The following is a 144,179-nucleotide window of genomic DNA, read 5'->3' as shown; positions in this document are numbered from 1 at the left end:
GAAATACAAAAAGGATTAATAATAACAAATGTAATCCAACGGATTGCTATATTAAAATGGAACTAGAAGAACACATAAAAAGAAATAAAGACAACCGTTGGACGAAGCGACTTATTGGAGACCAAGAGCAAACAAGAATAATATAGCTGGTTATGAATGGAAGCCAAAATACAACAAACAGAATGAAAGGATACACCTAAGGTATGCTTTCGTCCGACAATAGATGGACTAGCTGATGTTGATGATGAGATGACTCAAGCAAAAGATTCTATCTCTAAACTTCCTTTACTTTGGTTTATAGAACCTAAATTTTTAAATTTTTAACTTTTAAATGTGCATCTAATTTTATCACGTCGACAGTTTTGTTCTAGTCTATAGTTGTAACCTTTTTTTTACAATTTTTTCTTGCATAATTACCTTTATAATATTATTAAGTTAAAAACCTTTATATACATATGTAAAGAGTAATTAAAATATTGCTTTATTATTCTGACCGTGCTGTTTATTATCATTCGCAATTTTAATTGCTTTAGTATAAATTTAACTGTCGCTTGAACTAATATTTGGATTGTAATCATTAACTAAATTATAATATACTTGATTGATTAATCTGGCAATTGATCATGCCCATATTATCATTTACATACGTCGACGTAATAACAAACAGTGTTGGTATTTCATAGGAAGTTCATCAAAATATGTTAAACATGAACCTTAGTAAGTAAACCAATGTTAGTAAAACAATTCTGATAAATACTATGACAAATTCATCTATTTTGGATGCATTGGACTATGTAAAATATTATATTATATAAATTATTCTATATTTATACCTAAAGAATACCGATTAACTACACAACATACTGGATTTGATGAAACAACGGCGACTAGCAAGAAATGATGAAAGCAATAGCTTTACAAAGCTCTACAATATGGAATACTGTGTAAAATACGAGAGGTAAACAATCAACATCTAGCCAAAAAATTTCACAAAATTGAAAAACTCGAAAATAGGTTTATTTTTTTTTATTAACAAAAATCGCATCAGCCACATTGGTTATTAGCGAAACAATAATGGCGAACAAAAATTTGTATTAGATTTACATGTTCAGATAACATTTAGAATGTTAATTGAAGTTAAGAAACTTTTTAGGTTTGACATCTTGCACTGTAGACCTGTAGACCTAAAATATCACTTAGTTTGTTGGGTATACTGTACAACATGCGCTTTAGCGTTAATGATAGACATTTCTCTAATATATGTTTGATTCGTAACTTTTCTTCATAGTTGTTATATCTTGGTTCTTGTTTGTTGGAAAACACATAGCTATTAGTTAATCGCGTGTGACTTGTTGGTAATGCGGGCCAGAGTTTTATCGATTTTTTACTATCGCGTAGCTTGGCCAATGACACTTTCCACTTTTCTTCCCACATATATCGCACTTTACATTTGACCACCGCTTTCACGTCCGCACTCGTAAATGATTCAATACACTCCGCACTATCACTAGTTGCAGCTTCTTTTGCAGCGTTGTCTGCCTCTTCATTTCCTTGAATTTCAATGTGGACGGTATCCAGGAGAATATAATATTTTTTCCACTTAATTGAAGGGTATCAACTTATTGTTTTACCTTGATGAATAAAGGATTAGTTGTGTAGACATATTGGATTGACGGTACGGAACTGAGAGAGACTGTAAATATATTATAATTGGTAATATTGGATGCGCTGACAGCAAGTGTAGCCTTGTATAGAGCGTATAGCTCAGCAAAGTAAATGGAATTCTTTAAAGGAGGTTTGTATTTATTTGTCGATGTTGGGATTATGACTACAGCATTAGTACTACTACTACTACTACTATTTAATTTAGATGCATCTGTGTCTCTATGTGTATAATCCTTGTAGTTGTGAAGCATATCATTGAAGGCGGATTTGTTTAACTGTGAGTTTGTTAAATGTATGTCGAAAGAAATGAGGCTGGGTAGGCACTTAGCGTTCTTTTTGCCATGGAGGAATTGAGCACGATTGGGAGGAAAAGCATTCTGGAAACGTGTAGTTTAATTGATTTAAGTAGCTACTATTTCTTGCGTAGAAGGTTTTGGCCATTTTTGCCTTATTTACGAACAGATTACAACGAAGAAAATACAACAAACTACAGATTATAATAATAGAAGAGAGACTAGAAAATTTTACAAGCAAGGAAACCAAGCAATGCACCCAAGGATGCATGACAAGATCAACAGTTTGCAAGGACAAAATGGGACAATTATCAGCAAAAAAGAGGAAATAATGATAAGGTGGAATCAATCATCAACCATTTTCAAGAGCTGTTAAACCCAGAAAAAGAACAAATCGAAGGTGAAGAAATAATTCACCACACTGCAAAACAACTAGTTGAGCAACCAACATGGTAAGAAACGATAAACGTCATAAAACATCTAAAAAATAACAAAGCACCTGGCATAGATGAAATAACTCCAGAACTGATAAAGAATGGTGGACATGCGCTATGGAGGCGTATCCATAAACGAATCGACTGCAAAATTGACACTAGAAGTCATCCCAGAAGATTGGAAAGTAGGAATCATACTTCCTATGTACAAAGGGGGAGACAAACGACTTTGCAAAAATTATAGGGGCATAGCAGTTTTAAATGTCGTCTACAAGATATTATCAGGAATTATATACAGCCGCCTGGAATCGTTTTCGGAGGAGATTATTGGTGAATACCAATGTGGCTTCAGACTAAAGAGGTCAACTATGTTAAGTTATACATATGTTAAGAGGTATACATGAAAAATGTGTTGAATATAACATACCTAATTACAACTTGTATATCGATTTTAAACAGGCGTTTGATGGAGTAGATCGACAAAAGATGTTAAAGCAACTATCTATGTGAGGGATAACCAAGAAGTTGGTTAAACTTATACGAATAACTCTGGAGGGTTCCAAAGCTATGGTGAGAATAGATGGAGATATGACGCAGGCCTTTGATATTGAAAATGAAGTTAGACAAGGTGATGCCTTATTAACAACACTTTTTAATTTAACTTTAGAAGGTGTTGTTAGAAAACTTGATACAAACGGCTGTATTAATACAAGATCAATGCAAATATGCGCATATGCGGAAGATGTTGCCAGAATAAGCCGCAAAAAAAGGTCATTAAGCGAAAAAGTTATAGAACTGAAACGAGAAGCTGCTACGTTTGGTCCATATATAAATGAAAGCAAAACAAAATATATGGAGTGCACAAAATCGAATGAACATGAGAATCTGAAGGTAGACAACAATACCTATAAATATACCTCCAACTTTTCCCGACCTAGGCTCAATAATAAATGACAACAACATCAGTCAAGAAATACAAGCACGGATTCTTAGCAGTAATAAATGCTTTTATGCATACAAAGACTTAATGAAAAGTAAGTTACTGAATCGTGAGTCTAAGCTTAGAATCTACAAAACAGTAATTAGACCAGTGGTCACATATGGATGTGAAACGTGGACTCTCTCAACCTCTGATGAAAATCAACTGAGGATATTTGGGCGCTAAATACGAAGGAAGATATTTGGACCAACTCAATGCAGCGATGGTTCGTGGAGAATTAAAATGAACCACGAGCTGGATAAACTAATGCAGAGCGCAGATATTGTCAGATTTGTAAAGTCACAAAGACTAAACTGGCTTGGTCACTTAGAAATAATGCCAGATAATAGAGCTATAAAAGTAGTCCAGAGATGGAAGTCCCAAGGAAACAGAATAAGAGGAAGGCCCCGTAAAAGATGGATAGACGACGTAGAGAGGGATCATAAAACGATGAACATCGTGCAGTGGCGAAGGAAATTATCCGACAGGGCAGAATGGAAGAACATTGTTAAGCAGGCCAAGACTTACAAAGGGTTGTAGCGCCATTAGAATAAGAAGAAGACGAAGAGATTTGGGAACTTTTTTGTAAGAACATTTTTAATAGTAGGGTTTTTTGAGTTAGCTCTGATTTTTGCGGCGTATGCTACACTTAAATAAAGTCTTCTGTCTTCTAGGGACGGTTCACCAACTTTACAATAAATACTTTCGATTGGTGTTGTGAGAAAAGCTCCAGATATTATAAGTCAACAGAGATTGCGAAGACTATTAAGTTCTTTAGCAGTGTCTTAGTGGCTGTAGAATACACAGTAGATCCATAACCTTACTTTGATTTATCCGCTTATGACAAGATAAGATCAAATTTGTTATATGAAGTTTCCAGATTAGAGTTTCTTCAAATGTCATGCCCAAGAACTTTATTGACATTACATGTTTTAGGTTCTTATCACATAGTCTTAGGTTGGGGGTGTTGGTGACATTTTTTTTGAAAACAGGATGAATTATTTTTATTATATTAGAAAACAGATTTTTTCGATTTCCCAATAATTACTAAATATGGAGCTGCATCCTACTTACAGCAAACTGCTCAATTATATCTACCGGTGGAGTTCTCAAAGTATTATAAATGCGCCCACTTGGATCTTCATATTTGGCGACTAATGTATGTACAGTTCGATTTGTTTTGAATTCCTTGTGTGGAAATGACTAGCCATCCAAAAGAAGTAGGGCTTAATTTTAGACCAACACTAATGACATTTTTTTTCAATGGCCTTATATGTAGAATACATTGAATATTTCACAAGACTCATCAATAATCAAATTAACAATATATTACAGTCGGTTCACAATTTGTTGATAGCTCACTACAAGTTTAACTATAATTAGAAAACTGAAATACACAGAGGATAGCTAATACGATATAATAGTAAAAACCAACCTAAAACTGACGGTTTAAGACGTTTTCGACTAACCCACCTTATATCTGAAGGAATACAATACCTTTTAATCCTATTACGGGGTATTTTGAATGGTTAGAGATGAACGACCAGTGTCGTAGAGTATATGATTGAAACATTTATTTCAACTAAATAAATATATTTTTTAAATTGTACATACTTATGTAAATTGTATTTTTTAATAAAACTTATTTATTTTATTCAAAAATAAAAAGTTTCTTGCCATTTGTAAAAGATAGATTTATTTAATTAAGGAAAAAGGCGCCAAATGTCGCCTGGCAAAATTTTCAATGTGTTTTAAATGTATACATTATTTTCGAATCCGGAGAAAACTAATAAATATTTTTGAAAAATTTAAACTGCAGAATGAAAGATTACATTATTACTCAGGGCAGAAAGTCCCTGAAAACTTCTACAATGTTTATTTTAATATGTTATGTAACAGGGGTGAAAATAAAAGAGAAAATATAGTATAATTTTTAATTGAAAATATCGCATGCAAAAGAATCTTTTTATTTATTCTAAAAAATATTTCATTCTGCCTTTAAATTTTTCAAAAATGCTGTTTAGTTTTCTCAGGATTTGAAAAAAAAATGGATACATTTAAAACACATTGAACATTTTGACAGGCGACATTTTGCGCCTTTCTCCTTTAATACCTTACGATTGCAACTATTATTACTTACCTTATATAATTACGATTAGAAAACTATTTAAATTCAAAATAAATAGGATCAACTTCGGAATCCGAGTCATCTTGAGGGTTAATAATTAGCGGTTGTGTCTCTACGGTCGCATCAATTATCTTATCAAGATCCCCCATTTTTTGTTCTTCTTCTATTACATGCCATACTGCATCTTTCCAGTTTTGTTTTGTAATATGTTGTAAAGACTCGTATAACAATTCACGTACAGCTTGTATTTTATATAACGTATTTTTTCTAACCACATAACTTTTCATTTGTGCCCAAATGAGTTCAATTGGATTTATTTCGCAGTGGTAGGGTGGAAGTCTAAGGACTGTAATGTTTCGCCTTTCCGCCATTTTGTCAACTACGTATTCCTTGAACTTAGATTTGTGTTGCCGGGCAATTTTTAGAAGTTCTGCTTTTACCATTCCATCTTCGTAAGGCAGATACTTATTCCGCAGCCAGTCAAGAATATCCTGTTTCTTCCACACAGTCGTTGGAAGTCTTTCTACTAGTCGTGAATGATAAGGTGCATTATCTAATACTATAATTGAATTTGGTAGTATGTGTTCAATCATCTGCTCAAAATACTCTTCGAAAACATCAGCTGTCATCTCCTCGTGATAGTCTTTTGTGCTTTTGGACTGAAATTCCAACAAACCATGCTTAACAAATCCTTTTTCACTGCCAATGTGAGAAATTATTAATCTACTGCCTTTACCAGAAGGTAGGGAGATACCAGTAGACCAACCTTCCATAAAGGCTTGCCTGGAGCTTAATATATTTTTATCTGACCAAATTTTTTTTAGAGTATGACCTGAGTTTACCCACGTTTCATCCTGGTACAAGATGGGCCTTCCTTCAGCCCGGAATTTTCGTATGGATCTTAGATAATTTCTTCTCCAACATATTATCTCCTCCCGGTCAATCAAAAGTGATTTTTGGTCTGATTTCTGCCACCGAAAATTTAATTCTTTTAAAACTTGCCACAATTTAGTTCGTCCGATATTAGGGAAATCCGGGTCGTCTCTAACTTCTTGTAAAATTTTGTTTAGGTTTGGTATTTCTTTTTTGAAAAAAAATCCATGAATTTTCCTTCGAATACCATTTTTGGCAAATTCATCAATTTCAATAGGCTTTTTCCCTCTCTTTAAGTTTTCGTTTGTGTTTGGGTTAGCTATACCGTGTTTTTTTCTTTCTGATAGGAACCTATATAAAGTTGACCCTCCTACGCCAGTCATGTTGGCACAACTTTCGACTATGTTGCGAACAGTGTTTGTGGGATTCTGAGAAATCAGAGCATCGTAAACATTCAGGACAATAGTCTTCTCTCTTGGTGAATAGACAGACTTACTGACTGTACGCAACAGTACCGGTGTAAAACTTGATGATGTTGATGATGAAGCCATCACAAACAATCCAACAAAACGAGCACGAGCGAAAGGTACGTATATGTTCGTAGGTATATGGAATAAAAAATCACTCACGCACTGCATATAATTCGCAAAAGAAATATTCGAGACGCTAATTACTGCCGTAGACGCGGACACACCGACGAACCGTAAATTACATGCGATCAAAAACGTACTAAACAAAAAAATTGTTTTCGTTCGTAATAATTTGACCCTTTTAAGTTAACAAACGAGGCACGTGGCCAAAGCATACCCATTATATTATTAAAAATCTGGGGAATTCCATCCTAATTATCTTGTAACGAATAGCACTTTCGGATATGAATTCCAGGGTTTCTAGTAAAGTGATTAAACGCAAAGATTAGTATTGAAATATCCAAAGAGATAAGGTATTCTTATTTACAAAATTGTTAATGGTTAAATTCTTATTTTTATTAATATAATATAATTACATAACATTAGCCGTGAAAGTTTTAATTGTTATTTTGCTAAATATATTAGTATTAAAATATAATTAATATTATATATATAACAGTATTAAAAAATATTATATTATTATTTAATGAATATACACCTCAGGAACGCCTATGGTTTACGACCGTTTTATGAGTTTAAGGCACATTTCGTGCTCTCAACAATTTATGAACGGAGAATAGTCGATTTTTAATAAATCTATTATAAAATTTAAAAGTAAATAAAAGTCAGCTTAACCGAAAAATAAAACAAAAACAATCTTAACTAACAAAGATCTAATCCATAAAATCTGTACAATACAAAGTAGTTGCTTGCTATAAACTATTTCGGAGACGACCAAAAGACGTTATAAATTAATTAAACCATTAAAAACATAGATCTGCTAAAGAATGAGTTATAAGTAGAATTAACTTTAATGGAAAGTGTAGATAAGACCGTGTAAAAGAGAACAGTTTTCTAATTACTAGAATTGTAGTGCTTTCTTAAGTTTCTTTATTTTCTATTAAGATAGTTATTTTTAATGGTATTGTTTTAGTTTGTTACTTTTATTATTACAGCCAGACCTGTACATACAACTATTGTTTGAATAACCTGCAATTTTAGCGTAACGCATATTACATCGAACATAGGCGATACGTCTATGGAGTTTTCAGTCAATAATACGTGATTACATGTTTGTGCAATAGAAAACCCGAATAACATTGTTATCCCTATGGCTAGTTTAATAATATGTTGGTGCGTTTCGGAGTCCAAAGGTCGACAAATATAATATAGCTTTCAGAATTACATGCTATTGTATTTTCAATTACTCGCTATACCCAAAACATGCTGTTTTGCGCGAACGTCCAATTTTTTTTTGGCCTTAGGTTTAAGACCTATTTAGCCAGACAATTGGTTTAATAAGTGAAAAGAATCTCCTACACTTCCTTTAAATTCATGACAATTTCCTAACCGTTCGTGCATTCACTCGATTTCCTAACCTTCCCATTTAGAACAATATTGGATGACTATACAAAAAGGATTAAACATTAACACACGCTTCACGCTAAGGCGCCCTTCATAGCGACTTTTTTTTTACACAAACAATACAGGCAACGGTTAAAGGTAAATTACATAAAAGGAAAGACAATGGGAAATACAACTAAAGTCCTACCATTTCGGATTCCCACAACACTGAAAACGACAGTTTAAATTTTCCGTTTAGTACGTTTGAAAAATTCCCATAAAATTGATCGAATAGTTGAATTTCGACTACTTAAATAGAGTATAGAAGCAACGTTCTGCGGCAGTATGATTTTTTGGTGGGGGATGTCTTGAAATAAAAATTGAATGGCTTCTTGATTATACCGACATTGAAACATCCAGTGGTTAAGGTCGTCATAATTGCCATTACATTCACATATATCAGTTTCGGAAAGTTTTATTTTATATAGGTAAGCATTTACTGTAGCATGTCCAAAAAGGCATCTAACGTACATAGTATAAATTTTCCGAGAGATGGGGCTTCTGTCATTTGGGGGAGTAGATGAAAAAGTTGGATATATACTGCAATATGTATTTTTGCTACTGTTAGTAAAGGATTGCCACTCAATTTCCCAATTAAGTCTAACATGTTTCTTTCTAGCTGAAACTATATCCCATTTGGGCAACTCGTTGTACTCTATACCCACTTAAGTAGCGTCTTTAGCCAAATGGTCTACTTTTTCATTGTATGGAATAGGGATGGGAAAAATCTACCGGTTTTAACTGAAAACCGATTTTTTTACTTCGCAATAACCGGTTTTATCGGTTGTTTTTTTGTCCCGGTTATAACCGGTTTTTTATTTTTAAAGTAAAAACCGGTTATTAGGTTTTTACGGTGATTAGGATTAGGTTAGGTATTATTTTGGATCCCAATCATAATTATTATTTTCAAGTAATTATTCCAAACAAAACCATAATTCAAATTTTATTTTATTTTATAAATACAGAAAGTGCAAACTCTCATCAGCCAGAAACAATTTTTAAGTTTTAAAAAAACAAAACAAGTTTTATTATAATATTTCGTTGTAAAGGTATTTGTAATCATAATATTTACATAAGAAGTGATCTGGTGCATACATCATCTATTTTTCACACTTGACTCTTGACATTGAAAGTGGGTGAATGGCTGTTTCTGATTACCAAAAATAATGTTCTGACTATAATTATCGAATTACCTATTACGAATACGAATCTCCAAGGATTTCCCCACGTTTTCAAAACAATACACCCATACAGGAAGTATTAAATGAGTTAAAATGTACCTATTATACAAATATACAAACGTGTTAAAAGTAATAAATGATAATTTTTTTTTGATGGTAGTAAAAATAAAAGATTAATTGCATTATTCAATTTATTTTTAAGTAAAATATTTATGTTGATATTATTTTTTTTTAAATCCCATTTGAAAGAATCTGGGAAATTTATAAGTTGAAATGGTTGGGGTGGGGAATTTTTTGGGTTTGGGAGGAGAGGAAAATTGGTGGGTATTTTAGAGGATTATATTTTTAAATGGTAAATTAAATTTGCATCATTAATTGAATACAATAATTGCATATTATATTCTACTCTTATTATATTCATTGACAATAGAACCTGAATTATTTTAGCGCTCTCTGTTGAGCAGTAGTATAATAATTTTGGTTTAGTGCTCTCTGCATCTGACTACAACCAGATTCACACTAATGTCCCCATATATAGCTGCAATATTGGCAGATCCCTCGATTTAAAAAGCACCAAGGATGATTTCTGGTTCAGATATAAAACTAATCACTAAAATTGTAAGCATTTTATCGCCTTTCGATGAGGCCACAAAGGAGATCTCGGGTTCCCAGTACATTACTGCTAGCCTTGTTATCCTCCTTGTGTCTATTATCGAAAGATTTTTAAAAAACCTCAAGCCTCAAAAGTTATGCCAAAAGCTTATAACTAGCCTTGGAGAGAGGGGCACTAAGCTTTTACGAAATCATCTGCTTTGCCATGCAACAATCACGGACCCGAGGTTCAAAAAACTATATCTGAATCCGTATATAGCGGAGACAGTCACATCTAATTTAGGCTCGGAAGTTAGGACGTACCTTACCGAAATTGGAAAACTTTCTCCTTCCTGCTCCTTCGAGAATGAAGAAGCCAAAGTGAGTTTAAAATCAAACCCTCTTTGGTCTTCACACGATCTGGAGTTGGTGAACAGTGGTTTCAGTTCAAGTTCTCAGGACACACAGATTCAAAGTTCTTTTTCATATGAACTGACTCTATATCTGCAGCGGCCTTTGCTGCCAAGTGATCCGTTTTCATTCTGGGATCAGAACAGAACCTGTATGGTAGGCTTGGCTTTTATAGCTAAAAAATACATGTCGTTGGTCGGAAGTTCGGTGGCATCAGAGAGACTGGTGTCATCGTTGAATGATATTGTGTCAGATGAGAGAAGCCGCTTAACCGACCAACATATATATGAACGAGTTTTTCTCAATAGGCTTCATGAAAAATACTGGCCAACATAATGCGAAATCCATTTCATATAATATAACCTATTTGTAATCTTCTAACCTATACTTTTTTACTTAAAATATTATTTCATACTCTTTTATTGTATATTATTGCAATATGTATATAATAATCTTACGCTAGATTATATTTAATAATAATCGCTAAATATATATTAATAATAAAATAATAAATAAATATAATAATTAATAGAATAAAATGGTTTTATTAAAAATTGTGTTTTATTTATATTGATATTGATGTTCTTTCGATAGTACTAATTTTGATAATATTGATATCGAGTCGAATGAAGTATCCCACACTAAAGTGCATTGTAAATGTAACTTTGTAACTATTGGATTAAAAAAACCGAAAACCGGTTTTTGGAAAAACCGGTTTTTTTGGCCGGTTATAACCGCCAGGTTAAACCGTAAGCAAAAAAAAACCGGTATAACCGAAAACCGGTGTTTTGTCAAAAACCGCCATCCCTAGTATGGAATATTAGAGTGACCTTTAATCCACACAAAGTTAACAATTCTTTTTAAAGAATTTAAGATCCTTAGCTTTATAGCTTTTCAAGCGCATCTACAATTAGTCTGTTAGTATATGTGTGTTTGGAGAAGTGTCTTAATGCGCGAAGGACAGACTGTGAGTCAGATAAAATTATATATCGTTCGAAATATAATGTGCTATTAATTATCCAGTCCAACGCCTTGACAATGGCTACCAATTCAGCTGTGAATATTGAGCAATCTGATTTTAATTTGTACTGAAAATAATCTTGAATATTGTCTATGTAAATGTCACAGCCAACACCAGCCGGCGATTTTGAGCCATCGGTATAAATTTTACAATAATGGCTACAGTCTTCCAGCTTGTTCTGTACTACTAAATCTTCGTAAACAATTGAAGTAAATGAAGCAATTACTACAGCAGGTTTATATTCATATAGTATGTCATAATTGGAGCCAAATAATGGAATCACTTCTCCATTGAATGAATATTGTGATAAATTGGGAAAGGCAACAGCTAAAGTTGGAGAGTTTTTATTTGCCCACCATTTTTTTGTTAGTTTTTCAACAAAGAGACAAGATATTTTTTGTAATAAGCTGTTTTGATTATTAAACTGGCATTTAAGAATAAATTTTTCTGCCAAAAATAGACGTCTTAAATGTAAAGGTGGCTCGTTACATTCTGCCAAAAGGGCTGGTGAGGGAGTAGATTTAAAAGCTCCTAGGACTAACCTAAAGGCTTTGTATTGTATTCGATCCAATTTAATCAAACGAGACTTTGTCGCTGATCCATAGAAAAAGCTTTCATAGTCCAAAATTGATCTGGTATATGCTCTGTAAAATAATAAGTTTATTTTCGGGTCTGCTCCCCAATCGTATCGATTAACGGCCTTAAGGATATTAAGGCTTTTTTCACATTTGGTAATGCAATTATTAATATGCTCGTTCCAGGTTAATTTAGAATCTAAGGTAACAACTAGGTATGTAAAACTGTTATATACAGGAATTTCTAGCTGGGAGAATTTTAACGTACTAACTTTTGGTAACCTGTGTCTTGAAAAAAATACTACACCCGACTTCTTAGGTGAGATGTCAAGCCCGTGACTATCAAAATACTTTTTGCAATCAGACATATTTACTTCAAGGGCATTAACACATTGTTGAAAAGTTTTTTTCTCAACATAGAAACAGAAGTCATCAGCATATTGTAAAATATTACACTGCATTCCCATAGTATGTAAGTTTAATGAATACAAGTTAAATAATAAATGACTAAGAACTGAGCCCTGAGGTAACCCTTTGTTAACTATCCTTGGACCAATCAGTGAATTATTTAAACGAATATGGACTTGTCTATTTGTAAATAGATTGACTAGGACATAAGCACATTTACTAGGCACTCCTAATTTAACAAGTTGATCAAGCAGAAGGTCGAGAATAACGTTATCATATGCACCAGAATTGTCCACAAATAAAGCATCTGTGTATTGATTTTTAGAATAAGTTAACTGGATATCGGTTGCTAAGTGTGAAATGCAATCCATAGTTCTTTTCCCTCTACGAAACCCAAGCTTGTAAGTGAAAATGGAAGTAGCGAGAACGAAGTATTAGTAAAACCCAGATAAAAAAAAGTCAAACCGGAAAAATGGAAGAAGAATATTAGCAAACAGAACAGATCGTTATGTATACCCTACATAAGCAAAACTGGTATTAAAAGTCCAAAGAAACTACAAAAAGTCAACTGCCAAAACTGTAAGTTTCAATGTTCAACCAGTTTTTCTGAAGACGAACGTGATAAGTTATGCACAAGTTTCTGGAAGTTGCAGTATCAAAGGCAAAAGGACTTCATTTTATCTTGTGTTTCGTGGACTAAGCCAAAATATCGAAGGGTCCGTACTGAAACAGGCACTAAGAAGAGAACGTCTAGGAAATATCATTTCCAGAAGAATGAAAAAAAAATTCAAGTTTGCAAAGTATTCTTTCTTAAAACTATTAGCATTAACCACTGTCCTGTGGATACAGCTTTGAAGGGAGCAAATGTATATGGATTGTTTGCTGCTTTAGATAGTAGATGTTATCATGTTTCATCAAACAGAACACCTGAAGACATGATTGTAACAGTAAGAGAACATATTGCCAACTTTCCTGCAATGGACTCCCATTATTGCAGGAAATCGTCAAAGCGTCAATATCTAGATCCAAGCTTATCAATTTCCAAGATGTATGAGTTATACGTCAACAAATGCAAAACATAATAGTAAACAATAAGTTTCAGAAATTACTTACCGTCGTATATTTGGAAAAGAATTTAATTTATCTTTCTTTCACTCTAGAAAGGATCTTTGTGAAGTATGCGAGAAACACAAAAAGAAATTAATATCAGATGAAGATCTCTCAGCTCATATTGCGAGACGTGACAAAGCAAATCAACTCAAGTGCAATGACGAGGTTGGAACAAATGCAGATACTAATTTTATAAGTGCAACTTTTGATCTACAAAGCGTTTTAAATATTCCAACGTCGGACGTTTTGCAAATGTATTATACAAGGAAGTTATGTGCCTACAATTTAACTATTTATGAAGCTGCGAAACCCAATAATGCTTATTCCTTTTCTTGGACAGAATTAAATGGTCAAAGGGGAAGTTGTGAAATTAGAACTGCTTTACTCTGCAGGATTAAAAATATTTTAAATACTGTAATGTATTAAAATTAGTGTCTTTTCTGACAGCTGCAGTGGACAGAACCGAAATCAATTTATTTCTTCTTTTTTTTTTATATATTGTACAGCACATGCATTTTGATGTTATCCAACATAACTTTTTGGAGAAAGTGCACATATACATGGAGGTGGACTCAACGCATTCTGTTTACCAAAGTTTACCAAATAAGATTTTCTAATTTCATTGACATAAACGATCTAGCAAGTAACATGATTAAAAATAAAAGCAAAGATGAAAATGGCAACAAGGTTGAATGGTTGAAAATAAAATGCATGAGGTATAAAAAGACCAATCCAGGATGTATTTTATTTAAATACAGATCTTCAGAAACTAAGTTTCAGATTCTTCGAATAGCTGGAAGAGGAAGACCGACAGCAACGGCGATAGATCTACAACCATTATATAAGTCTTTGTTACCAGTAACGGAAAAGAAGAAAAACAGTTTGCTTAAACTCGTATCATAATTCCGCCTAAATATTACGATTGGTATGTCTTTGCTCGTGAATAATAAAGCGCTTGATAGAGTTCCAGAACCAACAATGTCAGAGTCAGATAGAGATATTAATGTTATTTAATTTTATTGTATGTAACTAATAAATCTACACTACAGACATAACATTTTATTGTTATTTTTATCGGTAGTTACGTTCGTTTTGCTAAACTTTGTAATGTCCAAGTCATATTGGTTAATTTTATTTTACATCGGAAGTGACCAAGTCATCTTTATTGCATTCTTGTTAGTATGTCATAAGAGCTATTTTGTTATCAACTGCACTATTTGCTTTTAGATGACAAAGCCCAAAAGCCCAGAAACACAAAACCTTTAAAACTTTGTAGTTATCATGTTCATTTTTATAGTTACTTCTAAACCTTCATTTTCTCGAAACTACCTAAACATGACTTGGTCACTTTTGGCAATATGCCGACGATATATATATATATATATATATATATATATATATATATATATATATATATATATATATATAATGAACAAGGTAAAACGAGAGATGTAAGGAAGTGGTATGGTAATGGTCAAAGCGGAGCTTGGAGTGTGTTCTGCTCCAAAATGGAAATTAATTTAGTTCAGTCCCGATAGGCCATTTAGTTCGCTTAACTGAAAAACACGAACACATAGAGTTATTAATCTGTTACAATATCACATGCACCTGCTGTGATGCTTTCTCCTTGGACAGAAACTTGTATATGCGAAGTATCCCTGCTGTTTGTGTATGTTTTACAGCAGATATTTTGTGAAAAACAGTGAGAAATATTGGATACAGTCGAATTGGCTACCAAGATCTGAAACCTGGTCATTGAAACATTGTACATTAACCACTTGTTAACAAAAAACCACTAAGTTCTCACCTCTAATTGTAAAATTAAGGTTTATGAAAAAATGGGTTGAAACTTTGCCAATTGCAGAAGACTGTTTTAAGTATCTTATTTTGGCATTTGCTAGCCTGTAATTTGCAAAAATAAAGACGGTATTTTTGATAGTTCATAGTTAAGGTAGCTACTTAAAGATAAATTGTTAGGATGAAACAACACATTAAAAACACTGGATGTCAATGTGTAACAATATAACTACCTCCGAAAGTTGGGTGCCAATGTGTAACCTTCTAGGTCTAGGATTTCACAAATTTCAATAAAACTCTCAATTTTCTTTGGGAGCCAATTATTAGGCCTCGTTTATCTCAGTCACTTAAGTGTAAGAACTTCTTATCTTAGAAGTAAATATAAAAAATGAGTTTGGCAAACAAATAAGTTAATGTTGAAGATAAAACAGACCATTTAAGCACCGCAACTAATTAACTACTATAAAAAATCAACCAAAAAAGTCTGGCACAAAGCATGAAATATTTAACATGTATATATTAAATGGTAAGACATTTAACCCAAAAACATTTTTAAATTTAAAAATCAAACTTTAATATATCCAAATTAATTAAAAAGTACTAAAAAGGCAAGTTTTGAAGAAAAATGAATAGTTTTTATTAATATTTGTAAAATATTTGTCACCAACCAAAATTCAAAGAACAAATTTACAATGTTTAACCACTAACGTCTAGGTTTTAGGCGTTGAGCGCCAATGTGTAACCATTAAACGACCCATCCGAAACGGTGGAAGCCAATTAATAACAATATACCTACATAGGGCAGACATTGATTTAAACCATAATCTCACAGTAGTCACGTTAGGAATGAATTTGAAGTTAATAAAAAAACTTACACAAAATCGAATTGAAATTATTAAGAGATTAAGAAACAAACTATGAAAATCTACATAATTTCCAAAAACTCAATAAAAGTAACTGTAACATTGAACAGAAATGGGTAATTAAAAAAAGCAGTAATTAAACCAGGGAGTAAAATTTAAAAAAAAAACATTACATTTGGATCACAGAAGAAATGCTACGTTTAATGAATAAAAGAAATACATTGAAAACAAAAAATCTATATAATTATAAAAAAACATATTGATTACTGAAAAAAAGCTTAAGAGGGATAGTTACGTAAGCTGCGCCAAAAACTGGTAAAATTTGGAAAAAAATATGTCTTTTTTAAAATGCATAAAAGGATTAAGGAAATAATACGAAGGAAAAAAACAGTTTAAACTAGGTAAATAAGAAATAAAAATGGTGCACTTATAACACATTTAAATTAGAAATTGCAGAGATCGACAAAATATATAAAGCACAGCTTTTTGAAGACAAAGAGAAAGAGAAGCACCAAACAAATTTAAGATTGATACTAGCCCTGGCAAGAGAAAGAAATGAGCTATAAGTAGAAAATCTTCAAGGTCTAATTAAATTTAAAACGAATTACTCAAAATTGTGAATATTGATATAGAGAATAATAATACTAATAATAAATAGAAAGAAATGGAATGTACAGAAGCTGAGAGATGCAACTGTTGCAAAACAGTACTGGGAAAATGTTACCAATAGGTTAAGGAATCAAAGTCTAGGCGAAGAAGACCAGAGAGATATAGACTCATTCTGGAACAGGATAAGGGAAGATATTGAGTCAGCAGCACAAGATGAAATAGGAACAGAAACTTGTACCCGATAAAATCACTGGTTTGACGATGAATGCAAAGACGCAACACAGAAAAAAAATGAAGCCTATGCAAAAATGCTTACCCGCCGAACTAGAACAAGTATAGAGAATTATTAGACAAAGAGAAGAGAAGAAAAGAAAATATACAGAATGAAGAAACGAAACCACTTAAAAAAGGAACTTCAATATATAGAAAACCTCAACAGAGAGAAAGAATTCAGAACATTCTATAAGAAAGTTAACCTCAACAGAAAAGAATGTAAGGCAAACACAAATCAATGTAGAAGTTTAAATGGCGATCTCTTAACAACAAGAACAGACATACTAAACCGATGGACGGAATATTTTAACCAGATACTTAATATAGAGGAAGAAGAAAACCCGGAAGACGAAAGCTGCGAGGTAAGCGGAGCAGACGAGAGGGAGGAGGATCCACCAACGATCCTGGAAGTTAAAGACGCTGTAAACAAACTAGCCAGAAACAAATCACCCGGAATAGATAATCTCCCAGCGGAATTATATAAAGAAGGTGGCCACGATATCATAATAACCCTACAGCAGCTTATAAAAAAAATATGGATACAGAAGTCCCTTCCCAATGATTGGAATATTGGAATACTTTGCACCATACACAAAAAGGGTGATATCTTTGAATGCTCTAACTATCGAGGAATTACGCTCCTAAATGCAGCGTATAAAATATTCTCCAATATACTATGCCATCGTATGGCACCATATGCAGAGCGAATAATAGGACAATACCAGGCTGGTTTCAGAGGTGGTAAATCAACAATTCATCAGATTTCAACTCTAAGACAAATTCTAGAGAAAACACTGGAATACGGTGTAGACACGCACCACATATTTATAGACTACAAGGCAGCCTACGACTCTGTAAATAGAAGAGAATTGTTTAGAGCAATGATAGACCTAGGAGTACCAAATCAGTTGGTAAGTTTAACCAAACTAACCCTTGAAAAAGTTGAATGCAAAGTACGAATCCAGGGGGAACTCTCTGAACCTTTTAAAACAAATAACGGGCTACGTCAGGGAGACCCACTCTCCTGTATACTATTCAATCTAGCTCTGGAAAAAGTAATACGTACGTCACAAATCACAACTACCGGTTCAATATATAACAAATCTGTGCAAATCTTGTCGCCAAGGTAACCAATCACGACAAAGATTGTTACTTTGGCCGGCCAATCACAGCGCTCGTTATTAACTTCGCTGTCATTGGCCTCTCGGCGGAAGTGTGCTGAATTTTCTCAAACACGATGTGTATAAAAGAACAGCACATCTTCCGATCGGGATCCAGTCGCACATACACTACTAGCCCCGTTAGACCTTGTTGGTTCGGTGCGCTACCAAGCTACCTTTGAGTTTTATTTATTACCACTATCCTGTTATCGTCGAAGACGTCCTGAACTGAAGAATTACTTAATAATGGTTATTCAATTTAGAAGTTAAATCATCGAGAATACGAGAACCGGCGTGTCGACTGCAAAACGCTTCCTGACAGTAGAACACGACTTACTGAGATAGAAAAGACATTGGTCTTAGAACTACCTCACATCGTGTCGAACTGACCACAGCGTTATTTGGGCCTGTCACGGTAAAGAGCGAATAAAAGCCCCGACGGGGACTTGTAATTGCTTTTCCGATCAGGTTGAGCTGCAATAACGTTTCGTCTCCGAAACCTTACGCAAATAGTAACTATATCAAATACTGTTAGCGAAAAGGTAGCTATACGAAGCGACTGGCAGCAGGAAGGGTCGACACGACCGGCATTCTCATACCTCTCTCGAGGAGAGGGAACACGGCTCCACGACGTGAGAAGGCCGACATCTCTGTGGAATTTGAGGTATACACCACGCATCAGAATTCTAACATATATATAATTCATGTAAGAACATTTTATCTGTAAGAAAGCTCGAACGGTTAGAGAATTCTGATTGCCGGTGTCCCCTCACCTACCACAGAGGTTCGGCGGATCTTCTTGCCCGTAACGGCCGATATCCTAAATAACTCCTTAAATACGAAGATGGACTCTCGAAACTTGAGATCCTCTTCAAGAGCGGCGGTCGTAGATCGTCCAGAAACTCCTGAAAACCAGGAGGACGCTACGGCCGTACGACATGGCGCCCAACACATAGAAGATACCCACACCCCAGACCTGGCTACAGTATTGTCCACGCTGATACAAGCAGTCACAGCTTTAACACTGGTACAACCCAAATCTGAAGCCCAGGAGAAAAAGATCGAGATCCCACAACCAAAATGGACCCCTGCACCACCTCAATATTCCGGCGATGATACCGAAAATCCACAACAATTCGTAGATGACATAATAGACCACATGAGCAATATGAACATCGATACCAAACACTGGATAGCCTACATCCTAGAAAAATCACTAATAGGAGAGGCAGCTCAATGGGCACAGAGCCAATTCACGACTGGTCTAAACTACGAATCATTTTTAAACAGGCTGATCGATCACTTCGACAACACAACGAAGAGATCATCACTAATGTCCAAATTATACGGACATTACCAAAAATATCAGCCAATAGCCGAATTTATTTCAACCAAGATGGCTCTTTTTCGACGATTATTACCACATATCGACGAAGAAGAACGGTGCAGGGCCATTGCCAACCTAATTCGCCCAGAAATCAGAAAAAGTCTTCGCAACAACATGCCGAGAACTGAAGAAGACCTGAGGCGAATCTGCGAAGAATTGGAAGCAGACGAGAACATTTCACGACGTGCAAATCGACAACCCGACCCGCCAAAAGCCGCAAAACAATCAAACCAGAATCAAGCCAGGGGACAATTTTCACAGAGGCAACCGAGAACTTCTGAGACTATAGATGATTGGAGAAATAGAAATCCAACTCAGAAACCAACGCCGAAACCCCGACAACAGCCTAACAACCAGGGAAACGACGAGAGGGGCACCCATTAAGCCTCTCTCCAGATGCGGTGCCCCAACTTAATCCAATCAACGCCATGAAAGTTTCAAATCTGCCACGAATCGATGTGAACATCAATTCAAAGAAAGCCCAGGTCCTCATCGATACCGGTGCATCGATGAATTATATCAATCCTGACTTGGTTCAAGCGGCAGATATTCATAAAAGGCGGAGAATGGTCCAGTTGGCTTGCAAACACACCACTACACATAGTCAGGGTACAGTCGAAGTCACGATCAATTTTGGAAGTTTCCAGTCCACAACGAGATGTGCCATTGTAAAAGATCTGAACCAAGATCTAATTCTGGGTATGCCATGGCTCCAAAAAGAAGAGGTACTAATAGACATTAACCGAAAATGTCTACACGTGGGAAAAGAATCACGAAAAGTCCTCTACTGGAAGTCGCATTCAGCCAAACAATGCAACTCAAAGACTCAACTCCAAGACGACCAAGCTCCACAATTTGCAGTCCCAACCGTAAGGGAACTCCTGCAGGAGTACGAAGACGTCTTCGACGATAAACTTAAACAACCCACTACCCGAGACACGGTGATGGAAATCAAGCTGACAGACACACGGCCGATCAATACGAAGCCATTTAAATGTTCTCCAGCTAAGAAGAAAATAATGTTCGATGAAGTCCAGGAGATGCTTGCAGCAGGTGTCATCCGACCAAGTCGATCACCCTATAACAGCCCAGTGGTGATCGTCAAGAAGAAGGATGGCACGCCTCGATTTTGTGTTGATTATCGTAAAATCAACAAGATAACAATCGACGAGGTCTCCGCCCTACCGCCAATCCACGATGCAATTAAAGAGCTAGGAACGGCGAGAATATTTTCGACATTAGATTTGAAGAGTGGGTTTTGGCAAATACCACTACACAAAGATTCGATTCCGCTGACAGCATTCAGTCTACCCGACGGATCGTCTTATGAGTTCGTAGTTATGCCTTTCGGACTCAAAAATGGACCTGCAGCCTTCCAAAAATTGGTTACATCAGTTTTCGCTGGTTTCATAGACGAATTTGTAAAAGTCTATATGGATGATATAATCATTTATTCCAACTCCTGGGAAGATCATCAGAAGCATCTCCACCTCGTCCTAGAGCGACTCAGAACACATGGACTCTGGGTTTCGTTGAAAAAATGTCGGTTTGCTACCAACACGTTAGAGTACTTGGGCCACAAAGTAACCGACACAGATACTCAACCCTTGGAAAAACATTGTGAGAAAATCCAGGGTTTTCAGCGACCCAAATCTGTCAAACAACTGAGAAGTTTTATTGGGACAGCAAACTGGCTCCGAGATTTTGTTCCAAACTTCGCAGTCATTATCACTCCTTTGACTGACTTAACATCGAAAAAGAAATATTTCAAATGGACGCCAGAAGCCGAGACAGCTTTCAACACATTGAAAACAGCCCTATCTGGAGATCTTCACCTAGAGCGACCTGACATGAACCAGCCATTTAGCCTGCAGACTGATGCCTCCGAATATGGTATGGGGGCTGTCCTATTTCAAGGCTCGACCGAAGAACGGAAGATAATTGCTTACGCTTCCACTAAACTTCGACCAGCCGAAAGAAAATATCATATAAATGAAAAAGAGTGCTTAGCAGTTATATGGGCACTTAAGAAATTTCGTCACTTCCTCCAGGAGAAAAAATTCACTCTTCTCACCGACAGTACAGCGTTGCTATGGTTAGACAAATACCAAGCCGACAAAGCCAAACTGTCAAGATGGTCACTGCTATTACAGGAATTTAATTTCGAGGTGGTTCATATACCAGGGAAAGAAAACCAACTTCCTGATCACCTCTCACGAAATCCAGCAGAAAATGACCAAACCACAGAAGAAGACATAGACAGTCAAATTGACCGAATCTCCTGGCCAATACAGTCTCCGCCTGAAGCCGAACCAGAGGACTTCCCATTACTCTGCCTTTTAGACGACGAAGAAGAAGGGGCAGAACACCCCATCCTCGACGATTTGAGAGAAATGCCTCTGCAAACCAGAATCGCACGAAGTCACCAGGTGCAAACAGGCATGCAGAGGTTCGTTCGAAGATGGCATAAAATCACCGCCAGAGGCCCGAGGAACGAAGTCGAGCAGAGCCTGCTAGAAGAATTTGTAGTAGAAAACAACACAGCCTACTACACAGCCGGCCAAAACCTCAGAAAAATCCTCGTACCCGATGCTTTCAGACCCGAAGTCCTGGAGTTTTATCATGACAGCGAGGAAGCAAATCACCCCGGCCAGGAGGAGACCACAAGGGCCATTAAAGAAGTATATTACTGGCCAACAATCGCAAAAGATGTGACAAAATATGTCAGGTCATGCCTGATATGTGCCACGACGAAGGCCGCAGCCAGACAGCCAAAAGCACCCATTGTTCCTAGAGAGCCTGTAAATCCTTGGGAAAGGATATCTTTCGACATTCTTGGGCCGTATCCAGCCGCAAGAGGCACCAAAAATAGATATGTTCTTCTAGCCACTGACTGCCTCAGTAATTGAATCGAGTACAGATGTTCGACAGCCACAAAAAGCCGGGACATCATCCGTTTCCTACAAGAAGAAATATGTAACAGATGGGGCAGGCCATCCACTATCATTACGGATAATGGTATTCAATTCAGGACAGATGCTTGGGAACGTTTTCTCCGAAAACATAATATCCAAGGCGAACGAAGTCCAATCTACCACCAGCGGGCCAACCCGGTAGAGAGACGAGTCCAGGAATTGAAGAAAGGTCTTCGTGCACGAGTTTCATCCCCTGAGGACCCCAGATGGGAATCCTACCTAGCTGATGTTATTTTCAGCCTTCGTACCCGCCAAAATGAAGCCACAGGCCAGACTCCGGCGGAACTTTTACTGGGCTACAGACCGAGAAGATCTCAGGAAACTGAGCACCAGGTGAGACGAGAAGAGACACGCCAGCAGAGGGTCGAACGAGCCGTTCAACGAGCCACCCTATACGCCAGGAATCTCTTCCCAGAGAACGAGGATGTCCGCCAACCCAGAACCTACTTACAAGGCGAACAAGTCTTGGTAAGGAACCATACCAGAGGGAACTTCGGCCCCACCTGGACGGGCCCCCACACCATCCTCAGAGTGGCAGGAGACCATACGTACGAAGTACGTAGAGATCAAGATGTCGACAGAGTCATCCACGTAGACGACATCAGGCCAGCTCCACCACCACGGGATGCCCCCGTATAAGCCCCACGTAAGTGTTTAAACAGACTAATAATTCTTTTTTTTCCCATATAAAAACATTCTTTTACAAACTTTTCTAAGTGTAAATCTTTAAAACTTTTCGTCATATTTACAAACTTTGCCAAGTGAATTTGATATTTTAACCGCGAAATTTTACAAGTGTTTAAACACCACACATTGACATTTTAGATTTTTCTACATTTTTATACCCTCAAAAGACAATTTAATATTGAAAATTTTCTCTTTTATTTCATACTCTAAGTATTTTTAAATTTTTACAACTATATTGGAAGATTGCAGAAATCAATTTTACCTAATTTTATTTACAAGTAATATATTTTCAGTTCAAAAGTTTTAGTCTGTCTGGCAACTTCCCAATAGAAGTGTAAAAACTTAGAATAATTTCGAAGCTGATTCAGATTTAGCTGAGAATTATTGTACTTTGATGTTTAAATTTTTCTAATAAATTATCTTAAAACATTTTCCTTGCAGGAATATCTCGCATAACATGTATTTTCAAGTGAAATTATATATTTTATATTATCGTTACAGCTCTATAAGTGTCACAATCATTTCAAGTTTTATAAATATTTCATGCCTTAAAATATTGTACAAGGCGCATTTCAACTTGGATAGACACTCTGCGGTAACCAATTAAATATGTTTCACGAATTTATGCACTTGGGAAGATACCGAGTCGATATTCCACTTAACAATTTTCACACTGTGTATTAATTGTAACCTTATCACAATTTCTTTGTTTTATATATACCTTTTTGACTTATAACTTGAACATTTAATGTCTTAATTATGACTATTTTTATTTTTAATAAATGGCCTAGCTATAAGAATTTTCCTTTGCTACAATTATATATTGAAATTATATTGTACCAATGTTTTCGTTTCTTTTACATATGTTTATTAATTGTGAATTTCATATGTTTACTGAAAAATTTTTTGTAAAATTTTCTTAATTTTTTCAATAAAAAAACACCCTACCAACAGGTCTTCGGAGGGGAGGGAGTGTCGCCAAGGTAACCAATCACGACAAAGATTGTTACTTTGGCCGGCCAATCACAGCGCTCGTTATTAACTTCGCTGTCATTGGCCTCTCGGCGGAAGTGTGCTGAATTTTCTCAAACACGATGTGTATAAAAGAACAGCACATCTTCCGATCGGGATCCAGTCGCACATACACTACTAGCCCCGTTAGACCTTGTTGGTTCGGTGCGCTACCAAGCTACCTTTGAGTTTTATTTATTACCACTATCCTGTTATCGTCGAAGACGTCCTGAACTGAAGAATTACTTAATAATGGTTATTCAATTTAGAAGTTAAATCATCGAGAATACGAGAACCGGCGTGTCGACTGCAAAACGCTTCCTGACAGTAGAACACGACTTACTGAGATAGAAAAGACATTGGTCTTAGAACTACCTCACATCGTGTCGAACTGACCACAGCGTTATTTGGGCCTGTCACGGTAAAGAGCGAATAAAAGCCCCGACGGGGACTTGTAATTGCTTTTCCGATCAGGTTGAGCTGCAATAACGTTTCGTCTCCGAAACCTTACGCAAATAGTAACTATATCAAATACTGTTAGCGAAAAGGTAGCTATACGAAGCGACTGGCAGCAGGAAGGGTCGACACGACCGGCATTCTCATACCTCTCTCGAGGAGAGGGAACACGGCTCCACGACGTGAGAAGGCCGACATCTCTGTGGAATTTGAGGTATACACCACGCATCAGAATTCTAACATATATATAATTCATGTAAGAACATTTTATCTGTAAGAAAGCTCGAACGGTTAGAGAATTCTGATTGCCGGTGTCCCCTCACCTACCACAGAGGTTCGGCGGATCTTCTTGCCCGTAACGGCCGATATCCTAAATAACTCCTTAAATACGAAGATGGACTCTCGAAACTTGAGATCCTCTTCAAGAGCGGCGGTCGTTGATCGTCCAGAAACTCCTGAAAACCAGGAGGACGCTACGGCCGTACGACAATCTTAGCATATGCTGATGATATCAATATTGTTGGGAGAACGGAAAACGCAGCAAGAGAGGCGTACGTAGCATTAAAGGAAGCGGCTACAAAAATTGGTTTAATAATAAACACCAACAAAACAAAATACATGAAAATAGGTACGCAACCACAAACACTACGGCCACTTGTTATAGAAAATGACGTCATCGAAGCAGTTAACGAATTTGTATACCTGGGAACGCTCGTCGATTTTGGGCTTAATCTCCTTTTTAAAGAAATCAAGAAATACAAAAGTAAAACTCTACAAAACAATAATACGCCCAGTCCTAACATATGGTTCAGAAACCTGGACTTAAACAAAAAGCAATGAAAACATGTTAGGATGTTTCGAAAGAAAAATACTAAGGAGCATCTATGGAACGGTAAATGAAAATGGTGTCTGGAGAAGACGATACAACTTCGAACTCTATAGGATATACCAGGAACCAGATATCGTAAAACACATAAAGATAGGACGTCTGAGGTGGGTAGGCCATGTAATGCGGGTGGAGCAAACCGACCCAGCTAGAAAAACGCTCCTTGATAGACCGATTGGTCAAAGAAGAAGAGGAAGACCCAGAACAAGATTCCTAGATAACATAGACCAAGATATGAGAAATATGGAAATACGTGCTTGGCGGAGGAAGGCGATGGATAGGGACGACTGGAGAAAAATTCTTGTGGAGGCTAGGACCCACACAGGGTTGTAAAGCCAAAATGATGATGATGATGATGATGATGAATAATAATACTGTAGATAAATAATACCTTTGTATTCTACACAGACAATTGCGTCGGAAAAAACAGAAATCGTTTTGTTTATGCCATGTATGTACCTATATGCTACGGAAAATATTAAGTTTCTATAATCCACCGTTTTTTAGAAAAAGGGCATACCCAAAGTTAGGGAGGCAGTATAAACGCATTAATAGAGCGACAAAAAAGGTAAAGTCGTATATATATATAGTATATAGTCATAGCATCTAGTCGTATATATAGTACATAGTATAGTGGTATAGATACTTCTGGTCAATGGATTATGCTTATTAAGATGGCAAAGGTTACTGGAGAAAACCTTATAACGTAACAGAAGTTAACCAAGATATTGTTTATGATTTGAAACAGTTAGTAGCTAATAATAGAAATTGAAAGACTGATGAAAGCGGAAAGTGCGTTAGATGGAATGATGTAAGGGAAATAGAAATCTCTAGTGAAGAACCGCTAAAAATAAAAATAATATATGTCTTTTTAGTTGAAAATGAAAACTGTATTATAGACTTAAACAAGAGAAGTAATACAAGAAAAAAAAGCTTTTAATGGGTACACCTAAAAATTTAATCAAAGCCTATAAAAACTTAATTCCCGTCTCAAAAAAAGAATATGATCACTTGCAATATTTACGCAAGCAGGAGTTTCTGAAATGTATCACAACTATTATAAAAATCTTCCCTGTTCAGCACTTATGCAAGAAGATGTAGATGACGAACAAAACTGATTACATATATCTTTTCATTTTAATGTACACATTTCTATTCCAGAAATTTTTTTTTGTATTTTTAAACAATATTTTTTCTACCATGAAATCAAAGTAATGAATAGTCATTGTCAAATTTATCTGTCTTCTTTTGTGAATCTTTAGATACGATGTTATTGACTTCAGAAATAGCAGGCAGTTGCATCGTATGTTCACATTCGATATTAAGTAATTTAAAAAAGAGAAACTGCTATATTGTATCTCTTGATAACATATTAGCTATTTCAAAATAAGTAAATACTTACATCGTAGGTTTTTTTAAGTTAAAATTTACAAATAATTAAGTATTTTTTCAATTTCATAATTAATAGACACATAGCGACGAATCTTCTTTTAGCTCTAGCCAAAAATTTACGTTTAAATCAATAAAAACTTATTCTGAAGCTGTTTTTTGTGGCATTTTAAACTAATTAATGTTTAAATGGGAATAAGGTACAATTAAAGGTTAAAGTACGTTTATTTACGTTTCAATTGTCACTTCGGAAATCGTTCTCAAAATACAAACATTAGTAAACTAAACAAATTTTGTTTTTTTGTTTCTTGGTGAAAAATTCTTCTAATAATTTAGTTTTATCTGACTCATTTATATTGACAAATCAGACATACATTACACATTTTAAAGCAGACAACTTTAAAATGATATTGCCAATATTGTTGAGTTGCGCTCCTGGGGCGACTTTATTTATAAGATAGTCAATTCGATTACATGAAATGAACTTTAACTTGAGAATATCCATCAGAAAAAAATCATAGCATGTAATTCGTCTTTAAAAAGACAAACACATGTCATGACGACAGTAAAATTCTCCTGTTAGTGTTCAAATATTGTTTAACAAGTTATCAGAGAAGATTAATTACACCTCATTATAGTGAGACCCCCCATTTTTTCGGAGTACCGAAAGTTCACAAAACGAATATACCACTGAGACCCATTTGTAGTACCATGAGTTCTCCTTGTAGTGAACTATCAAACTTTAAAAAAAAATTCACAAGGAAAATAAATTCCTGCAGCTGTCTGTATACCATGTATCACAAAAGAAGTTTAAATCTTTGTATGTAGATATATTTTTATTAAGTATAATAAAACCATTTGCAAATAAAAATGACATATTTATAAAAAATACACAACATTTTTTAAATTAATAATTAAATATTGAATTTAATTCAAATAATACTTTGGTAAGTTTTGACATAAATAGTTTATTTACGAATGTGCCATTAGATAAGACTCTACATATAGTCAAGACAAAATTAGAGAGTGATGATACGTTGGCAACTAGAACAAAACTAAACATATCAGCTATAATGAACTTAGTAACATTATGTACTGATAATACATATTTTCAACTAAATAATGAATTCTATAAACAAAATTTTGGTCTAGCAATGGGTTCTAGTTTATCTCCATTATTAGCGGATATATTTATGGAAGATTTTGAAACAAATATTATTTCTAAACAAAATTTAAAACCCACAGTATGGTGGAGATGTGTAGATGATGTATTCTCAATATGGCCTCATGGATCAGGGTTATTGGACACATTCCTAAATGATATAAACGATAAAGAAGGGACAATAACATTTACCATGGAAAAGGAATATAATAACACACTACCTTTCCTGGATGTTTTAATCTCTAAGAACGATACTGGATATGAGACTCAGGTGTATAGAAAACCAACACACACCAACAGATATTTAAATTTCAAATCAAATCACAATATTAATATTAAAAAGGGAATCATTAAATCCTTATATGATAGAGCCAAAATTACTTGTTCTAACGAAAATTCGTTCTTGGAGGAAAAACATTTGTTAACATCTGTTTTATTAAAAAATGATTATCCTTTGTCGTTTATAAATAAGGAATTTTCAACAATCGATCGAATAGAGCAGAACAACTTAGAACGAGATCCTACAGCATACATAAGGAATAATACGAGGAAAATAACAATACCATACAAAAAAGGATTATCAGAGAAACTTTAAAGGATAGGAAATAAATTCAACATTTCAACAACATTCAAAACAATAAACATCTATTTTGTCTAAAACCAAACTTAACAATGAACAAGAAAGGACAAAGAACAGCATTTATAAAATACCTTGTGAATGCGATCAGTTTTATTTAGGTGAAACATCAAGGCCATTAAAAATGTTAGAATAAGTGAACATTAATCTAATATTAAAAATAGAGAATTTGATAGATCTCAAATATGTAAACACGTATGGAATATTGAACACATCTAAAAGAAACGGATGATAAAAAGAGAAAAATCAAAGAAGCCGCTCTAATTATGCTAAATGAGACCAATTGTGTCGCAAATTCCTCGGCAGAATGTAGTAGGATCTGGTTACCCATATTGAAAGAGGAAGTTATTAAAAAGGAAAATACCAGTATTAGTAAGTCAGTAACATATAGAGAATACATCATTTATGTTTTTTAAATAACAACATATAAAATCAGAATTTGGTATTTATTGAAGGCAAACTGAATGCACGACCAAATACTTACCATGTCGGGATAGTATTATGAGGTTTTTTCCTGGTTTTCCCTCATAATTTACTATGGAATCACTAACAGGAGAATTTTACTGTCATCATGACATGTGTTTGTCTTTTTAAAGACGAATTACATGCTATGATTTTTTTCTGACGGACATTCTCAAGTTAAAGTTGATTTCATGTAATCGAATGAACTATCTTATAATTAAAGTCATCCCAGGAGCGCAACTCAACAATATTGGTAATATCATTTTAAAGTCGTCTACTTTAAAATGTATAATGTATGATTGAATTGTCAATATAAATGAGTCAGATAAAATTAAATTATTAGAAGAATTTTTCACCAAGTAACGAAAAAACCAAATTTGTTTAATTTACTAATGTTTGTATTTTGAGAACGATTTCCGAAGTGGAAATTGAAACGTCAATAAACGTACTTTTATCTTTAATTGAAGCTTATTCCCATTTAGTTTGTATTAATGAAAAAACTAAACACAGTAAAAACTTAGTTTGTATCAATGAACAAACTAAAAAACTTTGAACTCGTCTCTGAAAAGTTGTGATTATAAAGTTACGATGTTCTTATTTGAGCGTCGATATATTTGAACCATAACTTAATACTTCCTATTATAATATAGATCTAATTAAAATTCTTAAGAATCAATTAATACGTGCTGATTAAAATTTAAACTGGAAGTGCATGTTAATCATTATAAGCCTGCCCCATTGTATTCATTCTTGTTTCTATTAATTAACTATAACCATAGAATAAGTATTTTACTTAGTTGGATTATAGACTTTTAAAATCTATGGATTTACCAAATGTAAGTTTAATTTTAATGCAATAAGTATAGTAGATTACTTTTATATCCTTTTATAGTTTTACATCAAACAACTGAAATCATATAAGTAGGTACTGACATAATACCATTACCTATTTGAAACAAATACTATTAACTGCTAATTTTATGTACAGTGTAAATAATGCTATAGGGATTTATACCTGAAACTGCCTACCACTTTAATTTTATTAGTCCGTGAGGTAATTTTAATAATTTTAATGCAAAAACCATATAAAAAGATCAGAAATCCAATTCGCCCAATAATTAAAATTGCAGAATTTATAAAAAAAGTTCTAACAAACATTAAACTGAAGTTAAGATAAAAATTGTTGTTGTACCATCTGTGCACAGTAATTAAAGTATCAGTTTTATTCAAAGATGTACCATCATTCACTAAAATTTAAATTTTTATAAAATTACGTGAGATAATTTTATTACATTTTGTTTTTCAACACTTTTATTACACACGGTAAACAAGTGCACAACTACTAATATTATCCTAAGCACAATACACGTTACCTAACCGCTTGATCCCAACTTTGTTCCACTTACCTTGAAATGCCTCCAGACTCCCACAAACTCCTAGGACAACGCAAACTCTAATAACCCCCCAAGGGGCGCTCCACATACGGCCAACCATCACTCTACTTTAGAAACACACAACATATCAAAAGAGTCATTTGTCATAACGCATCCTCTGGGATCCAATTCTGCTTCCCGAAAAAATTCCAGTCGCGTAGGATCCGCTAGAAAACGAGAAAAATCCAGTTAGTACCTTAACCACGTAACTGAGATAAATCAACGGGTTAACAAGTGGTTTGGTATAGTTTTAAAGTCGAAGTAGTTTCCCGGTGTTAGTTTAGAGAACGTAGAAACTTACTTACACTGCAAGCACTGATTTCCGACAAAAAAAAAACCAAATTTTTCATAAAAATCTCTAGCGAGACACTTCTTTGTGGTCTGTATACCCGATATACTACGCGAACGATCTACTGGAGATCCGCGACGTATATGCTTGGGGTAGAACGGCCCGGAATGAACTGAAAACCGGAGTCCTGAAATGCTACAGCTCTTATTACAGTTTTCAGGAGGTGTAAGGATCAGTCATGCGCAATTTTGAAGTTCTTTCCTTTATTTGTTTATGTCATTTCGGTGTGTTTATGGTAATTTTTATTTGACGGTGTTACTTTCGTTTGATTCGGACAGGAAGTTAACGTAATGATTTTTTTGAGTAAATACAATTTTGTGTACAGATGGAAGAAAAATTGTTTGCTTTTTGTAGCTGGACGTTTGACGTAAAACCAACGGAAAAGCAATATTCGACACAATCAATTTGGAGCCATTTTTGTATTTGGAATTATGAATTAGCTATTTTTCATGAGAAATTTCTTTTACACATACAATTTGTATTTCAGAGTTTAATTATAAATTAGTAAAAAGCTATAGATGAAATAAATGATTTCAAAGAAGAACAAACACATAGCATGTAACACAATTATTTAGATCATTATATCAAATTTTGTTGATTGAGTGGTTACGAAAGAAAAATACGTGAAATGATTGTATTCGATCGTACAAGGTTATAGTTCGTATATTATCTAGGAATATAATTAGTTCGTATAAAATTAGTTCAAAGGAATAAAAATCATTGTCCTTAATTGATGATCAATAACAAACAGTTTCAGGCCGTTTATTAAATCGTCTTCTTTGTGTGTAGACATGAGTGTCTGTTTTTTACTTACCTCCAGTAAGTTGTCGTTCCATGGTTTTCGTGGTCTTCTCACTTATCGCCTTCCTATTTGGGAAACGTCTCTTGCCATCATTAACTGGTACATATTCTCTTCATCTTTCATCTCTATTCCAAGTTTTATGTAGCTAGATATTGTGATGCCTAGATATTTAAACTCCATCACTTGTTCTGTTATCTGACCCTCCAGCCCCAATTTACATCGTAGTAGATTTGTTGTTAAAAACATGCATTTTGTCTTTTTTCTGGGGAAATTAACATGTTCAATTTTCTGGCGGTCATTATTAAATTGGTGCAGCATACGTTGTAAAAGACTGTGGCAACTGTGGAAGTATGTGTGGTTGCCGAAAACTAGGCCTGAATGCTCTGTAGTGTGTCTCAATTGTTCTGGGGAAACCTACAGTAGCATTATGGAAATATTAAAATTAATCGAAACATTCGAACAATTCGAAGATGAATTACCCGCAGTGACGATACCGCTAACCCCAGTTTCTCAGCAAACATTCACCTTCGATACTGAATTAGATCCTGAACCGCAGTCTGGACCATCAAAAAAAAAAAATAAAAAACAATGGTATCTGAAAAACAACTTTTAAATATATAATTATGCTCAATATTATCTTTATCTCATATGTTGGGAAAAAGGTCGATAATAAAATAATAACAGGAATGTTAAAAAAATAATAAAATACATGAATAAAAAAATATAGAATATAAAAAATATATACCAAGCTTAATGATTCGTTTTTATCGTATTCTTACGAGTATTCAAGAACCAGGTCAACTTCGGAGGGCTGTACAACCCAGAGTAATTAATGAAATTAAAAAAATTTGTAGTAAAGATTATTCGTTGAAAATCCCCTATATTGCTTTATTGTCCTTTTATTGTAAAATGACCAGCAAAAAAGTTATAAGTCATAAAATAGAAAATTTGTTCAAAAATTTTTTGTCTGGCACCCATCTTATTTGTTTAAAATAAACATTTTTAAATATAAATCCATAAAGAAACCAAACCAGAAACACTTTTCCTATAGGAAGGGCCTCATAACCTTAACTCTGGACTTTAAAGCTACTTAGAAATTTTTTTTTGTACGGCAATTTGTTTCTGTTGATAATTGACATCAATATTAACAAAATAAATATATCAATGCCATACAGGAATGTTTCATCGTAATATCCCACTTATTAGAAGGAAATTAATTTGCCTCTCATAAGCACATGCACGGTGAAACACGTACTTCTTCTTCTTTAGGTGCCGTGCATTTCTGCGTAGGCGTCCACCGTACATCGTCTTGTCAGGTGAGATGTTAAATAGTCAGGATTAAATAATTCTGTTTTTAGCAGCATTGCGAAGCATTTCATAGCTGTGGATTCCTGTCCATTGTCGAATATTGCGCAGCCATGACATTTTTTTACGTCCCAGACCTCTCCTACCCTCTATCTTCCCTTCTAGTATCAGTTGCTGAAAAGTATATCTTTCTCCTCGTAATATGTGTCCGAAGTATGCAGTCTTTTTACTTTTTACATAACTAAAAAGTACTCTATCCTGTAAGCCCGCTCTTTTGAGTACTTCCTCATTTCTGACCCTGTCCGTCCATGATATTCTAAACATTCGACACAGGCACCACATTTCAAACACTTCAAGTTTGTTAATGGAACTGGCCTTTAACGTCCATGCTTCCATTCCGTACAAGAGAACAGGCCACACGTAAGACTTAAGCATCTTGTATCGGAGGTTGAAGTCCAATTTGCGATCGGTCATAAACTTACGAAGCCTCCAAAAAGCATTTCTGGCTTGTTCAACTCTCAAGTATTTAAATTGCCTGACCTGTTCGATTTCTTCTCCTGAGACATATATCTTTGCGTTGGGGTAATTATTTCTACTTATAATCATTGTTTTTGTCTTCTTGATATTTATTTTCAATCCCCGAGCTTCACTTGCAAGAGTTAGATCATTTAAAAGGCATTAAAGATCTTCGATGTTATCTGCCACTATGGCTGTATCATCGGCATACCTGATGTTATTAAGAAATATGCCGTTAACTTTAATACCCTTATTAGAGTCTACCACTGCTTCTGCGAAGGTTTTTTCTACGTATAAATTGAACAGGATTGGAGACAGTATAAAACCTTGCCTTACTCCTTTTTTAATGTAGAAATCTTCTGTTTCGTTGAAATTTTGAAGACGTACTGTTGCTGTCTGGTTCCAATACAGATTGACGATAATTTATCGTCATTTCGTATCATCGTATTTTATCATCAATTCGTATTTTGCATTATCGAATGCTTTTTCATAATCGATGAAACAGATAAAAACATCCTTTCTTTGATCTAAACAATTCTGTATTAATGTTTGCATACTAAAGATCGCTTCTCTCGTGCCAAGTCCATTTTTGAAACCAAACTGACTCCATCCACTGACCTCTTCACATTTCTTAAACAATCTAGTGTGCATTATTCTTAGAAAAAGTTTTAATAAGTGACTCATTAGGCTTACTAGTCGGTGGTCCTTGCAAAAGTTCGCACGTGGTGTTTTTGATAGGGCGATAAATGTAGAGCAAAGCCAATCTTTTGAAATCTGGCCCGTATCGTAAATGTCGTTAAAGAGCTTGACAATAATGTCTAGGTTTTCTTCATTAAGTAACTAGATTGTTTCTGCGTACATATTATTATCATCTGGTCCTGGGGTTTTTTTAATAGTTTGATAGCGTGTACAATTTTAGCTTTCAAAATACTTAGATACAAATACATACAAATGGTCTCCCAGTTGTGGTGGTTATTGTGTTCTGTCATCATTGAACAAATTGGCTGTGTACAATTTCCAAGTATTAAGTATATCGCTAGGGTCCGTTATTAGTTCATTTTGGTCATTATGTATACCAGTGACTTGTTTTTTCTTGAAGACACCAGTAGTTTCCTTAATTTTCTTGTGAAGATTAAAGCTGTCGCCGAGTTTATATAGGTTTTTAGCCTCGGTGCAAAGTGTAATCATCCAGATCTCCTTCGCCGCTATAATTTCTTTACGAATTTGACTGTGTATATTTTGGCACCCTACTTGGTCCTGCCTAATCTTACACTGTCTGCGTTGTTCCATCATCTTTAATATTTCTTCTGTCATCCACTCATTCTTGGTAGAATTGTTTTACTCTCGAGTAGAAAAGTGTTGTTCACCTCATCAAATGATTCTTTTATGGTGGTCCATGACTTTTCAACATCATCTTCAGTTGCCATATTAGAAAACCTATTGTTTATTTCCTCTGTGTACGCTTCACTTGTTTCATTGTTTTTGAGTTTTCTAATGTTTACTGATGCCTTCTGCTGTTTTCTTTTAGCTGTAGCGAGCCTCAGTTTAATATTTGCTACTAAGGGATTGTGGTCGGATCCTATGTCTGCTTCAGATAATGCAGATATCTTAGTAATAGCATTCCTGTACCTTCTATTTATTGTCACATAATCTATTTGGTTCCTTATAATGCCCTGATGTCCGTCTAAAGGCGACTTCCATGTGTAAAGCCTCCTGGGTGGTAACTTATACCAAGTATTCGTTATGACTAGATCTTTGTCTTGGCAGTACTGTATCAATCTGTCCAATCTGTCGTTTTTCTGACCAAGACCATATTTTCCAACTACGTGATCTACGGCTCCTTCCCCAATTTTTGGGAAAAATGTACGTCCAAAAATATTATTATATTATGCAACTAAATTGAAATTAGTGATTACAAATTTAATGGTAATAAGATACAATTGAATTTAAGAATAAGTTTATTGGGAGTTTATTTGGAATAAGTTTATTTTTCACTTCAGAAATCGTTCATAAAATAGCAATTAGTAGTAATAGTATTTACTTTAAGATGCCACAAGAAAATAGCTTCAGAACAATATTATAAAATTAGTGAGTTTCATTGGCTGAAAGAAAGATTGCCCACACCTTTACCAGCCGATATGTATGGCATTGCAAAAAAAATAATCTTAATAACGATCCGTAACTATGTACTGTATCAAATCGCCAAAAATGGGGTCAAAATTTTCCGAAAATAAAAGATTTTCCCTGCTCCTGGTACCAATAGGTCTCATGTCATTATTTTGCTATTACCTACCTAAGTTTATAAATGCCGTACAAAAATGTTTGAACAGAATATTGCCCCCCCCCCCCTTGAGTGGTAAGTTTACCTTACCTGAGTACTCAGGCAAAGTTGTTATTATATACTAGTGTTTTGTCCGTCACCATGCGACGGGGATCCAATCAATTTCATCTACAATCACTCCACTTAATTTTTTCTACTACTACTTGTCGGTTTATAACATTCTCCGCCGTTTTCCGACTTCCAATCGCCACTTAGTCCGGTTGTTCCATATGGCCCTCTCTCTCAGTTCTTTATTTATTCCTTCGCTCCAACTTTTTCTCGGTCTACCTCGTTTTCTCTTTCCTTCTGGTTACCATTTTAATATTTCTTTTCGTATTCCTTGTTTATTCATTCTTTGTATGTGTCCGAACCAGATAAGTTGTTTTGTTGTTAGGTCATCTGTGATTGTTCGTTTGATTCCCATTATTTCTCTAATGCGTTCGTTGGTAATCCTTTCTCTTCTAGATCTTCCTGCGGCTCTTTTCCAAAAATCCATTTCCATCGCTTTCAGCGTTCCCAGTGTTCTTTCTTTCAGTGGCCATACCTCACAGCTGTATAAAGTGATACTTTTTACTATAGTCTCATATATTCTCTTTTTATTTTCTTTGCTGATGGATTGGTCCCATAAAATGCTGTTTAACATTGTGATGGCTTTTCTCCCTGACGTATTTCTCTGTCTTATGGCTTTGTCTAATGTTCCATCTTGTGAAATAGTGATATCTAGATATTTGTCCATTAGCCTTTAGCCTCTTAGCCTTAGAGGCTAATGGAAACGAAACAAATGATTATCAGCAAGGAGAATATAAATGGGGCTCATCTATACATTAATGGGATGCAGATAGAGCGAGTAAAACAGTATTGCTACCTGGGAACTATTATAAACGAACAGTGGAGCAATGTACAGAAAATAAAGTGCCGCATAGGAAAGGCAAGAACGGTCTTTAACAAAATGAGCGCCATCTTCAAAAGTCACAACATATCCCTAGATACAAAAATGAGACATTTGAGATGCTATGTTTGATCTGTGTTGTTGTACGGGGCGGAGGCATGGACGCTTACAGACACCACTATTAAAAAACTTTAAGCATTTGAGATGTGGCTTTATAGAAGAATGCTGAGAATATCATGGACAGCAAGGATCACGAACAAGGAAGTTCTAGAAAAAATGAAGAAGGAACCAGAGATTGTGTTTACGATCAAACGCATAAAATTGCAATATCTCGGACACGTTATGAGAAATCAGCACCGTTACTCCCTGCTGCAGTCTATATTGCAAGGTAAAGTCAAAGGTAAGCTAGGACCCGGTAGAAGGAGAATATCATGGCTGCGGAATTTAAGAACATGATTTAAGAAAACCTCAACGGAGCTGTTTCGAGCCGCAGCGAGCAAGGTCATGATTGCCAATATGATTTCCAACATCCGAAAGGGATAGGAACCAGAAGAAGAAGAAGAAGATATTTGTAGTCACAGCAGTGCTTTATCGTGGTGTTATCGCCTAATATGAGATCTTTTTGTTCTACTCCAATGTACAGGTATTCGGTTTTCTTTTTATTTACTTCTAGACCCCATATATCATACTCTTTAATTAATTTTCGTGCCATATAGTTTAAATCGTCATAATCCTGAGCCATTATTACTTGATCGTCTACAAAGTTGAGCGTATAAACCATAGCGTTGGTGAGCGGTATCCCCATTTTCCTGCATTTTTGTTTCCATCGTTTTAAAGCACTTTCGAGGTATATTTTAAATAAAGTGGGAGACAGACAACATCCTAACTTTAATCCTTCTGATGTTATAAATCCATTCTGTTGTTATTTGTGTCCCTGCTTTTATTTTTGTTATTAGTTGGTTGTATAGCACTTTGACGGCTTTTATTAATTCTATATTAATATTCGTGCTTTCCATTGATTGCCACAATTTCTTCAGTAGAACGCTGTCGTAAGCTTTCCGTAAGTCGACCAACAACATATGAATCTCTTGATTCCGTGCCATCTTTTTTTCTATTATCTGGGTCGACCCGTACGAAATCCTTCTTGTTCTTCTGCTTCATAATCTAAGTATTCTCTATCGATTCGATTCTTTAAATCCTTTCCATATATTCGACTCATAGATTCGGTTACAGCTATTCCTCGGTAATTTTCAAAATAATTTTTATCACCCTTTTTATGTATAGTACTGAGGTACGATATCTTCCATTCGGTAGGGATTTCGCTTGTGTTTATGCATTCCTGTAACAGTTGTCGAAGACACTCGTACAATTTGTTCGTTCGGTACTTAAACAATTCTCTGGGTATACCCGCGGATTAATTTTTTCTATCTAACTCCTATTTAAGGCTAGGGCGACAACAGAATAATATTTTAATCTCTTGTACAACTTTTAATCTCAGAACAAATAAGTCACTTTTAGAGAGTCGTTGAACTTTTTGCGTAAAGTCGTCTTATGAACTCGACCTACAAATAAAACCATCGTAATTCTAGTTATTGGCAATTTATTGGTTGGGAAAGCTTTAGTTTTGTAGTATACCTATTTAAATACATTTTTTTAATAAGCTTGCAATGACTCGATATACAGATTTAGTTATCCAGGTAATATATTTTCTACCATCGAATTTTTGTATAAATTCAAAATCTACTTTTTGTAAAACTCTAATTTCTCCTGAAAAGGTGTATAAAATGTTGTTGCCTTTTTACTTTTATAAATAAAAATCTCCTGAATATCCCATAACTCAATTACTAATTCGGAATTTTATGACTGGCCATTAAAAATTAGGTCAATACTCATAAAAATTATCTTGCTTTCTGACTGAAACTTTCGGGTTAGGTACTTGAGACTCCTGAAAAGCCAAAATGGCGCGCAATGTACCTACAGGGTTTTATTAACCAGAACGACGAGAAGTAGGAAAGTCTAATTTATGTGGTTTTCTGAATGTAGTGCTGTCAGTGTTTTCCTTGCAAGGCAGAGGAGACACTGTTTGTACACTTAAACGGGGCACCTGAAATTTATGGCTCTTAGGAAGACATTCTCGGGGATGATTTTTCCGGAAGTGTGGCGCGTGGATGAAATTTCTGATTGAACAGCTGCAATTTGGATAAAAGCTATATCTGAGAAAATTCTCTAGTAGACTCTATAAATAATGTATTTTATTTTAATCATTTGAACGAGAAACAATAAAGAAAGAAAAACTAGTTATAGATGCATTAAAATAAATTGCATTCATTTTTTCTAGAGCCTTATTTTTATAAGTAAAAACAAAGATAATACACATCAGAAAAAATATCTTTACAAGTGAAATAGATAATGTTGACTTAAATATTTATTCCTATATTTTGTACAAAATAATTAACCTGTTCTAGGCCAGCGTCCTATTTATAGATCAATTATTTTTTTTTAACTTAAAATTTGTTTACAGTTAAAGAAAACATGTTCTGTAGATATTTTAGGCTGTAGTAAACTGAATTATTCGTTTTATCTATAATATAAAAATGAATCGCAAAATGTGTTGGTAAACGCATAACTCAACAACGCATGGACCAATCTTAACAATTCTTTTTTTAAAATGTTGTTTTAAATTCGAATAATTTCCGGGAAACCCCTAAAACAGCCCTTTTCTTTTTCCCATACAAATATTTTCTAACTAAATGTAGAGTCAATTTGAACTTTATGTTTATATTAAATTACAAGCACTCGCTGTGGTCTAAACAATGTAGGTGTGTTCCTACCGTTGAAGAGTCAATTTTTGCTTTATTGTCGCTGCACAAAGTTCAAATTCAGTCAAATGTATGTGTGTGCGCGTTCGTGTGTGTGCGCGTTCGCGTTGGAGGATCTAATGCGTTTACACAAAAGTGGTAATATCGTGAACCCGACCAAATTGAATATTTAAAAAATGTAAGAGCTATAGATTTGATTGGCCTCGCAATATTCTTTCTTTTGTTTTAGTTTCGGAACGCGAGATAAATTGCATCAGTTTTCACGTCGTTGCATCTGTCAAACAAACCGTATTAAAAAGCGTTTATTATCTTTAATAATTATTTTATTATTAATTTTATATACTCTATACACATACAAAATTGTTTTGGCTTAAAGGACTTGACTCCAAGTCATATTAAATTAAAAAAAAGTTAAAAAAAACTAAAACGTAGTGTTATATCCTCTTTGATTATATTCTCTTTCACAGACAAAGTAGAGATTTCACAGACAACAACTACCTATCAATTTGTCGGTGTACATTTCACACACGTGTTGTTTTTATTGGATTTTCTGTTACTTTATCTACTCAGTTTTCTTTTGTCAACTTGATAAACGAAACAAATTCTCCAGTTTTCTTCGATTTATTTTTGATTGATTGTTTTATATCGTGGTTTGTGCAAAGTGTTGTAATACCTGTGATTAATAATTATTAAGTATATTCGATATGCCTCCTATAAGACAAAGTAATTTAGGTATAAGAACCCGAAATGCTATAAACCAAACTAATTAACGATCTAATTATACTGCACAAGAACGTGATGACCGAAATGAACGTAAAAGAATTCATATATCACTAACGCGGAAAGCGAGAGATTCATCTAATAATCGCGCTGATTTCAATTACGATTTGTCAATTGATTACAGTAACTACAGTAAGGCATTGAAATACAAAAATTAAGCCAATGGATGATTGTGTTGTGCAAATGGGAAAGTGAAATTGATACCATTGGATCCACCACCAGAGCCATTATACTCATTGGTTTCAGGAATAGGACCAGATTAGATACACTTTTTCTCAAATATCCAACAATATAACAATTGCTTTCAAATGACTTCATTTGGAGCAATAAACGTAGTTTAAGAAAATTTCATGCCAACTTTTAGGGTACGTATTATAAAAGTTAATCATTCAAAAGGTATTTCCAGATGTTGCTCAAAATTACAGAAACCATGATTGGTTTAGCGAACGGGCTATATTGGATGCCAAAAACATAGATATAAATGAATTAAGTTTCAAAATTCAATAACAAATTACAGGCGAATTGAGGATATATAAATCAGTTGATTCGGCTACTAACCAAGATGATGTCGTCAACTATCCGTCTGAATTTTTAAACTCGCTTGATTTACCAGGATTGTCACCTCACCATCTTCAATTAAAGGTTGAATCGGTAGTTATACAACGGCACACGGTTAGCGATAAAAAAATTATTGAAGCAACTATACTGAAAGGAAAGTATAAAAGAGAAGACGTTTTTATACCACGCATACCAATAATTCCGACTGATGTACCATTTAAATTTAAACGACTGCAGTTTCCAATGCGGCTTGCTTTTGCTATGACCATAAATAAGTCCCAGGGGCAATCATTAGGTGTTTGTGATATTAATCTAGAAAACCCATGTTTCTCATATGGTCAATTGTATGTTGCCTGTTCCCGTGTTGGAAAACCATGAGATTTGTTTGTATATTTACTAGGTAATCAAAAAAAAACATTGTATATCATAAGGCACTACAATAAAAATAAAACAGATTTTTGTTAATAATTATGATTCACTTTATTTACATTACAATTAAAGCGATTACTGAAAATACTTATTATCTTTATTACATCGGTTATTAACCCTATGTTAATAATAATAATAATAATAAATAATTAGTTATCTCTGTTTTGTCATTGAAGCACCCACTTTATAAATATTTGTCAACTTTAGGTTCCCACTATCCCTTTAGATTATTTTTTAATCAGGTTTGAACCTTAAGTTCTCCTCTTATCCCAGTCGGGGTTTTTAGTGGGTAAAAAAGGGCCAAATTTCGTAGAAGCGAAGATACTTAGGTCACTTGAGCTGACCATCAAACACCGCCTTATCATCAGGTGATGGTTCTGTTCAGGAGAATTAAAGAAATAAACTGCCACATTTCAAATCTATTTGACAGAACGAAGTCTATCGGGTCCGCTAGTTGTACATATATCCAACATCCTTTAATTAAAAAAATTATAACATCGGATAAATTTGGAATTAAAAATCGGATTTCATGTAGATTTATATATGTATTAACAAAAGTTTATATAGGTCCATTTTTATCGTTTATTGGATTATTCTTGTTGATTAATGTTTATTATAAACTGTATTCATAAATAAACCTCAGTAATATAAAATTGTTGAATCGTCATTATAAGTTTTATTTTACTTATCTATAAATATGACATACAATACTATATAGCGAAAAAAGTAGCGGAAAAAAAGAGTTTGGAGTAGCCTTTATAGTTGACAATAAGATGAAACATGCCATATAAGATTTTAAAGCAGTGAATGAGAGAATATGTAAACTAAGAATAAAAAAAAATTCTTTAACCTCTCAATAATTATTAACATACATTGCCCAACAGAAGAACATTGCATGGAAATAAAAAAAAGATTTTTACGAATAGCTAGAAGAAATATACGACAGCTCACAGAAAATGATATTAGGCAAAGAAGAACTTTTGTTAGGAACCATTGGTAAACATTCTCTCCGTTAAAATATCAATGAAAATGGAGAACTACTTTGCCAGTAGAAAAAACATGATCATCAGCTCGACTTTTTTCCCACAGCACGACATGGATTATACTTGATGGAATAAGCGCCAACCAAATTGATCATATCTTTATACACAAAAGGGCCACAACAAGCATACAAGATGTAAAGAGCCGAAGAGGAGCATGCTCTCCTAGTACAGATGAAATACAGATGCCGAATTACACTGGAACAACACTGGAAAAAATTGAAACAAAAGTAATTAACGCAGCAAGAAAGATTATAGGCAAAAAAAAAGACACAATATACAATCATAATCATAGTACATATAGAAAATAAAAACGGTAATATCGGCAAATTACACAGGATAGGCACTGCCCGATTAATTTTATGTTCAGTACCTAAAATTGGAAATAATATCACACAAATTACGGTAGTTGGTAGGAATAAAAACTCAATAATGTTGCTAGTGCTAATAAATTAATTGAATCTGAAAATTTAAAACGCAAACAGTACGAGACATATATTCCAACGTTTTTTACTCAAAGGAAAGGAACTATAAAATCTGTAGATAAAGAGATAGAAGAGGATGATTTGTTGTCATTAATTCAACCTAGGTTTGGAATGAGGTTTGAAGTCTTACATGTAAAAAGAATAACGTGGAAAGTGGTACAAGAAAATGGATCTACTATATACGTAAAACCTGGAACTGTAATAGTAACTTTTAAAGGTGAGTTTATACCTACAAACGTAGTAATAGATAAATAATATACGAGGTTAAAAATTACACATCCAGAAGGTTACAATGTTTAAAGTGCTTGTGATTTGGGCATATATATTAATAGTAGGGGAAAAGATAGGTGGGAAAGATGCGGTGAAGAACATAATAAATAAAAATTTTCCAATCCGAACAATTTATTTTGTGTGCAAAGAAAAACATAGCCCTACTAACAAGGGAGCAAATTGTACGGAAAGAGAAAAACAGGAGTATATTAAAAAGATTATGGATACTGAAAATATAACATATTACGAAGGTAATAATAAATATAGAAAATGTTATCCAACAGTAAGTAAAGAACAAGAAAGTACTTAAAATAAATATACAATCTATAAACGAAAACGATCAAGTAGTATTGATTCTAGTAACGTAGACAGAGAAATAATGAAAGCGCACAGAAAAATCTTGCAAACACCAAAATTACAAAGTCAGCCTTGTTATAATTTAACAACCCTATTTATCATAATAAAACACAGACACAAAACGATAATCAAAGTAATATAGGAGAAATTATAGTAAACTTTATTTCAACAACTTTTAATCAGATTAATCACAATTTAGATGAAAAAACGTTGAAATTATTAAAAAACAATATTTCACAATTATTAATAAATTGTGGTGGCTAACATATCATTTCTTCAATGGAATGCGCGGTCAATTAAAACAAATAAGGGTTATTTAGAAAAAATTTTGTATGACAATAAAATAGATGTAGGACTAATATCAGAAACATGGTTAAAGAAAAGTAACTTTAATAACTTTACGGGTTATAATATCTTTAGGAATGATAAGGATGATGGATATGGTGGTGTGACCATACTATTGAAAAAAAAAATATTTTTATAATAGTCCTACTTTTCATATAATCAATGACGTAATGTGTAATAGCATATAAATTCAAATTACAATCGGTAAAAAGATTAACATTTATTCTATTTATGTAAAACAAAATCTCAAAATTACGGTAAATGAATGGAAAAAGTTTTTTAATAGTATGGAGAAGCCTTTTATAATTGGAGGTGATTTTAATAGCCACAATTATGTTTGGGGTTGCAGTACTGTAGGCACTATAGGAAAAAGTCTGTTATAAGTTATTGAGGACTGTAATCTCGTACTTTTAAATAACGGCAAAGAAACTTAGTTGCTTAGACCTAGTAGTATTAATAAATTTCCAATAGACCTTACAATATGCTCAGCAAATATTAATCATTTTTTAGATTGGGATGTTGTGAACCACACTTTACGATCGAATCATATTGCTACTGTTATAAAGTCAAATATTAATGTTAATAAAGCTGAATATGTAAATACAAAATTATAATGGAATATCAATAAAGCGGACTGGTCTCTTTTCTCTTCTATCACTGATAATTTCCTGGAACTCGATAATAATTTAAGTTACCAACAATTTGTAAATAAATTAAACGAATATTGTAAAATATATATACCGGAGAAAAGAACAGGGACTAGTCTACAATTTAGGAAAACTTGGTGGAATGACAATTGTAAAAAGGTTATTCAAGAACAACAACTTGCTTTACGCAAGTTTAAGTTACAGTCCAATATACAAAATTATATAAATTATCATAAATGTCTAGCAGAAACCAAAAAAGTTATATTAAAGAGTAAGCGTAATGCATGGAGAAATTTTTGTGACACTAAACAAAAATGCACCAATAAAAAATATGTGGAATCAAGTCAAACGTTTACAAAACATCTTTAAACCACAAATAAATCCAGTGACCGAAGGAGAATGGATTGAGGAGTTTTTGAGAAAATTATGTCCAGATAATGTATTTTCAAAAATTAATGTAATGAAAAGAAAAAACTCTAATCATCCACTTCCAGTGCCATTTAGTTTTTACGAATTAGAAATAAGTCTTAAGAACAAGAAAAACACTTCTCCGGGAATAGATAATATACATTATTATGTTGGCAAATTTACATTAAAAGGGAAAAGAAACACTATTAAAAATTTTTAATCAAATATGGCAATCAGAAGATATTCCAGATAGTTGGAGAGAGTACCGGGTGATTCCCATACTCAAAGCAAATCGAAATTCTGATTCGGCAGAATCTTATAGAGGTATTTCATTAAGCTTTTGCATAACAAAAATACTGGAAAGAATTATAGAACTAAAATAAAAAAATATCACAAACACAATTTGGATTTCGAAAAAATCATTCTACTGTGGAAGCAGTGAGCCACTTGGTAACAGATATAAATTTATCGTTTACGTCAAATTCTTCAGTAACAGCTCTTTTATTAGATATTGAATCAGCATACGACAACTTTAATTAAAGTATACTATATAACAAAATGACACAAATAGGTCTTTCCGAATGATTCTGTCAACAAATAATAAAACTATATGACTTTAGAAAAATTTATATATAGGTAAATGGTTACACAATTGGTCCAAGGCTAGTAACGGATGGTTTACCTAAAAGAGGAATATTAAGCCCGTTGTTATATTTAACTTATACTATTGATCTATTAAAAATTTAAACGCCAGAAGAATTTTACAATTTGCAGATGATATAGTCATTTATTAAGAACACATTAAAATAGAAAATGCAGTCAAATCCATTGAAGAAGGAGCCAAACATTATAAAACATGGAGTGAATTACATGGACTAAATATCTCTAATTCCAAAACCAAATTATGTATTTTACAAGAAAACGGAAAAAAGAATAAATACCCAACTTTATCTTAATAAACAATGTCTCCGATTCCAGTGGAAAGTTATGTTAAATATTTGGGCACTACTCTTGATAGACAGCTTCTCTGGAGAGAACACATAGACAATATAGTAAAAAATATATACAGTGATGCATCACAGAGTCATTTAAACAAAATAGACAAAATCGTTAATAAATGCTTTAGATTGTCTATAGGAGCCCTAAGAATTACACCCATTAGTAACCTAAAAGTCAAATGCTGTGAAATGCCAATGGATATAAGACGAAAAGAAGTTGGCATTAGACTTTTAGTTAGATTGTATGAGAAAAAGTCAAGTTTAATATCCAAAATACACTAGCTGCTCTTAGCAGACTTAACAGAAAAATATTGGATAAAAAAGAAAACTCTAAATATAGTAAATTTCTATTAAAAAATGACAATATATGATAACAACTATATAAATATGACATAAACTCAAATTAAAATATTGACTTTAATACTCTGGAACAAGTTCAGGTATACTTCTTAAGGGTCTACAACAATTTGCCTTTATCTTTAAGAAAATTAATGTTAATTAACAGATGCATCCAAAAGTATCGAAGGTGTGGGATGTGCATACTGAGATAACAATAATAAAAACAATAAAATGTTTTAAACTCAATTATATCATGAGTATATATATACATCGGTTTAGAACGTCTTTCGACGTTGTCCGATAAATAAACACCATCTCTTCCTATCTTCGCAGTCGTTTGTTGTTAAATTTCTTTCGCTCATGGACTTGTTTACGCCGTGTTGCCATTCTAATCTGGGTCTTCCTCTTTTCCGTCTACCTATCGGTTGCCATTCTATTACTTTTTTGGGGAGTCTTGATGCTGGCATCCGTTGAACATGCCCATACCACACCATATCATGAGTATATACACAGCTGAATTAATAGGTATAGTGGAAGCACTAAAATATTTATCTAATATATTTCACTCAAAGTTTATAATTTATAGTGACAGCAAAAGTTCTTTAAGTAAAATTATTGCCATAAATCCTAAATCAAAAGTAAATTACATTGAATTATATATAATAAATACATATAAAGAATTTCAGCAACAAGGCAAAAATGTTAAGTTGGCATGGATTAAAAGCCACTGTGGAATAACTGGAAATGAAATAGTAGATGAATTGGCAAAAAACGCTTTGACACAAGGAGTATTAACTCATTATCTTTGTACGTCTAGAGATATAGAATCAGACATAGTCAAAGAGCTTAAGAAATAATGGAAAGAAGGGTATATTAATGAGAATAAAAATACAGGAAACCATTACAGAGCAATCCGAAACCATATTACGGATAAATCTTGATTTTCTAAAAGGGAGTCGACAAAGGATATGACAGAACTATATGCAGAATGAGATTTAACCACTATCTAACACCATCATATATGTTTAAAATGAATCTAGCTGATAGTCCACAATGTACTTAATAAACATGTTTTAACATTAAACTCAAATTGTAATTGTAAATATAGAGTAAGTATTTCTTTGTAATTTGTTAAAATATAAAAAAAAATTAAAAAATAATAATTTAAAAAGTAAATTAAAAAAAAACTAAATTAAAATAAAAAAAAAAGAGAAAAATGAGGAACTTCGATAGTCCATAGTAAAGTAGCTATTGAATTAAGTTGATAGCTGTAGAAGAGTTTGTTGTGGAACTCTGAGGACCTCATCACCTATTTAAAAAATAGACTGTATATTAGAGATCAATACTAGTAATAGATTTAGGATAAGATTGTATACGAAACAAAAGACTAATGAAACAATGTCCGCAGACATATAAACACAAACAAAGATCAACAACAATAAGTGCAGTTACACCTGTTTCTCCCTCCTACTAGTAATTTGACAGGTTACGTCGAAATAAGGGATCTTTAAATAAAAGTTCTCTGGCCTGTATTTAACTTAACTAAGGCGTCCTGTATTTTACTAATGGACAAAGGTAAAGAACGCGTGCGTATTTACGCACGCGTTTTGAAGTATACGCGGGCATGCGTATACTTCAAAATAAAGATGCTTTTATTACAGGACGACATAAAACACCTTTTCAATAACTCTCTAGTAACACCTAAAGTCATTTCTTGTATTCACTTACTAATACGTTTAATCCCTAGAGAAATGTTGACATCAGCATTTGTGTATTTGCCAAAGAAAGTGAATGCCAAAGAGTGCAGTGACTATCGAACCATAAGCTTAATGTCACATACCTTGAAAATTCTGTTGAAAATTATCCACGCCAGAATTCACACTAAACTGGAGCTGGATATTAGTGACACACAATATGGGTTCCGCAATGGTATGGGTACCAGAAAGGCACTATTCTCCTTCAACGTGCTGACGCAGAGATGTTTGGATGTTAGCCGTCCTCTTTACGTCTGTTTTCTAGACTACAATAAAGCGTTTGATAAAGTAAAACATAACCAACTCATGAAAATTCTAAAAAATAAAAACCTAGATGAAAGAGATTTAAGGCTAATAACAAACCTTTATTATAATCAGCGAGCAATAGTACGAATTGAAAAAGAGACATCTGAAGAAATGGAAATAAAGAGAGGAGTCAGCCAAGGCTGCATACTATCACCTCTATTATTTAACGCTTATTCTGCACGCCAGAATTCACACTAAACTGGAGCTGCATATTAGTGACACACAATATGGGTTTCGCGATGGTATGGGTACCAGAGAGGCACTATTCTCCTTCAACGTGCTAACGCAGAGATGTTTAAATGTTAACCGCCCTCTTTACGTCTGTTTTATAGACTACAATAAAGCGTTTGATAAAGTAAAACATGACCGACTCATGGAAATTCTAAAAAATAAAAACCTAGATAAAAGAGATTTAAGGCTAATATCAAACCTTTATTACAATCAGCTAGCAATAGTACGAATTGAAAAAGAGACATCTGAAGAAATGGAAATAAAGAGAGGAGTCAGGCAAGGCTGCATACTATCACCTCTATTATTTAACGCTTATTCTGAAGAGGTAATTCGAGAAACTCTGGAAGATAAACAGTCGGCATAAGAGTAAATGGAGTCTTAGTTAACAACATCAGATATGCAGATGATACAGTAATAATAGCCGATAGTTTACAAGACCTGGAAAGACACATAAGTAAAATAGTAATGTGTAGTAGGGAGTACGGACTCTCGCTCAATATCAAAAAGACGAAGTTTATGAAAATTTGTAAAAACAACCATAATACTAACGAAATCTTGACAGTAGAAGGCCAGCAGATCGAAAGAGTAAAAAATTACACTTACCTAGGAACACTTATAACAGAAAATGATGACTACACTGCAGAAATCAAAGTCAGAATCGAAAAAGCACGTTTTAATTTTATGAAAATGAAAAAGGTAATATGTGGCAAAGATTTAAAATTTTTTAAATAAGTCGTCTCATTGTGTCTAAATCTAGACACAATGAGACGACTTAACGCCTTTGAAATGTGGACCTATAGAAGAATTATGAGGGTTTTCTGGGTAGATAGAGTTACGAACAATGAAGTACTGAGAAGAATAGGTAAAGAGAAAGAAGTTGAACTAACAATTAAAGAAAGAAAGCTACAGTATCTCGGACATGTGATGCGGGGCGAGAGTTATGGCATCCTGCGACTCATAAGGCAAGGAAAAATAGATGGCAGAAGAAGCATCGGAAGAAGACAAATTTCATGGCTCAAGAATTTGAGAGAATGCTTTGGATGCAGCTCAAAACAACTTTTTAGAGCTACTGCCTCAAAAATTACAATAGCTATGATGATTGCCAACATCCGTAGCGGAGATGGTACCTGAAGAAGAAGAAGAATACGTTTAGCTTTTAAAACAGAATTTTAAAATATCGTTAGGACATAGAGTAGTAAACTTCCAAAATTTTAAGACCCTATCCTGATTTTTTTAATCTGGAATAGTGTTCCCACTGAAATAGTGCTCACCCGGAAATTTGAACGGAGGCTCATTTTGTTTTGGCAACATATTACATCAAGGGATGCTGTCATTTCGGTATAATTTTTATGATATCAAAAAACCCTTTTTAAGTTCGTTATTATCCGAAATTTTATGAATATAAAACACAACCGATAATTTGAAAGTGTTCTCATTGGGTAAACACCATTAACGTGTTACATTAAACAGCAAACACAGAAAAATAAACAGCGTAAATTAAAACCAGTGTATATTTTGTGTTTATATACAGTAAAACTTCTTAATAGCGGTGAATAAAAACGGCATAAAATTTTAACTGTGATGGGTGACCGATTTAATGGAATACAAACTAGGAAAAAATTACTCTTAAGGTTACTCATATTTTTTGCACAGACGGACACAAAATTTCTTTTCCTTGATTACCTACTTAAAATTTTTAAGTGCAGTATAATTTTGTTTTTTTTTTGGGAATGAAGTCCTGAAGTATTTCCTACTAATTTAGTTCTTTTAAAAATTATGTTGAGACAATTTTAAACACGTAGACTGCAAATAATTTTTAAGAGGAAGTTTAATAATATACAAAATTTTTGTCATAATCTTTTTATTAGATATACTTCTTACAAACGATTTATATACATATGCTAATTTGGAATATTGCATATTTCCATTTTCTTCTACACTAATAGTTTTTCCTTTTCACCAATTGTGTTAAAGCAAAAAATAAATGTTACCAGAAGTTTAGTTTTTTTCTAAGCATATTTTTCTCTTCTGAAGGAAAAAGTTTGATATGAAAATATAAAATAGGAAAGACTGGTTTCGTCAATATTAAAAATAATTTCGCGTGAGCTGGCTTCTTTGTTTCCTCATGGTCAAGCCGGCTCTGGAGAAGAGTCCTTCTGCTGAGACGCACGTAGCTTGAATGGATAATATATTCCTGGCCAAACTAGTTTTTCCTAGTTGTCTTTCCACCAAGATAATATGTTCACGTTTCGGTAATCTTATTTTTCTGCTCGATATCGATCTAGCTCGTCATCAAGGCGCACCCTTTTGTTTTACAGTGATAAAATTTTGAGATCATCCTTGCCACTAGAAGACGCGGAAGAAGATCCAACTGTTTTTTTCATATTTTTTAATTAGTTATCTGAGTTTTGTCTCTGTTTCTTATTTCAAGAAACAGCCCCATTCCGATAAATGGAAAGCTTCCAATTTATGGAGAAGATCAATAACTATTAATAATTATGTTTCAATAATATGAATTATTAAAACAGAAAACCTTTTAATTTCTGTAACCTTTTAATTTCTGTAACCCTTTGTGCATACTCCCAGGGAGCTATCGCCCTTAGTTCATTGTCCATCTTGCCATTTCTGGGAAGGTAGACAAGTCACCAGGAGACATCTCCCTTATGTAGGTAGGTGTGAGCCAGGACTCGCCGAACGCGTACTCTCGAATTAACGATAACTCCGGGCATTCACATAAGACATGGCTCTACAGTTTCGTTTTCTCGTTCACACTTCCTACATAGAGGTGTGTCTACTAGCCCCAGTGTATGAAGGTATTTGCTTAGTTGACAATGACCAGTTAAAAAGCCAACTATCAAGCGTAAGTTTTTCCTGATCATTTCCAAGTACTTCTTTGATGCTGAGTTTTCAAGGTTACTTAGTATTGCCCTGGCAAGTCTCCATCCTTGCCCTTTTTCCCATCTTTTTACGGTTTGCATATGAGAGTGACATTTGACAATTTCCGGGACTGTTGTAGTTGACCAACCAAAAAGATCCCCAGGTCCTAAGAGGTCTTCCTAGCCAACTGGTCAGCAATGCGTTTGCCTTTATTCCTATTATGTCCTTTAACCCACCTCAGGATGATGGTATTACCATCCGTAGCTTGAGTTAGTGACTCGTAACACTCCATTACTAACCCTGATGTGACACGTGGTCTATTCAAGGTTAGTAGCGCTTGTCTGCTATCTGTGCAGATTATTGTAGTTTTCCCTGTATACCTTTTCGGGTTATCTTTTTTGCGGCTATGAAGATACCAGCCAGTTCTGTCTGAACTACGCTGGTATTTTTGCCCATACCTCATTTTATTCTTAAATTCAGTGATCGGAGACATCGGTGTATATGCAATAGGCATTTGCCTCGTTTGTCTCCCTATACTGTCTTGATTAGATTTTGTAGTGTTTGTCAAAGAAAACCTTTGGTTCAATTGCGTCGCAGCCTGCCTATAGCAGGCGTAGTGCATCCAGCTCTCCCCGTTAGAAACGAGTTCTCAATTGTCCCATTCCTACATCATGGTTTACACCAGCTTAGCGCAGTCGCATCATTGTTACGAGCGCCACTTCTTTGACATAATTGTCTATAGGCGTGATGCCAATGACAAGCGAGACAAAGAGCCACTTTCGTTCCGAGTCACCGCAGAAAAATCGCTGTCTTGTCCTGTTCCGCGGGACAAAGTACGGCGGTGGACGTCCCGCGTGCATATCTAATAAGTTAGGGAAAGTTTGGGTGTGGACCAATTAATGCCAGAATGAGGAAGCATAGATTAGAATGGTCCGGGCATATTTAACGTAGGGACGTTAATCACATAAAAGAAAGAATTGCTAATTAGCGCCTTCCTGAAAAGAGTAGGAGAAGAAGGTGAAAGAAGACCTGGCTAAAGTCGTTTAGGCAGAAAATATGGGTAAAGCTAATTCATAGAGAAATATAATTAGTGTAGCCGACCATGCATACTTATAAAGGCAAAAAGAATGATGACGATAAAATCTAAACAATCTTTAGATGGTTACAGTCAAAAAAATGCTATTTTTGCTCACTTCCCTGGACTGTAAATGTTGACTATCTTTAAAAGGAGGCCTAAATAAGGATTCATACTTTACTTTATATTTTGGAATCTTCTTTTTCTCCTCGAATTTCTTAATCCTTATAAAAACGTCGGAGCATTTAATTTTTAAAGAAGTGATTTTTTTACATCTTATTAACTATACAATAGTTCTGACGAGTGACCTAGCCAGGTGGGTGTCCAGAGAGTGGTCCGGAGAGGATGATTTTAGAATTCAATTAATACGTAAAAAATACTAAATTTGACAATTTTATTTGAAATTTAACATATATTTTGATTTTTATTCACTTTTTAATCATTATTTAATCACTTGAAAAGTAAATAATTTAATTTTATATATTTTAATTAATTTTTTTTTATTGGGAATAACCCGCATCAACCATAGAAGGTTATTAGCGGTGGTACAATATAATGATTAATATAAAATATAAACTATAAAGTTTTTACAAAGTTGATTATAATTTAGAATTTTTCTTGAAGTATCACTTATATTTGATTATACAATTAAGTTTTCTTTAAAAACCTAATGTTTTGTCACAATCCGCACTGTCTAAAGCGCCCTTTACATCACTTGGTAGTCCAGTAGCTTGTCTTTCCATTTGATATAATGGACAGTCTATAACAATGTGGCCTACAGTTATATTGGTGTCACAGGCGTAGCATATTCTAGGAGGTTCCTTCCTTAGTAGGTGTTCATGCGTCAGTCTAGTATGTCCTATTCGGATACGATGTAGTACAACCTGGTCCCTTCGCTTTACTAAAATTGGTATTTTCGCTGATAGATCTGGGTTTGCTTGCCGCAATTTATTATTTGGTAAGACTTGCCATCTTCGTAAACATAAGTTTTTTGTGTACCCATTGATGTATTTTTTCATATCTGAGTAAGGAAATTGGTTAGTTCTATCATCGGATCTCCCCATTTTACAAGCTTCTTTGACCATTTAATCAGCTATCTCATTTGCTGGTATCCCCACATGAGATGGTATCCACACAATATGTAGTTGTTTCTGATTATTTTGTAGTCACAAGGTCTTTTTTAATCTGTTCTAAAATCGGATGATTCGAATATATTTTCTGAATTCCCTGGATTGCACTTAAGGAATCTGTGAATATTACTGTCATGTCTTCAGGTCGATTAAGAGTTTGTTGTACTGCCTTAGATATCGCAAAAAGTTTAGCAGAATATATTGAGTAGTCCTTAGATAGTGGAAACTTGAGCACAGAATTCTCTGTGACAATAGCGGATCCTACTGTTTCTAATTCGAGTGTTTTTGATACATCGGCATAAACTAGTTAAAAGGATGAATATTTATTTTTAATATTGTAGAAGTATTGGAGTAAAAGAGATGAAGGGATATTGTCCTTAGTATAAATTGACAGATCTGTGTTACAATATAGAATTTGTATAATCAATGGGGGAGCATAATCAATATTGGTATGGATAATACCCGGAAATGTGAAGTTGCTATTTTTTTGCTAAATGACGGTCGAAGATTAGGATTTTGATTATAATTAGAATGGTAATGTGTGAAGAATGCATAGGGGAGGCCGTGTTGATTGGATTAGTTTATAGCTTGCTTGCGTATTGTAAACTGAGACGTAATCTTCTAATAGAAAGTGGAGATTCATTTGCTTTGACATAAAGACTTTCAACTGGACTGGTTCTGTAGGCTCCTAGAGCTAGTCTTAGTGCGGTATTTTGTACAATATATAATTTTTTTTATTGTTGAGTCCTTAGCTGAATTATATACAATTGATCCATAATCTAATTTACTGCGAATTAAGGTCTATATTTTATGTTCAGCAAGAATGTTGGATTCTGTTCTATTAAAGGCAAATTTTTTGATTATAATAAAATTTAAATATAATAATAGTACTGTACTATTCTATACTAAGCTACTAGTTCGTTGAAAAGTTACATTTTTAAGAGGTGTCAATTTTATTTTTTGATGGTGATTGTGTGGGGGGTAATTCGTATAATTCCCTCTTCCGCCATCTTGGAAAAAGGGGGACAAAGAGTTTTCGCGCTGTATTTCGTAAATTACAACCCTCTACATAAATTTTTTTAAAACATAATTTGTAGGAAATCTATTACTGTTTCTATTATTTTATTTGTAAAATTGAAAATATTATAAACACAAATAACTAAAATTTTTTGAACAATTTTTTTTCTGGTCATTTTTCAATAAAATGTCGTCAGACCCATATTATAGAGGGCATTTTATAAAGTAATTTTCACTTTGTTGAATATTATGAATTTATCTAGATTTTACAGAGCTCCAAAGTAGGCCGGGTTCCTGAATACACGCCATCTTGGAATAAGGGATTCAAAAGGTTTTGGCGCTGTAACTCGTGAACTAGCAACCGTATAGAAAATTATTTTTTGTCGTAAAATGAAAAATAAAAAAGTTAAATAACTAAAAAATAACTAAAAAATTTTGAACAAATTTTCTTTTGGACTTTTATAAAGTACATATTTGGACAATATAGAGACATCAGAGCAATATTATTAAAGGTTTTCAACAAATAATTTCCACTACATACTTGTTCAATTTCATTAATTTCTGTGGGTTTTACAACACTCCCGAACTTGACCGGGTTCTTGAGTACTCATATGAATAGGATAAATACGAACCATTGGACTTAGTATTTTATTACCTATGTTTTTATTCATATAATTTATTATTTTGTTAACATTCCTATGTTATTAATTGTTTATTATCGACCTTTTTTCCGACCACCTATGGGGTAGAGTCTGGAGGCGCCTTTTTAAAGTTGAATCCCCATTAGGCATCATTCACTGACAATTTCCAGGCAAGATAATATTGAGCATAGTTGTATATTTCGAAAGTTTTCCAGCTATTTTTTTTTTTTTTTTTTTTCATTTTCTTTGATGATCTGGGCTTCGGTTTAGGATCTAATTCAATATAGAACGTGAATATTTGCGAAAGAATGGAATTTCTAATTGGCGTCATTGTGGGTAACATTTCGAATTTTTTGATTAATTTTAATATTTCAATAATGTCACTGCGGGTTTCACCAGAACAATTGAGGCACACTGCAGAGCATTTGAGGCCTACTTTGTCGGCAACCATACATACTTTAACAGTTTCACTTGCATCTCAGAAAATTAATTTCAGAAGTTGAGCAAATGCCGTGAGTAAGACAAGAATGTCAATGCCCTCTGCTACGACAGTCACAGAATCATAGGCTTGGAATGCAGCGAGAGCAGAACGGATGATAACTATATCTCTATCAGATTCAGCCTGGTCGACACTAAAACTCACCTCTAATGAAGCAGGTCTATTCTGAGTCTGTTTTCTACTTTTCATTATCAAGGAATTTATCTTGGAATAATATCGGTACGGTGCTCTTAAACATTATATCTGTTCATTGGTGCTTTTTCGTGCGACGCATGCGTACGAGGTGAGGGAAGTTTTATGGTCGCGGAATTTGTCGATCAAAAATTAATAATAAAATAGGAAGATTGCACTCATTATTCCAAGATGGCGAGTATTTAAAAATCCGGCCAAGTTCGGAGCGCTGTAAAAACAAAGATGAAAATGAACTTAAACATATTTGTAGTCAAAATTGTTCTCTGAAATAGTCTCTATGAGATATCTTTGATGTCATTTTATTGTAAAATTACAAGAAAAAAGTTATAAGACCCAAAAGAAAATTTGTTCCAAAAATGTTTAGTTATTTTTGTTTATAACTTTTTTATTTTGTATTTTACGGATAAAAGTAATAAAACTAAAGTTGTACACAATTTAATTTGCTGCAAATAATGTTTATTAAATTTGTTTGTAGGGTTTTTAGTTAACGAGATACAGCGCGAAAACCCTTTGCCCTTATTTTTCCAAGATTTAGGCTGGGTGACCATTGAAATGTAACATTTCAATGAACTGTAAATACTAATTACTAATTAAAATGATCCAATCAACTAAAAAATAAATACTATATAAACTTAAACATGATTTAATCAGTTTTATTTATTAATATTTCAGGTGATGTTTGCGTTTAAATAACATTTTACATAAGATGCCGATTGACCGTTTACCTACTTTGTAATTTCCACCAATATATTACATAATACCAGATCATTTAGGTAATTTTTAACCATAAACAAAAATGCAATATATGATGACAAGTATGAATTTGATATATGGCCGACGCCGTACATATTTCTTTGTAGATAACAGTTTTAACATAACATAGACCATTATTCAATATTTATGTGGATTAAAACATTATTTTTTTAATAATAATATGTTCTTGTAATGCCATAATTTTGATTATTTGGTAAACCTACATTACACATCACAAGAAATTAAATAAAAATCATTAAAACGTGTTTATGGATAGATTTACTGTATAAGTACGATAAAATTATATTCCGTACCATTTTGAAAACTTGTTAAGCAGCGCTGATTGACACAATAGAGGAGTAAAATGTTATACATAAAGATGTTGTAATAGATATCTTCGCTTCCTTGGTCCACTAGTAATAAAGTTATCAGAATTAAATGGGAAACCGGTCTTCATACATGGTCTTTACTTTACACTATACACGTTAAAGTTAAGTTAAAGTTTACAGTTTGAAAAATACATACTGAAAAATATGCTTCCTATTTCATATATATAAAAGTGTAGGTTTTTTTGTTATAAAAAAGTATTATAAAAATAATTAAAAAAAATAAATAATTCATTGGTGTATTGAATTTCTAAACATTTTGTATAAAACGGGCGAAGTTAAACGAGTGGACAACCCCGAAATAAAATTCTGGCTACGTCACTGGTTCCGACGCAGATCACAACAGATTATAACAAAAAATAAGTGCTATATTCTAAAACGATTTTAAGTCCTAACCGTCTTACATAATTTAGCAAAATAACGTTGTAAATTTTGTGGTGGGCCGTTTTCAGAAACGAAGTGCACAATTTATATTTTAAATAACTACATCCTTCATCTTATTAAATCTTACTATCAAAAATATTCGATTGCTTCTTAACAACATTAAGTGCATAACGCAGAATGAGATGGATAATTTTATTCGAGCTAAGTGCATCATCAGGTTTCGCGGGGAGTTAAGACGTAACCCAATTTATGACAGGCATTGAGGCAGTGACGTGCCGATAGGAAGACGGATGCTCAATTATTACGAAACTGTGTAATTTGACGTTTGAATGATGATTTTATGCTTTCAGAAGCCCTACTTTACTGGTGTCGTTCCATTAATTTAGAGAGAATGGCATAGTTTATGATCTGAATTTGTATAAAAGGATTCAATGTACATATGATATATTCCAAAATAACCAAAAAAATTATTCGGATAATAAGTAATAACAAACCTACGTAGATTTTAGAGATTTCCACAGAAAAAAAACCTGGTTTAAAAAAAGGAAAAACATACATTTATTCGTTCCATTCAATGCCCTAACCAACTTAAGTGAATATTTAAAATCAACAAGGGATTACATAATATAGGAATACTTTTCACCTAAGGTGCCTTTCATAGCGACTTTATTACAATACAAGACAGGCAACGGCAATGATTGATATCGTCAATGTTACCATTACAATCACAAAGTTCGGTTTCACTTAAATTATATCTATGAAGATAGGCTTTCACAGTAGCATGATTAACAAGGCATCTAACAAACATTGAATATACTCTTCTATTGGGATAAACTTAAATTGTAACCAAAGAAATCGGTAACATGTGATAAAATTAAATACATGTAAATAAATATAAACACACAAATGTTCGGGTAAAAATATTACAGCTGGATTTGTACCAGGTAAAATAAAAAAAAAATGATATTTTAAGTCTTTCTATCTATGGAAATCGGACTTTGTACGAAAAATCAACTAGATAACAAAAATACTAGCAGGACAGAATAGAAAAGTCAAAGTTTTTATATAAATCTGATTAAAAAGGAAGGTTGGAAATATAAGGTACCGATGACCATTGACCACGAGATTGTGTTGAGGAACCTAGAATTAGTGAATGTTAATGAAATGAATTGTGATATGAATTTATTTAACTCACCATGAGGTTCCTTTTGGAAAAGATTATAGGAATTGAGTTTAGAAGTATCAAAGTAGAACTGATGGTAGCTACTTTTTACATAGAGGACAAAAACCGAAAATTTAGGCCATGTCTTGATCGGTTTTGGGTGTGCATAAGTTAAGTTTATGAAATTAACATTTAATTAGAAGGATTTTAATAATTATTCAACAGCAAGGAGTGATAAATGATGCTGAGATTATCGATATCAGTACATCTGTTCATGGAGTTTTTTGCCCTTATGTGACACATTTCTTGGAAGGATCTCTTATAGAAATTATTCTCAGTTCCTAGAGATTTAATATTCTCAAAGTCGATTTGGTGTTTAAGAGAGATAGAGTGGGTACTGAGAGCACAAGAGTTCTTGTTGCATCTGATATCACTTTTATGAGATATAACCCGCCCTTTGAGGGTTCTCTTTGTTTGGCCAATGTACTTCAAATGACAGTCTTTGCATAGAATGTTATATACTACATTTAATTCTACCAAATATCTAAAGGTGTTTTGATACGTGAAAAGAGATTTCCAACTGTTTTACAATTTTTTATGCCTATTTTAGTAGATAGGGGTTTAAATAATTTAGTAAGTTTCTCTGTAACCTGTGGAAAATAGGGTAATGAGCAATATCTAGGAGAAGACTCAGATGTGGATTCCTCATCAAGGTGAAGTTCATTGTTGTCAAGTATGTTATTATGAAAATCTCTCACATTGGTATAAGTCTGGTCAAGTAAGGACCTTGCAGTAGAAAAAAGATATCTATTAATAAGAACAGTTGGATAAAAATTCTCAACTAATATAGTTTTGATTAACTGAGTGGATTCCCTTCTGTATAAAGGATGTGAAAACTTGTGAGTCCTTAAGGCTAATCCCTGTACGAGGTTGTGTTTAAATCTTTTAGGATGAAAGGAATATTAATTAAGGAAGCGATTGCTAGAAACGCTCTTTCTAAACCATTTGGTTCTTAGGATATTGTCAACACCTTGTACAATTAACATGTCGAGGAACGGAATGATGGAATGACGGAATTATTTACCTCCATCTCGCATGTGAACTGCAAGTGGGGATTGTACTCATTAAAGACAAAAAGGGTGTGAGTAATTTGATCAGTGGATACGGCCAGGATTAAGTCGTCAACATACCTCGAAACCAACCAAAAGGGGAGAAATAGAAGATCCCATAGGGGTACCAAAAATCTGTAGGTAAAATCTATCATTGAACACCAGATAGTTGGTGTCAAACACCAACTGGACGAGTTCCACCAAAGTTTCACATTCAAAGGGACAGTGGGGTTTGATTTGATTCCAGTGATTATGTAAAGAGGTAAGCACAATAGGCAAAGGTAAGTTAGTAAAGAGAGACACTACGTCAAAACTTACTACTTGTAACCCTAAAGGTAGTTGGAAGTTGTTGATAAAATCACTAAACTTGAAGGAATCTGAGATATTGATCTCGTTATCATAATTATATGCTGTTGGTATTCATTTTTTTCTTCTCCTTGACCGATATCCGCATTAAGCAGTTAAAGCACACTGCGATTTGAAATGGGCGTATCACTTACTTTTCTACACTGCTTACGTCAGATAGCTTGTATCGATCTTTACTCAGTGGCGCCGGTGGACGGGTAGTTTAATGACAACAAATGCATTATTCTTCATTCAAATTAGTTTTGTTGGGAATACCGTTTTACATTAATTATCGTAGATAATCTTTTAAAAAGAATTATCACATTTTTAATTTATATGTCTTCGCTAAATATAGTATTGAATAAAAATTTGTGAAACGTGACTGCAAAAAACATCATGGTGTTTATTTATAATAAATTTAAAATAATATAAAAATATTATTATCAAAAAAATTACAATTTGTTGTCACAAACAAATAAACAATTTCGCAGTTATAGCTTGAAAATGATTTTAAGAAGTTATTTATTTCTTAGAGAAATATTAGCCTAGTAAAAATTAAACAAAAAATATTAATATTTATCTGTAAAAAATTGGTACCTGCCAAACCATCATAATATAAAAGTAAATGTATTTAGGTATCTGGCAAGTATTTCGAGGCGACGCACTGTGAGAAAAAGTTCTCTGAATGGAATATACATTATTTTAATATATTTATAGGTTCCAGTTACATAAGAAAAGTATCCAATTGATGAATAAAACAAAAATCGTGGATAGTAGTATAATTTTCTGTGTTATTTTAAAACACCATGTTTTGTATTTTATTCTGAAGAAGAAAATAATCTGAAAATACTTTTGTTATTTATCTACTTAAAATATGTGGCAACATATTTTCAATATAACATTTTTTCAATTTTGGCAATATTTTCTACCAAAATTCCGGCTCGGCATCTATCTGTAATTAGAAAATATTTAAATTAGTTTATGTAGTTTAGTATGTAAATACGTTATTATACGATATGTTATAAATATGTTATTAAACGATAAATAATGATACATAAATAATAATAGTAATCACAAAAATATTGTTTGAATATTCTAAAAATTCTGACATGAATAAAAAAGTTTCTAATACTAATATATATATATATATATATATATATATATATATATATATATATATATATATATATATATATATATAAACTAATATAAATACGTACCTTATCAACAATGAAACCCATAGGTGTCCAAACAATAAAGTAGCAATATTTTTTCTGAGCTATTGCTAGATGTCCTTATTGTAGTACAATTCCTCTCCTTTTCCTTGGCCTAGGACGTTTACTGGGACTCATTTCTTATCTTGTCACTTAAAACTTATATCACTAAACTAATGTAATACTTAAACATACTAGTAAACTAAAGAATTTCAATGTTTTCAAAATAACTAAGAATACTGTAAACTGTAAACAGTAAGCAAGTTGATGAAGAAAATACAAGAATGAATAACTTGAAATGGATTCTGATTTAAGCGAACTAACTGACCGTACGTTCATGAGATTTGACGTCACGAAGGCGATAACGACGAAACTAAGCGCCAATGATGAGTAACAAGTTTCACTATTAGATTTCAGTATTTTTTAGCAATTTTCTTTAAAGTTGGAACACGCTTTTCTCGATTATTACTGGACACAGAAATGTGAAAAAAAAATCAACGATTACAGAAAAACAAACTGCTTCAAGTGATGGGCGTAAAAAGTTTGGTTATAATAGATCGTTAAACAGTATAATCCAATTTTTCAACAGAATCTTAAAAAAAATAAAAAAAGTAAAACCATCAGTTTAAAGGCAACATAATTTCCAATAACGTGTCCAAATTTCGAGACATTTTGTCGGTAAATAACAGAGAAAACACTGTCCCTAGGTTTTGGTGCACCGATAAAACAGCCTTAGCAGTGAGATTTTAATCTCACTCACATTGTGTATTTATATATATATATATATATATATATATATATATATATATATATATATATATATATATATATAATATGGTTCTTGCACAGTTCAATTACAACATTACTTCATTACAACAATTACTCGCTTGAGTACACCGATAACGGCATTTCCGTAGTCGTTTCTGGAACCAAATATAATATCATTACGACAATGGCCCCAAGGTGGATGTAGTTCTAGTTAAAGCCAAGTAACTAAGTAAATTAATTATATTCAATGAGAGTTTATTAGCTTTCTTGTAATATATTCTATCTACTTGTAGCTAAAATCAATTTTAATTAAATATATATATATATATATATATATATATATATATATATATATATATATATATATATATATATAAATAAATATATTCTTATCGGAGCAGAGTCGGACAAGATCTGTATCAAGAATCTGGATTACTTAAAGAGTCGGGTCATTAATGGAATTATTTGTATCTTTACTGATGAAAATCCTTCATCTTTAAAATATTTAAAAAATCAATATTTAAATGTATACTTTATTGACAACAGATAAATAGAAACCGGGAGGTTCCACCACGTGTTTATATCCCTTAATAGTACTCTAAAACATTATTATTTAGCTAAAAAAGGTATTAAACCGTAATAAAATAATAAATGGGCAATTTTAGATATATATTAGATATTTAGGTTTAGACAAAAAAATATATTTTATCTAGAAGATAGATATTTTGTCTAGAAGATATGTAAATACAGTCTACGGCCAGGTATTTCTTTCGAGAGTCGGGTCTTTTGGTTAAATTTAAAGACCCGGGTATTAGATTCAGATTTAATGATGACTCATGGCTATTCCTTTTAGCGCCGACCTACCTGTTTCAAATCGTCGACATCTTTCAGAGGTTCAGTGTATTCTCATTTTCCAGCCTTTTTATTATAACATAGTATATAAGGCTTTTAGTTTTTTGTATCAACGGGACGTCTAACTTTTTCATATCAACAATAAGTTTGGTAGTTAGTTGTGATACGAGTCACAAGCTTATCCGTAAGGCCATGATTGGGGACAACTACTTAGAGTAGTTGCAGAATCTGTGCTCATTCCTATTATATATTTTGTGTACTCCGAAGCAAGCAAGCAAGCAGTTTAATTAAACCCAGCCTGTAAGACATGTTCACCCCTAAGAATTACGTTTGGGTGTAACAATTCATTGGAGCGAGGTATATTAACTCGAGTAAAAACAGGAGTCACTCCATCGGGCTCCAATGCTCCAGACGATCCTATTCCCCCTATAGCACTCTGATCCGCTATAAGGGCACAACTATCAGCCAAATGCTCTTCATGTGGGAGTCCTGGGTAATAGAACTCCAACATGGTTTTCTAACCGAAATCAAACTCAGGACAGCGCATTGCCGTTATGATCCTGTTGTCTTAATGTGGCTTATCCGCGAACTAAAAATTGCTTACTTGGGACTCAAGTCTCCGCTCTGAGCTAGTTTCAGTTGAGAGACTTGGTGCTCAAGGGGTTGGGCCCTACGTGCCCGAGTTTTGGGGTTTTTGATAATTTTTTTGGTGGCCGAGGCCGTTTTTTGTGTTTTTTTGATTTTTTTTTCTGTAGGTTGCCTGAAACATAAAAATCTTAATTAGTACAATGTCTATACTATAATATTGGAAAATATATGCAAATATATGACAATATGAAAATATAGAGTTTGTCCACTTGAGGCAACTGGGCCACGCTGTACGTTGCGATTGTCCACGAGTTTTTTGAGCTACGAACTATCTTCTCTGTGCGTTAAAATTGTTGTTTTTTGTAGTGTTTTCTCTCTGGTGTTTTGTTTTCACTCTGGTGTGGTGGACTCCGAAAAATATTTTAATTTTATACTCCCTCAAAATATACCGCCACTCTAAGTTCAGCAGGACAAACCAGATTAATCTAGAATCTTCACTCAACTCAGAGCAGTGAGTAGTAAACAGTTTAGTAAAAAGATCTGAGGGTTCAGGAGACTGAGACTCAGAAAGCCCTTAAGAAGACATCAGAGAGGATGTGAATGCTCGGTGTAATGAAAATCGATGATATTGTAATAAAATTAATCTTGTAATTCTTGTTAAAATTCAGCTTATTCCTATGATTTTTAGGGCTCAAATCTCTGACGACTGGATTATATTAACCCTGAAGTCACAGATTTTCTAAAATATTTCGAATAAAAAATTTGTGTGGTTCTCCTGAACCAATTTAAGACAACAAAAAGAAATTCTAAACCTTTTTTGTTGTGGCATCTTAATACTCATCATTGGCGCTTAGTTTCATCGTTATCGCCTTCGTGACGTCAAATCTCATGAACGTACGTTCAGTTAGTTCGCTTGAATTAGAATCCATTTCCAGTTATTCATTCTTGTATTTTCTTCATCAACTTGCTTACTGTTTACAGTTTACAGTATTCTTAGTTATTTTGAAAACATTGAAATTTTTTAGTTTACGGGTATGTTTAAGTATTACATTAGTTTAGTGATATAAGTTTTAAGTAACAAGATAAGAAATGAGTCCCAGTAAACGTCCAAGGCCAAGGAAAAGGAGAGGAATTGCACTACAGTAAGGACAGCTAGCAATAGCTCAGAAAAAATATTGCTACTTTATTGTTTGGACATCTATGGGTTTCATTGTTGATAAGGTACGTATTTATATTAGTTTATAAACGTATTAGAAACTTTTTTATTTATGTCAGAATTTTTAGAATATTCAAACAATATTTTTGTGATTACTATTATTATTTATGTATCATTATTTATCGTATACTTAATACTGATACCTACACATACTAAACTACATAAACTAATTTAAATATTTTCTAATTACAGATTTTTAAAATTAATAATTAATAATTAATTTCGTAATAAAAATTTTTATATTGAAAATATGTTGCCACATATTTTAAGTAGATAAATAACAAAAGTATTTTCAGATTACTTTCTTCTTCAGAATAAAATACAAAACAGGGTGTTTTAAAATAACACAGAAAATTATACTACTATCCACGATTTGTGTTTTATTCATCAATTGAATACTTTTCTTATGTAACTGCAACCTATAAATATATTAAAATAATGTATATTCCATTCAGAGAACTTTTTCCTCACAGTGCGTAGCCTCGAAATACTTGCCAGATACCTAAATACATTTACTATTATGATGGTTTGGCAGGTACCAATTTTTTATAGATTGTTAACATCAAAATATAAAATTGATATTCGTCGAGTGTTTGGTTTTGTAAAAAATAAATCTCAATGTGTTTGTTGTTTTGAATGTTGTTGAATTGTTGAATTTATTTTCTATCCCTATAAGTTTTTCGGATAATTTAAGAACGATTTCTGAAGTGAAAATTGAAACGACAATAAACTTACTTTATCCTTCAATTGTGGCTTATTCCCATTTAAATAGTAATTACTTTAAAATGCCACAAGAAAATAGCTTCAGAACAATATATTTTGTATTGTTTTGTATTTTGAGCACGATTACCGGAATGGAAATCGAAACGTTAAAAAATAAACTTATTTTAAATTTAGGTAAATGATGGCTTATTATACCTAGACGTATACATATATATATATATATATATATATATATATATATATATATATATATATATATATATATATATATATATATATATATATATATATATATATATATATATATATATATATATATATATATATATATATATATATATGTATATTGTTCTTTATTTCTTTATTTCATTGTTTCCATCTGGCTAATGATAAGAAGTACTTGTAATTTTCCAAGAAGAGCACAATAATTACTCCGTTTTACAACCCCTCTAATAGGGAGACTGTTTGAAGTATTCCAGGTGCAGTCTGAAAGGCTCTTCGTAAATAAACGCACTTTCCATTCGTTAATCGTCCACATTTTATTCCTTTATTCCTTTTTTTCAGGAGCGGATTTACAATTGGACGCCCTCATGCATTTTAAGTGCTTTTTTCTGGCAACTTTTTAATTGAAAACTAAACTTTTCGGTTTTTCACTCCCTTACTCACTTTATGATAAGGACCATGAATAATAGATATGAGTCGGACTCCAACATTCGGAGAATAAGTGGGGAAAATTAAAAAAGTTGGCGACTTTGCATCTCACAACCAATTAAGAAAGGTTTTTAGATGTCTTTTAAAATATATCACCTTAAGTAATTTTTTATCGTTTTCTATATAATCGATATATTTTTTTATTTTATTCTTTTAATTGTAAATTTTAAACGTTAGAATAAAGTTATGGGATAATTGGTATTTGAATGACAAAGAAACTGCCTGCTTTTTGCAATAAGGCCAGACCTTAATACTTAATAAAATAACTTACCAAAATCAATTCCTAATTAAATTTAACCTTTAAATACCGACGTTAGTTTAAAAATGATTTTAGAAACAGCAGAGTTGAAAACACTTAGAAAAATTGACGGTAAGACACTATGGGACAGAGCTAGAAGCACAGATATACGACGTAGATGTACGGTGGAGAACATCGAGAACTTGGTAAGAGAAGAATTGAATGGAACGATCATCATAAAACTATGAAACTACAACTTATTGGAGGCACATTAAAACACAGAAAGAGTCATGTCTACATAAAAAGAAGAAGAAAAAGAAGAACTACTGACGTGGATATTTCAGAACGTAGAGTCTGTCAAGTGATATATCATACCGTTGCCTATTCTCCTTTGTTATCAATACGAATTTGTCTATATCACTGTATAATAAACATTTGTATAATATTAAAAAAAATGGTGGACGTTATTACAAAATCCTTTATAAACGGAATTACAAAAAAACTAGAGTATTCGTAACTAAAAAATGGTGAAATAATGTTGAGTAGAACAGACTAATAATATGAATTTAACAAAGAATGAAATACAAACTAGTGACAATAATTAAAGTTACAATAAAATAACTGGTCATTGTGCGCGCAAATTCGGCAAATTTTCTTAGTCTGGGAAACCAAAGAAACCAAAGCCTGGGAAACCCCCCAATGAGGTGACATCATATAGACCAATATCACTCCTACCTGTGATGTCCAAGGTGTTTGAAAAACTCCTCCTGCGAAGAATCCTACCAATAATTAAAGAAAAGAAAATAATTCCAGATCATCAATTTGGATTTAGAAATAAGCATTCGACAATTGACCAGGTGCAAGAATAACTGCTATAATTGAAAGATCATTAGAGAAAAGAAAAGTCTGTTCTGCAACCTTCCTAGATGTGGCACAGGCGTTTGATAAAGTCTGGCATAAGGGTTTGATACATACACTTAAATCATTCATGCCTAAACAATATTCAAATATATTACAATCATATCTAGCGAACAGACATTTTAGAGTTAAACAAGAAGATACATACACTGATCTCAAGGATATTGAAGCAGGTGTTCCACAAGAGAGTGTATTGGGTCCAGTCCTATATCTAATATACACGTGTGATATACCTGAACTAGAAGACGACACCATAGCTACCTTCGCAGATGACACTGCTGTCTTAGCGGTAAGTGACACCGTCGAAGAAGCTACAGAAAAACTACAAAATTCAATAAATAAAATCCATGAATGGACCAAAAAATGGAAAATTAAACTGAATGAGAATAAATCAGTCAATATAAATTTTACCAATAAGAGAATTAATAATATTCCTATTAGAATAAATGATGTCCAAGTGCCTATTGCAACATCAGCAAAGTACTTGGGGATCACTCTTGATGCGAAACTTCGCTGGAAAGCTCACGTGAAGAAGAAAAGAGAAGAACTAGCCATCCGCTACAAGAAAATGTATTGGTTAATGGGAAGACATTCCTCTCTATCCATAAATAATAAACTCCTAATCTATAAACAAATACTGAGACCAGTATGGACCTATGGCTGCCAACTCTGGGGCTGTGCCAAGCCTAGTAACATCAAAATAATCCAGATATTCCAGAATAAAGTACTGAGGAACATCGTAGATGCGCCTTGGTACGTTAGAAACAAAGACCTTCACCGGGACCTAAAGATGGAAGACATTTGCAGGGAACCATGAACAACGACTCCATCATCATGTAAACGTCGAGGCTATCCAGCTCCTCGACAATACGAACCTAGAAAGAAGGCTCAAAAGAACAAAGCCTTTTGAACTGGTATAATGAGTGAGTGAAAAGCAGAGTACAGTGTTGTGCGAGTATGCATGCTAAATTTAATGCTAGTTATTAGAAATAATAGGAAAGATACTAGTGAGTAGACACCTAATTTTAAGATTTCATTAGTAATTTAAGTTAGAAACAAATTGATAATTGGTCTTACTGACCAGATTTTAATGTAAGTACACTTCTATGTCTTTAGTAAAAAAAAAAAAAAATTTCTTAGTACACACTAAAAAGTTTTTTGCTTTATTACACTTGGGCCTAAGTAACACGTTTTTTTTTCTCAAGCCTCTTTTCAAAATCAGTTTCTTTTTGGGGTTGTTTTCGTATTATTCGTCCAATAAAACATATTAGTTCTTTCGGTATTGTTATTTTTGAAGATGTGGTAAAAATATTAACTTTGCCAACTCCTTTATGTAGTTTAGTGTTTCCCTATTTTCTTCTTGTAGTGACTGGTACATAATGTGCGAATTAACAGCAGCTACATACATGATACGGTAAAAAATAGTAAGTGAACATCATTGAGAACAACGTTCAACAGAATATTTGGCACACTTGGCATTTAACGTATCGACACCTCCTTTCTTAAGAATATAATGAGCTATAATCTCTAGTTTTTCAGTAATTTGATCCGTGTTTATTAAATGGTGCACCGAAGAAATAAGTAACACAGCCTTCGATTTTTTAGACATATCTGAAATTAGGGTTAAACTTTTCGTAAATCTGTCGTAAAGAAGTCGAATTTACTTCTTTGCATCGGTGTGGCAAGAATTTCGGAGGGATTTCCCGTTTATTTTCCTTAAGGGTTCCCGCATACGTTAACTTCTTTACTTTTAACTGCTTTGCTAATTCTATTGAAGTAAACCAATTATCGGCTGTGATATCATGGTTGGTTACATAAATAGATTTAGCAATCCGAGGAACATATTGTGTTGGTTTACTCATATTCTTTTTTTCCTCAGATAACCCTCTTCCGTTAGTGTCCTTGCCTCTGTATATATAGGCATTTTATAAGTAACTTGTTCATGCATCAGTCATGCACATTATTTTTATGCCATATTTCACAGGCTACGTAATGTGATATACGGTTGAGTACTAGAATAAATGAACTTTAATCAAATAAAAGGCAGATATCGGCTACAGTTTTTATTAAATCTTTGCACAAGTACTTTCGCTCCTAGAGCATCTTCAGGGGCATCTGAAATAAGCAAAGAAACGTTGTTTGAACTGAACAAAAATTAGTTAACCAAGAGTAACAAGTTAAACAAGAGTTTTTCAGCCGTCTCAAGTTTATTCTGCATAGACTTATCTATATAACCTTCTGCTACAGCAGTCGATTTCCAGCCACCTAGCCTTTAAATAGCTGAAAAGTCTGCACCACTGTCACACAGTATTGAGGCAGAGGAAAGTCTAAAACAATGTCCAGTGAAGAGATGCAGGTGCTCTTATTTTAAGAAGTTACAATAATGCAATAAATTCAGCGTATGTTTTTTCGTACAACACTCTGCTTTTTTCAGGCAGTAAACTTAAAGGTATTTGATTTGCAGTTTCTGCCACTTGATTTAAATGGATATATTGCTAAAAAAAGAACGGGAGTAGAAAAAGTTTATAAAGTTTTGGGGATAGGGATAGGAAATAATGAAGGAAATAATGTTATTGACTTTGAAGTGGCATGGGATTTAGCTGCCATTAATAGTTTCTTTATGAAGACTAAAGACCAGTGTGTTACTTATAGTAACAGGAGAAGGTAAAATTAAATAGAATTTGTCTTGTGTAGAAAAAGTTAGCTAAAATAGTTTACCAACTGTAAAGTGATAAAGGATAAGTATGTAGCTAGTCCGCGGTGATAGTAAAAATGGAGATAAAAGTGAGGTGAACAGGAAAGCAAGTAAGACACCAGAAGGTGAGGCGTTGTAAGTTATAGAATAAAGTTTTGCAAAAATCTTTAGAGTGCTAAAAGAGCTTGAGGAAAAAGATACGGTAAATGACTGATAGCAAACCAACAGTAAAAGTGTGGTGCTAGTGGGTAAAGAAGTGCTAGCAAAAATATCTGGTCAAGGGCCTCCTAGAGACAAAAAACTTGCTAATGGAACGATGAAGTGCTAGAGAAGGTAAGAAAGAAGATAGAGGCTAGAAAGACGTATGGCAGGTCTAAAAGAGAGCAAGATAAGGATATATACAAGGTAGCAAAGAGGGAAGCAAAACGCGCTGTAGTTACTGCTAAGGAAACATCTGCACAGCTATATGAAGAGTTGTAAACACTCGGCGAAATAAAAAGAGTATACAGCTTTGCTAAAACAAGAGACAAATCATCAAAGAACTTGACTCACGAGCAAAGTAAGAGTGCGGATAACAGAGTAGTAAGAATTGATGTTAAAATACAGGAAAGATGGTATTAGTACTTTAAAAATTTGCTAGATGAAGAACACCAGAGGAGAAACAGAAGATACGGGATCTCAAATGAGAATATCATTTAAGCAAAAGATAAAGTTGTCGAGTCGTTATATAGGATGAAAAATTGTAAAGCAGTAGGACCTGACGAAATACCTGTAGAGGTTTGGAAGCCTCTATAAGAGGAAGGGATTGATACACCTTGTGGCAAATGATGAGTAGGATATTATGCAGAAAAACGTACACCCAATACATAGAGAGAGTGTGATGGTATCATTATATAACGATGAAAGGGACATCCAGAACTGTAAGAACTGTAGAGAATAAAGTTAATGTCGCACACAAAGAAAATTTGGTCGCACACATCGATAGCAAAATATCAGTTTGGGTTTATGCCAGGAAGAAGGATAACGGATACCGCTTTGAGACAGTTGGTAGAGAAATATGGTAAAAAGAAAATAGAGCTGCATTTGGTATTTAAAAATCTTCAGAAGGCGTATGACACAGTCTCTACACGAGAGCTATGGGCATGTATGAGAGAGAAATGGGATCCTGAGAAGTACGTAAGACTCGTGAAGGATATCCATTATAGAGCATACACCAAAGCGCACTGATTATGTCACTGAAAGTTTTCCAGTGACAAATGGTTTACATCAGGCCTCTTCACTGAGTCCCTATATGTTTATTCTTGTTATGGATGTACTCATAGAGAAAGTAAGGGAGGGGGCTCCTTGGTCAATCCTCTTTTCTGATGATATCGTATTAGTAAAAAGAAAGCACATGTTGGAGGATATGTTGAAGGGTTGTGGTTAGGAGGTAGAGGAAGAGTTGGGAACATAGAATTGCTTGGAGAACAATTAGCAAAGGTAGGAGCATTTAAATACCTTGGCTCCTACGTGGTTGGGAAGAGCAGTAATGGGTAGGAACATCGAATTGCTTGGAAAAAACTAGGACAAGTTAAAAAATATTTACGTAACGGAAAATGGGACACTAGATCGAGAAATTTCCCACAGGATACAGGATACTGGATGGTTAAACTAAAAGCGAATAATCGGGATACTGTGATGAAATTGACTTGAATGATTGAAAAAACAAAGACTGCAATAGTTTGGTCGTGTCAAACGTACAAATAAAAACTATGGAAGACGAAGGATAAAGCTCTTTGTAGATGATGGAAGGAGAGATAGAGGAAACCCGAGGAGAAGATGAAAGGACTGTGTAGCAAAAGACTTGAGAGAAAAAGGTTAAGAAAGTATTTTAAAGCGGAGTGAAACATGCATACTGAATTCATGTGTTTTCTGAGAAATTACTCTATGTTATTCTTGAAACCTAATATAATAAATATTTTGATGAATATATTATATATAAATATATATATATATATATATATATATATATATATATATATATATATATATATATATATATATATATATATATATATATATATATATATATATATATATATATATATATATATATATATATATATATATACTGATTTCGAGCCTTTCAGTGTATGTCCCTAATTTTCACTACAAAAACGTGCAATTTTCTAAGTAATGTAAGCCATAAGCTTCTTATAAGTATCAACTTTAAATACAATAAGGAGGAAAAAGGTATAAAAATTATTCGTTATTAAAAAGTGATAAAATTCCTATATTCTGCACCAGAAACTGTAAGCTACGGAACAAGGAACAAGCAACCGGAAAAAGTCATTTCTTAAATGATTATTATGCAAATAAGCTTAGTGCGGCAATATTAGGCGAAGGAAAAAAGAGATGTCCTCTCTTTATAACTTAATCTATTACAACAAAAGACTTCGGAGATAAATGGCATAGATCGTCGACAAGAATACACAATGATCATTGTAAAATCAAATTAAATGAAGGTAATGAATATTTTCTATATTAGCCGTCGCGCACGTTTTTCATCTGTTTTACACCCTTTAATAGTTTAGGGAATGAACAAAAGTTACCTACCAAAAGAAAATATATTTTTAGAATATACAAATGTAAAGGACTATGTGCACAATAAATATTTATTAATATTCATCATCAGAATGTTTATTTAATTCTATATTTTTTAAACAATGAATTGTTTGCAAATGTTATTTTTATTTATATGACCTTAATGTATGCACTTGGTTTTATTTTTTTTTCTTTTACAGGAAAAGAATATCAGAGAAAATCGCTGGGAATAAAATATTAGAAAACGATAACATCGAGGAAAGCTGGGAAAACTCAAAAATAACATAATTAATGCAGCAACAGAATCACTTGGAGAGAGGAAAGTAACGAACACTAACATATCAAATAAGAAAACACCATGGTTTAGAGAGGAATTGAAGACAAAATGTAAAGAAAAGAAGAAAGCCTTTTTACAATACAAAATACAACAAACACAACAGGCATACAAACACTATAAACGAATGAGAAATGAAACGAATACTTTAGTTAGACAAATAAAAAAGGAACACTGGCAGAGCTTCTCAAAATATGTAGATGGAACACGACTTCTACGGAACACAAAAAGAAATATGGAGAATGGTCAAACGACAAAATAAAGAGATGAACGAACTAATAAAAACGAAACACTTTCAGAAGGAAACATGGGTAGACCACTTTCGATGCCTATGTGCTAAAGGTGACGATAATGAACCACCAACACCAGGGATGACGACAAACGAAGAAATAACTATTGAGGAGGAAGAGGTAAAGAAAGCATTAAGGAAATTAAAAAATAGGAAATCACCAGGAGAGGACAGAATACCGAATGAAATCCTAAAGTACAGAGGACCAGATCTGACCAAACAACTATTGAGACTAATCCAAAAAAAATTAGAACAAAACAGAATTCCTCAAGAATGGAGATCAAGCATCCTAATAGCTCTCTTTAAAAAGGGAGACAAATCGGACCCGGAAAATTGCAGAGGAATTAACTTATTAAATTCAACACTAAAATTAACAACCAAAGTGATAACAAATAAAATGAATGAAATTATAACACTAGCAGAAGAATAACAAGGTTTTAGATTGGGAAGATCATGCACCGACGCTATATTTATAATGAAGCAAGTGCAAGAGAAATCATTAGAATACAACAAAACTGGCATATCTATGTTTCGTGTACCGTAAGAAGGCATTTGACCGGGTCAAATTAAAAGACGTTATCCACTTATTGTACGCAAGAGAGATACCTCTAGGAATAATCAAAACGATCAAAAATACATACTAAAACACAATAAAAGTAAAAGTAGAAGAAACACTCACCGACCCTATTGAAGCTGGCAATGTGATACGACAGAAAGATTCCCTGAGTCCTCTATTGTTCAATCTGATTATGGATGAAATAATAAAAAAATAAGAACAAAAAAAGGATACCAAATGGGAGAAAAACAACTTAAAATAATCTGCTATGCAGACGACGCAAGACTACTCTCTCAAAGTGAAGATGATTTACAACGTATGCTGCACCAATTTAATATAACCGCCAAAAAATTAAACATGTTAATTTCCGCAAAAAAGACAAAATGCATGGTTACAACAGCAAATTTACTATAATGTAAATTGGAGCTGGAAGGTCGGATAGTAGAACAAAAGTGATGGAGTTTAAATATCTAGGCATCACATTATCTACCTACGGAAAGCTCGAAACTGAAGTAGAAGATCAAGTAAATAGAGCAAACAGAGCCGCAGGCTGCCTAAATAAAACAATATAGAGAAATAAAAATATCGGTAAAGAAACAAAAGGCAGAATTTACAAAACAGTTTATCATTCAATCTTCGCTTATCCACTGCTGGACATAGATCTCCCTCATAATTTTCCATCTATTTCGATATTGTGCCTCTTGCATCCAATTCCCATGACAACGTTTTAGATCGTCAGTCCAACGTGTTGGTGGACGACCTCTGCTTCGGTAGGCATCATCTCTTGGTCTCCATTCCAGTATCCGCTTTGTCCATCTATTATCTGTAATTCGAGCCACGTGACCTGCCCAGTTCCATTTCAGCGTTGCTACTCTCTCTACTGCATCAGCCACTCCTGTTCTTTGTCGTAGCTGGCGATTTGGGATCTTGTCTCGTAGTGAAACGCCCAACATCGCCCTTTGACACACACGGATCTTTTGAACTGTTCTTCTTGTCATAGTCAACGTTTCCGCACCGTTAGTTAACACTGACAAAACACACTGATTAAACGTTTTTCTTTTAAGGCATATTGGTATATCAGACGATTTGAAAATATGGTTCAGCTTGCCGAAGGCTGCCCAAGTCAGTCTTATACGACGGAGAAGCTCAACGGTTTGGTTATCTTTTCCTATGCGAATCTCATGACCTAGGTATTTATAGGCCATTACCTGGTCTATGGATCTTGTTCCTACGCATATATCTTCGCTGACTACAAGGTTTGTCATCATCTGGGTTTTAGATATATTTATTTTCAATCCCCCTTCTAGCGAGGAAAGATAGTGCTGATATAAAAGTTCTTTGGCCTCATCTATCCTATCAGCTATTAGTACAATATCATCTGCAAACCTTAAATGGCTAAGCTTTTCTCCGTTTATGTTTATGCCCTTGTCGGTCAGTTTTGCCCTTTTACATATATATTCCAAAAGCGTAGTGAATAGTTTCGGCGATATCGTGTCCCCCTGGCGTACTCCACGTTGTATCGGGAATTTCTGGGTTTGACGATCACCCACTCTAACACTGGCTGTTGCGTTTTGGTATATGTGTTTAATTATATTTATATACCGATAGTCAATTCGGCATTTTGTCAAAGCTTTCAACATTTTTTGTTGATTTACGGTGTCGAATGCCTTTTCATAGTCGACAAATATTAAAGCTAGTGGTTTATTATATTCAGTGCATTTTTTTATAAGATTTTTTATTACCAGTAGGTGATCGTTTGTTCCATAGCCTTTTCTAAAACCCTATGGGCTGATAAAATTCCAATTTATTTTCTAGTCGTTTCGTAATTATTTTTGTAAATAGTATAAATATGTGAGAGTAGACTTATGGGCCTGTAATTTCTGAGGTTGGTAGTATCCCCTTTTTTATAAAGTATGATAATTTCTGCGTTATACCACTGGTTGGTGTTATTGCTTCCTGCAAACATCTAGTGAATAGTTTGGCAAGGACCTGCCATAATCTTTTTCCAGCCACTTTCAAGGCACCTGCCACTATTTCATCGCCTCCGGGGACTTATTGTTTTTCATTTCTTGCACTGACCTTCGAACTTCATTGGGTGTTACGTCCGGTAAAATTTCAGATCCCTGATTGATTATCTTTGGTAATGATACACTCCGGTTACATTGCTGTTCTTTGTATAGTTGTCTATAAAAACTCTCTATCGTGTTCATAATTTGAACTCTATCCTCGATGATTTGCCCCTGTTAATTTCTTAATTTGTGGACGTTTTTTCTTCCAATGGACATGCTCTGTCTGAGTACTTTCAAGCTTTTGTTTTCTTCTATTACTCTAGTTATTTCCATCGTATTGTACAAAACAGTTATCAGACCAATAATTACATAATAATAGTCTCCCGTTTTATACCGCTGTCGCGGCTTTGGGAGTATAGCAGGGTAGTCTGCTATATCTAGGGCCTACGGTATACAAGGAAGGTAACATGGCCAGTACTACGCTTCAACCGTCTATTATTACCCCTGGTTTTACCCAAGGTACTCATTTTTATTCAGGCTGAGTCGACCTGGGGCCTATAGACATTTTTAAAATGTCTAGATGTTCTTGCCGGCGGTAGGATTCGAACTCCGGACCACCAGCTTGCGAGGCGAGCATCCTACCGCTTGCGCTACGCAGGCGCATACAAGGCAATAGGTTAAGGTAAGCGCTCTATTTACTTGATGTTACCAGGACAGTGACGTTGAAGTACAGTCTCGTAATAAAATATATAGAGAGTAGTATATTATTGTCATATCAGGTCAGGTAGTTTAGAACTAGTTATTAACATTTTATTTGGAGCTTATATTTATCTAGTCTGGTACTGGTAATACTATCTCTACTACTATCTGGTACTACTATCTCTTCGGTCTAAAGGTATTCTCTCAATAAATTTTCAGACTTTTCATTCAATCTGCTTCAGCTGTTGTTTTGTAACAATTTTCCAGCATTGTAATAATTTTTACTTAGGTTACCCCCTTTTATGTAAAAATCATATTTTTTCTTTTGTCCAGTGCGACATGTGTTTGTTTTTCAGTGTTTGTACTTTTTCTGGCTTAATTCACATAATATTTTTAACATTTCAAGAAGTATTTTTTCTCTTTCCTCGAATTCTGTTTCCGGTAGCAAAAACTTTTTTCAATGTCGGCTGTAAATTTTTAAAGAAAAAACGATGCATGATGGCACTTAGCCGCGTATGAACTACTGCATCGTAAGTGAACTTTCACTATAATTTTGGTACGTTTTATTGTTTTTTTTATGTGCCTTAGTTCTCCTTCCGCAGCTTCTTTGCGAATTTTAAAAATAGTACTAAAACTTACTCCCATCATAGCACTTACTATATCGCTTAAACTTCTAACAATTTCACCCCTTCTTAAATTTAGATGATATTGTAATTAAATACATTTAAAAATATTTGTTTTACACAGGTGTCCAAGATATTCCCTTGGTGTAATTTTTGAGCAATTAGTAATTAGATATATGGATTCCAACGGATAGCTGGACAAGCGAGCTACACAACGCGGTCCGTTTTAATTCTTATCTTTAATAGCCGGCAAAATTCATGATTTAGCTAAGCAATATTTTCTACTGATTTCCATGATTCATGGCATATGGTATTTTCGCCGAAAAACAAATAAACTGTTGTTACTATAATTAAAATAATATAAAATAAAATTATCTTTTGTAAATACTATTTATTTAATTAAAATCATTTTTCCTACTTTTTATCTCTTGTTTCGAATGGGCACTTTTGGTCAATTACGTTAAAAAACATTAATTTTAATTCATGTCTATGTAAACTAAAAAATACAAATAATTCAACCTTGAATCGTGTTTGTGTTCGTCGTGGCATCGCCACGCTTCTATTGTCCATAAGAAATATATGGCCCTATCTCCGCAATGTTATTTTCTTAACGTGGAATGCTCGATTGTAGCCTAATTTGGGCTGCACGTGAGAATTTTGTAGGTGTCTACAAACGTTACATATCTGTAACGCCAGGTCATAATCGGCTAAACCAAAAAATCTTAAATTTGACCATTTGTTTAAACAAAATAGTTTAAACAATTTTTGTACATTACTTTCTTATAAAAACATGCACCTTTGTTATCAAGGGAGTGGTTCAAGTTCCTAGCCAGTGCTCTCACACTAACCGGACTATAAATTGTACCTTATTGATTAAATTACAAAAACGGTTGTTAAATTACAAAAACGGGTTAATCGCGTTATTGTAATCAAAACTAATACGATATGTTTACTTACCGTAATGTTTCATATAATTGTCGCTTATCTATTTATAATTAAATTGTTAATAATTACTGTACAAAATTTGAAAATTTGCGGAGAAATTTAACCCGGTATCTGGCAACACCAAAAATAGATGACGTAAAATTATTTGATTGGGTACATAATCTTATATAAGACTATAAGACTCAATAATACCCTGTGGTACAAAAAAATTCGAAGGAGCAAGGGAAAGCGGTTTTTGATTTCGGTGCCTAAAAGCAACATTGGCAGTCAGGAAACACTATTTGGTACTAACTTCACTAATGAAGATCTTAAAATTTATTTAATATATATATATATATATATATATATATATATATATATATATATATATATATATATATATATATATATATATATATATATTGTGACAATTAGGGTTTATAGAAAATAATTTATAAGTTATATACTACATAATATTAGATATTTGGTTGTTTTAAATAAGTTATATACTAGAGAATTTTATAAAAATTATTTATGTGAGGGCATTTTAAGAAATTAGCATATAATAATTGTAAAAAGTTGTATTTTAGTAGTTATGATTTTGTAGATATTTTTAAGTGAGCCATGTGACTAGGCAACACACTATACCCTCCATTCCTAAGTGTCATTTTAAGAATTTTACGAATATAAGTGGGGTTATATTGTTTGAAATGTGTATTTTATTAAATTAGAGTGTTAGTTACTAATTTGAATGTTTATTCTGATCTGAAAAGCCTAAATGTAAACAAAATTATTAATAGAAAAGAATGGAATTCTCTGGATCAGCGGAGATGACCATTGTTTACAGTCGAACATTCTCGATATAATGATTATGGCGGTGGATCGAACAGATATTTTTTTCGAGAACATCTATATGAAAGTAATGGAACAAATTGGAACATGATATCTTACGAGATGGTTCTAGAATATCCAAAAGATATAAATACCCGTGATTTGGATTCAAGATAGCAGTTTTTAGAAGTTTTTAGTCAGAAGTCAGGCCAGTTTATTATCAAAGTTAGTACCTAGACACATTTAGTTAGTGAATAGTGAAGTAAATTGTTCAGAATTTTCAAGAAGTCAGTCAGAAAAGTTTAGTAAGAAATATAAAGTTAGTTGGAGTCAGTGAATCAGATTAAAAAAAAATATATTGGAAGAAATTAAATTATATTATGGTTGGAGATTAGTATAAATCAACTTATAATAATTGGATATTGGTATATTGAAAAGAATAAATATAAATGCTGTTTGCTGGTGGTGTATAAATGCTGGTGAAGAAAACTATATTTTAAATTGGTAGAAGCTGATAATTGGAAAAAGTAATTTCACAAAAACAAGGATAACTGAAGTACGAAGACATTCAGTGGTGATTAGAATCTATATAGTGGAAAACAGTTCATTTAGGCATTCAGTGAAAGAAAGGTACAAAATTTTGTTAATATAATTTAGTTCGTGTCATAACAATTTCAATTTTGAAGATAGTTTTGTTTAAATTTTAGATTGTCTATAGAATTTAATTAGTTTTATAAGAATATCAATTTAAAGATAGTTTATTTTAAATTTACATTGGCTAAGTTAGATATATATGTGTGTTTCATAATAGTTATAATAAAGATAATTTAAAAAAGTACTTACAAGCTAATTCTTTGGGAACCGCGATAAAAACCCTATATATTATATTATTAAAAATACTCATTGCTCATCATTCAAACAAAAAAACACATCATAACAATATATATATATATATATATATATATATATATATATATATATATATATATATATATATATATATATATATATATATATTGTTATGATATGTAAAATCAAGAAAATATTGGTTTGTTTAAAAATATTTCAAAGTTCAAAAACATTAAAATAATTCAGATAAGTAGGATAATATCCAACAAACATTTCGGAGAAGGAAAGTTATTAAATCTTTGAATTACCTGTACCAAACAAAATGTAAGCTTTACATCAATCATTTCTTTGTTATACTTCAGTTGACCCGCATAAGTTTAAGTGAAACAAAAGACAAATTGAAACGGGTTTTTACAAATACATTAGTGCAGTGATTAAAGACAATAGAGGATTATAGAAAGAGGTTTTTGTTAGTTTTTAAGATTTATAGAAAAATATTATTTGTAAATAAGTTTTAGGAAATTTATAATTATAGGTAAAAATTTGTTTGTTATCGAAATGAAGAAATGGGGGAATTGTGACGAGTTGTGATTGGCGGAGATTGAAAAAGGTGGGATAAGTGTGTGGGAGAAAGTTTAGCGAGATTGAGGAGAGAAAAAAGATATAGTTAGTTGGTTTTCCAAATCTGTAAGAGGAACAAGGATTGTTCTCTGGCGGTTCCTGAGAAGTATCAAGCAGTAGTGTTGAATGTTAGTGAGTTTTTGTGGAGTTAGTGTATCTGACAGAAGCTGGAGCAGCAAAATATTGTAAGTCATATTTTCCTACTTATATTCCAAGAGTCACTGTTCAGGCCAACGAGAGATTCAGTTTATCGTAAAGAGAAGATATTCCAAGAGTCATTTTTCATTCAGGCCAACGAGAGATTCAGTTTATCGAGAGGAGAAAGGCTATCATAATTTGAATGATTTGTGCTTTTAAAGGAGATCATTAAGGACGATATACTTGCAACAATCTGTTGTACGATTGCTGATTACATAGGGAGCGGTTGAGAGGAGATAATACAGTCAACAAGGAACAAGGATTTGGACCACTCATCATCAGAGAGAGATATTTTTGTTTTCTGCAGTTTTTTCTTTTATTGATAACACAATTTTTACACGTAATTTAGAAAGGATATAAATATTTGGATTAGGAGAGTTAGAATAGTTTGGGATTTTGAGATTTCAATTAATATTGTTTGTACCATTAATTTTTGATTGTTCACGTACGGAGAACAAAATTTTGAGAATCCTTATATGAGATTTGTTTATTGAAAACTTTTGAGTGTAAATTATTTCATTATTTTTATTTCAATATATAGTGTTAGATCATATGTGTTTTTTATTATTCCGGTATTCTCTGGACCTTACCTTTCACATGTAATAGCATAGATATTGAAGCACGAATTTAACCCTGAGATACAAGAAGTAAAAATTGTGATAGAGTCAGAATCATATCATTTAAATAATTTTAATTAATCAAAAAAATTAATTAGCTAATTATTGCTTGGCGCGCCAAGACTCTAAATATCACAATAACTGGCTTCCAAAACGTGGGGCTTGAAAATATCGCAGCTTTACATTTGAAGGAAGGGAAAGAGATCTGGAATAAGTACAGGTGATCCAGAGATAAAAACATATAACATTGAGGGAATTTGAATTTGAAAGTATTTTGACAATTTTTCCAGGGAATATAAATTTGATTTATTGATTGATCGTAGTTAGTGGATATTTACTGCTATTGAATTATTTGATTTTATTTTCTTTACCAATCGTACATTTGATATTTATTTTGAATTATTTGAATTTTACTGATTGCATATTTGATATTTGTCGTGAAAATTTAATACATTTGGGGAGAAATACTGTCGTGTTCTGAAACATATAGAGTGTTGTAAAATTTCACATTTGGCGGGGACAAAAACAATAACAAAAAGTAACAACATGTCTGTCACAAGGAGACAAAGTAAAATGCAGGAAAGGAAGGAGGATAACAGAGAAGATGAAACAATTTTGGAAGAAGTATCGGATAATGAAGGAAATGTGACAATAGTTGAGGAGAGAAAAGAACTATCAGGAATAGATAAAATATTACAACTAATGCAACTCCAGTCACAAACAATGGCAGAAACAAAACAAACAATGGAAAAAAACCAAATTGAAACGAAACAAACAATGGAAGAAAACCAACGGGAAACAAGGCAAGCAATAGAACTAAATAACAGGAATATAGAGAAGCGTTTGGAAAACTATGAACAAGAAATTAAAGGATGTGTTGAGGGGATAAAGAAAGAACTGATACAACAGATAGAAGAAATAACCATAAAGAATGCAAAACAAGAGACAGAGATTAAAGATATCCAAAATACAATGAAGGAGATACAAAATTGCCAGAGAAAGGAACTAGAGATGCAGAGAGAAGAAATAGAAACTAAAATGAAAGATAGTAAGACTGTCCAGAAAAAGGAATTAGAACAGTTAGAAGAAAAATTTGAAATGGCGCTACAAGAAGACAGAAAGGAAATAGAAAGAAGATTAAAGCAAAATGAAAAACAAATGGCAGAAATTGAACTAAGAGGGGTAGAGAGAAAAGAAGTTATCATCCATGGAACAAGCGAGGCGAAAATACAATTTGGCGGGGATATTCGGAAAACACACCCAGTACCGTTTGTTAAAAATTTGAAAACCAAATTACAACATATTAGATATTTTGACGATTGCAAAGAAACAATTAGAAACCATTTGAAAGAAGGAGCAGCGTTATGGTATGAAAGCAAGGAAGATGAGTTTGAAAATTGGACAGATTTTGAAAATAAATTTCTCAACTATTTCTGGGGGAAAAATAAACAGAGAGAAATCAACCAAGAGCTACAGAATGGAAAATATCACGAAAAAATGGGAATATCTGAAGAAAGATATGCTTTGCAGATATATAACAATTCTAAATATCTAGAATACAAATATTCTACCGAACAGCTGGTAGAAATGATCAGCAGACATTTTGAGGAAACGTTGGAAGACCACGTGATTTTGAGAAATTATCAAGATATTGATAGTTTGTGCCAATTCCTTCAATTAAAAGAAGCAAAAAGAAAAGAAATGAGAAATAGAAGACAACATGACCAATATAATGGACCGGAAAGAAGGTATTCATCAAATTATGACCAGAGAAACCGACATCCCAGATCAACAAACGAATATAGGCCGAGAAATTACAATAATTACAATAGACAACAAAATTACGATAACCGGAATGATACACAAAATAGAACAAATGAAAATCACAACAGGAATAGAGATGCACAAAATCCTCCGAATAGGAATACGAACGAACAAAGGGACGATAGAAATAATCAGAGATTCCAACGACAAAACAGAAGAGAGATGAATCATGTGGCAATAGAAAAGGAGGAAGAAGAAGTATTCAATGAATCCAGACAGGATTTTCAATAAGGCATCCACTAAACAAAAGTAAAAAACTCTCCGGTATATTTTGTCACCCGAGAGAGTTTATACAGTTGGCGGGAAACGAAAAACAAAATTCTAATTCCAGTCTAATTTTTTTAGATGCATTTATAAAACATAAAGCGATTAAAATTCTGATTGATTCTGGATCGGAAATTTCGTTAATCAATAAAAAACTAGTAAAAGAATTAAATATGGACAGATTTGTGTATAAGATTCCGAGGGTTGCTTTAGTGGGTGCAAATAATAAAAAATTGACGACAGTAAACGAAGGTTTAGGAGTACGGATCAGAGTGGGAGACAAATTCTATATTATGCAATGTGTGGTAATCGAAGATCTAAATCATGATATGATAGCGGGAATTGATGAATTGAGTGAAAAACATATCACCATCAATTTTTCGGAAAATCAACTGGAAATCAGAGCAGAACCAGACAACATAGAAGAAGAAAAGGAAACAGATAGGAGAAAATTTTCTGAAAGGATAAATGGACAAGAAAAACATAAAGAAATCAATATGACGGTGGAGGATAAATCGAAAGCTCAAGAAAAAAATCAATCCGAAGAGGAAAAGAGAATAAAAAAAAAGAAGAAGAGTTCGAAAAGAAAGCAGGAAAAGAAGGAAGTTATAAGCAGAAAAATGGAAGAAGCCGAAACATGGTGCTCGGAATACCAGATAGAAAGTAAAGATAAAGAAAAAATAGAAGAAGAAATAACGGAAGAGGACAGAGAAGAAATGGCAATTATGGACGAGAATCCAGAATTTTGTGAAGAAGTAATACGGACAGTGAACACATGTGAACAAACTGAGGATGAAAGAAAAATAATATGTGGAGAAAACATGGAGAAGGAAATAGAGAAGATTTTAGAAAATTATGGAGATCTTATTAATGAAGAAAGCCGAGTGGCTAAAAATTATGAACATTCTTTTAAAGTTAAAAACTTAGAAAATTTTAAATCGAAAACATATCCAATCCCGTATAAATACACTCAAAGCGTCGGACAGGAAATTGAAAATATGATCAAAGACAAGGTGATCGAAAGATGTGACTCTCCATATATCAACCCGATAGTATGCGTAAAAAAATCAAATGGTGATTTGCGATTATGTTTAGATGCAAGAAACATTAATTCGCACACAATCGCGCAATACGAAGCGCCTTTGAACATAGAAGCTATTTTTTGGACGAATCACAGGATCACACATTTTCTCCAAAATCGATTTGAAATACAGTTTTTGGTTAATACCTTTGGCAGAAAAGTGTCGAAATTATACCGCTTTTTCTATCGACGGAGTGGTGTACCGATTTAGGGTAGTACCATTTGGACTACAAAGTGCATGCGCTGCTTTGGTTCGCGCATTACACACAATTTTAAATAGGCATGGAGAATTTGTTGTACATTACATAGATGATTTATTAATTTTCTCACCGAATATAACAAGCCATCTACGACATATTCATACTGTTCTCGAAGAACTTGATCAAGCCGGATTAAAATTAAATATTCAAAAGTGTCAGTTTTTCCAAAAAGAGGTATTGTATTTAGGATTCAAATTAGACACAAAAGGGATTAGTCTTGCAGAAGATAGAGTCGAAGTCATAAACAACTACCCTAGGCCAACCAATTTAAAAACTTTACGGGGATTTTTAGGAATGGTAAACTATTTCAAAAAGCTGATACCAGACCTCAGTACAAAAGAAATACCGCTAATAGCATTACTTAAGAAAAATGTCAGTTGGAAATGGGGAACGGAACAAGAAATCGCTTTCAAAAATTTAAAAGGAGCTTTTTCCACAGCTGTAAGAGTGCACCACCCAAGATATGAGCAACCTTTCATTCTCAGGACCGATGCTTCCATAAAAAAACTTGCAGGGGTGTTATCACAGATACAAGACGATATAGAGGTGCCAATATGTTTTGTTTCCCGTGTAACCAAAACGTATGAGAGAAAATACAGCGTTACTGAATTAGAGTTTGCCAGTGTGTTATTTTGTGTAAACAAATTACGTTTTTACCTACTTGGGGCAAGATTCACCATTGAAACGGACCATGCAGCGTTGGTACACATAATGAAAAATAGGTTGGTAAATAATAGAATTCATAGGGGCATTCTTTTACTCCAAGAATATGATTTTGAATTTAAATATATCAAAGGAACGGACAATATTTTGGCTGATGCATTGACGAGAGATGAACAATTCCGCAAAGAGGATCACAAAACTCTCCACGTAGGCATGAACATAATGAGAGAAGAAGCAGGCTTATTTTCTTTGGCCAAAATGGGGGAAAATCAGGAAGAATTGAATGAAAGAGAAAAGCAAAGGGCTGAACAAGAAAATAACCTATATTTTAAGAGGGTCGATGGTAAAGAACTCTATGTAATCACGGAGCAAATGGCAAAAGAAGTTTTTTTAAAGTTACACTGTGACAACGGACATATTGGAAGTAGAAAGGTGTGGCTTATGTTCAGGGAGAACTACATTTGTCGACAGGACTATACAATAGCCAAAGAGGTGACTCGAAATTGTGTGACATGCCAAAAGTGTAAAAGTAGGAACTTTAAAAATGAAAACGTCACAAAAAACGTCGTAGCTCGGAGGAAACTGGATATTGTTGCTATTGATATGTTGAGCGATTTGATACCAACAACTCAACGGAATAAACACATATTAGTTATGGTGGATCTTTTCTCAAAATATGTTAAATTGTACGCATGCAGAACCACAAAAGGAATTGAAATACTTAGGAAAATAGACAATTTTGTAGAAACGGTGGGAAGACCAGACAATATTTTATTGGACAATGCGACATATTTTAGGAACGAACGTTTTAAAAGGGAATTAAGAGAGAGGGGCATCGATACAAAATTTATAAGCATCCGTCATCCACAGAGCAACCCATCGGAGCGTTTTATACAAGAAGTCACAAAATTTCTACGAATTGCCGCGGAAGAACATCATCGACATTGGGACAGAAAAGTGTTTGAGATCGAGACCTATTTGAATTGTGCTCCAAATACGGTTACCAAAGAGACGCCTTTATATATAATGAAAGGAACAATGCCTACAAGACCGTGGGAAGACACCGCCCCCAGACAATACGAAGAAGTGATCGAGTTGGTTCAAAGAAGATTGAGACGAAGTGGAGAGAAATATCTCCAAAGACAAGAGAGAACCCGAAGAAGAAGGCCGATCAAATTCCAGAAAGGAGATAAAGTTTTAGTGAAGGCACTGAGGGTGTCGAATTTACAAAATGGTGTTTGTGCTAAATTGATGCCGATATTTGAAGGTCCATATAGGGTCAATACGGAAAATGGGGTGAATAGTTATGAATTAGCGCACATAGAGACCGGAAATATACGGGGTATTTTTAACATTCACGACATCTATCAATATCATGAATAGATTTTAATAACATAGTGAAATGATTTGATCCTGGAAAACTTTTGTCATTTTAAAATTTAACAAAGAGTTTTCGGCAGATCAAATGGCGGGGATTTGTTATGATATGTAAAATCAAGAAAATATTGGTTTGTTTAAAAATATTTCAAAGTTCAAAAACATTAAAATAATTCAGATAAGTAGGATAATATCCAACAAACATTTCGGAGAAGGAATGTTATTAAATCTTTGAATTACCTGTACCAAACAAAATGTAAGCTTTACATCAATCATTTCTTTGTTATACTTCAGTTGACCCGCATAAGTTTAAGTGAAACAAAAGACAAATTGAAACGGGTTTTTACAAATACATTAGTGCAGTGATTAAAGACAATAGAGGATTATAGAAAGAGGTTTTTGTTAGTTTTTAAGATTTATAGAAAAATATTATTTGTAAATAAGTTTTAGGAAATTTATAATTATAGGTAAAAATTTGTTTGTTATCGAAATGAAGAAATGGGGGAATTGTGACGAGTTGTGATTGGCGGAGATTGAAAAAGGTGGGATAAGTGTGTGGGAGAAAGTTTAGCGAGATTGAGGAGAGAAAAAAGATATAGTTAGTTGGTTTTCCAAATCTGTAAGAGGAACAAGGATTGTTCTCTGGCGGTTCCTGAGAAGTATCAAGCAGTAGTGTTGAATGTTAGTGAGTTTTTGTGGAGTTAGTGTATCTGACAGAAGCTGGAGCAGCAAAATATTGTAAGTCATATTTTCCTACTTATATTCTAAGAGTCACTGTTCAGGCCAACGAGAGATTCAGTTTATCGTAAAGAGAAGATATTCCAAGAGTCATTTTTCATTCAGGCCAACGAGAGATTCAGTTTATCGAGAGGAGAAAGGCTATCATAATTTGAATGATTTGTGCTTTTGAAGGAGATCATTAAGGACGATATACTTGCAACAATCTGTTGTACGATTGCTGATTACATAGGGAGCGGTTGAGAGGAGATAATACAGTCAACAAGGAACAAGGATTTGGACCACTCATCATCAGAGAGAGATATTTTTGTTTTCTGCAGTTTTTTCTTTTATTGATAACACAATTTTTACACGTAATTTAGAAAGGATATAAATATTTGGATTAGGAGAGTTAGAATAGTTTGGGATTTTGAGATTTCAATTAATATTGTTTGTACCATTAATTTTTGATTGTTCACGTACGGAGAACAAAATTTTGAGAATCCTTATATGAGATTTGTTTATTGAAAACTTTTGAGTGTAAATTATTTCATTATTTTTATTTCAATATATAGTGTTAGATCATATGTGTTTTTTATTATTCCGGTATTCTCTGGACCTTACCTTTCACATGTAATAGCATAGATATTGAAGCACGAATTTAACCCTGAGATACAAGAATTAAAAATTGTGATAGAGTCAGAATCATATCATTTAAATAATTTTAATTAATCAAAAAAATTAATTAGCTAATTATTGCTTGGCGCACCAAGACTCTAAATATCACAATAATATATATATATATATATATATATATATATATATATATATATATATATATATATATATATATATATATATATATATATATATATATATATATATATATATATATATATATATATATATAATGTCGGTTTACAACGTCCTTCGACGTGTTCCGATTTCCAATCTCCATCTCATTCTATCGTTCCATAGATCGTCCTCCAGTTCTCCTTCCCTGATTTCTTTATCAACTCCTTCTCTCCAACTTCTTCTAGGCCTTCCTGGTCTCCGCCTACCTCTTGGTTGACATTCAAGAATTTGTCTTGGTATTCTATTCTCCGGCGTTCTCCTTACGTGTCAGTACTATCTGAGTTGTGGCGTTTTGATGTCATCAGCAATATCATGTGTAACCCCCATGATTTCTCGGACTCTCTCGTTTGTTATTCTGTCGCGTCTGGAGATTCCCGCCGAGCGGCGATAAAATAGATATATATATATATATATATTTCAAATTATTTTTCGACCGTACTGTTTTAAATATTGATTTATAGTATCAGCAATCGGTCAGGAAATAAAACTCTATTTGTTCAGTCTCAATATTTCGTCACGATTTTGTGACTTCTTCAGGAACTGGAAAACTGTAAATTAATTAGAATCATTAATTATTATATGTAAACAAAGTGAATATTTTAATACTTACAACTATAAGAATAAAAATTTAAATTTTTTTAGCATATCTAAATAAATGACATATTTGTTTGATTTTATTTAGGAGTTATGGTAACCGCAATATTTTATAGAGTGAATTCTCATTGTACAATTTTTAGTGAGTCGGTTAAAGTAAATAAAATAAAATAAAATAATAGTGTCATAGTAATTGTTTACTTTAACCGACTCACCAAAAATTGTACAATGGGAACTCACTCTACAAAATATTGCGGTTACCACAACTCCCAAACAAAATCAAACAAATATGTCATTTACTTAGATATGCTAAAAAAATTAAAATTTTTATTTTTATAGTTGCAAGTATTAAAACATTCACCTTGCTCACACATAACAATCAATGATTCTAATAAATTTACAGCTTTCTTCTGAAGAAGTCACAAAATCGCGACGAAACATTGAGATGAACAAATAGAGCTCTATTTCCTGACCGATTCCTGATACTACAAATCAATATACATACACACACACACACATATATATATATATATATATATATATATATATACATATATATATATATATATACATATATATATATATATGTGTATATATATGTATATATATAGAGCTCTATTTCCTGACCGATTGCTGATACTACAAATCAATATACATACACACACACACACATATATATATATATATATATATATATATATATATATATATATATATATATATATATATATATATATTGATTTATAGTATCAGCAATCGGTCAGGAAATAAAACTCTATTTGTTCAGTCTCAATATTTCGTCACGATTTTTTGTGACCTCTTCAGGAGAAAACTGCAAATTCATTAGAATCAATAATTATTATGTGCAAACAAAGTGAACATTTTAATACTCACAACTATAAGAACAAAAATTTTAAATTTTTCTTGCACATCTAAATAAATGACATATTTGCTTGATCCTATCTAGGAGTTATGGTAACCGCAACATTTTATAGAGTGAATTCCCACTGTAAATTTTTAAATTTTTATTCTTATAGTTGTAAGTATTAAAATATTCACTTTGTTTACATATAATAATTAATGATTCTAATAAATTTACAGTTTTCCAGTTCCTGAAGAAGTCACAAAATCGTGACGAAATATTGAGACTGAACAAATAGAGTTTTATTTCCTGACCGATTGCTGATACTATAAATCAATATATATATATATATATATATATATATATATATATATATATATATATATATATATACATATATATATATATATATATATATATATATATATATATATATATATATATATATATATATATGTATTGATATGATTTCAATATGTTAAAAAGGATACAACTTAAATGGATTTTTATATGACTTTGGTGATGAATGATGAATTTCATGAAGCCATCACAATGTGGGTTCGACTCTGAAATAAAAGAGAGAAAAAGATTAGTAAATTGTTAAATAAATTAATTTTGACTTACCTGGTATAGTGTTAATAATTTCTGAATAGTATAGTTGCCTAGTGTATAGGTGAATCGTCTAAACCTTAAAAAGAACAAAAAAAGAAGAATTCTTAAAAAATATTTAAACAGAAATTTAAAAAAAAACGTCAGAAAATAAACTGTCAAGCAAGTCTGTGGGAGCTAAATTAATAGGGGTTTTGTTAAATAAGAAATTACAATGATGTGTAGATGAAAAGAATAAATTGTATTAGCATTGTAATAGAATAAGTTTTATATCTGAACTTTTTTTTTATAAATTCCCAAATTAGATGTGATTAAAGTGATTATGAGAAATTAATGTGGATTGACAAATGTGTCAGAACAGGACAGTTTTATGGTTTAAAAAAAATAGAGGACGAAAAGAAAAAGAACGTTGGTTGCTGTTGGCAACGGAGAATAGGTTTTTTTGGGGAGGCCGACGTGGATTTTTCGACGAAGAGGAGCTCTGAAACTGTGGAATAGGTCGGGAGTGTTTTTTAACTCGTCTAATTAGAATTTTAGTTTTTCCACAGTTTCCACAGCAGAGATATCCAGAATTTGTTCCAGAGAGTAAGAGAAACAATTTGACTTATAAATTATTATTGGAGTACAGAAATGTCATATAAATTGAGAAAATTAAAATTCATGAATTAACATAATTGCGATAGGCCTTAAAAAATTGAAAATATTAATGATCATTAAATTAAAAATAGAATAGTACGTACCTTAACTTCCGAAGAGAGGATTGATATTCCAGTTCACCGATTATTTTGCGAGTAGTTAGTTTTCTTTAAATAAATCAGAACTGTTTTAAAGTGAGGTTGGATAATAATTTTGGGGATCATTTGAAATTTTGATTATATTTGAATGCAAGTTAAAAGTCAGCGGAATAAAGTGTTCATTTTCTTTTTCTTTATAGTTCATTTAAACACTTTATAAAGTTGCAATATTTATTTAGTTTTTAGGTACTTGTAGAGAGTCTCCACATTTTGTAATAAATTTTTATTGTCACGACACTAAACCACATTAAGATTTATACGATTCCTATTTTTGTAAATTTTTAAAGGCAAACCAAGTTGCAGACGAATTTTATTGTTTATATTAAATTTGTTCAATATTAATAAATAACGTGCTTCATTTGGGTTAATTTATCAAAAGTCTAAAGTAAATTTTGGTTTAATTTCTTTTTGAACTCTACCAGGAGACTACAGAGTCGACATCACACAGTGACAGATTGCTTAGAACACATAATTGAGCTAGCTGAGGTATATATTAAATTAAACAACGAACCACATATTTTAAAAATTACAACATTTATTATAAATAAAAATAAAATTATTAAAATACAACTTTTTCAATTGACGCTAACAACGTGGGGGCTCTTGGAAAACAGAAATAAGGGTTTTTTTAAGCAGATTTATTAATATTACACAGATTAGAGTAAAAATAAATTGGTGTGATTAGTGTTGCAGAGATTCTGGGGCAGTTAAAGTTAAATTTGAGAATAAATAGATATTAGGATAAAATGGCAGACCGAATGACTTTAAGAAATGGAAAAGAAGTCGTACCGAAAGAGAGTAAAGGAGAACAGGTGTTAGAACAGGAACAGGATATACAGGTAGATGAAGAAAGCAGAGGAGGATCAGGAAAAGTTGTAGTATATTTAGAGCAAGGCATACAAGAAGCAGGACAAGGTGATAGAGAGGGAAGTCTAACAGATAGTTTGAGAGAGGAGTTAGATGAGACAGTGAGAGATAGACGTGATGAAAGTGAGGATGAAAGTAGAGTGCAGGAGGAGAGACGCAGGGAAGGAGATGTTGGAGAGTCAGGGATGACACAGATGGATATGAAGCAAATAATGCGGATGCTACAACAGATGGATCATAATATTAGGGGGGATATGCACAAAATGGATAGTAATATTAACAATATTAGGGGGGATATGAACAAAATGGAAAATAATATTAAAGGAGAACTTAGGGAAGAGTTAATTAAAATGAGGGAAGAAATCAAAGAAAAAGTGAAGATAGTCAGGGAAGAGATGCTACACATTACCCAAGTTTTAGAAGAGAAAGTAGAACAGGTCAGAGGAGAAAGTGAGAATTTTAAGAGGAATGTACAGGAGGAGATATCCAGAGAAAAGGCCATAATTAGAGCGAAAATAGGATAGGAAATTGGGAGCAGATTTGTAGAGTTGGGAACATCCATTCAAGAGAATTTACCAAGGGAAATAAACAAAGAAGTTAATAAGCAGAATAAAGAGATTGTTAGGGAGGTAGAAGTGTTAAAAGGCAAACTCAGGATCATGAGGAAATACTTACCATTATCAAAAACAATATAAAGATGGGATTGCAGAATTTGGAACTGGAAATGGGTAGGCATGCAAATCAGGCGGAAAAGGAAGATAGAGTATTACAGGGACAAGTTGAGGAATTGAGAGAGAAATTTAAAAATGCAAGTGAGGAGATTCAGCGTTTGGAATCAAATCTAGGACAAACAAGGGGAGTGAGTACTGTGATGCCGAGTTATAATGATGGGGGAATTAAGTTTGACGGAAACCTGAATCACTTACATCCTAGAATATTTGTAGATATCATCAAAAATAAGGAAATTGAATATTCGAAGCATGTTAGTGGGCATGCCATTATTATGGTTTTGCAATAATGAAAATTCCATAAATAATGTGCAGGAATTTGAGGCCAAGTTTATTAACTATTTTTGGGGAGAAAACCAACAGGCTAGTTTCAGGGAGCGGTTGTATTTTGGGAAATTTAATTATGAAAAAAGTACCAACTACAATCTGTACGCAATGCAGTTATTCCAGACAGCACAATACTTAGAACCGGCTATGCGAGAAGAGGAGATTGTCCTATACATCGTCAGGCAATATAACCATAACATGGCGGAAACAATAGCTCTCCACAATATAAAGACGATGGAAAGTCTGACAGGATATCTTCAGAGGATTGAGAGGAGTGTAGGGACGCAGAATCGAAATGGACAAGAGCAAGGGACATATAGGAATAACACAGCAAATAGACAGGGATATGTGAATCGAGGGAATAATTATAGGGAAAGAGAATTTGAGAGACAAAATAGAAGCAGGGATTTTACAAATAGGGGAGAGAAAATGAACAATGTCAGGAGAGATATCGGAATATATAACTGGGAACGTAGACAAGGGAATCCAAACAATGATAGAGGGAATAACTGGAGACAAGGAAATGACAGAGGCAATAATTGGAGACAGAACCAGGGAAATTATCCACAGGAGACGAGAAATAGGGAAGTTTACGGAGAAGGGAATCCAAGATATAATAGGGGGGAAAATGAGGAGAGAAGACAGGTGAATGTAGTTAGAACAGAGGAGAATAGGGGGGAAGCAAGTGTTGATGCAGAAGGGAGAAATTTTGTTTAGACCGCTCCTATGTGCATAATATTGTCTACTTATCAAAGTATGAACATCCAAGGGAGTTTATTAGAGATACTGGGGAATTAAATAAAAATAATAACACTAATACTTTAAAGTTTATTGAAGGGTACATACAAGATTCAGTATACAAGTTATTATTAGATACAGGTTCAGAAGTAACTCTAATCAACAAAAACATTGTAAATAATTTAAATAAGGACAATATTATGGTGACAAAAACAAATAAATTATCATTAATAGGGGCGAATAATAAAAAATTATATGATACTAATAGTTCTATAATCTGTAATGTAAAATTGGGAAATAAAATGTATGAAATACAAATGTTCAGGAAATGTAGTGGTAGATCACTTAAATTTTGAGATAGTATTGGGAAATGATGAAATGGAAAAACATAAAATGATTATTAACTATGTCAATCAAACTTTACAAATTGATCAAGAATCTATTAAATTTTGTAAATTAAATAAAGAAGATATTTTGAATAAAGAAGAATTTCAGATTTGTCAAGTAAACAGTTCAGAAGAAATTATTTTAGTGCCAAAGGAACATGAAATGGAGGTAAGAAGTTTGTTAAAGGAACATCAGAGGTTATTCAATCAAGAGGTGTGTGTGGCAAAACAATATGTACATAAATTGGAAATGAACAAAGAAATCAAGAATTATAAAATGAAGACATATCATATTCCGTACAAATTAAAGAATGAGGTGTACCAAGAGCTGGATAAAATGCTGAGGGATGGAATAATAGAAAGAAGTAATTCTCCTTATATTAGTGCCATCACATGTGTAAGAAAAAAATCAGGAGAAATCAGGATATGCCTGGATGCTCGTAATATCAACAGCTATACGAGAAAACAATATGAGAGTCCAATGAATGTTGAGGGTATTTTTGGAAGAATCACTAAAGCTAAAGTCTTTTCAAAGTTGGACCTTCGGCATAGCTTTTGGCTTATTCCATTAGCCAAAGAAAACAGATGTTATACAGCATTCATGGTGGATGGTATTGTATACCAATTCTGTGTGGTACCATTTGGACTCCAGAGTTCATGTGCAGCACTGGTCAGAACTTTGCATTCCATTCTGAACAAATATGAAAGGTTCATTCTCCACTACATAGACAATATCTTGGTATTTTCTGAAGATGAGTTGTCACATCAGGATCACCTAAAAACATTAATGGAGGAGTTAGAAACAGCAGGTTTAAAATTAAATTTGGAAAAATGCTCTTTTTACCAAAAAGAAGTCAAATATCTAGGATATGTGCTCAATACACAAGGAGTCAGTATGGATCCAGAAAGGATACAAACGATTCAAGAATTTGCCACACCACATAATCTCAAAACACTCAGAGGTTTCTTAGGAATATTGAATTATTTTAAACGATTAATTCCAGACCTAAGTCGGATGGAAGTGCCACTAATAGAACTGTTAAAGAAGAACCAGAAATGGGAATGGACTCCAGAAAGAAATACAGCTTTTTACAATTAAAACAAATTTTTACAACTAATTTGCAAGTGTATCATCCGCAGTATGATAAGGAGTTTATACTAAGAACGGATGCATCATGTGAGAGATTAGCTGGAGTGTTGCTACAACAACAAGAAGAAAAGGAAGTTCCTATAAGTTTCGTATCTAGGGTAACCAAAGATTTTGAAAAAAGATATTCAGCAACGGAACTAGAAATGGCAAGTGTGATCTACTGTGTTACCAAATTAAGATTTTTTTTGTTAGGAGCACATTTTGTATTGGAAACGGATCATTCTGCTCTGACAACTTTGTTTAAAAACAGGTTTGCCAACAACAGAATTCATAGATGGAGCCTTTTGTTACAAGAATATGACTTCGAAATTAGACATATTCCAGGCAAGTCAAACATTGTAGCAGATGTACTAAGCAGAGAAGCACAACAAAGAAGTGAAGGAAGAAAATATCAAATTGGAATCAACAGAATGAAGAATGAAGAAGGGCTGTATTCGTTAGAAAGAATCTTGGAAGATCAGAGAAGATTGGAAGAAGCAGAAAAGAAGAGAGCAATCAACATCAATGGAGTATGGTGTAAGAAGTTGGAAACCATAGAAGTTTATGTCGTAACCAAAGAATTAGCAGAAGAAATCATGAGAGATCTACATGCTGAATATGGTCATATAGGGAGCAGAAAATTATGGATGTTGTTTAGGAAAAATTATTTTACAAGAAAAGATATATCCATGGCGAAAAACATCACTAAAAGCTGTACCATTTGCCAGTTAGCAAAGGAGAAGAATTTCCACAATGTTAATGTAGCAAAATCCATAGTTGCAGAGAGACCTTTAAAATTAGTTGCTATCGATTTTGTCAGTAATTTAGCCATAAGTGAACAGGGTTGCAAAAATATTTTTATAATGATTGACATACATACAAAATTTGTAAAGTTTCCATACATACAAAATTTGTAAAATATCCCAGCGAAAGGACAAATGTAAAAACCCTAAAATACTATCTAGAAAAATACATAGAGGAAGTAGGTACTCCAGAAACAATTATCTTAGATCATGCCACATATTTTGAAAGTCCAAGATTAAAAAGAGTTTGTGAAGAAAAGAAAATCCAATTAAATTTCATTAGTATCAGAAGACCCGCATCTAATCCTGCAGAAAGATACGTCAAAGAGGTGGTAAAATTCTTAAGAATTTTGTGTGCTAGACAACATTATTTATGGCAGGAAAATCTGCCACAAGTTGAAAGATTTTTAAATGAGACACCACATGGAATCACCAAACAATGCCCATATTTCCTAATGTCTGGAAAGTATCCAGAAAGACCCTGGGAAATGAGTAATACAGGGGACATTCAAGAAGTAATGAAGAAGGTGAACCAAAATTTAATAAGAAATGCTAATCGTTATGTAAATAGAATCAATAAGAAGAGAAAGAAAAGAGTTACTTTTGAAAAAGGGGAGAAGGTACTTATCATGTTACTACAGGTGCCTAAAAGGGATGAAAATCTGTGTGGAAAATTACTTATGCCATTTGAAGGACCTTATGTCATTAGTACTGAACATGGGGTAAACAGTTATGAACTAAGACATCCAGAAACTAATAAAATTAAAGGGATATTTAATATAGAGAGAATTTATAAGTATTATGAATAAACATACAAGGGTAGGCAATATTATGACACGAATTTGGTATTATAAGATATAAGTTTTGTAAATAGAAGGATAATTAATAAATAAGCATATCTTGAGATAAATTTGATAATTAAATAATTTATTAGGAACAGATGTACAGAATAATGATGAATTTATATAAACAAAAAAGGTTGATTTATTTTCAAGTAGATTTATAGGAGTTACAAGTATAAATAAATGAGCAAAGTACTATGGACAAATCGATATTTTGTAGAAATTGGGAAATAGGGAATATTATAATGATAAATAGTATATGCGGAAATAAGATGAAAAATAGAATTATATGAAATATTGAAATATGAAATATAGAGAGTTATATGTAGAGATGATGAAATGAATATTATATGCGGATATAAAAAGAATAAATAATAATGCGGCAATGAATAAAGATACTGAAATAGTATATGAAATAGTATATAGGGGAACAATTATAAGAATTTCTACGAAAATAGTACAAGAAATAAATAGTACAGGAAAAGAAGTAAAGAAATTGGGAAAGTACTTGGAAATTTGATTCTGAAGTTGATATAAGTAGTGAAAGATTTGTAGATTTTGTTTGGAGAATTCTGTATTTGTCATAGAGTAAATTATAAAAAAAAATATTCAAGAGATATGCTTATTAATAAAAGTCAGTTTATTGTTATGTTAATATTAATAAAATATTTAAGTTTACCGGTAAGAATTTAGATTTAGTAAGTGCTGATAGTTAGCACTGAACAAAATCCAAATTGGGGGGAAGTTGAAATGATTTCAATATGTTAAAAAGGATACAACTTAAATGGATTTTTATATGACTTTGGTGATGAATGATGAATTTCATGAAGCCATCACAATGTGGGTTCGACTCTGAAATAAAAGAGAGAAAAAGATTAGTAAATTGTTAAATAAATTAATTTTGACTTACCTGGTATAGTGTTAATAATTTCTGAATAGTATAGTTGCCTAGTGTATAGGTGAATCGTCTACACCTTAAAAAGAACAAAAAAAAGAAGAATTCTTAAAAAATATTTAAACATAGAAATTTAAAAAAAAACTTCAGAAAATAAACTGTCAAGCAAGTCTGTGGGAGCTAAATTAATAGGGGTTATGTTAAATAAGAAATTACAATGATGTGGAGATGAAAAGAATAAATTGTATTAGCATTGTAATAGAATAAGTTTTATATCTGAACATTTTTTTTTATAAATTCCCAAATTAGATGTGATTAAAGTGATTATGAGAAATTAATGTGGATTGACAAATGTGTCAGAACAGGACAGTTTTATGTTTTAAAAAAAATAGAAGACGAAAAGAAAAAGAACGTTGGTTGCTGTTAGCAACGGAGAATAGGTTTTTTTGGGAAGGCCGACGTTGATTTTTCGACGAAGAGGAGCCCTGAAACTATGGAATAGGTCGGGAGTGTTTTTTAACTCGTCTAATTAGAAATTTAGTTTTTCCACAGTTTCCACAGCAGAGATATCCAGAATTTGTTCCAGAGAGTAAGAGAAACAATTTGACTTATAAATTATTATTGAAGTACAGAAATGTCATATAAATTGAGAAAATTAAAATTCATGAATTAACATAATTGCGATAGGCCTTAAAAAATTGAAAATATTAATGATCATTAAATTAAAAATAGAATAGTACGTACCTTAACTTCCGAAGAGAGGATTGATATTCCAGTTTCACCGATTATTTTGCGAGTAGTTAGTTTTCTTTAAATCAATCAGAACTGTTTTAAAGTGAGGTTGGATAATAATTTTGGGGATCATTTGAAATTTTGATTATATTTGAATGCAAGTTAAAAGTCAGCGGAATAAAGTGTTCATTTTCTTTTTCTTTATAGTTCATTTAAACACTTTATAAAGTTGCAATATTTATTTAGTTTTTAGGTACTTGTAGAGAGTCTCCACATTTTGTAATAAATTTTTATTGTCACGACACTAAACCACATTAAGATTTATACGATTCTTATTTTTGTAAATTTTTAAAGGCAACCCAAGTTGCAGACGAATTTTATTGTTTATATTAAATTTGTTTAATATTAATAAATAACGTGCTTCATTTGGGTTAATTTATCAAAAGTCTAAAGTAAATTTTGGTTTAATTTCTTTTTGAACTCTACCAGGAGACTACAGAGTCGACATCACACAGTGACAGATTGCTTAGAACACATAATTAAGCTAGCTGAGGTATATATTAAATTAAACAACGAACCACATATTTTAAAAATTACAACATTTATTATAAATAAAAATAAAATTAATAAAATACAACTTTTTCAATATATATATATATATATATATATATATATATATATATATATATATATATATATATATATATATATATATATATATATGTATGTATATTATATATATATATATATATATATATATATATATATATATATATATATATATATATATATAATTAAAAATCCATTGATACAATGGATCCAATGATAAAAAACAATCTTTGGTCGGTGTTAAATAAAGCCGCATGTTACATTTTTCAAACAGCACCGTTTTATAGCCAGTTTTAAAAAATCTACATCTGTCTTTAGCGGTATAAAGTGGAAAGTGGGATATAAGGGATTGTGATGCGCAATTTATAGTCTCTCCTATCAAAATGTCAAACTCACCTGCCCGTGTGATGATCTTGATTCTGATCAACTCTTTTGTCCTGGAATTGAGAAATTGATTCCGAAGGCGGAAGAACTATAAAACTATAAATTAGTCAACGGCATAAGGATGCAGAAAGCAAAGGAGGACTACTGCATTAAAGTCCTCTTGGCATTCCTAGTTTTAACTATCAAGGCTGTAAATAATTTAAGTCAAAACATTAATGATCATGGATGTCGGAACCCAAGATTCGGCAAGAGAGGACAATCTCAAGACTGCAGGGCCTCTCAGGTCGTTAATATGCGAAATTCTTGCAAAATAGCCACATGGAACGTCAGAAGCATGTTTTAGTCAGGTAAAATATATAACTCCATAAAAGAAATGACAATAATGCAAATCAGCATCCTCGGAATAAGTGAAATGCGGTGGCCGGGATCAGGAGTGTGTGACGTAGATGGATATCAAGTGTACCATGCCGGAAATACCGATGCCAATCACTATAATGGATTTGCAATCGTTGTAGCAAAACATTTAGCTCAATCAGTATTAACTTATATTCCCATATCTGACAGAGTAATGCTAGTGAAATTTAGTTAACAGCCGTTCATTACCAATATAATTCAGTTATATGCCCCAACATCATCCAGTAATGAAGATAAATTAGAAGTATTTTACAAATATCTTACTGATGCTCTAGATCTTGTCAAAGAAGCAGAAAATACCATAGTCCTCGGAGATTTTAACGCTAAAGTCGGCAAAGGACGCTGTTTGAACATTGTGGGGGATTATGGCTTGGGAAACAGAAACGAACGTGGAGATCGACTTGTCCAGTTCTGTCAATAACATGATTTCATTATATCGAATACTCACCTTAAACTACCACCGAGAAGACTCTGGAAATCAAATGCAGAATCAGAGGACAAAATTATTAGGAACCAAATCGACTTCATTCTAATAAAAAATCGATTTAAAAACTGCATCAAATCAGTTATAACTTATCCAGGTGCTGACATTGGGTCTGATCACAATTCCATAGCAGCTTTAACCAAATTAAAATTAAAAAAGGTGATTAAAAGAAGTCTCGCAAAAATATTGATACAGCCCAATTATAAGACGAGAAAGTTAAGGAATCAGTTCAAAGACAACTGAACGAAAATTTAATTTGGGAAAATATTGGTAAACACACACACATACACACGCGAGGCGTTCAACCCCACCCCTAGTGACATGTGTATACCACTGCTAGTCAGTGGGATCCACATGTCCGAAGATCAAACCGGTCTCGCTCCAGAAGAGCTAATCATTCTGGATCGGTACCTATCTGACCCCCAGGTTTTTCCACCACCCCTTTGCTACGTGTGACATACGCTGCAAAGGCTTATGAACTTTACGTCGGGCTATTTGGGTAATGAATAAAACCCTTCGTATCGATATGGTTGTGGTTAGGCCACCTGAAATTAAGGGGTAGCTATAAGCTTTTCTCCCTATTGACTTTACTGAATTTAATTTGGCATGAGCATTACTTTGGACCTGATGTCCCTAAAAAGTGTGTGCCCCTGCACGGAGAGGCACCAACCTTAGTTGGTGCCCCTCCGTACAGGGAAATGTGTGTGTTCGGACACTCAGCCGCCGATTTGGCAAAAGTTAATTTGTTCTCCTCGCCGGCTGAGTACCCGACCGGTCTGGCCACCGAGCCCATGCTTGTCGCACATGGCCTCGATGCTCAGAGGTCGCGCGCTGGTCTCTCAAATTGGACCTGCCATAAGGGCCTAAGCCAACAAGTTGGCTGTACAAAGAGGGCAGATGGCTCTCTTTATACCATTCATTCGCGTGTATATCTGTATGCTGTGATAGGGATCAGTATTACTTAATATATCGCGCCCGGGTTATGAATATGTAATTCATTGACACTATAATTCATTCGCGGAAATTAGAGGGTCTTTTATCGGGTTTTAATAAACTAAAACTAGAGGTAATTCCTGGTGTTTGGAACTCTAAAATGCCAGACCCCAGTTGTTACCTTTTTTTTTTCTACCTCTAACCCGCGTTGCCTTAGACTAGTCTGTGCCTATCTTTATCTTTACTGTGTTTATGCTACTGGGACATATCCTGCTATCTGTTGTTTAGGCCGCCTATGTGTCGTCCTAACGTTTTCATCATAATCTGTTAGCTCACGCAGCTTTCTGTTGGGGTGGTTTCTTATCTCATGGAAGATGTCATGTGCTCTTTCGTTCATGGTGTGAAGAATTCTTTTTCTGTTTTGTATCTCTGTATAGGTACCGTAGAGGTACATATTTAGGTACATTTAGTGCATCTCTGATTAGCTGATTTTGTGCTACTTGCAGTTTCTTTCTGTTTGTTTTACATGTGTGTCCCCATGCTGCTGATGCGTAAGTTAGCGTTGGAAGTATTATACTATTTGCTACCCTTATCTTTGTCCAGAAGTTTAGTTTGCTTTTCTTACCTATTAGTGAGGCAAGTTGTATCTTTGTTAATTTAGCTTTATGTACTGCTTGATTTACATGTTCCGTGAATGTTAGCTTGTGATCAAGGGTCACTCCTAGGTATTTAGCTTGATTGCTCCATTCTATGTCTTCATTTGCTAAATTTAGTTGCAAGTTGGGTATTTGTCTACGTTTTCTGAACATGACGGCCTGTGTTTTATCCGGGTTAAGTGCGATTTTCCACTTTATGCACCATGCATATAGCCGATTTAGGGATCGTTGTAGGTTTCTTGTTGCAAAGGTTATGCTCCTGTTGCTGGTTGCTATCGCTGTGTCGTCCGCATACAAGCTGAGCATTGTTTTGTAATCGCTGGGTGTATCTGCTGTATATATGGTATACAGGTAAGGTGACAGCACAGCCCCCTGAGGCACACCAGCCTCCAGAGTTCCGACCTCGGATAGGGTAGACCCTATACGAACTCGGAATCTCCGGTTTGCTAGGTATGACGCAAGAAGACATGTCATCGCCTCACTGTACCCGCTGTGATTCATTTTGTATAGTAGGCCTTCGTGCCATACTCTATCAAAAGCTTTACTAACATCTAGGAAAGCTGCAGCTGTGTACATTTTTTCGTTGTACCCTTTGGTGATGAATTCCGTTAATCTGAGCACTTGTAGTTCACAAGAGTGTCTGGATCTAAAGCCGAACTGTGCTTCTGGAATCATACCGATTGCTTCAGACTCTGTTTGAAGTCTTTTTAAAATTATTCTTTCGGCTATTTTGCTTAAACATGATAGTAAGCTCATAGGTCGGTAATTTTGTGGAAAACTCCCGTCTTTTCCCGGTTTTCCAATCATTATTACTTCCGCCTCTTTCCATCTGTCTGGAAAGTATCTTAGTCGCAATATTCCGTTAATTATGTTAGCAATGTACACTATGATCTTGTTTGGTACATTTTTTATAGCCCTGTTTGTGATTTTATCAGGACCTGCTGCTTTTTTGGGATTTAATATTTTGATTAGATCTTTGATCTCTTCCAGACTTGTATGCTCTAGGCCTATTATGCCTTTTCTTCTTCTTAAGCGTCTAGCGCTTCTTTCTACTTCCTCCGTAAAGTCTAGGTCTTCTGCCGGGTGAAAGTTTTGCGTATTATTGGTTTCGAGTGTTTCTCTCATTACTTCTGATTTTTCCTGATCAGTAAATACTCTGCCATTTGTTCCGTGTAATGGTGGTATGGGTTTTTTGTCCTTTCTTAGTATTTTTGATACTTTTCAGAATGCGGATTGGTTTGGATTTAATTCTTGGATATATTTGTCCCATTGTTCGCTTCTGTGCTCGTTTAGCCTTCTTTTGACTTCCCTGTCTAATTCCATAGCAATTCTTTTATCTTCTTGATTTCTAGTTCTTTGTGCTCTTCTTCTTTTCCTGTTCTTTTCTTTAATGAGATCTTTTAGCTCATTTGAAATTTCATCGAATCTGCCTTTTGGTGTTGTTTTGTTTTCTGTTTTTGTACTGGCCTCAATGGCATTTAACATTGTTTGCTCTAGTTTTATGATGCTTCCTTCGAGTTCTTCTATGTTATTAATAGTCGGAATTGCTCCGATATTTTCACTTATTACTCTTCTAAAATTTGGCCAGTTTGTCTTTTTTGTTTGGTGGGGCTGCAGTGGGTTTAGTTCCACTGCGCCTAGGGTCATGACGATTACATTGTGTGTAGAGTCGCCTTCATTTACCGTTTGTATTTCATATTGTTGCCCTATGTTGTGCAGAATTGCTATGTCGATGTGTGAGGGAAGTTCTCCGTGAAAACATGTTGGGTCTGTAGGACCCGCTACTACGGTGTTATTTTTGTTTTCTAGATAGGCACAGAGTCGTCTACCGTTCGCGTTTGTTCCACGGTCGTACCAGTTGGGCGATCTAGCGTTCAGATCGCCGATAATTACAGTCGGTTCGTCGGAATCTAGTATTAGATCGAGGTCTTCTCTTAATATCGGCTCATTAGGCCTAACATACGCTGAAACGATGTTCAGCGTCTCGTTAGGCATAATGATTCGTACTATCGTAGCTTCCATTGTGGCCAGGCCAAGTGGTGTGGGCACTAGATGGTGGTCTATTTGCCCTCTTACCATAATGGCCGTGCCACCTGAGCGCGCTCTGTGATCGTCTCTATAGATGACATAGCCCGGAATTTTAGTTTTAATTCTTTCGACTAATTTAGTCTCTTGAAGAGCCATGACATCTATAGCGAGTCTGTTGGTAAACTCGTCAAGGATGTTAAGTTTCGAACGAATCCCGCCCGAATTCCACGATCCGATCTTTAGCTCGTCCAACTGTACTGGCATTATTTCGGTCCGCACTTACTCATCGCCTCGAAAGCCTTGGTGAAATTTTTAAACATGCCGGAGAAGTGATCCGATATTTGTTTGAATTTGTTGTTCATTATTTCTAATATATCGTCGTTTGTTATTGTTTTTGCTACAGGGGCAGCTGTTGATGGTGTTGCTGCCTTTGTCGCCGCGGCATAACTTGTAATATTGGTAAAAATGTCGATGAGGGCTTAAATAAAATCGTAACAACAGTAAAAGAAATATGTGTGAGAAATTTACAAGGCAGGTCAAAGCTAAAAAGCAGGCTTGGATGACAGATGACATATTGGATTTAATGGAACAACAGCGACTAGCGAAAAACAACGAAACACTTTATAACAGCATACAAAAAGAAATACGAGATAAGACGGGAGACTATTATATACAAAAAGAAATTCGACGTAAAATACGAGAAGCAAAGAGTCAACATCTAGCCAAACAGTGTTATGACATTGAAGAACTTAAAAACAGATACGACACGTTTAACATGTATTAAAAAGTGAAAAAAGCGGCTGGTATCTTCAATAAATAACAAACTACATTGCTACAGGATGAACATGGTAGAGTCATATTTGCAGTAGAGGACAAACTTAAAAAAATGTGACACGAACCTATTCAAAGACGATAGGAGTAGTTCACCTCCCGATATTACTAACTGCGACGGACCCCTAATAACACGCTCTGAGGTTATAAAAGCCATACAATCATCAAAAGATGGCAGGGCGACTGGTCCTGATGAAATTTCAACTAAAATATACAACCTTATAAATAATAACAATGTTTTAGAGGCTATAACTTCGCTTTTCAATACCATTTATACCAGCGGACAACTACCTAATGGTTGGTCTAATTCACTGTTTATAGCTCTACCTAAAAAGACAACAGCAAAAACCTGTGCTGATTATACAACCATCAGTTTGTTAAAACTAGAAAGTCGGGCTTAGCATACCTACCTAAAGTTATTTACCCATCCAAGGTGGTACTCTTGGATTTTTTTCAAAATTCAATAATCGGGCATATTGGCGTCAATTTCGGTCCTAGAGTCAAACCGGTGCGCTTTTCATACATAAAATTTGCTACTTGTTCTTCTCAAGTGCTCAGATTTTTTCTACGTCTTACGGTTCGTGAGAAAAAATTCCAATTGGAGGTCTACATGTCTTGCAAATTTCGTGAAAATTAAAACTTTGTATTTCGTTCCAAATTTAATTTATTTCGATTAAACCTGACGTACTAATTCAAAAAAGATATACATACCCCTATGAGAAAATGCACTGTTTGGCCGGAAAATGGAAAAAACTATAACTTTTTGTATTATTTGTTCATCATTTAAACATCCTTTAATCGGATATATTGGCGACAATTTCGGTCCTAGAGTCAAACCGGTGCACTTTTCTTACATAAAATTTGCTACTTGTTCTTCTCCAGTTCTCAGATTTTTTATACGTCTTACGGTTCGTGAGAAAAAATTCCAGTTGCGGATCTACGTCTTGCAAATTTCGTGAAAAAAAAAACTTCGTATTTCGTTCCAGATTTAATTTATTGCGATTAAGCCTGACGTACTAATTCAAAAAAGATACACATACCCTTATGAGAAAATGCACCGTTTGGCCGGAAAATAAAAAAAAACTGAAAATTTTTAATTCGATTTTTCCATTTTTTTGCCAAACTGTGGGTAGGGGATAGAAAAAAAACACATATTTGGAATAAGTTAGGCCTAGTGTATATATTAACATTAAAAGAAACAATTTCCTAAAATTGGAATTTGCCCAAAAATGTTTAAAGGCGGTACCCTTGGATTATTTTCAAAATTCAATAATCGGGCATATTGGCGGCAATTTTTAATTCGATTTTTCCATTATTTTTGCCAAACTGTGGGTAGGGGATAGAAAAAAAAAATACATATTTGGAATAAGTTAGACCTAGTGTATATATTAACATTAAAAGAAACAATTTCCTAAAATTGGAATTTGCCCAAAAATGTTAAAAGGGGGTACCCTTGGATTTTTTTCAAAATTTAATAATCGGGCATATTGGCGTCAATTTCGGTCCTAGAGTCAAACCGGTGCACTTTTCCTACATAAAATTTGCTACTTGTTCTTCTCAAGTGCTTAGATTTTTTCTACTTCTTACGGTTCGTGAGAAAAAATTCCAGTTGGAGGTCTACATGTCTTGCAAATTTCGTGAAAATAAAAACTTCGTATTTCGTTCCAAATTTAATTTATTTCGATTAAGCCTGACGTACTGATTCAAAAAGTATATAGATACTCTTATGAGAAAATGCACCGTTTGGCCGGAAAATGGAAAAAACTATAATTTTTTGTATTATTTGTTCATCATTTAAACATCTTTAATCGGATATATTGGTCCTAGGTATTGGTATACAATTTCGGTCCTAGAGTCAAACCGGTGCACTTTTCCTACATAAAATTTGCTACTTGTTCTTCTCAAGTGCTCAGATTTTTTCTACGTCTTACGGTTCGTGAGAAAAAATTCCAATTGGAGGTCTACATGTCTTGCAAATTTCGTGAAAATAAAAACTTTGTATTTCGTTCCAAATTTAATTTATTTCTATTAAGCCTGACGAACTGATTCAAAAAAGATATACATACCCTTATGAGAAAATGCACCGTTTGGCCGGAAAATGGAAAAAACTGAAAATTTTTAATTCGATTTTTCCATTATTTTTGCCAAACTGTGGGTAGGGGATAGAAAAAAAAACACGTATTTGGAATAAGTTAGACCTAGTGTATATATTAAGATTAAAAAAACAATTTCCTAAAATTGGAATTTGCCCAAAAATGTTTAAAGGGGGTACCCTTGGATTTTTTTCAAAATTCAATAATCGGGCATATTGGTGTCAATTTCGGTCCTAGAGTCAAACCGGTGCACTTTTCCTACATAAAATTTGCTACTCGTTCTTTTCAAGTTCTCAGATTTTTTCTACGTCTTACGGTTCGTGAGAAAAAATTCCAATTGGAGGTCTACATGTCTTGCAAATTTCGTGAAAATAAAAACTTTGTATTTCGTTCCAAATTTAACTTATTTCGATTAAGCCTGACGTACTGATTCAAAAAAGATATACATACCCCTATGAGAAAATGCACCGTTTGGCCGGAAAATGGAAAAAACTATAATTTTTTGTAATATTTGTTCATCATTTAAACATCCTTTAATCGGATATATTGGCGTCAATTCCGGTCCTAGAGTCAAACCGGTGCACATTTCTTACATAAAATTTGCTACTTGTTCTTCTCAAGTTCTCAGATTTTTTCTACGTCTTACGGTTCGTGAGAAAAAATTCCAATTGGAGGTCTACATGTCTTGCAAATTTCGTAAAAATAAAAACTTTGTATTTCGTTCCAAATTTAATTTATTTCCATTAAGCCTGACGTACTGATTCAAAAAAGATATACATACCCTTATGAGAAAATGCACCGTTTGGCCGGAAAATGGAAAAAACTGAAAATTTTTAATTCGATTTTTCCATTATTTTTGCCAAACTGTGGGTAGGGGATAGAAAAAAAAACACGTATTTGGAATAAGTTAGACCTAGTGTATATATTAACATTAAAAAAACAATTTCCTAAAATTGGAATTTGCCCAAAAATGTTTAAAGGGGATACCCTTGGATTTTTTTCAAAATTCAATAATCGGGCATATTGGTGTCAATTTCGGTCCTAGAGTCAAACCGGTGCACTTTTCCTACATAAAATTTGTTACTTGTTCTTCTCAAGTACTCAGATTTTTTCTACGTCTTACGGTTCGTGAGAAAAAATTCCAATTGGAGGTCTACATGTCTTGCAAATTTCGTGAAAATAAAAACTTTGTATTTCGTTCCAAATTTAATTTATTTCTATTAAGCCTGACGTACTGATTCAAAAAAGATATACATATCCTTATGAGAAAATGCACCGTTTGGCCGGAAAATGGAAAAAACTGAAAAATTTTAATTCGATTTTTCCATTATTTTTGCCAAACTGTGCGTAGGGGATAGAGAAAAAACACATATTTGGAATAAGTTAGACCTAGTGTATATATTAACATTAAAAAAACAATTTCCTAAAATTGGAGTTTGGCCGGAAAATGGAAAAAACTATAATTTTTTGTAATATTTGTCATTCATTTATCATTTAAACATCCTTTAATCGGATATATTGGCGTCAATTCCGGTCCTAGAGTCAAACCGGTGCACATTTCTTACATAAAATTTGCTACGTGTTCTTCTCAAGTTCTCAGATTTTTTCTACGTCTTACGGTTCGTGAGAAAAAATTCCAATTGGAGGTCTACATGTCTTGCAAATTTCATGAAAATAAATACTTTGTATTTCGTTCCAAATTTAATTTATTTCGATTAAGCCTGAAGTACTGATTCAAAAAAGATATACATACCCCTATGCGAAAATGCATTGTTTGGCCGGAAAATGAAAAAAACTATAATTTTTTGTAATATTTGTTCATCATTTAAACATCCTTTAATCGGATATATTGGCGTCAATTCCGGTCCTAGAGTCAAACCGGTGCACATTTCTTACATAAAATTTGCTACTTGTTCTTCACAAGTTCTCAGATTTTTTCTACGTCTTACGGTTCGTGAGAAAAAATTCCAATTGGAGGTCTACATGTCTTGCAAATTTCGTGAAAATTAAAACTTTGTATTTCGTTCCAAATTTAATTTATTTCTATTAAGCCTGACGTACTGATTCAAAAAAGATATATATACCCTTATGAGAAAATGCACCGTTTGGCCGGAAAATGGAAAAAACTATAATTTTTTGTAATATTTGTTCATCATTTAAACATTCTTTAATCGGATATATTGGCGTCAATTCCGGTCCTAGAGTCAAACCGGTGCACATTTCTTACATAAAATTTGCTACTTGTTCTTTTCAAGTTCTCAGATTTTTTCTACGTCTTACGGTTCGTGAGAAAAAATTCCAATTGGAGGTCTACATGTCTTGCAAATTTCGTGAAAATAAAAACTTTGTATTTCGTTCCAAATTTAATTTATTTCTATTAAGCCTGACGTATTGATTTAAAAAAGATATACATTCTCTTATGAGAAAATGCACCGTTTGGCCGGAAAATGGAAAAAACTGAAAATTTTTAATTCGATTTTTCCATTATTTTTGCCAAACTGTGCGTAGGGGATAGAAAAAAAAACAAATATTTGGAATAAGTTAGACCTAGTGTATATATTAACATTAAAAAAACAATTTCCTAAAATTGGAATTTGCCCAAAAATGTTCAAAGGGGATACCCTTGGATTTTTTTCAAAATTCAATAATCGGGCATATTGGCGTCAATTTCGGTCCTAGAGTCAAACCGGTGCACTTTTTCTACACAAAATTTGCTACTTGTTTTTCTCAAGTGCTCAGATTTTTTCTACGTCTTACGGTTCGTTAGGAAAAATTCCAATTGGAGGTCTACATGTCTTGCAAATTTCGTGAAAATTAAAACTTTGTATTTTGTTCCAAATTTAATTTATTTCTATTAAGCCTGACGTACTGATTCAAAAAAGATATACATACCCTTATGAGAAAATGCACCGTTTGGCCGGAAAATGGAAAAAACTGAAAAATTTTAATTCGATTTTTCCATTATTTTTGCCAAACTGTGCGTAGGGGATAGAGAAAAAACACATATTTTCAATAAGTTAGACCTAGTGTATATATTAACATTAAAAAAACAATTTCCTAAAATTGGAGTTTGGCCGGAAAATGGAAAAAACTATAATTTTTTGTAATATTTGTTCATCATTTAAACATCCTTTAATCGGATATATTGGCGTCAATTCCGGTCCTAGAGTCAAACCGGTGCACATTTCTTACATAAAATTTGCTACTTGTTCTTTTCAAGTTCTCAGACTTTTTCTACGTCTTACGGTTCGTGAGAAAAAATTCCAATTATACATTTCCTTATGAGAAAATGCACCGTTTGGCCGGAAAATGGAAAAAACTGAAAATTTTACTTTCGATTTTTCCATTATTTTTGCCAAACTGTGGGTAGGGGATAGAAAAAAAAACACATATTTGGGATAAGTTAGACCTAGTGTATATATTAACATTAAAAAAACAATTTCCTAAAATTGGAATTTGCCCAAAAATGTTTAAAGGGGGTACCCTTGGATTTTTTTCAAAATTCAATAATCGGGCATATTGGCGTCAATTTCGGTCCTAGAGTCAAATTGGTGCACTTTTGCTACATAAAATTTCCTACTTGTTCTTCTCAAGTACTCAGATTTTTTCTACGTCTTAGGGTTCGTGAGAAAAAATTCCAATTGGAGGTCTACATGTCTTGCAAATTTCGTAAAAATAAAAACTTTGTATTTCGTTCCAAATTTAATTTATTTCTATTAAGCCTGACGTACTGATTCAAAAAAGATATACATTCCCTTATGAGAAAATGCACCGTTTGGCCGGAAAATGGAAAAAACTGAAAATTTTTAATTCGATTTTTCCATTATTTTTGCCAAACTGTGCGTAGGGGATAGAAAAAAAAACAAATATTTGGAATAAGTTAGACCTAGTGTATATATTAACATTAAAAAAACAATTTCCTAAAATTGGAATTTGCCCAAAAATGTTCAAAGGGGATACCCTTGGATTTTTTTCAAAATTCAATAATCGGGCATATTGGCGTCAATTTCGGTCCTAGAGTCAAATTGGTGCACTTTTTCTACATAAAATTTGCTACTTGTTCTTCTCAAGTACTCGGATTTTTTCTACGTCTTACGGTTCGTGAGAAAAAATTTAAATTGGAGGTCTACATGTCTTGCAAATTTCGTGAAAATAAAAACTTTGTATTTCGTTCCAAATTTAATTTATTTCGATTAAGCCTGACGTACTGATTCAAAAAAGATATACATACTCCTATGAGAAAATGCACCGTTTGGCCGGAAAATGGAAAAAACTATAATTTTTTGTAATATTTGTTCATCATTTAAACATTTTTTAATCGGATATATTGGCGTCAATTCCGGTCCTAGAGTCAAACCGGTGCACATTTCTTACATAAAATTTGCTACTTGTTCTTTTCAAGTTCTCAGATTGTTTCTACGTCTTACGGTTCGTGAGAAAAAATTCCAATTGGAGGTCTACATGTCTTGCAAATTTCGTGAAAATAAAAACTTTGTATTTCGTTTCAAATTTAATTTATTTCTATTAAGCCTGACGTACTGATTCAAAAAAGATATACATTTCCTTATGAGAAAATGCACCGTTTGGCCGGAAAATGGAAAAAACTGAAAATTTTACTTTCGATTTTTCCATTATTTTTGCCAAACTGTGGGTAGGGGATAGAAAAAAAACACATATTTGGAATAAGTTAGACCTAGTGTATATATTAACATTAAAAAAACAATTTCCTAAAATTGGAATTTGCCCAAAAATGTTTAAAGGGGGTACCCTTGGATTTTTTTCAAAATTCAATAATCGGGCATATTGGCGTCAATTTCGGTCCTAGAGTCAAACCGGTGCACTTTTTCTACACAAAATTTGCTACTTGTTTTTCTCAAGTGCTCAGATTTTTTCTACGTCTTACGGTTCGTTAGGAAAAATTCCAATTGGAGGTCTACATGTCTTGCAAATTTCGTGAAAATTAAAACTTTGTATTTTGTTCCAAATTTAATTTATTTCTATTAAGCCTGACGTACTGATTCAAAAAAGATATACATACCCTTATGAGAAAATGCACCGTTTGGCCGGAAAATGAAAAAAACTGAAAAATTTTAATTCGATTTTTCCATTATTTTTGCCAAACTGTGCGTAGGGGATAGAGAAAAAACACATATTTTCAATAAGTTAGACCTAGTGTATATATTAACATTAAAAAAACAATTTCCTAAAATTGGAGTTTGGCCGGAAAATGGAAAAAACTATAATTTTTTGTAATATTTGTTCATCATTTAAACATCTTTTAATCGGATATATTGGCGTCAATTCCGGTCCTAGAGTCAAACCGGTGCACATTTCTTACATAAAATTTGCTACTTGTTCTTTTCAAGTTCTCAGATTTTTTCTACGTCTTACGGTTCGTGAGAAAAAATTCCAATTATACATTTCCTTATGAGAAAATGCACCGTTTGGCCGGAAAATGGAAAAAACTGAAAATTTTACTTTCGATTTTTCCATTATTTTTGCCAAACTGTGGGTAGGGGATAGAAAAAAAACACATATTTGGAATAAGTTAGACCTAGTGTATATATTAACATTAAAAAAACAATTTCCTAAAATTGGAATTTGCCCAAAAATGTTTAAAGGGGGTACCCTTGGATTTTTTTCAAAATTTAATAATCGGGCATATTGGCGTCAATTTCGGTCCTAGAGTCAAACCGGTGCACTTTTTCTACACAAAATTTGCTACTTGTTTTTCTCAAGTGCTCAGATTTTTTCTTCGTCTTACGGTTCGTTAGGAAAAATTCCAATTGGAGGTCTACATGTCTTGCAAATTTCGTGAAAATTAAAACTTTGTATTTTGTTCCAAATTTAATTTATTTCTATTAAGCCTGACGTACTGATTCAAAAAAGATATACATACCCTTATGAGAAAATGCACCGTTTGGCCGGAAAATGGAAAAAACTGAAAAATTTTAATTCGATTTTTCCATTATTTTTGCCAAACTGTGCGTAGGGGATAGAGAAAAAACACATATTTTCAATAAGTTAGACCTAGTGTATATATTAACATTAAAAAAACAATTTCCTAAAATTGGAGTTTGGCCGGAAAATGGAAAAAACTATAATTTTTTGTAATATTTGTTCATCATTTAAACATCTTTTAATCGGATATATTGGCGTCAATTCCGGTCCTAGAGTCAAACCGGTGCACATTTCTTACATAAAATTTGCTACTTGTTCTTTTCAAGTTCTCAGATTTTTTCTACGTCTTACGGTTCGTGAGAAAAAATTCCAATTGGAGGTCTACATGTCTTGCAAATTTCGTGAAAATAAAAACTTTGTATTTCGTTTCAAATTTAATTTATTTCTATTAAGCCTGACGTACTGATTCAAAAAAGATATACATTTCCTTATGAGAAAATGCACCGTTTGGCCGGAAAATGGAAAAAACTGAAAATTTTACTTTCGATTTTTCCATTATTTTTGCCAAACTGTGGGTAGGGGATAGAAAAAAAACACATATTTGGAATAAGTTAGACCTAGTGTATATATTAACATTAAAAAAACAATTTCCTAAAATTGGAATTTGCCCAAAAATGTTTAAAGGGGGTACCCTTGGATTTTTTTCAAAATTCAATAATCGGGCATATTGGCGTCAATTTCGGTCCTAGAGTCAAACCGGTGCACTTTTTCTACACAAAATTTGCTACTTGTTTTTCTCAAGTGCTCAGATTTTTTCTACGTCTTACGGTTCGTTAGGAAAAATTCCAATTGGAGGTCTACATGTCTTGCAAATTTCGTGAAAATTAAAACTTTGTATTTTGTTCCAAATTTAATTTATTTCTATTAAGCCTGACGTACTGATTCAAAAAAGATATACATACCCTTATGAGAAAATGCACCGTTTGGCCGGAAAATGAAAAAAACTGAAAAATTTTAATTCGATTTTTCCATTATTTTTGCCAAACTGTGCGTAGGGGATAGAGAAAAAACACATATTTTCAATAAGTTAGACCTAGTGTATATATTAACATTAAAAAAACAATTTCCTAAAATTGGAGTTTGGCCGGAAAATGGAAAAAACTATAATTTTTTGTAATATTTGTTCATCATTTAAACATCTTTTAATCGGATATATTGGCGTCAATTCCGGTCCTAGAGTCAAACCGGTGCACATTTCTTACATAAAATTTGCTACTTGTTCTTTTCAAGTTCTCAGATTTTTTCTACGTCTTACGGTTCGTGAGAAAAAATTCCAATTATACATTTCCTTATGAGAAAATGCACCGTTTGGCCGGAAAATGGAAAAAACTGAAAATTTTACTTTCGATTTTTCCATTATTTTTGCCAAACTGTGGGTAGGGGATAGAAAAAAAACACATATTTGGAATAAGTTAGACCTAGTGTATATATTAACATTAAAAAAACAATTTCCTAAAATTGGAATTTGCCCAAAAATGTTTAAAGGGGGTACCCTTGGATTTTTTTCAAAATTTAATAATCGGGCATATTGGCGTCAATTTCGGTCCTAGAGTCAAACCGGTGCACTTTTTCTACACAAAATTTGCTACTTGTTTTTCTCAAGTGCTCAGATTTTTTCTTCGTCTTACGGTTCGTTAGGAAAAATTCCAATTGGAGGTCTACATGTCTTGCAAATTTCGTGAAAATTAAAACTTTGTATTTTGTTCCAAATTTAATTTATTTCTATTAAGCCTGACGTACTGATTCAAAAAAGATATACATACCCTTATGAGAAAATGCACCGTTTGGCCGGAAAATGGAAAAAACTGAAAAATTTTAATTCGATTTTTCCATTATTTTTGCCAAACTGTGCGTAGGGGATAGAGAAAAAACACATATTTTCAATAAGTTAGACCTAGTGTATATATTAACATTAAAAAAACAATTTCCTAAAATTGGAGTTTGGCCGGAAAATGGAAAAAACTATAATTTTTTGTAATATTTGTTCATCATTTAAACATCTTTTAATCGGATATATTGGCGTCAATTCCGGTCCTAGAGTCAAACCGGTGCACATTTCTTACATAAAATTTGCTACTTGTTCTTTTCAAGTTCTCAGATTTTTTCTACGTCTTACGGTTCGTGAGAAAAAATTCCAATTGGAGGTCTACATGTCTTGCAAATTTCGTGAAAATAAAAACTTTGTATTCCGTTCCAAATTTAATTCATTTCGATTAAGGCTGACGTACTGATTCAAAAAAGATATACATACCCCTATGAGAAAATGCACCGTTTGGCCGGAAAATGGAAAAAACTATAATTTTTTGTAATATTTGTTCATCATTTAAACATTCTTTAATCGGATATATTGGCGTCAATTCCGGTCCTAGAGTCAAACCGGTGCACATTTCTCACATAAAATTTGCTACTTGTCCTTTTCAAGTTCTCAGATTTTTTCTACGTCTTACGGTTCGTGAGAAAAAATTCCAATTGGAGGTCTACATGTCTTGCAAATTTCGTGAAAATAAAAACTTTGTATTTCGTTCCAAATTTAATTTATTTCTATTAAGCCTGACGTACTGATTCAAAAAAGATATACATTCCCTTATGAGAAAATGCACCGTTTGGCCGTAAAATGGAAAAAACTGAAAATTTTTAATTCGATTTTTCCATTATTTTTGCCAAACTGTGCGTAGGGGATAGAAAAAAAAACAAATATTTGGAATAAGTTAGACCTAGTGTATATATTAACATTAAAAAAACAATTTCCTAAAATTGGAATTTGCCCAAAAATGTTTAAAGGGGATACCCTTGGATTTTTTTCAAAATTCAATAATCGGGCATATTGGCGTCAATTTCGGTCCTAGAGTCAAATTGGTGCACTTTTGCTACATCAAATTTCCTACTTGTTCTTCTCAAGTACTCAGATTTTTTCTACGTCTTAGGGTTCGTGAGAAAAAATTCCAATTGGAGGTCTACATGTCTTGCAAATTTCGTGAAAATAAAAACTTTGTATTTCGTTCCAAATTTAATTTATTTCGATTAAGCCTGACGTACTGATTCAAAAAAAATATACATACCCCTATGAGAAAATACACCGTTTGGCCGGAAAATGGAAAAAACTATAATTTTTTGTAATATTTGTTCATCATTTAAACATTCTTTAATCGGATATATTGGCGTCAATTCCTGTCCTAGAGTGAAACCGGTGCACATTTCTTACATACAATTTGCTACTTGTCCTTCTCAAGTTCTCAGATTTTTTCTACGTCTTACGGTTCGTGAGAAAAAATTCCAATTGGAGGTCTACATGTCTTGCAAATTTCGTGAAAATAAAAACTTTGTATTCCGTTCCAAATTTAATTCATTTCGATTAAGGCTGACGTACTGATTCAAAAAAGATATACATACCCCTATGAGAAAATGCACCGTTTGGCCGGAAAATGGAAAAAACTATAATTTTTTGTAATATTTGTTCATCATTTAAACATTCTTTAATCGGATATATTGGCGTCAATTCCGGTCCTAGAGTCAAACCGGTGCACATTTCTTACATAAAATTTGCTACTTGTTCTTTTCAAGTTCTCAGATTTTTTCTACGTCTTACGGTTCGTGAGAAAAAATTCCAATTGGAGGTCTACATGTCTTGCAAATTTCGTGAAAATAAAAACTTTGTATTTCGTTCCAAATTTAATTTATTTCTATTAAGCCTGACGTACTGATTCAAAAAAGATATACATTTCCTTATGAGAAAATGCACCGTTTGGCCGGAAAATGGAAAAAACTGAAAATTTTACTTTCGATTTTTCCATTATTTTTGCCAAACTGTGGGTAGGGGATAGAAAAAAAACACATATTTGGAATAAGTTAGACCTAGTGTATATATTAACATTAAAAAAACAATTTCCTAAAATTGGAATTTGCCCAAAAATGTTTAAAGGGGGTACCCTTGGATTTTTTTCAAAATTCAATAATCGGGCATATTGGCGTCAATTTCGGTCCTAGAGTCAAACCGGTGCACTTTTTCTACACAAAATTTGCTACTTGTTTTTCTCAAGTGCTCAGATTTTTTCTACGTCTTACGGTTCGTTAGGAAAAATTCCAATTGGAGGTCTACATGTCTTGCAAATTTCGTGAAAATTAAAACTTTGTATTTTGTTCCAAATTTAATTTATTTCTATTAAGCCTGACGTACTGATTCAAAAAAGATATACATACCCTTATGAGAAAATGCACCGTTTGGCCGGAAAATGGAAAAAACTGAAAAATTTTAATTCGATTTTTCCATTATTTTTGCCAAACTGTGCGTAGGGGATAGAGAAAAAACACATATTTTCAATAAGTTAGACCTAGTGTATATATTAACATTAAAAAAACAATTTCCTAAAATTGGAGTTTGGCCGGAAAATGGAAAAAACTATAATTTTTTGTAATATTTGTTCATCATTTAAACATCTTTTAATCGGATATATTGGCGTCAATTCCGGTCCTAGAGTCAAACCGGTGCACATTTCTTACATAAAATTTGCTACTTGTTCTTTTCAAGTTCTCAGATTTTTTCTACGTCTTACGGTTCGTGAGAAAAAATTCCAATTGGAGGTCTACATGTCTTGCAAATTTCGTGAAAATAAAAACTTTGTATTTCGTTCCAAATTTAATTTATTTCGATTAAGCCTGACGTACTGATTCAAAAAAGATATACATACTCCTATGAGAAAATGCACCGTTTGGCCGGAAAATGGAAAAAACTATAATTTTTTGTAATATTTGTTCATCATTTAAACATTCTTTAATCGGATATATTGGCGTCAATTCCGGTCCTAGAGTCAAACCGGTGCACATTTCTCACATAAAATTTGCTACTTGTCCTTTTCAAGTTCTCAGATTTTTTCTACGTCTTACGGTTCGTGAGAAAAAATTCCAATTGGAGGTCTACATGTCTTGCAAATTTCGTGAAAATAAAAACTTTGTATTTCGTTCCAAATTTAATTTATTTCTATTAAGCCTGACGTACTGATTCAAAAAAGATATACATTCCCTTATGAGAAAATGCACCGTTTGGCCGTAAAATGGAAAAAACTGAAAATTTTTAATTCGATTTTTCCATTATTTTTGCCAAACTGTGCGTATGGGATAGAAAAAAAAACAAATAATTGGAATAAGTTAGACCTAGTGTATATATTAACATTAAAAAAACAATTTCCTAAAATTGGAATTTGCCCAAAAATGTTTAAAGGGGATACCCTTGGATTTTTTTCAAAATTCAATAATCGGGCATATTGGCGTCAATTTCGGTCCTAGAGTCAAATTGGTGCACTTTTGCTACATAAAATTTCCTACTTGTTCTTCTCAAGTACTCAGATTTTTTCTACGTCTTAGGGTTCGTGAGAAAAAATTCCAATTGGAGGTCTACATGTCTTGCAAATTTCGTGAAAATAAAAACTTTGTATTTCGTTCCAAATTTAATTTATTTCGATTAAGCCTGACGTACTGATTCAAAAAAAATATACATACCCCTATGAGAAAATGCACCGTTTGGCCGGAAAATGGAAAAAACTATAATTTTTTGTAATATTTGTTCATCATTTAAACATTCTTTAATCGGATATATTGGCGTCAATTCCGGTCCTAGAGTCAAACCGGTGCACATTTCTTACATACAATTTGCTACTTGTTCTTCTCAAGTTCTCAGATTTTTTCTACGTCTTACGGTTCGTGAGAAAAAATTCCAATTGGAGGTCTACATGTCTTGCAAATTTCGTGAAAATAAAAACTTTGTATTCCGTTCCAAATTTAATTTATTTCGATTAAGGCTGACGTACTGATTCAAAAAAGATATACATACCCCTATGAGAAAATGCACCGTTTGGCCGGAAAATGGAAAAAACTATAATTTTTTGTAATATTTGTTCATCATTTAAACATTCTTTAATCGGATATATTGGCGTCAATTCCGGTCCTAGAGTCAAACCGGTGCACATTTCTTACATAAAATTTGCTACTTGTTCTTTTCAAGTTCTCAGATTTTTTCTACGTCTTACGGTTCGTGAGAAAAAATTCCAATTGGAGGTCAACATGTCTTGCAAATTTCGTGAAAATAAAAACTTTGTATTTCGTTCCAAATTTAATTTATTTCTATTAAGCCTGACGTACTGATTCAAAAAAGATATACATTTCCTTATGAGAAAATGCACCGTTTGGCCGGAAAATGGAAAAAACTGAAAATTTTACTTTCGATTTTTCCATTATTTTTGCCAAACTGTGGGTAGGGGATAGAAAAAAAACACATATTTGGAATAAGTTAGACCTAGTGTATATATTAACATTAAAAAAACAATTTCCTAAAATTGGAATTTGCCCAAAAATGTTTAAAGGGGGTACCCTTGGATTTTTTTCAAAATTCAATAATCGGGCATATTGGCGTCAATTTCGGTCCTAGAGTCAAACCGGTGCACTTTTTCTACACAAAATTTGCTACTTGTTTTTCTCAAGTGCTCAGATTTTTTCTACGTCTTACGGTTCGTTAGGAAAAATTCCAATTGGAGGTCTACATGTCTTGCAAATTTCGTGAAAATTAAAACTTTGTATTTTGTTCCAAATTTAATTTATTTCTATTAAGCCTGACGTACTGATTCAAAAAAGATATACATACCCTTATGAGAAAATGCACCGTTTGGCCGGAAAATGGAAAAAACTGAAAAATTTTAATTCGATTTTTCCATTATTTTTGCCAAACTGTGCGTAGGGGATAGAGAAAAAACACATATTTTCAATAAGTTAGACCTAGTGTATATATTAACATTAAAAAAACAATTTCCTAAAATTGGAGTTTGGCCGGAAAATGGAAAAAACTATAATTTTTTGTAATATTTGTTCATCATTTAAACATCCTTTAATCGGATATATTGGCGTCAATTCCGGTCCTAGAGTCAAACCGGTGCACATTTCTTACATAAAATTTGCTGCGTGTTCTTCTCAAGTTCTTAGATTTTTTCTACGTCTTACGGTTCGTGAGAAAAAATTCCAATTGGAGGTTTACATGTCTTGCAAATTTCATGAAAATAAATACTTTGTATTTCGTTCCAAATTTAATTTATTTCGATTAAGCCTGAAGTACTGATTCAAAAAAGATATACATACCCCTATGAGAAAATGCACCGTTTGGCCGGAAAATGGAAAAAACTATAATTTTTTGTAATATTTGTTCATCATTTAAACATCCTTTAATCGGATATATTGGCGTCAATTCCGGTCCTAGAGTCAAACCGGTGCACATTTCTTACATAAAATTTGCTACTTGTTCTTTTCAAGTTCTCAGATTTTTTCTACGTCTTACGGTTCGTGAGAAAAAATTCCAATTGGAGGTCTACATGTCTTGCAAATTTCGTGAAAATAAAAACTTTGTATTTCGTTCCAAATTTAATTTATTTCGATTAAGCCTGACGTACTGATTCAAAAAAGATAGACATACCCCTATGAGAAAATGCACCGTTTGGCCGGAAAATGGAAAAAACTATAATTTTTTGTAATATTTGTTCATCATTTAAACATTCTTTAATCGGATATATTGGCGTCAATTCCGGTCCTAGAGTCAAACCGGTGCACATTTCTTACATAAAATTTGCTACTTGTTGTTTTCAAGTTCTCAGATTTTTTCTACGTCTTACGGTTCGTGAGAAAAAATTCCAATTGGAGGTCTACATGTCTTGCAAATTTCGTGAAAATAAAAACTTTGTATTTCGTTCCAAATTTAATTTATTTCTATTAAGCCTGACGTACTGATTCAAAAAAGATATACATTTCCTTATGAGAAAATGCACCGTTTGGCCGGAAAATGGAAAAAACTGAAAATTTTACTTTCGATTTTTCCATTATTTTTGCCAAACTGTGGGTAGGGGATAGAAAAAAAACACATATTTGGAATAAGTTAGACCTAGTGTATATATTAATATTAAAAAAACAATTTCCTAAAATTGGAATTTGCCCAAAAATGTTTAAAGGGGGTACCCTTGGATTTTTTTCAAAATTCAATAATCGGGCATATTGGCGTCAATTTCGGTCCTAGAGTCAAACCGGTGCACTTTTTCTACACAAAATTTGCTACTTGTTTTTCTCAAGTGCTCAGATTTTTTCTACGTCTTACGGTTCGTTAGGAAAAATTCCAATTGGAGGTCTACATGTCTTGCAAATTTCGTGAAAATAAAAACTTTGTATTTCGTTCCAAATTTAATTTATTTCGATTAAGCCTGACGTACTGATTCAAAAAAGATATACATACCCTTATGAGAAAATGCACCGTTTGGCCGGAAAATGGAAAAAACTGAAAAATTTTAATTCGATTTTTCCATTATTTTTGCCAAACTGTGCGTAGGGGATAGAGAAAAAACACATATTTTCAATAAGTTAGACCTAGTGTATATATTAACATTAAAAAAACAATTTCCTAAAATTGGAGTTTGGCCGGAAAATGGAAAAAACTATAATTTTTTGTAATATTTGTTCATCATTTAAACATCCTTTAATCGGATATATTGGCGTCAATTCCGGTCCTAGAGTCAAACCGGTGCACATTTCTTACATAAAATTTGCTGCGTGTTCTTCTCAAGTTCTCAGATTTTTTCTACGTCTTACGGTTCGTGAGAAAAAATTCCAATTGGAGGTCTACATGTCTTGCAAATTTCGTGAAAATAAAAACTTTGTATTTCGTTCCAAATTTAATTTATTTCGATTAAGCCTGACGTACTGATTCAAAAAAGATATACATACCCCTATGAGAAAATGCACCGTTTGGCCGGAAAATGGAAAAAACTATAATTTTTTGTAATATTTGTTCATCATTTAAACATTCTTTAATCGGATATATTGGCGTCAATTCCGGTCCTAGAGTCAAACCGGTGCACATTTCTCACATAAAATTTGCTACTTGTTCTTTTCAAGTTCTCAGATTTTTTCTACGTCTTACGGTTCGTGAGAAAAAATTCCAATTGGAGGTCTACATGTCTTGCAAATTTCGTGAAAATAAAAACTTTGTATTTCGTTCCAAATTTAATTTATTTCTATTAAGCCTGACGTACTGATTCAAAAAAGATATACATTCCCTTATGAGAAAATGCACCGTTTGGCCGTAAAATGGAAAAAACTGAAAATTTTTATTCGATTTTTCCATTATTTTTGCCAAACTGTGCGTAGGGGATAGAAAAAAAAAACAAATATTTGGAATAAGTTAGACCTAGTGTATATATTAACATTAAAAAAACAATTTCCTAAAATTGGAATTTGCCCAAAAATGTTTAAAGGGGATACCCTTGGATTTTTTTCAAAATTCAATAATCGGGCATATTGCCGTCAATTTCGGTCCTAGAGTCAAATTGGTGCACTTTTGCTACATAAAATTTCCTACTTGTTCTTCTCAAGTACTCAGATTTTTTCTACGTCTTAGGGTTCGTGAGAAAAAATTCCAATTGGAGGTCTACATGTCTTGCAAATTTCGTGAAAATAAAAACTTTGTATTCCGTTCCAAATTTAATTTATTTCGATTAAGGCTGACGTACTGATTCAAAAAATATATACATACCCCAATGAGAAAATGCACCGTTTGGCCGGAAAATGGAAAAAACTATAATTTTTTGTAATATTTGTTCATCATTTAAACATTCTTTAATCGGATATATTGGCGTCAATTCCGGTCCTAGAGTCAAACCGGTGCACATTTCTTACAAAAAATTTGCTACTTGTTCTTTTCAAGTTCTCAGATTTTTTCTACGTTTTACGGTTCGTGAGAAAAAATTCCAATTGGAGGTCTACATGTCTTGCAAATTTCGTGAAAATAAAAACTTTGTATTTCGTTCCAAATTTAATTTATTTCTATTAAGCCTGACGTACTGATTCAAAAAAGATATACATACCCTTATGAGAAAATGCACCGTTTGGCCGGAAAATGGAAAAAACTGAAAAATTTTAATTCGATTTTTCCATTATTTTTGCCAAACTGTGCGTAGGGGATAGAGAAAAAACACATATTTTCAATAAGTTAGACCTAGTGTATATATTAACATTAAAAAAACAATTTCCTAAAATTGGAGTTTGGCCGGAAAATGGAAAAAACTATAATTTTTTGTAATATTTGTTCATCATTTAAACATCCTTTAATCGGATATATTGGCGTCAATTCCGGTCCTAGAGTCAAACCGGTGCACATTTCTTACATAAAATTTGCTACTTGTTCTTTTCAAGTTCTCAGATTTTTTCTACGTCTTACGGTTCGTGAGAAAAAATTCCAATTGGAGGTCTACATGTCTTGCAAATTTCGTGAAAATAAAAACTTTGTATTTCGTTCCATATTTAATTTATTTCGATTAAGCCTGACGTACTGATTCAAAAAAAGATATACATACCCCTATGAGAAAATGCACCGTTTGGCCGGAAAATGGAAAAAACTATAATTTTTTGTAATATTTGTTCATCATTTAAACATTCTTTAATCGGATATATTGGCGTCAATTCCGGTCCTAGAGTCAAACCGGTGCATATTTCTCACATAAAATTTGCTACTTGTTCTTTTCAAGTTCTCAGATTTTTTCTACGTCTTACGGTTCGTGAGAAAAAATTCCAATTGGAGGTCTACATGTCTTGCAAATTTCGTGAAAATAAAAACTTTGTATTTCGTTCCAAATTTAATTTATTTCTATTAAGCCTGACGTACTGATTCAAAAAAGATATACATTCCCTTATGAGAAAATGCACCGTTTGGCCGAAAAATGTAAAAAACTGAAAATTTTTAATTCGATTTTTTCATTATTTTTGCCAAACTGTGCGTAGGGGATAGAAAAAAAAAACAAATATTTGGAATAAGTTAGACCTAGTGTATATATTAACATTAAAAAAACAATTTCCTAAAATTGGAATTTGCCCAAAAATGTTTAAAGGGGATACCCTTGGATTTTTTTCAAAATTCAATAATCGGGCATATTGGCGTCAATTTCGGTCCTAGAGTCAAATTGGTGCACTTTTCCTACATAAAATTTGCTACTTGTACTTCTCAAGTACTCAGATTTTTTCTACGTCTTACGGTTCGTGAGAAAAAATTCCAATTGGAGGTCTACATGTCTTGCAAATTTCGTGAAAATAAAAACTTTGTATTTCGTTCCAAATTTAATTTATTTCTATTAAGCCTGACGTACTGATTCAAAAAAGATATACATTCCCTTATGAGAAAATGCACCGTTTGGCCGGAAAATGGAAAAAACTGAAAATTTTTAATTCGATTTTTCCATTATTTTTGCCAAACTGTGCGTAGGGGATAGAAAAAAAAACAAATATTTGGAATAAGTTAGACCTAGTGTATATATTAACATTAAAAAAACAATTTCCTAAAATTGGAATTTGCCCAAAAATGTTTAAAGGGGATACCCTTGGATTTTTTTCAAAATTCAATAATTGGGCATATTGGCGTCAATTTCGGTCCTAGAGTCAAATTGGTGCACTTTTCCTACATAAAATTTGCTACTTGTTCTTCTCAAGTACTCAGATTTTTTCTACGTCTTAGGGTTCGTGAGAAAAAATTCCAATTGGAGGTCTACATGTCTTGCAAATTTCGTGAAAATAAAAACTTTGTATTTCGTTCCAAATTAATTTATTTCGATTAAGCCTGACGTACTGATTCAAAAAAGATATACATACCCCGATGAGAAAATGCACCGTTTGGCCGGAAAATGGAAAAAACTATAATTTTTTGTAATATTTGTTCATCATTTAAACATTCTTTAATCGGATATATTGGCGTCAATTCCGGTCCTAGAGTCAAACCGGTGCACATTTCTTACATAAAATTTGCTACTTGTTCTTCTCAAGTTCTCAGATTTTTTCTACGTCTTACGGTTCGAGAGAAAAAATTCCAATTGGAGGTCTACATGTCTTGCAAATTTCGTGAAAATAAAAACTTTGTATTTCGTTCCAAATTTAATTTATTTCGATTAAGCCTGACGTACTGATTCAAAAAAGATATACATACCCCTATGAGAAAATGCACCGTTTGGCCGGAAAATGGAAAAAACTATAATTTTTTGTAATATTTGTTCATCATTTAAACATTCTTTAATCGGATATATTGGCGTCAATTCCGGTCCTAGAGTCAAACCGGTGCACATTTCTTACATAAAATTTGCTACGTGTTCTTCTCAAGTTCTCAGATTTTTTCTACGTCTCACGGTTCGTGAGAAAAAATTCCAATTGGAGGTCTACATGTCTTGCAAATTTCATGAAAATAAATACTTTGTATTTCGTTTCAAATTTAATTTATTTCGATTAAGCCTGAAGTACTGATTCAAAAAAGATATACATACCTCTATGAGAAAATGCACCGTTTGGCCGGAAAATGGAAAAAACTATAATTTTTTGTAATATTTGTTCATCATTTAAACATCCTTTAATCGGATATATTGGCGTCAATTCCGGTCCTAGAGTCAAACCGGTGCACATTTCTTACATAAAATTTGCTACTTGTTCTTCTCAAGTTCTCAGATTTTTTCTACGTCTTACGGTTCGTGAGAAAAAATTCCAATTGGAGGTCTACATGTCTTGCAAATTTCGTGAAAATAAAAATTTTGTATTTCGTTCCAAATTTAATTTATTTCTTTTAAGCCTGAAGTACTGATTCAAAAAAGATATACATACCCCTATGAGAAAATGCACCGTTTGGCCGGAAAATGGAAAAAACTGAAAATTTTTAATTCGATTTTTCCATTATTTTTGCCAAACTGTGCGTAGGGGATAGAAAAAAAAACACATATTTGGAATAAGTTAGACCTAGTGTATATATTAACATTAAAAAAACAATTTCCTAAAATTGGAATTTGCCCAAAAATGTTTAAAGGGGATACCCTTGGATTTTTTTCAAAATTCAATAATCGGGCATATTGGCGTCAATTTCGGTCCTAGAGTCAAACCGGTGCACTTTTCCTACATAAAATTTGCTACTTGTTCTTCTCAAGTACTCAGATTTTTTCTACGTCTTACGGTTCGTGAGAAAAAATTCCAATTGGAGGTCTACATGTCTTGCAAATTTCGTGAAAATAAAAATTTTGTATTTCGTTCCAAATTTAATTTATTTCGATTAAGCCTGACGTACTTATTCAAAAAAGATATACATTTCCTTATGAGAAAATGCACCGTTTGGCCGGAAAATGGAAAAAACTGAAAATTTTACTTTCGATTTTTCCATTATTTTTGCCAAACTGTGGGTAGGGGATAGAAAAAAAACACATATTTGAAATAAGTTAGACCTAGTGTATATTCTAACATTAAAAAAACAATTTCCTAAAATTGGAATTTGCCCAAAAATGTTTAAAGGGGGTACCCTTGGATTTTTTTCAAAATTTAATAATCGGGCATATTGGCGTCAATTTCGGTCCTAGAGTCACCCCGGTGCACTTTTCTTACATAAAATTTGCTACTTGTTCTTCTCAAGTACTCAGATTTTTTCTACGTCTTACGGTTTGTGAGAAAAAATTCCAATTGGAGGTCTACATGTCTTGCAAATTTCGTGAAACTAAAAACTTTGTATTTCGTTCCAAATTTAATTTATTTCTATTAAACTTGACGTACTGATTCAAAAAAGATATACATACCCCTATGAGAAAATGCACCGTTTGGCCGGAACATGGAAAAAACTGAAAATTTTTAATTCGATTTTTCCATTATTTTTGCCAAACTGTGGGTAGGGGATAGAAAAAAAAACACATATTTGGAATAAGTTAGACCTAGTGTATAAATTAACATTAAAAAAACAATTTCCTAAAATTGGAATTTGCCCAAAAATGTTTAAAGGGGGTACCCTTGGATTTTTTTCAAAATTCAATAATCGGGCATATTGGCGTCAATTTCGGTCCTAGAGTCAAACCGGTGCACTTCTCCTACATAAAATTTGCTACTTGTTCTTTTCAAGTGCTCAGATTTTTTCTACGTCTTACGGTTCGTGAGAGAAAATTCCAATTGGAGTTCTACATGTCTTGCAAATTTTGTGAAAATAAAAACTTTGTATTTCGTTCCAAATTTAATTTATTTCTATTAAAACTGACGTACTGATTCAAAAAGATATACATACCCTTATGAGAAAATGCACCGTTTGGCCGGAAAATGGAAAAAACTGAAAATTTTTAATTCGATTTTTCCATTTTTTTTGCCAAACTGTGGGTAGGGGATAGAAAAAAAACACATATTTGAAATAAGTTAGACCTAGTGTATATTCTAACATTAAAAAAACAATTTCCTAAAATTGGAATTTGCCCAAAAATGTTTAAAGGGGGTACCCTTGGATTTTTTTCAAAATTTAATAATCGGGCATATTGGCGTCAATTTCGGTCCTAGAGTCACCCCGGTGCACTTTTCTTACATAAAATTTGCTACTTGTTCTTCTCTAGTACTCAGATTTTTTCTACGTCTTACGGTTTGTGAGAAAAAATTCCAATTGGAGGTCTACATGTCTTGCAAATTTCGTGAAAATAAAAACTTTGTATTTCGTTCCAAATTTAAATTATTTCTATTAAACTTGACGTACTGATTCAAAAAAGATATACATACCCTTATGAGAAAATGCACCGTTTGGCCGAAAAATGGAAAAAACTGAAAATTTTTAATTCGATTTTTCCATTATTTTTGCCAAACTGTGGGTAGGGGATAGAAAAAAAAACACATATTTGGAATAAGTTAGACCTAGTGGATAAATTAACATTAAAAAAACAATTTCCTAAAATTGGAATATGCCCAAAAATGTTTAAAGGGGGTACCCTTGGATTTTTTTCAAAATTCAATAATCGGGCATATTGGCGTCAATTTCGGTCCTAAAGTCAAACCGGTGCACTTCTACTACATAAAATTTGCTACTTGTTCTTTTCAAGTGCTCAGATTTTTTCTACGTCTTACGGTTCGTGAGAGAAAATTCCAATTGGAGGTCTACATGTCTTGCAAATTTTGTGAAAATAAAAACTTTGTATTTCGTTCCAAATTTAATTTATTTCTATTAAAACTGACGTACTGATTCAAAAAAGATATACATACCCTTATGAGAAAATGCACCGTTTGGCCGGAAAATGGAAAAAACTGAAAATTTTTAATTCGATTTTTCCATTTTTTTTGCCAAACTGTGGGTAGGGGATAGATAAAAAACACTTATTTGGAATAAGTTAGACCTAGTGTATAAATTAACATTAAAAAAACAATTTCCTAAAATTGGAATTTGCCCAAAAATATTTAAAGGGGGTACCCTTGGATTTTTTTCAAAATTCAATAATCGGGCATATTGGCGTCAATTTCGGTCCTAGAGTCAAACCGGTGCACTTTTCCTACATAAAATTTGCTACTTGTTCTTTTCAAGTTCTCAGATTTTTTCTACGTCTTACGGTTCGTGAGAAAAAATTCCAATTGAAGGTCTACATGTGCTTGGCCGGAAAATGGAAAAAACTGAAAATTTTTAATTCGATTTTTCCATTATTTTTGCCAAACTGTGGGTAGGGGATAGAAAAAAAAACACGTATTTGGAATAAGTTAGACCTAGTGTATATATTAACATTAAAAAAACAATTTCCTAAAATTGGAATTTGCCCAAAAATATTTAAAGGGGGTACCCTTGGATTTTTTTCAAAATTCAATAATCGGGCATATTGGTGTCAATTTCGGTCCTAGAGTCAAACCGGTGCACTTTTCCTACATAAAATTTGCTACTTGTTCTTCTCAAGTACTCAGATTTTTTCTACGTCTTACGGTTCGTGAGAAAATATTCCAATTGGAGGTCTACATGTCTTGCAAATTTCGTGAAAATAAAAACTTTGTATTTCGTTACAAATTTAATTTATTTCGATTAAGCCTGACGTACTGATTCAAAAAAGATATACATTTCCTTATGAGAAAATGCACCGTTTGGCCGGAAAATGGAAAAAACTTAAAATTTTACTTTCGATTTTTCCATTATTTTTGCCAAACTGTGGGTAGGGGATAGAAAAAAAACACATATTTGGAATAAGTTAGACCTAGTGTATAAATTAACATTAAAAAAACAATTTCCTAAAATTGGAATTTGCCCAAAAATGTTTAAAGGGGGTACCCTTGGATTTTTTTCAAAATTCAATAATCGGGCATATTGGCGTCAATTTCGGTCCTAGAGTCAAACCGGTGCACTTTTCCTACATAAAATTTGCTACTTGTTCTTTTCAAGTTCTCAGATTTTTTCTACGTCTTACGGTTCGTGAGAAAAAATTCCAATTGAAGGTCTACATGTGCTTGGCCGGAAAATGGAAAAAACTGAAAATTTTTAATTCGATTTTTCCATTATTTTTGCCAAACTGTGGGTAGGGGATAGAAAAAAAAAACACGTATTTGGAATAAGTTAGACCTAGTGTATATATTAACATTAAAAAAACAATTTCCTAAAATTGGAATTTGCCCAAAAATGTTTAAAGGGGGTACCCTTGGATTTTTTTCAAAATTCAATAATCGGGCATATTGGCGTCAATTTCGGTCCTAGAGTCAAACCGGTGCACTTTTCCTACATAAAATTTGCTACTTGTTCTTTTCAAGTTCTCAGATTTTTTCTACGTCTTACGGTTCGTGAGGAAAAAATTCCAATTGGAGGTCTACATGTCTTGCAAATTTCATGAAAATAAATACTTTGTATTTCGTTCCAAATTTAATTTATTTCGATTAAGCCTGAAGTACTGATTCAAAAAAGATATACATACCCCTATGAGAAAATGCACCGTTTGGCCGGAAAATGGAAAAAACTATAATTTTTTGTAATATTTGTTCATCATTTAAACATCCTTTAATCTGATATATTGGCGTCAATTCCGGTCCTAGAGTCAAACCGGTGCACATTTCTTACATAAAATTTGCTACTTGTTCTTCTTAAGTTCTCAGATTTTTTCTACGTCTTACGGTTCGTGAGAAAAAATTCCAATTGGAGGTCTACATGTCTTGCAAATTTCGTGAAAATTAAAACTTTGTATTTCGTTCCAAATTTAATTTAATTCTATTAAGCCTGACGTACTGATTCAAAAAAGATATACATACCCCTATGAGAAAATGCACCGTTTGGCCGGAAAATGGAAAAAACTATAATTTTTTGTAATATTTGTTCATCATTTAAACATTCTTTAATCGGATATATTGGCGTCAATTCCGGTCCTAGAGTCAAACCGGTGCACATTTCTTACATAAAATTTGCTACTTGTTCTTCTCAAGTTCTAAGATTTTTTCTACGTCTTACGGTTCGTGAGAAAAAATTCCAATTGGAGGTCTACATGTCTTGCAAATTTCGTGAAAATAAAAACTTTGTATTTCGTTCCAAATTTAATTTATTTCTATTAAACTTGACGTACTGATTTTAAAAAGATATACGTACCCTTATGAGAAAATGCACCGTTTGGCCGGAAAATGGAAAAAACTGAAAATTTTTAATTCGATTTTTCCATTATTTTTGCCAAACTGTGGGTAGGGGATAGAAAAAAAAACACATATTTGGAATAAGTTAGACCTAGTGTATAAATTAACATTAAAAAAACAATTTCCTAAAATTGGAATTTGCCCAAAAATGTTTAAAGGGGGTACCCTTGGATTTTTTTCAAAACTCAATAATCGGGCATCTTGGCGTCAATTTCGGTCCTAGAGTCAAACCGGTGCACTTCTCCTACATAAAGTTTGCTACTTGTTCTTTTCAAGTGCTCAGATTTTTTCTACGTCTTACGGTTCGTGAGAGAAAATTCCAATTGAAGGTCTACATGTCTTGCAAATTTTGTGAAAATAAAAACTTTGTATTTCGTTCCAAATTTAATTTATTTCTATTAAACCTGACGTACTGATTCAAAAAAGATATACATACCCTTATGAGAAAATGCACCGTTTGGCCGGAAAATGGAAAAAACTGAAAATTTTTAATTCGATTTTTCCATTTTTTTTGCCAAACTGTGGGTAGGGGATAGAACAAAAACACATATTTGGAATAAGTTAGACCTAGTGTATATATTAACATTAAAAGAAACAATTTCCTAAAATTGGAATTTGCCCAAAAATGTTTAAAGGGGGTACCCTTGGATTTTTTTCAAAATTCAATAATCGGGCATATTGGCGTCAATTTCGGGCCTAGAGTCAAACCGGTGCACTTTTCCTACATAAAATTTGCTGCTTGTTCTTTTCAAGTTCTTAGATTTTTTCTACGTCTTACGGTTCGTGAGAAAAAATTCCAATTGGAGGTCTACATGTGCTTGGCCGGAAAATGGAAAAAACTGAAAATTTTTAATTCGATTTTTCCAATATTTTTGCCAAACTGTGGGTAGGGGATAGAAAAAAAAACACGTATTTGGAATAAGTTAGACCTAGTGTATATATTAACATTAAAAAAACAATTTCCTAAAATTGGAATTTGCCCAAAAATGTTTAAAGGGGGTACCCTTGGATTTTTTTCAAAATTCAGTTATCGGGCATATTGGTGTCAATTTCGGTCCTAGAGTCAAACCGGTGCACTTTTCCTACATAAAATTTGCTACTTGTTCTTCTCAAGTACTCAGATTTTTTCTACGTCTTACGGTTTGTGAGAAAAAATTCCAATTGTAGGTCTACATGTCTTGCAAATTTCGTGAAAATAAAAACTTTGTATTTCGTTCCAAATTTAATTTATTTCGATTAAGCCTGACGTACTGATTCAAAAAAGATATACATTTCCTTATGCGAAAATGCACCGTTTGGCCGGAAAATGGAAAAAACTGAAAATTTTACTTTCGATTTTTCCATTATTTTTGCCAAACTGTGGGTAGGGGATAGAAAAAAAACACATATTTGGAATAAGTAAGACCTAGTGTATATATTAACATTAAAAGAAACAATTTCCTAAAATTGGAATTTGCCCAAAAATGTTTAAAGTGGGTACCCTTGGATTTTTTTCAAAATTCAGTTATCGGGCATATTGGTGTCAATTTCGGTCCTAGAGTCAAACCGGTGCACTTTTCCTACATAAAATTTGCTACTTGTTCTTCTCAAGTACTCAGATTTTTTCTACGTCTTACGGTTTGTGAGAAAAAATTCCAATTGGAGGTCTACATGTCTTGCAAATTTCGTGAAAATAAAAACTTTGTATTTCGTTCCAAATTTAATTTATTTTGATTAAGCCTGACGTACTGATTCAAAAAAGATATACATTTTCTTATGAGAAAATGCACTGTTTGGCCGGAAAATGGAAAAAACTATAATTTTTTGTAATATTTGTTCATCATTTAAACATCCTTTAATCGGATATATTGGCGTCAATTCCGGTCCTAGAGTCAAACCGGTGCACATTTCTTACATAAAATTTGCTACTTGTTCTTCTCAAGTTCTCAGATTTTTTCTACGTCTTACGGTTCGTGAGAAAAAATTCCAATTGGAGGTCTACATATCTTGCAAATTTCGTGAAAATAAAAACTTTGTATTTCGTTCCAAATTTAATTTATTTCTATTAAACCTGACGTACTGATTCAAAAAAGATATACATACCCTTATGAGAAAATGCACCGTTTGGCCGGAAAATGGAAAAAACTGAAAATTTTTAATTCGATTTTTCCATTTTTTTTGCCAAACTGTGGGTAGGGGATAGAACAAAAACACATATTTGGAATAAGTTAGACCTAGTGTATATATTAACATTAAAAGAAACAATTTCCTAAAATTGGAATTTGCCCAAAAATGTTTAAAGGGGGTACCCTTGGATTTTTTTCAAAATTCAATAATCGGGCATATTGGCGTCAATTTCGGGCCTAGAGTCAAACCGGTGCACTTTTCCTACATAAAATTTGCTGCTTGTTCTTTTCAAGTTCTCAGATTTTTTCTACGTCTTACGGTTCGTGAGAAAAAATTCCAATTGGAGGTCTACATGTGCTTGGCCGGAAAATGGAAAAAACTGAAAATTTTTAATTCGATTTTTCCAATATTTTTGCCAAACTGTGGGTAGGGGATAGAAAAAAAAACACGTATTTGGAATAAGTTAGACCTAGTGTATATATTAACATTAAAAAAACAATTTCCTAAAATTGGAATTTGCCCAAAAATGTTTAAAGGGGGTACCCTTGGATTTTTTTCAAAATTCAGTTATCGGGCATATTGGTGTCAATTTCGGTCCTAGAGTCAAACCGGTGCACTTTTCCTACATAAAATTTGCTACTTGTTCTTCTCAAGTACTCAGATTTTTTCTACGTCTTACGGTTTGTGAGAAAAAATTCCAATTGTAGGTCTACATGTCTTGCAAATTTCGTGAAAATAAAAACTTTGTATTTCGTTCCAAATTTAATTTATTTCGATTAAGCCTGACGTACTGATTCAAAAAAGATATACATTTCCTTATGCGAAAATGCACCGTTTGGCCGGAAAATGGAAAAAACTGAAAATTTTACTTTCGATTTTTCCATTATTTTTGCCAAACTGTGGGTAGGGGATAGAAAAAAAACACATATTTGGAATAAGTAAGACCTAGTGTATATATTAACATTAAAAGAAACAATTTCCTAAAATTGGAATTTGCCCAAAAATGTTTAAAGGGGGTACCCTTGGATTTTTTTCAAAATTCAGTTATCGGGCATATTGGTGTCAATTTCGGTCCTAGAGTCAAACCGGTGCACTTTTCCTACATAAAATTTGCTACTTGTTCTTCTTAAGTTCTCAGATTTTTTCTACGTCTTACGGTTCGTGAGAAAAAATTCCAATTGGAGGTCTACATGTCTTGCAAATTTCGTGAAAATTAAAACTTTGTATTTCGTTCCAAATTTAATTTAATTCTATTAAGCCTGACGTACTGATTCAAAAAAGATATACATACCTCTATGAGAAAATGCACCGTTTGGCCGGAAAATGGAAAAAACTATAATTTTTTGTAATATTTGTTCATCATTTAAACATCCTTTAATCGGATATATTGGCGTCAATTCCGGTCCTAGAGTCAAACCGGTGCACATTTCTTACATAAAATTTGCTACTTGTTCTTCTCAAGTTCTCAGATTTTTTCTACGTCTTACGGTTCGTGAGAAAAAATTCCAATTGGAGGTCTACATGTCTTGCAAATTTCGTGAAAATAAAAATTTTGTATTTCGTTCCAAATTTAATTTATTTCTTTTAAGCCTGAAGTACTGATTCAAAAAAGATATACATACCCCTATGAGAAAATGCACCGTTTGGCCGGAAAATGGAAAAAACTGAAAATTTTTAATTCGATTTTTCCATTATTTTTGCCAAACTGTGCGTAGGGGATAGAAAAAAAAACACATATTTGGAATAAGTTAGACCTAGTGTATATATTAACATTAAAAAAACAATTTCCTAAAATTGGAATTTGCCCAAAAATGTTTAAAGGGGATACCCTTGGATTTTTTTCAAAATTCAATAATCGGGCATATTGGCGTCAATTTCGGTCCTAGAGTCAAACCGGTGCACTTTTCCTACATAAAATTTGCTACTTGTTCTTCTCAAGTACTCAGATTTTTTCTACGTCTTACGGTTCGTGAGAAAAAATTCCAATTGGAGGTCTACATGTCTTGCAAATTTCGTGAAAATAAAAATTTTGTATTTCGTTCCAAATTTAATTTATTTCGATTAAGCCTGACGTACTTATTCAAAAAAGATATACATTTCCTTATGAGAAAATGCACCGTTTGGCCGGAAAATGGAAAAAACTGAAAATTTTACTTTCGATTTTTCCATTATTTTTGCCAAACTGTGGGTAGGGGATAGAAAAAAAACACATATTTGAAATAAGTTAGACCTAGTGTATATTCTAACATTAAAAAAACAATTTCCTAAAATTGGAATTTGCCCAAAAATGTTTAAAGGGGGTACCCTTGGATTTTTTTCAAAATTTAATAATCGGGCATATTGGCGTCAATTTCGGTCCTAGAGTCACCCCGGTGCACTTTTCTTACATAAAATTTGCTACTTGTTCTTCTCAAGTACTCAGATTTTTTCTACGTCTTACGGTTTGTGAGAAAAAATTCCAATTGGAGGTCTACATGTCTTGCAAATTTCGTGAAACTAAAAACTTTGTATTTCGTTCCAAATTTAATTTATTTCTATTAAACTTGACGTACTGATTCAAAAAAGATATACATACCCCTATGAGAAAATGCACCGTTTGGCCGGAACATGGAAAAAACTGAAAATTTTTAATTCGATTTTTCCATTATTTTTGCCAAACTGTGGGTAGGGGATAGAAAAAAAAACACATATTTGGAATAAGTTAGACCTAGTGTATAAATTAACATTAAAAAAACAATTTCCTAAAATTGGAATTTGCCCAAAAATGTTTAAAGGGGGTACCCTTGGATTTTTTTCAAAATTCAATAATCGGGCATATTGGCGTCAATTTCGGTCCTAGAGTCAAACCGGTGCACTTCTCCTACATAAAATTTGCTACTTGTTCTTTTCAAGTGCTCAGATTTTTTCTACGTCTTACGGTTCGTGAGAGAAAATTCCAATTGGAGTTCTACATGTCTTGCAAATTTTGTGAAAATAAAAACTTTGTATTTCGTTCCAAATTTAATTTATTTCTATTAAAACTGACGTACTGATTCAAAAAGATATACATACCCTTATGAGAAAATGCACCGTTTGGCCGGAAAATGGAAAAAACTGAAAATTTTTAATTCGATTTTTCCATTTTTTTTGCCAAACTGTGGGTAGGGGATAGATAAAAAACACTTATTTGGAATAAGTTAGACCTAGTGTATATTCTAACATTAAAAAAACAATTTCCTAAAATTGGAATTTGCCCAAAAATGTTTAAAGGGGGTACCCTTGGATTTTTTTCAAAATTTAATAATCGGGCATATTGGCGTCAATTTCGGTCCTAGAGTCACCCCGGTGCACTTTTCTTACATAAAATTTGCTACTTGTTCTTCTCTAGTACTCAGATTTTTTCTACGTCTTACGGTTTGTGAGAAAAAATTCCAATTGGAGGTCTACATGTCTTGCAAATTTCGTGAAAATAAAAACTTTGTATTTCGTTCCAAATTTAAATTATTTCTATTAAACTTGACGTACTGATTCAAAAAAGATATACATACCCTTATGAGAAAATGCACCGTTTGGCCGAAAAATGGAAAAAACTGAAAATTTTTAATTCGATTTTTCCATTATTTTTGCCAAACTGTGGGTAGGGGATAGAAAAAAAAACACATATTTGGAATAAGTTAGACCTAGTGGATAAATTAACATTAAAAAAACAATTTCCTAAAATTGGAATATGCCCAAAAATGTTTAAAGGGGGTACCCTTGGATTTTTTTCAAAATTCAATAATCGGGCATATTGGCGTCAATTTCGGTCCTAAAGTCAAACCGGTGCACTTCTACTACATAAAATTTGCTACTTGTTCTTTTCAAGTGCTCAGATTTTTTCTACGTCTTACGGTTCGTGAGAGAAAATTCCAATTGGAGGTCTACATGTCTTGCAAATTTTGTGAAAATAAAAACTTTGTATTTCGTTCCAAATTTAACTTATTTCTATTAAAACTGACGTACTGATTCAAAAAAGATATACATACCCTTATGAGAAAATGCACCGTTTGGCCGGAAAATGGAAAAAACTGAAAATTTTTAATTCGATTTTTCCATTTTTTTTGCCAAACTGTGGGTAGGGGATAGATAAAAAACACTTATTTGGAATAAGTTAGACCTAGTGTATAAATTAACATTAAAAAAACAATTTCCTAAAATTGGAATTTGCCCAAAAATATTTAAAGGGGGTACCCTTGGATTTTTTTCAAAATTCAATAATCGGGCATATTGGCGTCAATTTCGGTCCTAGAGTCAAACCGGTGCACTTTTCCTACATAAAATTTGCTACTTGTTCTTTTCAAGTTCTCAGATTTTTTCTACGTCTTACGGTTCGTGAGAAAAAATTCCAATTGAAGGTCTACATGTGCTTGGCCGGAAAATGGAAAAAACTGAAAATTTTTAATTCGATTTTTCCATTATTTTTGCCAAACTGTGGGTAGGGGATAGAAAAAAAAACACGTATTTGGAATAAGTTAGACCTAGTGTATATATTAACATTAAAAAAACAATTTCCTAAAATTGGAATTTGCCCAAAAATATTTAAAGGGGGTACCCTTGGATTTTTTTCAAAATTCAATAATCGGGCATATTGGTGTCAATTTCGGTCCTAGAGTCAAACCGGTGCACTTTTCCTACATAAAATTTGCTACTTGTTCTTCTCAAGTACTCAGATTTTTTCTACGTCTTACGGTTCGTGAGAAAATATTCCAATTGGAGGTCTACATGTCTTGCAAATTTCGTGAAAATAAAAACTTTGTATTTCGTTACAAATTTAATTTATTTCGATTAAGCCTGACGTACTGATTCAAAAAAGATATACATTTCCTTATGAGAAAATGCACCGTTTGACCGGAAAATGGAAAAAACTTAAAATTTTACTTTCGATTTTTCCATTATTTTTGCCAAACTGTGGGTAGGGGATAGAAAAAAAACACATATTTGGAATAAGTTAGACCTAGTGTATAAATTAACATTAAAAAAACAATTTCCTAAAATTGGAATTTGCCCAAAAATGTTTAAAGGGGGTACCCTTGGATTTTTTTCAAAATTCAATAATCGGGCATATTGGCGTCAATTTCGGTCCTAGAGTCAAACCGGTGCACTTTTCCTACATAAAATTTGCTACTTGTTCTTTTCAAGTTCTCAGATTTTTTCTACGTCTTACGGTTCGTGAGAAAAAATTCCAATTGAAGGTCTACATGTGCTTGGCCGGAAAATGGAAAAAACTGAAAATTTTTAATTCGATTTTTCCATTATTTTTGCCAAACTGTGGGTAGGGGATAGAAAAAAAAAACACGTATTTGGAATAAGTTAGACCTAGTGTATATATTAACATTAAAAAAACAATTTCCTAAAATTGGAATTTGCCCAAAAATGTTTAAAGGGGGTACCCTTGGATTTTTTTCAAAATTCAATAATCGGGCATATTGGCGTCAATTTCGGTCCTAGAGTCAAACCGGTGCACTTTTCCTACATAAAATTTGCTACTTGTTCTTTTCAAGTTCTCAGATTTTTTCTACGTCTTACGGTTCGTGAGGAAAAAATTCCAATTGGAGGTCTACATGTCTTGCAAATTTCATGAAAATAAATACTTTGTATTTCGTTCCAAATTTAATTTATTTCGATTAAGCCTGAAGTACTGATTCAAAAAAGATATACATACCCCTATGAGAAAATGCACCGTTTGGCCGGAAAATGGAAAAAACTATAATTTTTTGTAATATTTGTTCATCATTTAAACATCCTTTAATCTGATATATTGGCGTCAATTCCGGTCCTAGAGTCAAACCGGTGCACATTTCTTACATAAAATTTGCTACTTGTTCTTCTTAAGTTCTCAGATTTTTTCTACGTCTTACGGTTCGTGAGAAAAAATTCCAATTGGAGGTCTACATGTCTTGCAAATTTCGTGAAAATTAAAACTTTGTATTTCGTTCCAAATTTAATTTAATTCTATTAAGCCTGACGTACTGATTCAAAAAAGATATACATACCCCTATGAGAAAATGCACCGTTTGGCCGGAAAATGGAAAAAACTATAATTTTTTGTAATATTTGTTCATCATTTAAACATTCTTTAATCGGATATATTGGCGTCAATTCCGGTCCTAGAGTCAAACCGGTGCACATTTCTTACATAAAATTTGCTACTTGTTCTTCTCAAGTTCTAAGATTTTTTCTACGTCTTACGGTTCGTGAGAAAAAATTCCAATTGGAGGTCTACATGTCTTGCAAATTTCGTGAAAATAAAAACTTTGTATTTCGTTCCAAATTTAATTTATTTCTATTAAACTTGACGTACTGATTTTAAAAAGATATACGTACCCTTATGAGAAAATGCACCGTTTGGCCGGAAAATGGAAAAAACTGAAAATTTTTAATTCGATTTTTCCATTATTTTTGCCAAACTGTGGGTAGGGGATAGAAAAAAAAACACATATTTGGAATAAGTTAGACCTAGTGTATAAATTAACATTAAAAAAACAATTTCCTAAAATTGGAATTTGCCCAAAAATGTTTAAAGGGGGTACCCTTGGATTTTTTTCAAAACTCAATAATCGGGCATCTTGGCGTCAATTTCGGTCCTAGAGTCAAACCGGTGCACTTCTCCTACATAAAGTTTGCTACTTGTTCTTTTCAAGTGCTCAGATTTTTTCTACGTCTTACGGTTCGTGAGAGAAAATTCCAATTGAAGGTCTACATGTCTTGCAAATTTTGTGAAAATAAAAACTTTGTATTTCGTTCCAAATTTAATTTATTTCTATTAAACCTGACGTACTGATTCAAAAAAGATATACATACCCTTATGAGAAAATGCACCGTTTGGCCGGAAAATGGAAAAAACTGAAAATTTTTAATTCGATTTTTCCATTTTTTTTGCCAAACTGTGGGTAGGGGATAGAACAAAAACACATATTTGGAATAAGTTAGACCTAGTGTATATATTAACATTAAAAGAAACAATTTCCTAAAATTGGAATTTGCCCAAAAATGTTTAAAGGGGGTACCCTTGGATTTTTTTCAAAATTCAATAATCGGGCATATTGGCGTCAATTTCGGGCCTAGAGTCAAACCGGTGCACTTTTCCTACATAAAATTTGCTGCTTGTTCTTTTCAAGTTCTCAGATTTTTTCTACGTCTTACGGTTCGTGAGAAAAAATTCCAATTGGAGGTCTACATGTGCTTGGCCGGAAAATGGAAAAAACTGAAAATTTTTAATTCGATTTTTCCAATATTTTTGCCAAACTGTGGGTAGGGGATAGAAAAAAAAACACGTATTTGGAATAAGTTAGACCTAGTGTATATATTAACATTAAAAAAACAATTTCCTAAAATTGGAATTTGCCCAAAAATGTTTAAAGGGGGTACCCTTGGATTTTTTTCAAAATTCAGTTATCGGGCATATTGGTGTCAATTTCGGTCCTAGAGTCAAACCGGTGCACTTTTCCTACATAAAATTTGCTACTTGTTCTTCTCAAGTACTCAGATTTTTTCTACGTCTTACGGTTTGTGAGAAAAAATTCCAATTGTAGGTCTACATGTCTTGCAAATTTCGTGAAAATAAAAACTTTGTATTTCGTTCCAAATTTAATTTATTTCGATTAAGCCTGACGTACTGATTCAAAAAAGATATACATTTCCTTATGCGAAAATGCACCGTTTGGCCGGAAAATGGAAAAAACTGAAAATTTTACTTTCGATTTTTCCATTATTTTTGCCAAACTGTGGGTAGGGGATAGAAAAAAAACACATATTTGGAATAAGTAAGACCTAGTGTATATATTAACATTAAAAGAAACAATTTCCTAAAATTGGAATTTGCCCAAAAATGTTTAAAGTGGGTACCCTTGGATTTTTTTCAAAATTCAGTTATCGGGCATATTGGTGTCAATTTCGGTCCTAGAGTCAAACCGGTGCACTTTTCCTACATAAAATTTGCTACTTGTTCTTCTCAAGTACTCAGATTTTTTCTACGTCTTACGGTTTGTGAGAAAAAATTCCAATTGGAGGTCTACATGTCTTGCAAATTTCGTGAAAATAAAAACTTTGTATTTCGTTCCAAATTTAATTTATTTTGATTAAGCCTGACGTACTGATTCAAAAAAGATATACATTTTCTTATGAGAAAATGCACTGTTTGGCCGGAAAATGGAAAAAACTATAATTTTTTGTAATATTTGTTCATCATTTAAACATCCTTTAATCGGATATATTGGCGTCAATTCCGGTCCTAGAGTCAAACCGGTGCACATTTCTTACATAAAATTTGCTACTTGTTCTTCTCAAGTTCTCAGATTTTTTCTACGTCTTACGGTTCGTGAGAAAAAATTCCAATTGGAGGTCTACATATCTTGCAAATTTCGTGAAAATAAAAACTTTGTATTTCGTTCCAAATTTAATTTATTTCTATTAAACTTGACGTACTGATTTTAAAAAGATATACATACCCTTATGAGAAAATGCACCGTTTGGCCGGAAAATGGAAAAAACTGAAAATTTTTAATTCGATTTTTCCATTATTTTTGCCAAACTGTGGGTAGGGGATAGAAAAAAAAACACATATTTGGAATAAGTTAGACCTAGTGTATAAATTAACATTAAAAAAACAATTTCCTAAAATTGGAATTTGCCCAAAAATGTTTAAAGGGGGTACCCTTGGATTTTTTTCAAAATTCAATAATCGGGCATATTGGCGTCAATTTCGGTCCTAGAGTCAAACCGGTGCACTTCTCCTACATAAAATTTGCTACTTGTTCTTTTCAAGGGCTCAGATTTTTTCTACGTCTTACGGTTCGTGAGAGAAAATTCCAATTGGAGGTCTACATGTCTTGCAAATTTTGTGAAAATAAAAACTTTGTATTTCGTTCCAAATTTAATTTATTTCTATTAAACCTGACGTACTGATTCAAAAAAGATATACATACTCTTATGAGAAAATGCACCGTTTGGCCGGAAAATGGAAAAAACTGAAAATTTTTAATTCGATTTTTCCATTTTTTTTGCCAAACTGTGGGTAGGGGATAGAAAAAAAACACATATTTGGAATAAGTTAGACCTAGTGTATATATTAACATTAAAAGAAACAATTTCCTAAAATTGGAATTTGCACAAAAATGTTTAAAGGGGGTACCCTTGGATTTTTTTCAAAATTCAATAATCGGGCATATTGGCGTCAATTTCGGTCCTAGAGTCAAACCGGTGCACTTTTCCTACATAAAATTTGCTACTTGTACTTTTCAAGTTCTCAGATTTTTTCTACGTCTTACGGTTCGTGAGAAAAAATTCCAATTGGAGGTCTACATGTCTTGCAAATTTCGTGAAAATAAAAACTTTGTATTTCGTTCCAAATTAATTTATTTCGATTAAGCCTGACGTACTGATTCAAAAAAGATATACATACCCCTATGAGAAAATGCACCGTTTGGCCGGAAAATGGAAAAAACTATAATTTTTTGTAATATTTGTTCATCATTTAAACATCCTTTAATCGGATATATTGGCGTCAATTCCGGTCCTAGAGTCAAACCGGTGCACATTTCTTACATAAAATTTGCTACGTGTTCTTCTCAAGATCTCAGATTTTTTCTACGTCTTACGGTTCGTGAGAAAAAATTCCAATTGGAGGTCTACATGTCTTGCAAATTTCATGAAAATAAATACTTTGTATTTCGTTTCAAATTTAATTTATTTCGATTAAGCCTGAAGTACTGATTCAAAAAAGATATACATACCTCTATGAGAAAATGCACCGTTTGGCCGGAAAATGGAAAAAACTATAATTTTTTGTAATATTTGTTCATCATTTAAACATCCTTTAATCGGATATATTGGCGTCAATTCCGGTCCTAGAGTCAAACCGGTGCACATTTCTTACATAAAATTTGCTACTTGTTCTTCTCAAGTTCTCAGATTTTTTCTACGTCTTACGGTTCGTGAGAAAAAATTCCAATTGGAGGTCTACATGTCTTGCAAATTTCGTGAAAATAAAAATTTTGTATTTCGTTCCAAATTTAATTTATTTCTTTTAAGCCTGACGTACTGATTCAAAAAAGATATACATACTCTTATGAGAAAATGCACCGTTTGGCCGGAAAATGGAAAAAACTGAAAATTTTTAATTCGATTTTTCCATTATTTTTGCCAAACTGTGCGTAGGGGATAGAAAAAAAAACACATATTTGGAATAAGTTAGACCTAGTGTATATATTAACATTAAAAAAACAATTTCCTAAAATTGGAATTTGCCCAAAAATGTTTAAAGGGGATACCCTTGGATTTTTTTCAAAATTCAATAATCGGGCATATTGGCGTCAATTTCGGTCCTAGAGTCAAACCGGTGCACTTTTCCTACATAAAATTTGCTACTTGTTCTTCTCAAGTACTCAGATTTTTTCTACGTCTTACGGTTCGTGAGAAAAAATTTCAATTGGAGGTCTACATGTCTTGCAAATTTCGTGAAAATAAAAATTTTGTATTTCGTTCCAAATTTAATTTATTTCGATTAAGCCTGACGTACTGATTCAAAAAAGATATACATACTCCAATGAGAAAATGCACCGTTTGGCCGGAAAATGGAAAAAACTATAATTTTTTGTAATATTTGTTCACCATTTAAACATTCTTTAATCGGATATATTGGCGTCAATTCCGGTCCTAGAGTCAAACCGGTGCACATTTCTTACATAAAATTTGCTACTTGTTCTTTTCAAGTTCTCAGATTTTTTCTACGTCTTACGGTTCGTGAGAAAAAATTCCAATTGGAGGTCTACATGTCTTGCAAATTTCGTGAAAATAAAAACTTTGTATTTCGTTCCAAATTTAATTTATTTCTATTAAGCCTGACGTACTGATTCAAAAAAGATATACATTTCCTTATGAGAAAATGCACCGTTTGGCCGGAAAATGGAAAAAACTGAAAATTTTACTTTCGATTTTTCCATTATTTTTGCCAAACTGTGGGTAGGGGATAGAAAAAAAACACATATTTGGAATAAGTTAGACCTAGTGTATATTCTAACATTAAAAAAACAATTTCCTAAAATTGGAATTTGCCCAAAAATGTTTAAAGGGGGTACCCTTGGATTTTTTTCAAAATTTAATAATCGGGCATATTGGCGTCAATTTCGGTCCTAGAGTCACCCCGGTGCACTTTTCTTACATAAAATTTGCTACTTGTTCTTCTCAAGTACTCAGATTTTTTCTACGTCTTACGGTTTGTGAGAAAAAATTCCAATTGGAGGTCTACATGTCTTGCAAATTTCGTGAAAATAAAAACTTTGTATTTCGTTCCAAATTTAATTTATTTCTATTAAACCTGACGTACTGATTCAAAAAAGATATACATACCCTTATGAGAAAATGCACCGTTTGGCCGGAAAATGGAAAAAACTGAAAATTTTTAATTCGATTTTTCCATTTTTTTTGCCAAACTGTGGGTAGGG

This window comes from Diabrotica undecimpunctata, chromosome 1 (assembly GCF_040954645.1).
Source record: "Diabrotica undecimpunctata isolate CICGRU chromosome 1, icDiaUnde3, whole genome shotgun sequence".
In the NCBI taxonomy this organism is placed as follows: Eukaryota; Metazoa; Arthropoda; class Insecta; order Coleoptera; family Chrysomelidae; genus Diabrotica; species Diabrotica undecimpunctata.
The sequence above is the reverse complement of the archived record's forward strand: the minus strand, read 5'-3'. Positions refer to the sequence as shown.